The sequence below is a fragment of the Pelodiscus sinensis genome, chromosome 2 (assembly GCF_052426305.1).
Source record: "Pelodiscus sinensis isolate ZL-2025 chromosome 2, ASM5242630v1, whole genome shotgun sequence".
Taxonomy (NCBI): domain Eukaryota; kingdom Metazoa; phylum Chordata; order Testudines; family Trionychidae; genus Pelodiscus; species Pelodiscus sinensis.
The window spans coordinates 256,043,336-256,187,514 of record NC_143053.1 but is presented as its reverse complement, the minus strand read 5'-3'; the positions used below and the strand labels follow the sequence as shown (position 1 = coordinate 256,187,514).

The window sequence follows — 144,179 nt, the reverse complement described above, 5'->3', positions numbered from 1 at the left end:
AACCCATTACTGGTAAGCATGCTGGTAAGGCTGATGTTTGCGAGGAAACCGGTTAACTGGTTAACCCTTTACATCCCAAATTCAGCATCTCTCGGTGTGTTCAGCGCTGTAATACCCTGCACAATCAGCGAAGTTTCATTGGTTTGAATCTGGCCGTCGGGCAGAAACAGAGCAAGCAAAGGCAGTAGCCCTCACGCTCTCAGAAGACGCATAATCACAGGTGGAACCTCCCTCGGGGCCTGACCAATTCCAAATGAGAGAATTTCCCAGACCACGGAAGGTCAATATTGCCTAGCTGCATTACCAACACTTCCACTGCTGACTGGGCTATTAGAGGACATTTAGGGGTAAATACAAGATAAATCACAGCACAGAACACTGACAGCCAGGACTGGGGGTGCTAAACAAACTTTATGGGACCACGGGAAACTTGGCCACACCTATGAAACTGGACATCCAGCTAACTAACATCATGCCGGACCACGGATGTTTCTGGACAAGAGAGTTCTAGATGAGAGAGGTTCAATCTGTACTGAGACTACTGATCAGGGTAGAGACATTCTACGTGCCACTTTTTCGCAAACTTCCACCTGGGGAACTCCAAGGGAGCATCTCAGGTGACGTCTCCTGGTGCAATGCTCCCCTAGTGACACACATTAGGCGTCTGTCCAGACTCCAGCCCTGGTCATGAGCCCATAACCTTCTGTCACCTTTTTAGTTGCCATGGGAAGTGTTGTATATTTTCAACACAACTTATTCGCTGCTGCCAGAAGCCCTGACCTACACATTGGATGTTTCTTCCTTTGATTCCTAAGGTCTTCCCTGCTCCAGTCTCCTGTTTCATAGAATCCGAGGATTGGAAGAGTCCTCAGGAGTCATCGAGTCCAACCCCCTGCCCAAATTAGGCCCAAACCCAACTCCATCATCCCAGCCAGGGCTTTGTCAAGCCAGGACTTCAAAACCTCTAGGGATGGAGATTCCACCGCCTCCATAGGAAACCCATTCCAGTTCTTTACCACCTGCTTAGAGGAATAGTTTGTCCTAATATCCCACCTAGACCTCCCCCGCTGCAACCTGAGACCATTGCTCCTCATTCTGCCATCTGCCACCCCTGAGAACGGCCTCTCTCCATCCTCTTTGGAACCCCCCTTCAGGGAGTTGCAGGCTGCTCTCAAATCCCCCCTCACTCTTCTCTTCTGCAGACTAAACAGCCCCAAATCCCTCAGCCTCTCCTTGTAAGTCATGCGCTCCAAGCCCCAGTTGCTTTTGTTGCCCTCTGCTGGACTATCTCCAAGGCAGCCTCGTCCTTCCTGTAGCGGACCAGTTCAAAATAAGGTTGAAATAAGCTACACAATTGGCATCACTCAAATGGCATATCTTATTTCGAGCCACGGTGCAGTGTAGACACGCCCTATAGAGAGACTAATGAGCCTTTTTTGCAAGCTTTGCTACCATTCAGCTGGCTACTAACTCAAGCTGCAGAGACTCATGCGCTGAGGTTCCTGGTTCAATTTCACCTGTGGGGGCTACAATAGTCCCAGGCTTTCTGGACTTGCTGCATCACTTAGGAGAATGTATTTCAAAAAAATGCTTGAGCTCTGGCCCCTCTCTCATTACAAATGAAACATTGCTCAGGACTCCCAGCTTTGCTAATATCATGGGTGACTGCAAACAACTCTAGGACTTGGGGCTGCTGTAAGTGGGTTAAGTCTTGGGAATGGTGGGGAAGTCAAAGCTTTCCTCTGCTCTTCAAAGCTTATTTCATTCTGGATTAGAGAATATTTGTCCATTAGGCTTCTGTCGGTTTAATAAATTTTACTTTATTAGTGAATCCCGGTCAGTTACATTGCCGACCAATACCAGCAGTGACTGTCTACTGCCCAGTCTTAGGTATATTTTAGAGCCTCTATTTTTTCTCCCACCGTTTTGGGACTGGCTACAGTTGTCCTAAACATTGCCCGGCCCCCGCTCAGTTGACTGCTGCTCCCTTCCCATTGTAGGCTAATCGCTTCCATTCTCTTAATTTTTTTTTAAAGGCTCATTGTATCAGATATCAAAACCAACATCATGTAGTGGTGGAAATTCCTTTCCCCGTCCCATTCTTCGCTCCTTTGGAGCCAGTGGTTAGTGAAACCTCAACATTCCTTTTCTTGGCAGGCCAAGTCCTTTTCTGGTCCTGCCCCCACCCCATCCCACCCCTTGGAAGGACAAGCCCAGGCTGGAAACCACATGCAACAGGCGGCTGTTTGTGCAAACGCACGCCAGTAGCCTGCACGCACCAACAAGTCAAGATAACGATCGTGGTGTCAGATTCACACCTGGTTTACCAGTGTGGACACAAAGCAGGAAAGGCAGGGATGAAGGAAGAGCGCCAAGTGTAATGGCAAAGTCATGGTTGGCCTCCCAGGGCATTTCTTTGAGTAAGTGACATGGTTGGATTATTTGAGATGCCCCGTGACCAAAAGAATGCAAGGAGCACACGGCTGGAACCAGACAATGAAATGAATAGTTTACTGAATCCAGCGGCTAGCCAGCGACTGCCCGACCGCTATAATGCAACTACATATCCGCTCCAGTGAATGGACGAGCCGCTCCGGAGTTTCTCTAACTCCAGCCCCGTGGATTAAAGAGTTGACTTCAGAGATTGCATTAGAAAGTCTGAGTAAGTGGAATATAGAGCAAGCCAGCCAAAGTCAGCGTGAATGCTGCATGCAGGCAGCCCACCCCCGGCGTTCTGAGTAAAGCCATATAAACACAGAACAATACCATTAAATAAAATACAACCAGATAGGGAGCTGAAGAGGCTGTGTTTCTACAGCCTCTGAATTTAGAGTGGTAGAGGTGTGTGGGGGGGGGAGGGGTCTGCTTTTATGCTCAACTCCAGTTTATTGTTATCTCATCTTCCCAATTCACCCTCACTGCCCTGGTCCGTTTTAGACACCTGTCCTATCCTAGGAGAGGCAGGGAACATAGAACTCTCTGAGACAGGCATTGTCCTCTTGAATACTTAACGGGGCCCTGATGGGACTCGTAGGTGCCACACTATTAGATCACATCCTAAATAATAACAAAAAATAGTAACGCCAAACATTAGTGGACTCGTTCACTGTACTGCCCAGTGATCAGTTACCCACCACTGAAATGCAGCCACCTCTGGAGGACGTAGGCAGCAGCTGTTTAAACATGCACTGTGGTATTAACATTTGCACAGCAAGTGGCGACTACGGTATCCCATTGACACTGGTGGTGACATTTAATAAAGCATTAGGTAACTCTCTGGGTAAGAGTCTGAGCAGGACACTGACACTCACATTCCCACAGCCCTTATGAAAAGCATCATTGGAACTTCTATGAACACCCCGTGACCACAGGGATTTGACTTGAACCACTGATGTGGGCTGGGATCTTCCAAGAGGCTTGTGAGATTTAAGAGCATAAGTCCTGTTGAAAATCAATGGTACTTCCAGGGAAGATCTTCAAAAGCATAAATGCTGATCAGGCCCTTAGGGTAACATTTTCAGAAGCACCTCAAGCCACATCTCCACTTGCGGGAAGATTGATGCTGTGGCAATCGACCTTCCGGCGTTTGATTTAGCAGGTCTAATGAAGACCCACTAAATCGAATGCTGAGGGGCCCTCTGTGAGCACTAGTTCTCCTGCTCCTCAAGAGGAGTAAGGGAAGCCAACGAGAGCATTTCTAGTGTCGACCGCCCACTGTGAGGACGATGCCAAAGCTCGGCTTACAGCACATTGACCCCAGCAATGTTTTTTACGTATTTGGAATTGTGTCCTTTAAGCCAGCCTTCCCCTGTGGTATGAACCTGGCACATTTTTCCTACTATCCCACCTAGACCTCCCCCACTGCAACTTGAGCCCATTGGTCCTCGTTCTGCCACCTGCCACCCCTAAGAACAGCCTCTCTCCATCCTCTTTGGGACCCCCCTTCAGGCAGTTGAAGGCTGCTCTCAAATCCCCCCTCGCTCTTCTCTTCTGCAGACTAAACAAACCCAACCCCCTCAGCCTCCCCTCCTAGGTCATGCACTCCAGGATGTGTGAAATAGGGCAGCACCACGTGCTCCCCTAACTCACATTGCAGCACACCTACCATTTGTGCCTGTAGAAATCCCTGTAGGCACCTAAGCCATGTAGGTCTGGTCCATTTGTAACCCATTGTGTGTCATAGGTTCCCCTCTCTAACTGATGCACAGAGGATATGAGCATTCTTCTGCTCTACTCTGAGCTGATTAGGCCTCAGTTGGAACCTCGCATAGAGGTTAAGGATTCAACATTGCTACTGCTGTTTTCTTTGTGTTACAATGAAGAGATAGTCAGGCCACCACAGACTTGGTGAACAAATGATTTCTTCTCTTTTTCCAGCTACTTCATTGGAATTCTCTCCTCCCCCCTCGCTTTCCCCCTTTCCCAAGAACATTGTCCTTCAGTTTCCCAGTCGGTCAGGTACCTTCTGCAAATGATGAATATAGGGATATAAGCACAGCCAGACTAGATCAGACCAAAAGTCCATCTAGCCCAGTGTCCTGTCTGCCGACAGAGGCCAATGCCAGGTGCCCCAGGGAGAATGAACAAAATGGAATCATCAAGTGATCCCTCCACTGTCGTTCATTCCCAGCGTATGGCAAACAAAATTGAGGGATAAGTCAGATTGTGGTTTTGTACTCCTGCCGAGCCTGGGTTATGGATATTTATGGACCTATCCTTCACAAACTTATCAAATTCTTTTTGGAACCTATTATAGTCTTGGTCCCTATTATAGTCTTGGTCTTTACAACATACTCTGGCAAGGAGTTCCACAGATTGACCATGCATTGTGAAGAAATACTTCCTTTTGTTTGTTTTAAACCTACTGCTCCTTAACTTCATTGGATGACCCCTAGTTCTTGTATTATGAGAAGGAGTAAATAATACTTCCTTATTTACTTTCTCCATACTATCATAATTTTCTATGCCTCGATCATATTCCCTCTTTGTCATCTTTTTCCAAGCCCAAAAGTCCCAGCCTTATTAATCTCTCTTCATATGAAAGCTTTTCTGTAGCCCCATTTTTGCCCTTTCTATGCCTTTTCCAATCCCAAACTTTTTTTTTTTTTAGATAGGGCAACAACATCTGCATGCAGGATTCAAGAGGTGTGTGTACCACAGATTGATATAGTGGCAATATGTTACTTTTTTTTAGCTACTATCCATTGCTTTCCTAATATTGTATTCACTTTTTCGACTGCTGCTGTGCACTGAGTCTCATTTCACCAAGACGTACGATGCAACTTCTCCTTATGCGAAGGCTGACCCCCTAACACAAGGGTGGGGAACCTATGGCCCCCACAGCTTCAGGATCGCCTGCCCTCATCACTGGGGATCCAGGCTGGTGCTCCAGCCCTGTGGGCCCCCTTCCCACCAGACTCTCCCCCCATACTTTTCTCCTGCACCCTTCTTCCCACCCACCACTCCTGACCCCAGCCTGCTCCTGCACCCTACCACCCTCCCAGACCCACCAACCCCCAATCCACTTCTGCACCCTCCCTCCCACCCAGATCCCACATGCCAAACCCACTTCCCACCAGACCCCGTCCACACACCAAGCTCCTTATTTTGGCCCCACTCCAGAGAGTAGGGGCACCATAAAATCAACTCATTTGGGCCCCTGTAGGCTCTGGCGTGCAAAGGGAATATGGGGAATGTCTTTCGGCTTCTCAATCAGATTTATTTTTTCTCCTCACTTGTGTGTGCCCCTGACTGATTTTTCTGTGGGTCAGCAGCCCCCGACCCAAAAAAGGTTCCCCACCTTGGCCCCATCACACGCTGCAGTTAACCAGCCAGGGGAACACAAACAGCCTGACTGGGTATCCAAAACCCCTCATCTTAGCAGCTGACAACAATTCTCCTATCGCTCCAGGAGCTCTGAGACCCTGCTGCCATGTTTGGAGTGACCATGGCAACACACACGAAGTTCCAGGTAGTCACAGATTTGCGATGGTTCCTTTTTTAAGTGGGCAATTAGCCTTTAAAAATGATTAATATAAGTAGATGGCCGAAAGCAAGCATGCCCCGACCCCTTTTAGGGTGGGGCGAGGGCCATTATTTCCCCATAGCAGAGTCTGCGTGGTCACCTCTTTGCCTCTGGACCAGTATGAGTCCCCTGTCAGGGCCATGCGTCTTAAAGGCTGGAGTCAATATAACCACTCCCCCTCAGGGCTGCATGATCCAATGGCCAGAGTCAGCAGGATTACCCTCTTGCACAGGGCTGCCCTCAGCCCCACACATTCTGCCCTTGGCTCCACCCTATCCAGGAACCTGGAGCCACCTCTGCCTCCCAACACACATACCCCTTGCCCAGGGGCCAAATATGGCTGTTGGCTCCCCTTAGGCATCCACTGGAGGCTCCAGTGTGCACCCTCCCTCCTTGGCAGTCAGCCTGGGATGAGCTGAGCTGCTCCTTTTTATGCATGGTCTCCAGATGGAGCATGCCCACCCAGCCAAGGTGGGGTGGTCTCCTCAGCCCCAAGGGTGGAGTAAAACCTTGCACTGCAAGTACAAGGCAAGTGCACCCCATCTCAAGCCTGAACTAAGACCCTGGAGCAAACCACTCCTGAATTTTGTGGAAATCTAGGTCTGAACTTTACGGCTGTCCCCTCCACCTAGAATGGGTCAAACCGAACCCCACATCACTATAACTCAGGCTTATATCTAATATTCAATGTAAGGGTTAAAGCACAGCATCATTCTCCAGTCACCTTCATGTCCCATCCTGTTGCTGTTGCTAGGGTCCAGAGAATTTAATTTTTAGTCGAGTTCAACTATCATCTAAACAGTAGCCAGACTCCACAGGGTTCTCGGTTGCTGTTGTCGTGGTGAATTTTCGGTTGCTCTTGTTGGCACGTTGTTTGCATAATATACCAGAGCATTCCTGCTGCTCTAGGTAGAGACAACGGTGCCAAAAACATATTGTTGGAAGTCCGAGACAGTGGGGCATTCACCTTGTGTAGATGTGGAATAGAGCAGAAAGGAATTTGGGTCCGATGCAGCCTTGGACATTTGATCCTGCATTTGCAGAGTGAAGATACATTAGATGGGACATGTGAGTAATTTTGGAAATGTGCTGTGAAATCTTTAGCTTCCTCCTGGAGGGACACCAAAGATGGGGAGAAAAGACCTTGACTTAGTAGCTTAATTGGGGACAAGAAGCATGTGTGAATGTGGTTATTTATTATGCATCAGTAATGCACTCTGCATTGAGTACGTACTAAAGAGCTTCTGCCCCCGAGAGTTTACATTCTACAAGATCCATATAGTTCTGGCACGGCCATTCGTTGCCACCAGTTTGGGCTCAGATATAACCCTGTTACTGCTACAGTAACATGTGGTCATCCCAAGCGCTCTATACAAACTCTAGAGCTGGGTGAAATTTGGGGGATTTCCAGCCTGCAAGAAATTTCAATGTTTGTTTTAATCTCAAATTGGGACAAAAGTTGAAATTTTCCATGAAATAAACATTCAAAAAAAGAAATTCAAGGAGGGCATTTTGGAGTGCTTTGTTTCAACATTTGCAGTCAAAACAAAATATTGCAACATTTCTGAAATCAAAAAGTTCTGTTGGTTGACCTGATCCAAAATGCTGCAAGACAGTTCCATAGGAAACTGTATTTTTCCATAGTGCCATGTTCCCTTATGGGAAATGTAGTTTGGCAACATGATGTCCCTCTTTTTTCCTATGGGTCAGACTCCTTGGTTGGACTACATCTCCCATAATGCACCAAGAGTCATTAGCTTCGCATCAGGAAAATCAGTGTAGTGCCTTATGGGAAATGTAGTCCTCTCCTGAGCCTGTCCTAGAGGAGAGAATGGGGAGCCAAATTCCAACTCCCATAAGGCAATGTGCTGACAGAAATGCAGTTTAGTGTTCTGTAACATTTATTTGAAACCAACAAAATTCAGGTCATTGCACAATAAAATATTCTGATTTAGGTTGAGCTGACTGGAAATTAAACATGTCATTTCCATTTATCCAATGGAAAAGGGAATTTTCAGAGAAAATATCAAAATGGCCAATCCAGATATTTCAGGGTCATGGAGAGTGTATCTTCCACTGGCAAATCATTCTGACAGAAAATTCCCAGCCAGTGCTAATGAACACATAATTACAGCTGGTCCCTACCCTGAAATGTTTATAAACTGAACAGACAAGGACAAATGGAGGTGACTTGACTAAGCTTACACACCCACTCAAGGCCAGATCTGGGATCAGAACCCAGGTCTTGCTGCTCACTGGCCTCGCATTTGGACCACATTGCTAGGTACTCGGCATATGGGAGCATCTGTGCCCAATTTCCAGTGTACCATGCGGGCTTACAAGAGACACAAGCATGCGCCATGTAAGGTGTATGTTCAGCTCTGTAGCTGACTGACAAAAATGAGTTGGGCCGTACATAGCTGCCCTATCTGATGTATCTTACGCCGACCATTTCTTCTATTTACACTATGCTGTCCGTGTTTTAAAAAGACACGACACTCTTCCCCCTACCTCCAGCCACCCTACCCAGCCCTCTCACTCTTTTGGCTGTTGTCAAGCCCCTGCCTAGCCTCCACTTATAGACCCTCTGCTCCTGCTATCTCCATATCCCAGGCAGCAGGAGTTTGTATACAAAGCTGTCACCACCCTCAGGAGCGGAGTGGGGAGGTTTTCCAACTCATGAGTAACCTGAGTGGCACTTCGGCTCTGGATTCTTTCTCTGCCGTGTCAACAGCGTGGCGGCTGCCAGGATATCCCCTTACACATTATCTTCGATCACGTTGATAGGCAGGAGGGAGCAGCGCCAGGAGGAACTGTGACACGCTCAGTGTTTTTACAGGCACCATCTTTAATGGACTGGTAAATGGAAAGGATTATCCACCCTGCCCCCCCCCCCCCCAGCACCAGGATATGTGAACGGGGAAGAAGGGGAGCATTGCTAGTCTATAAACCCCGGTTGGAAAACTGCCTGAGGAATAAGCAGTCACAAAATCCCACCGGATCTTTTCCTGGGAAGTGTAGGAGTGGGGGGGGGGGGAGTCGTTTGCCAGAGGTGCTCTAGAAAAGCAGGGCCTTGGAGTGAAAATACAGCATGGGTGCAGAGATTTGCAGTGTGGACAGATGCTTTCAATACCTTGCTGGTTCAGCTGGGAGGAGTTCGCAGCTGTGCTGCTGGCACCATTCACAGCCCCCTCCCGAGAGCTCTCCAAGCAAGCAGCTCAGAACTTTATCAGTGGGGCTCAACCCAGAGATGCAGAAGCGGTATTCCCCCAGTGGCATCCATCCCCAGAGTGCTCGGTGGGCCTTGGCCAGGTTCCTAAGTCTGCAAAGCCCGTTCCCTCCCTGCCGCGCACACCTTCCATTACAGCCGCATTATCCAAAGGAGCCGGGAGAGCGCGATTGTATCACCACTAAGTGCCTGGGCTTATGGGATTTAAGGTCATATGCTCGCCTGGCTTATGCCTGGAGAAGTTGAGAAACCCGCCTCCGAATTCTTCACACAGGCTGAAACCTCCTGCTCGGATTTCAGCACAAAGACGCGTCCCAAAAGGGCGACAAATGTCAGGAGAGGAGGCGGTGGCAGGGGGACTGTGGCAGGAGTCCAGGAAGAACTGTACTGCCAGAACAAGCAAAGTAAATTATGTTACAAAAGCCAGGATAGAATCACGTTAATATCACTCCCTGGGCCACTAACTGAATCTATTCCTGAGTGTGGCCAATTAGTTTCCATGCATATCTAAACACAGAGGGACAATCTGGGCACCATGTGAGGTTATTAAGGGCTTGGAAAAGATGCACGTTTCCATTCATGCTGCTATTCCAATCGCAGTATGGTGCCTTGTGTCTTATTCAGCTCAGTACCTACAGCGTTTGCATCCCCTCCTTTCACCTCTCACCCACTCTGGCTTCCAAAAGATTTTAATCAAGTTGGTCAAAAAAACTTTTCAAACTTCCAGGACACACAGTGGGGAAAAAAAGTTATCGACGTTTCTCAAGTCGACAAAAAATAGATCTAAACTTTTCACTACATTTTCCAGGATTCCTCACTCCACACCCCAACCAACCATAGACGTGGTCCAACTTTTATGTATACGGCAGCTTGCAGGAGCGACACCCAAGTGTGCAAGGCGGGCTGCAAACACAGACCAAAAAGATACTCCCTTGTACGTTTTTATGACGCCGGGTTGGAGCTTTTTGACCTTCAGGAGCGGTGTGCCAAATTTGTGCACCGATTCAAGGAAATTGGTTTGGAAACTGATGGCGGCCCCCTCATGTAGATGAAGCAAAATGCAGGACAATGTAGCACTTTAAAGACTAACAAGATGGTTTATTAGATGATGAGCTTTCGTGGGCCAGACCCACTTCCTCAGATCAAATAATGGAAGAAAGTAGTCACAACCATATATACCAAAGGATACAATTAAAAAAATGAACAAATATGAAAAGGACAAATCACATTGCAGAACAGAAGGAAGATGCGGGGGGGTGGGAAGGGGGAGGAAGGAAGGTAAGTGTCTGTGAATTGCTGATATTAAAGGTAGGGAGAGTGGGATGTTTGTGAGTTAATGTTTGTGAGTTTATCTCCCTCATGTAGATGCTGTTAAACTGATTTAAAGATGCCTAGACATGGGAGGGTCGCACCACTTTAAACCAATTGAGTGAGGGCATAAACGAGGTAGAGACCAGCCCTTAGTGACTAGGGACCCAATCCTGCACAGTGCTGAGCACTGTCAGTTCCCATGGACTTGCATGGAAGATGAGTGTGCCTAGCCACACACTGGACAAGGCCCTAGCTGCTCCCACGCCCAGGGCTAATAATTTAGCTGCTCCACCAGTTGGCTTCTGGGAGCTGTCAGCACATGGGCCCTGCTTTGCTGATTCAGCCTCACACATGTGCGAGTGTCAGACAATTGTCCCAGTGCACTGAACCCAGTGTCATGCTTTGAGAGGACTTTCCAGCAGCCCAGCTTCTGTGCAAACTGACTGTCGAGACCCAGAGCCTGCTCTAGGAAATGAAATCCAGATGGATCTGGATTGAAACCCTGCTGCTGAGACCTGGGGAAGCAGGGATCTCGAGCCAGATCCAGATTTGTCTGTTATAAAGCAATTGAAAGCAAAATCAAGATCCCAGCTACTCTTTTCCCCTCTACATACCAGTATGACTTAGAGGGCTTGGCAAAAACATAGATTCGGTCACGCCTGTGGGCGTGACCTCACACATGCTGTGGGTGCAAGCTCATGCTGTAGAGAGAGAGGCACATTCGGACAAGACCATTTCTGGCTTTTATCTCAGTATCAAATAGGGAATAAGCCTCTCCAAAAGAGGACTGCCCAGCAAAGTTCCCTCTAATCTTTTCTATACATGTGCAGAATAATTTTTCTGTGTGCACTGAGGCATGTACACATGTGCACCACCCATAGATACAAAACCTAGCTGCGGGCCCTCTGTTTATCACCTGGGCGGCATTTGAATCTCTCCTGAACAGCCACACTAGCACCCAGTTTACAGTATAATATTGGACAAGTAGTTGATGTACCAGCCGACGTGCTTACCACAATGTCTTCCACATGGTAAGGTCATAGAATCATAGAACCATAGAGCTGGAAGAGACCTCAGAAGGTCATCAAGTCCAGCCCCCTGCCAAAGGCAGGACCAGTCCCAACTAAATCAACCCGGCCAGGGCTTTGTCGAGCCGAGACTTAACACCTCTCGGGATGGAGACTCCACTACTTCCCTAGGGAACCCATTCCAGTGCTTTACCACCCTCCTAGTGAAATAGTTTTTCCTAATATCCAACCTGGACCTCTCCCACCACAACTTGAGACCATTGCTCCTTGTTTTGTCATCTGTCACTACTGTGAACAGCCTCTCTCCATCCTCTTTGGAACCTCCCTTCAGGGAGTTGAAGGCTGCTATCAAATCCCCCCTCACTCTTCTCTTCTGCAGACTAAACAGACCCAACTCCCTCAGCCTCTCCTCATAAGTCATATGCTCCAGCCCCCTCATCACGTTAGGGGCTGCTCTCCTATCAACTCTGGTTACTCTTCTCATCCTGGTAGAGTATCAGAGCTGACAGGACAGCCCTTGGAGTTTGATTTGTCACGTCTAATCAGATACAAGAAATCAACTGTCTATGGACTGATCTCTGCAGCATCAATCCGCTGTCCAGTGAAGACAGAGTTTGAGTCCTGGGTTGGAGGGACAATTTTGCTCTGCACTGCCATGCTCAGGCACTCACCTGGGAGGTGATTTCAAATCCCTGCTCCAATGAATATGGATTATTTTTACAAAGTGGAGTATCTTCAGGAGGAGAGATGGAGCGAGAAACTCCCTCCCCGCCCCGCCCCCATACACAGAATACTCTAGTGGTTGGGGCATTCCCATAAGAGGTGGAAGATCTGGGTTCAAGTCATTGCTTCAAAGGAGGCAGACTACAGACATGAATCCGGCTCTACCATATCCTAGCTGAGCTTCCCAAGCAATGGGCTACTGCGTAGTCCTGATGCGGAGCTCAGCCTAAAAACACCCCACCCTGAGACGCTCAGTCCTGTAGACCCGCTCTGAGGATATCAACTCATGATCCACTTGGCCCATAGGGCAGAAAGCCCCTCTTGAGACTCATGCCGAGGTTAATGCATGAGCTAAGGCTCTGAGCAGCTTGCGAGTGGCGGGGCAGGAGGAGATGCTGTCTCATGAGGTCCTGCTGGGCCCTCCTGCAGCTGCGGCTCCCCCGGGGTCGGGCAGCTGCCTCGGATGGCGGTGATCGCCCCTCAGTGACGGCTGGTCCAGCTGTGGAGAATAAAGAGGGAGGGGTGGTCAGTCATCCCTGCAGATGCTGTCCCTGAGGCCGTGCCCGCCTCTGTGAGCTGTGACCAACAGCCCTCAGGCCACAGGAGGGGGATGTCCTGGGAGCAAGGCCATGTGTGGCCGGCACAGCGGGCCCTGTCTCACTGGGGCCCCGAGGTGCCAAGGGGACCATGCTTCCTGCTCTCCCCCCAGTCCACAGACAAGCAGGTAAGGGAAGCATCTGTCCACAATGGGATCCCACATCTGTCCACAATGGGCGGGAGCGGGGCCTGGAGCATCTTGGCCCTTCCTGGGGCCCGCACACACACCTGCGCCTGGCAGAGCTGTCCGCGGGAGCAGGCGTGCCCGTGGGCCACGCTCCTCAGTCTGTGTGCGGTCATGCGTGCGCCCTTGTCCCCAGCCTGCTTCCAGCGGGGGTCAGATGTGTGTGTGGCCTCCCCAGAGCCTGCGAGCAGGAGCCCGGGAGTACTCCGGGGCTGCCTCCTGAGGCCAAGTGGCGCAGACTGGTGCACCACGTGCTTTCATGGGCACCGACTGCAGCACGATGTCCAGGCCGAGGGGCCAACACATCCCATCTCCTCTGCACCCACCTCCCCCACCCTGTGTGTGTGAAAAACTGAGAGCACTTCCCTGATGATTCCTCCCTGCTTTCAGAGGATGCCGGGAGACCTCCAGGGCTGGGGATACCGCCTCCAGGGTGAGGGTGATCGTGCTAGCCGTGTCCTCCTCCTCCTCGCCAGGGAGCCTCGGGCAGATGATGACGGGCAACCCAAGCCCCAAGTCCACCACCATCGGTGGGGAAGGGGCTGCACCCCCCCCCCCTCCCAGTACTTGGTGGAGCTCGTGGTAGATGGGGAAGGAGTGGGATCCTGTCCCAGAGCAAGAGCTGTGCTCCCTTGCCCGAGCGTAGCCTGGTTGGAGCTCCTTGACCTTGCTCCTCACGTGTTCCAAGGTCCGGGGCTGGTGGCCTCTCGCAGCCAGAGCCATCCGGCTAAAGACGTCCGCATTTCGGAGATCCTGCAGGGTTTCCTCCTCACCCCACAACTCTAGGAGGGCCAGGACTTCCGCTCCGGAACACGACGGCACACGCTTTTTGGTGCCCCTAGCAGGGTCCTGGGAGCCCTGCTGGTGCTCCCTCTCAAGGTCAGGGGTGTCTCAGAGGTGTTGTGGCTGGGCCGTGGGTCCAAATATGGGTGTCAGGGAGAAGCGCGTGGTCAAGTGCAGCTGTCTGGGCCAGCTTCCTGCCACAAGGCTTGTCCCAAGTGCCTGCAGCTTTAAGAGCTGGCAGGAGACAGGAACTAGAGTTCTGATTAGTTCAGACACAGTGGCCAGCAGGGCACCTGGGTTATTTCCTGGAGGCCTCTCTTTTTTGACAGAACTCCCTCTTCCGCGTCCACACGCGCCTTTTTCCAAAAAAGCTTTTTCGGAATAAGGTTTCTGCCTCGCAAAAAGAGGTTGAAAAAATTCCTCCGTTTTTTCGACTTTTGGTCGAAAGAACGCAGTAGCAGCGTGGATGCGAGTACTGTGTTTCCGGAAAAATGGTCGTGTTTCCAGAAAAAAACGCTGGAGTGTACACACACCCACAGGTCAGAAGCGAAGTTGCTAACGGGATTAGGCAGGGCAGCCATGTCAGTCCCCGAACGTCAGAGAGACAAGGTGGGCGAGCTTGCCTCACAGCAACACAAGCTGTTCTGCTAAAGAAAACGGCCTCTCCCACTTTGTCTACAGGACTAGGCAGTAACTGAGTGGAGACCTGTAGAACATCAATGGCATCTAAATGCTGAATTTGGGTGTCTGGAATATTGTGTCCAATGCTGCCTCCCCCCCTTAGAGAAAGGACGTGGGCACATTGGAGAGGGTCCAGCGCAGGGCAATGCAAATGATGTGGGGGTTGGAACACTTGACCTACGAGGAGAGGCTGAGGGATTTGGGCTTATTTAGCCTGCCGAAGAGAAGAGTGAGGGGGGATTTGAGAGCAGCCTTCAGCTCCCTGAAGGGGGGGTCCAAAGAGGATGGAGAGAGGCCGTTCTCAGTGGGGACAGATGACAGAACAAGGAGCAATGCTCTCAAGTTGCCGTGGGGAAGGTCTAGGTGAGATCTCAGGAAAAATGATTTCCCTAGGGCTACGTTTAGACTGCCCCTTCTTGCGCAAGAAAATATGCAAATGAGGCGATGTGGTGAACATCACAGTGCCTCATTTGCATACTCAATGAGCGGCCATTTTTGTGCAAGGGGCTTTTGAGCAAAAAGGAGCCGTCTACACAGCTCCTTTTTGCGCAAAATCCCCCTCTTGCGCAAGAGCCGTCCTGCCACTTTTTTTCAGGAAGAACGGCTCTTGCGCAAGAGAGGGGTTTTGCACAAAGAGGAGCTGTGTAGATGGCTCCTTTCTGCTCAAAAGCCCCTTGCGCAAAAATGGTAGCTCATTAAGTATTCAAATGAGGTGCGGCGATAGTCACCGCTTTGCCTCATTTCCATATTTGCTTGTGGAAGAAGGGGCAGTCTAGATGTAGCCTAGGTGAGTGGGGAAGCACCGGGATGGGTTCCCTAGGGAGGTGGTGGACTCTCCATCCTTAGAGGTTTTAAAGTGTCGGCTTGACAAAGCCCTGGCTGGGATGATTGAGTTGGGATTGGTCCTGCCTTGGGCAGGGGGCTGGACTCTAGGACCTTGTGAGGTCTCTTCCAGCCCTAGGACTCTAGGCAACCTAATAATGGCCATACTGGGTCAGACCAAAGCTCCATCTAGCCCAGTGTCCTGGCTGCCAACAGTGGCCAATACCAGATGCCCCAGAGGGAGGAAACATAACAGGTAATCCTCATGTGATCCCTCTCCTGTCACCCATTTCAAGAGAAACAGAGGCTAGGGACACCATTCCTACCAATCCTAGCTAATGGCCATCGATGGACCTAACCTCCATGAATCTATCTAGCTCTTTTTTGAACCCTGTTAAAGTCCTAGTCTTCACCACATCCTCTGGCAAGGAGTTCCACAGGTTGATGGATGCTACATTAAGAAAAACTTCCTGTTGTTTTTTTTAAACCTGACGCCTATTAATTTCGTTTGGTGACACCTCGTTCTTATATTGTGGGAATAAGTCAATAACTTTTCCTTATTTGCTTTTTCCACAGCAGACATGATTTTATAGGCACCTAAGTGCCTTTGTGGCTCTATCCCAGAGAGATTAATGGTTTGTCTCTCAGGGTATGTCTACACTACAGAGTAGTTAATTCGAACTAAGCTAATTCGAACTAACGCGTCTAGAACTAAAAACTAGTTCGAATTAGCGTTTTGCTAATTCGAACTAGCAAGTCCACATTGAGTGGACCCTGAACAGGGCTTAAGGATGGCCGGAAGCAGTGCCGGCAGGGCATCAGAGGAGGACTTAGAGCGTGGAGATGCTGTCTCAGGCTAGCCGAGGGCTGCGCTTAAAGGGACCCGACCCCCACCCCGGACAGACAGTTCTCAGGGGTGCCCCGCTTGCAAAGCAGTCTTGGCTTGGATAGCCCGGACTACCCACACTGGGCACATCACACCACTCGGCCATCAGCCCGGCTGCACTTGCCGCAGGCTGCCATCTGGGGAGAGGGGGCAATCGGGGGGCTGCAGGAGAGCTTCCACCCCCAGAAGCCCGCAGAGCCAGCCCAGTCCTCCCCATCGGGGGCTCGTGCCCCATTCCTCCCTCACCTCCTTCCACTTACCCTTCCCTAGCCCCCCATCCTGATGTACAAAATAAAGATAACGTTTCTTCCAACATTGACTCTGTCTTTATTGAACAAAACTGGGGGAGACTGGGAAAAGGAGGTGGGAGAGGGGAAGAGAAAGGCTGGAAGAGGGGAGGGCAACTAACATGATCAGGGGTTGGGAACAGGTCCCAGATGAACAGAGGCTATAGAGACTGGGACTGTTCAGCTTAGAAAAGAGGAGATGGAGCGGGGACAGGATAGAGGTCTCTAAAAGCAGGGGTTGGGTGGAGAGGGTGCATACAGAAAAGTTCTTCATGAGTTCCCATAAAGAAGGACTAGAGGACACCAAAGGAAAGGAATGGGTAGCAAGCTTCAAACTAGTAAGAGAAAGTTGTTCTTTTTCACAAAGCAAATAGTTAACCTGTGGAACTCCTTGCTGCAGGAGGCTGTGAAGGCTACAACTAGAACAGAGTTTAAAGGGAAGTGAGATCAAGTCATGGAGGTTGGGTCCATGGAGTAGTCTTAGCCAGGGGGTAGGAGTGGTGTCCCTGCCCAAAGTTTGTGGAAGGCTGGAGAGGGATGGCACGAGACCAATGGCTTGGTCACTGTCTTTGGTCCATCCCCTCCAGGGTCCCTAGGGTTGGCCGCTGTCGGCAGACAGGCTACTGGGCTAGATGGACCTTTGGTCTGACCCAGGATGGCCATTGTAAGCTCAGGGCTCAGGGTCGGAGGTCTCAGTGGACCCCCTTGATTTTCATGCAAACCTGCTCCTGGGTGGCCAGGCTGGCAGCTCTCCTGCCCTAGACAGCCACTTTCCTGTGCCTAGTGCGGAGGTCGTGGACGAGGTCCACGATGTCTGCACTAGCCCAGGAAGGTGCCCGCCTCTTGCGGTCCCGGGCAAGCTCCCGGGAGCCGTTAGCCTGGTCCCGGGAAGAGGGGGTGGGCTGGGGGACATCGGGTGGGTGGCTCTGTGCCGTGCCAGGTGCAGGGTCTGCTGGCTGGGTGCTGGCAGGCTTGCACCTGGCACGGGCACCGTAGCCAGCCCGTGCCCCTTTAAGGGGTCCGGGGCTGGGAGGGGGGCATAGAGTTTCCCTGGTGTTGGCCAGAGTGGCCACCAGGGAAACCTGGGGAGGACTAGCCTCCCACTAGTTCGAATTAAGGGGCTACACACCCCTTAATTCAAACTAGTAAGTTCGAACTAGGCTTAATCCTCGTAAAATGAGGTTTTCCTAGTTCGAACTAAGCGCTCCGCTAGTTCGATTTAAATTCGAACTAGCGGAGCGCTAGTGTAGCGCCTATGAATGTTAGTTCGAACTAACGTCCGTTAGTTCGAACTAACATTGTAGTGTAGACATACCCTCTCTTACATTAACCTCCTATTGCACTACTCTGACAAAGTAAAGGATCTTTAAAGGTATGTGTGGCGGGGGGGAAGGTTAAATTACAGCACATTGCTAAGTTCACTACAGTAAGAATGAGTCACTGTTGTGATGCATTCATAGTCATACACAGTGATGGGAAACCGAGGCTAGTGAGTGGGCAGCATGAGTTGCCCTCCTTCATCTCCGTGGGCCATAAGTTTGTCGTAACCAAAACAGTCTTCTGGGATGAGGCAGTTTTGCTCACTGTGTGCCCCGCATCTGCAGGCATCGCCGACGGAACCAAAGCAGCACTGTGATTAGACACAGAGGAAGCACATGGCTCTCACAGTCAGTGCTGTGAGCAATCCACGTGCATCTCATGCCGCGTGCCCTCACTTTACGTGTGTGTCGCTTCAGTAATACTAGTAAGGAAAAAACCTACATGGACGGAAACCAGAAGAAACTGGCAATGCTGCGCATGGGAAGTGGTACATAAAATGTCTCGCGGGCCACAGGTCGCCCACGGCCAGTTACGAGACAAAGCTATTTCCATTCCACAGGTGGGGAAACAAGGCAGAGTGATTGGCTTCAAGTCCCAGAATTCTGGAGCAAAGCTAGAAATGGCCAAAAAGTCAGGGGTGCCCCATTTCTATGGTTACCCAGCTGACATGCCAACCTTCCATTTGGATGGTGTCCTTTCCAGTGAATGTTGGTGTCAAGCATCGGTTTTCCAAACTTCTCTTGTGAGGACGCAGCAAAGATGTCCCCCAGGATGGCATTTTCCGTCAAAGCAGGGACCTGGGAAAAAAAGACCCTGTGCTCCTTCCACAGGATGGACCTCTATGCTTTAGCCAAACCCCTCAAAGGCTGCAGAAGTTTGAAACTGGATTGAAACACTGCACATCGTGCTCACTTCTAATTGCATATAAAGCCATCAATCAACCATCAGACAGGAAGTTTTGGCCACCACTCACCTATCTCAACATGATGTGAACCTATGGTTCCACTCTGATGAGTGATGACCACTACTTAACTCCACACTGAATGTCAGATTGATCGATCATTGTATATTTTCTGTATGTCCTGAGTAGATACATACATAGATGGTAAAATTCTCTTCTTGGACCAATGTGGCAGATCTCAGTTTCTGTATTTCATTTCCCCTACATGCACAGGACTCAAGGATGTCACTGTCTCTTTTCTTCTAAGGCCAGAACGGACCATTATGATGATCATCCAGTCTGATCTCCAGTACAGGACGGACCTCTCTAATCCAGCATCCTCCGGACCTGACCAGTGCCAAACCAGAGAATTTACTGGACCACGGGAGGTCAGTATTGTCTAGCAGCATTACCAACACTGCCACGGCTGACTAGGCTCTGAGAAGACATTTCGGGGTAAATTAGAGCTAAATAACAGCACAGAACACTGAGTGCCAGGGCTGGTGGCTGTAAACAAACTTTATAAGACTATAGGAAACTTGGCCACCGCCAAGATAAGTGGACATCCGGCTAACTAACATCATGCTGGACCATGGATGTTGCCGGACCAGACTGTGCCAGACTAGAGAGGTTCAACTTGTATAACAAGGGCATTATACTCCCAAAAAATATTTCCTGGAGAAGGAAAAACCTCTAGTCTTGATTTAAAAAATTGTCAGTGATAGAGAATTCACTATAATTCCAGGCAAACCTGGTTGAATGGTTGAGTAACCTCATTGTTAAAAATATTTCCCTTATTTCCAGTCTGAATTTGTCTATTCAATGACTTGCTGTTGGATAAGGTTCTACCTCTCTCTGCTAGACTTCAGAGCCCCTTATCAAATATTTGTTTCCCATGTAAGGACTTACAGACTATAGTCAAGTCACCCCATTCACCATCTCCTTGTTAAATTGAATAGACAGAGTTCCTTGAGTCTATTACTATAAGCATGTTTGCTAAACCTTTCATCATTCTCGTGGCTCTTTTCTGACCTGTCTCCAATGTATCAACATCCTTCTTGCATCGTGGGCACCACAACTGGACACAGTATTCCAGCAGTGGTTACACCAATGCCAAAGACAGAAGTAGAAGAATCTCTCAGTTCCTGCTCAAGAGTCCCCTCTTTACAAGTTTCAGAGGGGTAGATGAGTCAGTCTGTAACTGGAAAAACTTAAAAAACAATGAATAGTCTAGCAGCACCTTAGGGTACGTCTAAACTACATGCCTCTGTCGGCAGAGGCATGTAGATTTGTTTGTTCAGCAAAGGTAAATGAAGCCGCGATTTAAATGATCGCGGCTTCATTTACATTTACGTGGCTGCCGCGCTGAGCCGACAAACAGCTGATCAGCTGTTTGTCGGCTCGCCGCTAGTCTGGACGTTCCCCCTGTCGACATCAAAGCCCTTTGTCGGCAGCCCCGGTAAACCTCATTCCACGAAGAATAACGGGGCTGCCGACAAAGGGCTTTGATGTCGACAGGGGGAACGTCCAGACTAGCGGCGAGCCGACAAACAGCTGATCAGCTGTTTGTCGGCTCAGCGCGGCAGCCATGTAAATGTAAATGAAGCCGCGATCATTTAAATTGCGGCTTCATTTGCCTTTGCGGATCTGTCTAATCTACATGCCTCTGCCGACAGAGGCATGTAGTCTAGACACAGCCTTAGAGACTAACAAAACATGTAGATGGTGTCACGAGCTTTCGTGGGTACAACCCACTTCTTCAGATGGTCCAGTTTCTAAATAGATAGGGGGTGGGGGAGAGAGAAGGAAAAAGAAGGAAAAAAGGAGAAAGAAATAGTTCATTAGAGTGTCCACGCTACGTGAAGCTGATAAAGAAGGTACTAATTGTTCTTCAGTACCCATTGTTTGGTTTTTTGTGCCATTAGGATGTGGAATGTAGCAGGTCATCCGGCCAATGTCTTTATTCAGACCTTGGTTATGGGAATCAAACTTGTAAACGAAGTTAAGTTGTAAGGCTTCCCTGTGGAGTTGGCTTTTGAAATTGACCTGAAACAATACAGTGACCCTGAGATCCATTAATGCAGGAGTCGGCAACCTTTTCAAATCACAGAGCCACACTACATCAAAATTCAGAACAAGTGGTCAACAAAGAGCCCCATAAGCATGTCCATCTGCATGATTGAAACTACACAACTTAATATTTATTGATCATCGACATGATGATTAATAAGAGCATCAATGAAACGTTCTCACAGACTTTATTTAAGGGGACTTCTGCTGCTGCATCTTTCTGCAGTTCTTCGAAGTTTACATCATAATGGGTCAAATTCAGGTTCATGCCTGCATTCAAGCTACAGGAGTACAGCCTCTCTCCGACTTACTAACCAGTTACGGACCATGCAATTGGTCGTAACTCGGTTCGTTCGTAAGTCGGACCCCATTGAGTTACACGCAACCGCGCTGTTTGTAAGCGCGGATCACGTTCGTAACTCGGGGTCCGCCATTTACGACAGCTTTGGTCATAACTGCGAACAGTCGTAAGTCGACCATTCGCAACTCGGGGACCGTCTGTAATTACGCATTTTTAAATTTTTGAATCCATTTTTCATTTCAATCTAAAAAGTCGCATGCATTTTGGGAATGACAAAAGAGCCAGATTTGGTCCATACGGAGCCGTAGCTTACTCAAGAGCCATCGGTTGCAGACCCCTGCATTCAGGAGTGCCCGGGGAAGTTAAAATGTTCCCTAACAGGTTTCTGTGTGTTGCCTTTTCAGATATCAGATATTCCCCTGTTTATGTATCCCAGAGAGTTGCATTAGCAGTTTTAGCCAGAGCTACACACTGGGGGCTTATGTTCAGCTGATTAGCCCCCTCCCTTCCCCAAATCTGTTTGAGTCACTGCTTCCCAGGACCAAGCCCCCCATCTTGCACGTTTGGCCTTAATTCTTTGTTCCTCCGTGTATAGCTTCACATTGAGCCATATTAAAATGCATCTTGGTCCCTTGTGCACCATTTACAAATTATACAAGCGATCTGTCCTCTTCATTTTTACCACACCCCCAATTTGCGAGTTATTGTCAGTGATGGTTTTAGGTTTGCTTCCAAGTCACTGATAAGTAGTATAGATCCAGGAACCTGATCCTTTCAGGACCCCGCTAGAAAACACACCCCTGGGTGATTCCCAATGTATAGCTGCTTTTGAAGTTAGCCTTCTTGTAATCCATTTACGCAGGGCCAAGTTAATGTTATAGCAATCTACTTTTTAATCAGAAAGTCAGAGGTGTAACCACCAACAGGCAGATTCAAACCTGGGACTTGAGTGTAGGACCTCTACAGCTTGAGCTACCAAGCCAGCTGGCTCTCAGCTTAGGCTGTAGAGCTCCCTCATTCTTATCTCTCACTGTAAGTGGTCTAAGTGCAACTACATGGAACAGTGAACCACTGGGATGCATAAGTATAGTACATCAACACTATTATCGTTATCAATCAAGTCTGTACCCACATAAACAAAGAGATATCGAGTTAGTTTGACGGAATTTGTTTTCCATAATTCTTTGTTGATTGGCATTAATACTTCAGTTTTTTTCATTGAGTCCCTGTGATGGGGGCAGGGGAAGATACTAGGTCCTGAGGCCCCCTACTGGAGGCCTTGTGAACCTACCACACGCAGCCGCACAAAAGGGCAGTAGAGAGGTCCTCCTAGCTGGCTTGAGTGGCTGTTTGGGAAGCAGCCAATCAGGGATCAGCAAAAGCTAGTATAAGGAGAGCTGCTGGACCTGAGTAAGTTCAGTACTTTACTGGAGCTGGAGTAGAGCAGACAGAGCTCTGAGCTAGCTGCTGGGACTCCACTGGGACAAGGCCCCGAGGTCAGGGTGAAGAAGTTGTTGGGACTATGGAGAAGTGGCCCATGGAAGTGTAGCAGCAATGTAGTTGTTTAAAGTAGGGACTCTGGGCTGGGACCTGGAGTAGAGGGAAGGTCCGGATTTCCACAATCCCCCAATATCTACTGGGTGGAGGGAAGTGGCCTCAACAGTGAGTCAGCCCAGAGCTGGGCACTGAACTATAATGAGCCAGCTGGAGGGCTGGGGCCAGGAAGTCCCTGAGAAGGCAGAGACGTTACCTCCAGGGAAGAGGTTCTGGGGCACCGCTCTATTCTGGAGTGGGGACAAACAGCGAGAGACATTATCGAGGGCCCTGAGAGAGGCCCCTGTTGGACTTGTACCCATGAAGGGATTTGCCCTGAGATTTCAGATACACCAAGGGGCCACCACAAATAGAACAGAGGGCAGGCACATGCACTCCACCAGGGGGCGCTCACAAAAGGTGGGGGCACCCATTACAGGCCTATCTCAGTCCCTCCATTATCTCCATAGGAACTCTGTAAAAGTCAGGGGAGCAGAACCCCACAGCCAAGGCTGTGGGTTACTTAAGCTGGACTGTCATCTCACAGTGACCAAAGCCAGGTGCCTCAGAAGGAGTGAACAAAACAGGGAATCTTAAAGTGATACATCGCCTGCCATCCATTTCCAGCCCCTGATAAACAGGCTAGAGGCACCATTCCTACCCTTTTGGGCTAATAAGTATTGATGGACCTAACCTCCATGAACTTATCTAGTTCTTTTTTGAACCCCGTTAAAGTCTGGTCTTCACAACTTCCTCTGGCAAGGAGTTCCACAGATTGACTCTATATTGTGAAGAAAAATCTTTCTTTTTGTTTGTGTTAAACCTGCTACCTATTAAAGTTTCTGAAAGTCCCCTGCCTGCTGCTCACTGACCTCCCACAAATCCCTCCTGACCCAACCAACAGCTATGACCATGGGTGCTGATCACCCATTGCTTTTTACTCTGGGTGCTCCAGCCCCAAAGCACCCTCAGGGTCAGCACCTATGAGACCATCCTTAGCTCAGCCTGGAGATACTGGTTCAACGCACCAGAAGGAAGAGACACACCTATTAGAATCACCATGTGTTACTCCCCAGCATTTGTCTGATGTTTAGCAGTCTCACCTGCTCATCTACGCTGCTCACCTTGTGGGGCTTAATAGGATCACAGCTCAGAGTGACCCAGGGGCGGGCATTAGATAGCCAGATTGATTAGATCAGTGTTTCTTAAACTGTGTTGAAGAACAAAGTTCAAAACAGCTGCCCTTAAAGGAGCAGGCGACCTTTTTTTTTCCACATAAAAAAAATTATTGTTTGGTGTTCCTCGGTCTTAAAAAGTGTAAGAAACACTGGATTAGATCATGCAAAATAAAGATGCAGGAACTCAGATCTGTGGTTCGTCTAGTCCAGCCTTTGGTTTTTAACAGTGGCCAGTACCAGCCATTTCAGAGGAAAGGCATAACCGGGAGGCTGCCAAAGATACACAGATGCCATAACACAGAGGAAGGGACAAGGGGGAGGTAGCGCCCATATAACAAAGGCATTGGAGTAGGTGGGGGGATACAGGTTGAACCTCTCCAGCCCGGCACCCTCAGGACCTAAGTAGTTCCAAATCAGAGAATTTTTCAGATTAATATTGTCTAACAGCCTTACCAGCACTTTCACAGTTCAGTATGATGGGGGCTAATTTGGCTACGACAAATCAAGAAAGAGATCTTGGCGTTATCATGGATAGTTCTCTGAAAACTTCCACACAGTGTGCTGCGATGGTTAAAAAGGCAAATAAGATGCTAGGAATTATTAAGAAAGGGATAGAAAATAAGACACAGAATATCTTACTGCCCCTGTATAAAACTATGGTACACCCACATCTTGAATACTGTGTACAGATGTGGTCTCCTCACCTCAAAAAAGATATTTTGGCCTTGGAAAGGGTTCAGAAAAGGGCAACTAAAATTATTAGGGGGTTGGAATGGGTCCCATATGAAGAGAGGCTAAAGCGACTGGGACTTTTCAGTTTAGAAATGAGGAGACTGAGGGGGGATATGATAGAGGTCTATAAAATCATGAGTGGTGTGGAGAGGGTGAATAATTTTTCTTTACGTATTAGTTCCCATAATAGAAGAACTAGAGGACACCAAATGAAATGAATGGGTATCAGGTTTAAAATTGATAAAAAATTTCTTCACACAGCACACAACCTGTGGAACTCCTTGCCAGAGGAGGCTGTGAAGGCTAGCACTATAACAGAGTTTAAAGAGAAGCTAGATAATTTCATGGAGGTTAGGTCCATAAAAGGCTATTAGCCAGGGAATAGAAATGGTGTCCCTGGCCCTGTTTGTCAGAGGCTGGAGATGGATGGCACGAGACAAATCGCTTGATCACTGTCTTTGGTCCACCCCCTCTGGGGCACCTGGCGCTGGCCACTGGGGCACCTCGGCAGACAGGCTACTGGGCTAGATGGACCTTTGGTCTGACCCAGTATAGCCATTCTTATGTTCACTGCTTACTGGGCTCTTAGAAAACATCGAGGGCTAAATTAGAGCTAAATAACAGCCTAGAACAGGACTGGTGGCTGGAAACAAACTGTATGGGGTCACAGGAAACTTGGCCGTGAAAGTGGACATCCAGCTAACTAAAATAATTCTGGACGAGGGATGTTTCTGGACCAGAGAATTCTGGACTAGAGAGGTCCAACTGATAGTAATGATTATTGGTGGCTACTAATGAGCCCATGTTGCTTTTGTGGTAGGATCCATGGTGCTGTAAGTGGATGAGAGAGAAAGTGAGTGGGTTCCTTTGATTCCTTCTCAGCCTTTCTCTGTCAGCTGTTCACTTCTCAGCGAAGCTCATTAGGGAAAAGATGAGATCACCGTAAAACTGCAGAGCTTCTCCTTAGAAGCTTAAATAGCATGACATACTTTTGGGTCTGCATCGTCTCGTGGCACGAAACGGGCCATGAATGCAGTGACTTCTACATTCCTCCCTCACTGGGTAGGCTTATGGGGGTAAAGTGATACCCCAATGAGAAAAAACACAGTGGAGTTTATTAAGTGGTTAATTCCCGACCCTTTGCCAATAATCACCTGAACATCCATTTCCCTCTCTCACACGGGGTTGTCTAGACAACCAACACCTGTTCCTAATGAGTGGCTAATATCCCACACTGAAAAGAGTGTTCAGACGTACAGCAGCCCTGACCTCTGATCATCAACTGCCACTGGCAAATGTTCAACACGGACAAAATACCGCCAAGCCACTTAGCAGCACTGCTATACAGCTGCTGAAGTTACTGCTGCCTTGGATGCTCTTCTACAGAGGGTTTGCAAGCAACAGGGTATGACCTGGGATTGGGTTGTGCAATGTCAGGTACTAGGGCTATGTCGAGACTGAAGAGCTTTTCCGGGATACAGGAAGCATCCCGGAAAAGCTCAGCCGCATCCAAGGAACACGTCCGCTGTTTTGGAACAGTTTCTAAGAAAGCGGACATGTTCTTTTGGCATCCCTGTACTCCTCTTGGTGGGAGGAATAAGGGATGTTCCGAAAGTGGAGTTTTTTCAAAAATTTGGTCTTGTGTAGATGGGCCAAATTTTGGAAAAGTTTCTTTCGGGAAAAAAAAGCGGAAAAAGATACACAAACTGCAGTTCACAATTTGTGTATCTTTTCCCAACTTTTTTCAGCAGTCTAAACATAGCTTTTGTCTCCTTGCTGCAGGGGGGCACAGGTGACCAAAAGCGTCCAGCGACAGGCCTGGTTTCTAGATATGGGGGTGGGCACACAGGGCTCTGTGCACTGCCCCAAGCTCCGCCCTCTCATTGGCTGGGAACCAGATTTTGGGACACAGCATGGTCTGCAGGGCCAGGAAGCTGCCTTAGCACCCCTGCTGTGTGAGGAAAGCCCCTCCTGCCCTAGCCCTGACTTCCCCCAAGCCAGAGCCCACACTAATCAAATTATGTTGGGTCACCACATCGCTGATTTTTTTTTTCCAACAGGATGATTGCCACTGGGCGGATTTGAACCTGGGACCTCTAGAGCTTAACATAGGACCCGCTACAGCTTACATGCCTGCTTGTGCAACCTGCTGCATAGGGGTAGGGCTACACAGCTTCCCTCTTCCACAAAAGCCCGTGTAAATGAAGCATGGATTAGCATATTGTCACGCTTCATTTGCATAATTGATTAGGAAAAATGAGGAAGAATGGCTCTTGCGCAAGAGGGGGGTTTTGTGCAAAAATGGCTCTTCATTAATTATGCAAATGAAGCATGGCAATTTGGTAATCTGCACTTCATTTGCATGGGCTTTTGCAGAAGAGGGAAGCTGTGTAGTTGTAGCCTACGTGTCCCTTTGAGTGCCTAGTTCACAGAACGGACTGCTTGGTTACAGGCCTCCAGCTATAGACAGCCATTCTTGGAGGTGCCAGTGTAACCCACGCCCCTCTGGGGTGTGGTTCACTGTCCCATGCAGTGGCACTTAGCCCACTTACAGCGAGAGATGAGGGCCAATTGGCTTTATAGCTCAAGCAGTAGCGGCTCCTACACTAAATTCCTAAGGGCTCAGGTTCAAATCCACCTGGTGGTGTTTGCACCAGATCAGTCCCTAGAACTGGCTCAGATACAAGCTGCCATTCATGTGTCTATCCCCCACTCAAAGGCTACGTCTACACTGGCATGATTTTCCGGAAATGCTTTTAATGGAAAACTTTTCCGTTAAAAGTATTTTCGGAAAAGCGTGTCTAGATTGGCAGGACGCTTTTCCGGAAAAGCACTTTTTGCGGAAAAGCATCCGTGGCCAATCTAGACTCACTTTTCCGCAAAAAAAGCCCTGATCGTCATTTTCACGATCGGGGCTTTTTTGCAGAAAACACTACTGTTTCCGGAAAAAGACTTTTGCCCAAATGGGAGCAGCATAGTTTTTCCAGAAAAGCACTGATGATTTTACATGAGATCGTCATTGCTTTTCCGGAAATTCAAGCGGCCAGTGTAGACAGCTGGCAAGTTTTTCCGGAAAAGCGGCTGATTTTCTGGAATAACTTACCAGTGTAGACACAGCCATACCGCTTAACCCTGCTTATGCAGAGCAGGGGCCTGGAATGGTCCCTTAGGTTGGTTTGCAAATGGTGAGGTTGTTTGGGACTTTGACCTCCATCCTGCCACCAGAAGGGTATTGAGTCACACATTTAAGAAGAATGGCCAGATGACTTGTTACCCCGGTGCTGCACCTGCAGAAATATCTATGAATGGTTCCCTGGCATTTAAAGACTGCAGTGATGGAAGCCACATCGCTACAAGCCAGAAACTCAGTTGGTAGAAATCCACGTAGCTCTAGTGGACATCACATTAGCTGAGGATTGAAAGATGGGCCCAATCTGGTACATTTCACCACCGATGCTGGATTCACTAGCGGGGAAATATCGGTATGGTGAAGAGGGAAGGGGAGAGAAAAAGAAATCCAAACTGAAATTAACTCAAGGCTTGCGTCAGTCACATTCCCTGCTGGAATTCCTTCCCAGCCACCTCCCTTTTGCAACCTGACACAAATCTTTGAGACTGACGGGCCCTTGCTTTTCACACCACACACCTCCCTCTCTTCCTTTCTAAACTGTGCCCCGGATCTGGCTTTTGCTAATGAGGTTTGTCCGCAACCTGGAGGACTTGTCCAGGTTGGGCCAGAGGGAGGAAAGGAAATGGGGAGGGAAAATTGGCAGAGTTCATCCACGTTTTAACAGAGCGGCCCCCTGTCCAACAGGGCCGGATAGAGAGGCCGCAGTGAGCAGGGTTCCCACTGTGTCCCAAACCAGCACTTATTTCAGGAAGTTGGAAGTCTCCAGATGACAGACCCTGAGGTTCTTTCTTGTTGTGGGGTTGGGGCTGTGGGTGTGAGCTTGGCAGAGAACCAAGTGACACCGTGAAATCCCAGACAAGGTGTCCACAGACGCTCTGAAGTTCACATTCCGCAGTCCTTGGGCTCAGATTGCAGAGAGAACATAAGCCACTGTTAAATTTGGAAGCCTTCAGCACAACATAAGAACGGCCAGGCTGGCTCAGACCAAAGGTCCATCTTGGCCAGTGTCCTGTCTGCTGACAGTGGCCAATGCCCGGGGGCCCAGAGGGAGTGAACAGAACAGGCAATCATCATGTAATCCTTCCTGTCACTCATTCCCATCCTCTGATAAACAGAGGCTAGGGACGCAATTCCTACCCATTCTGGCTAGTAAGTATTGATGGGTCTACCGTCCATTAATTTATCTAATTTTTTTTTTAACCCTATTAAAATCCTGGTCTTCCAAACATCCTCCAGCAAGGAGTTCCACAGATTAACTGTGCACTGCGTGAAGAAAAATGTCCTTTTGTTTGTTTTAAACTTTCTACCTATTGATTTCATTTGGTGACCCCCTAGGTCTTATGTTCTGGGAACTAGTAAATAATATTTCCTTATTCACTGTCTCCATGATATTACAGGCCTCTATCCTATGCTGCATGATCACAGCTGAGATGGAAAAGGCCTATTAACTCTTCTGCTACCGATGCATGATTGTTCTGCATTATCTGATGCTTTGTCTGGTCTGCCGTTCCATGACGTAAGCACTATCTCTTTTTACTATGGAGATGTGGACACTAGGAACAACCCAACACTCATTGGAGTCAATCAACATCTCTTTCTCTTGACTTCCATGGGCTGGAAATCAGTTTGGTTTTCAGCCTGTTTCTTCTCTCACTTTCACCCATGTCTATTGGGACGGGCTCCATATGAATCAATGGACCTGCACCAATATAAAACCGGAGTGTATGAGAGGAGGAAGGGTCCTGGAAGTCTGATGAGAACTCTTGGACATTAGCAAACCTGCAAAGGCCATTGAGGGAACTGTCCTACATTGGTGCCCCAGGGGGAGAACTGGTCAATCAAAAAGTCCTTTGCTGTCTCCAATTCCAGCTTCTACAACTCCACAAGGAAGAAGTGAGGAACTGGTAGACATTCACCACCAAGAAGATGTTTTCAAAACACAGAGATAAGCCAAATTAAGGCTTGCAGAATGGTCCAATGGTTAGGATGCTAGTGAACTGCAGAGGTCACTATAACAAGTTTATCCTCTTCCCCTTCCCCCCGCCCACGAATTTCCAACGATCTAAAGTTTTCATGGCATGAAAAGTTCTCAAGAGCAACCAGCCATGAGTGCAAATGTTGACAAAATATTAATAAGATGCGGAACGAGGATTCATAGATCCCAAAGCCCAGATACTCAAAAGTTTCTTTATTACCCTGTCCAAAACAGTTCAGCCATCCAATCACGGAAGCAGAAATAATACCATATGACTTATTTGACCAATCACATCCGGAAGAGTCAATGCCAAAAGTCTGTAAACATGTGGTCTGAAAATGGCCCATCCTAGCTGCTTGCTGCCTTGCCAACTCTTGTGGGTTTGTTTTTTTTTCCTTCCGTGAGTCTTGTGATATGTGGTGCTTTTTCATAAAACCCCAATCCCGCAATCAGGTGACTGCATGGGAATCTCAGCTTTCGCTTAAAAAAAAAAAATCTAGCTCTCAGGATTGCAAAGAACAGCTCAGAAACATGTTCCCCCCAGGAGCCCAAACCAGAAGGCAAATAAAAAGAACCGAGGATTTATTCTCGTGCACTCTGCATGGATTTTAGGGACCATTACGTGATTTAGACAAGTGGGTAGTGACGAGGGAGGCTGCCTCATGGGTTTTGAATGCGTGGGGCTGGACGAGCTGTATTTGGCAGCCACTTGTGAATATTTACGCAGAGTGGACAAAGCCCGCAAGACTCAGGCAGGGATTGAAGAGCAGCCACGTGGAAGCCAATACTAGATTTCAGAAGAGGAAAGCCCAGCCGTTGAGGGGTGTTGGTAAAGGAGAGGTGGTCAGAGTGGAGGGCGTGAACCGAGGTGGGTTACCCACAGTGAAACCCAGCAGGAGCAGGGCTGGGTCCTGGGAACCAGCAGACACAGACTCTATTGAGGTTATGGGGGAATGCTTTGAGCAGCTGTTGAAAGCTGCTGCGTCTGTGCTTAAGAGCTGGTCTGCCGATACTTCCTGCCAAATCAGGCAGCGTGGCCAATCAGGCACCTTATCACAGGCCAACTGCACTTGCTGGCTCTGCTGTAGGTCCTGAGACTTTGTTCCTATCTGGACTAGGTGGCTAGGGAATGGGCAGAGCTATTGTTCCACCCTTGAACTTGCCGCTAGTGCAGTCAACACTGTCACTGAGGCCAGGTCTACACTAAAGGGGAAGGCTGAATTAAGATATGCAACTCCAGCTACGTTAATTACGTAGTTGGAGTCAATGTACCTTTATTTGCATTTCCCCACCATCTTCATAGTGGGAGATCGATGAGGGAAAATGCTCCAGTCGGCTTCCCCTACTCCTTGCAGGAACGGGATGGGAGCACCCTCCGAGTTTGATTTAGTGGGTCTTTGCTAGACCTGTAAAATCAAACTCCGGAAGATCAATTGCAACAATGTCAATCTTCCCCATAGCGAAGACATGGCCTGAGTAATTAAAGAATTAATATCTTTCTGATATTAGCCATAGATGTGCCATCCAAATTCTCATAGACAATCAGTTATCTCATGCTGTATAGTGCAAAAAAAATGTGGTGGGGAGGGGGAGATAGAGGGAAGCAACATACAACTAGTGCAATAAAGACAAATGGTCTCGCACACGTGATGATTTGGCAGCGAGCCCAGTACACTAAAATTGGTCCCTTTAGCAATCCAGCCCAGCTCTGCTTGGTTAGTGAAAATCTCCCGGGTAGAGAAAAAATGCACCATTTCCATTCAGATTGGAAACAACTGTAAATAGTTCTCATTCTGGTTATATCACTTCAATCATCTTTCTAACTGTCATAACCTTTGTCCAGCCTCAAAACTTTCCACTTGCGTCTATTCCATGGTTTTTGCCCTGTAGCGGGCGTGCCAAATTCTTCTCTTACTCCATCACTCTGTACCTTAGACAGAAACCTCAAGTGCAGAATGCTTTCCAGGTCCTGCGGAAGATTTATCAAGCAATTACATGGCAGCCCTTCTGTCTTCTTTGGCTGGTGGTGACAGACTCCAGGTTCCCAATGTGCTACTGAAAGATTACACTCATTCCCCGCAGCCATCTCTACCATCCTCACTCCAGCTGAGCTATGTTCCAGGAATCATAGAAGAGACCTCCGGAGTTATCAAGTCCAACCCCCTGCCCAAAGCAGGACCAACCACATCTCAATCATCCCAGCCAGGGCTTTGTCAAGCAGGGACTTCACAACCTCTAAGGATAGAGATTCCACCCCCTCCCTAGAGAACACATCCCAGTGCTTCCCCACCCGCCTAGGGAAATAGTTTTCCCAATATCCAATCTAGGCCTTTGCCACTGCAACTAGAGACCCTTGCTCCTCGTTCCGCCATCTGCCACCATCCTCTGGAACCCCCCTTCAGGAAGTTGAAGGCTGCTATCAAATCCCCCCTCACTCTTCTCTTCTGCAAACTAAACAAGCCCAAGTCACTGGGTGTCTCCTCATAGATCATGCGCTCCAGTCCCCTAATCATTTTAGTTGCCCTCTGCTGGACCCTCCCCAATGTGTCCACCTTCTTCCGGGGAAGGGGGAGGGGGACTGGAACTGGATGGCTTAAGTGGCAGGGTGCCGACATAAAAATACATTCTCCCATTTGGCACTGTCTCCATTACTGTCAATCTCCCTGGAAATATACAGGATTGAATGCACATGATGGAGAGGTTATTTTTGAAATCCCATTCACTCACTTTTCTTTTCTGAGCCGAAATTAGATCTGGGGAAACAACATGGGGTAAATAACATTTTTGTTGGGTTTCACTGCAGTGTTTCTTCTCCGAGGGTACATCTACACTGCAACACCATTTCAAAATAACTGGCGCTATTCTGAAATAGCTTAGTCCATGTCTACACAGCAGGAAATTATTTCAAAATAGCGTTGAAATACTGTGAAGGTGGAGGACTTCTTACTCCGACTCCTGTAACCCTCATTGTACGAGGAGTAAGGAAAGTTGGAGGAAGAGGGCTCTATTTCTAAATAAGTGCTGTGTATATGCTCCCAATTTCAAATTAAGCTATTTCAAAACGAGATGCGCAATTGACGTAGCTCAGTTTGCGTAGCTTATTTCAAGTTAAGCCCTGCTGTGTAGACACACCCCGAGTCTGATTTTCTTGAGTTACTTTGCTGGTGGTGAGTATTCTCTGAAGAAAGGGCTCAACCTGTTGCTTGTTTGGTCCTACTTTGAGGACCTCCAGAGATCTCTTCCAACCTTATGTCTCTAAGGGTAGGACTCTCACAAGGCATTTGCTGATTTCAACTGGAATGAGGTGCTGCCTGGCTTGGTGTACACCCACTCTCGGAATAAATGCACCAGACTCCTTTCCCAATGGCCACAGAAGAGCCACGTGCGGTAACAACTTTCCATCAGTACCACATTAGATCCCTGATGCAATAAAGACGCACATGAGTAGTGTCACTAATGTCACTACTCACATGGTTAGAATTAAGCGCCTGACTCCAAGTTCGCAGGAAGGTGAAAGACTATAACATACTGTTACTCAACTAAGGACTGGACTGTTCAGTCAAGAACATTAATGTTGCCTTGATGATTTTCCCTCTGTTTCCTGTCCCAAAGCCTCAAGACCATCAACCTTTTAATTCACCACTTACCCATGAAAAGAGCTGAAAAACTGTTTGTGCTAGATAAAATGCTTTGGATTGTTTGATAGGACATTGCTGTGTTTCCAATTAGATTTCCTTGCTTTTATCTTCTTTGTATAATCTACTCAACCCTCCCATTAATTAGATCCTTATTTGCCCTTTTTTTCCCCCCTCAAAAACTGTTTATCCTTCACATTGTTCCTTACAGCTCTGCTTAGCTTCTGTTATCTTTATTTTTTAAATATACGTTCAGAGTTTATTGGCCCAGACATTCATTAAAGCTCTCCAACTCTTCATTACAGACCGGCAGTTTTCCATAGTAAATTTTCTAGACAATCAACTGTGATCAACATTATTTTTATCCCATTCCACATTCTTTCAAATGGTTCTTTTTTTTAAAAAAAAAAGGCCCAATTTTTCAGATTATTACTTTCATACATAACATCTCTTTAGAATCAGCTCATATCTGATGATATTCTGATGGCTAGACCTCCAGATGTTTTACTTTATCATACTTGGCTCACTTTCTAGGACTAAGTCCAGAATGGCCTCTGATCTAAATGATTGCTTAACAAATTCTGTATGGGAGGAAGATTTGACATTAACTCAAGGGGGGAAACATATATCCATGATGATTTCTGTAACCGATATTGTATTCTTTGAGTGTGTAACCAAAACTTACCTTGACCAATAATCAGCCTTTAAACACAAAAAGGATTTTAATAAAAGAGTTTTGGAAGGGGGACAAACCTCCCTGCTTCAGGGCATAGGCTATTTCCAACTGACAAGGGTCAGGAAGGAACTTTTCATAATTATGGGCTACAAGGTTTCTTATCCTTTTTCTGAAACAGCCGGCTCCGGCCACTGTTAGAGACAAGGCGATTAGATAGGATAGAGCAGTAGTCTTGTTCCAGTATGGCAATTCCTAGGTTCCTTTTTTTAAAAAAGTCCAGTGAATTTGTAATAAGCAAGGATAATCTGTCTTCTAATTGTGTGGTTGTTGGGTGGGAGATTAGATCTCAGGACTTCAAACACTGAAAGAACAAGCCTCTACCACGGGGGTGAGGAAGTACTGGATGTGGTTTGCCAGGCTTAGCCCCTGGTGGACCACCAGATGCTTTGTTTATCTAAGCGTCTGCAAGCACAGTTGCTTGCACCTCCCAGAAGCTGATATTCACCCTTCCTGGCCACTGGGAGCTGCAGCATGCCAGAGTGTCCCCATGCCTGCTCTACCACTTGAGCTAAAGGAGAACTTTAAAACGAAAAGAAAACAGAGGTTCAATTATGGGAAAACCTACGTTGGTCAACAAAATTGACCCATAAGAGTTGTGACACTCCCCAAGGGTACCTAGGGGTGTGAGGCACCTCACTAAGTCTGAGCCAGTTTGCCAAAAATGGAGAACAGGCAACAGGGGATGGATCATGTGACGATTCCCTGTTCTGTTCGCTCCTTCTAGGGCATCTGGCATTGGCCACTGTCGGCAAACAGGACCCTGGGCTAAATGGAATTTTGGCCTAACCCCGTCTGGCTGTTCTTCTGAGCATCTCTCTGGGGTGTCCAGCCACTGGTCCACTAAACATTTGCAGATTCATTGCTTCCAAAGAAGCACTCCACCCCAGTTTACCCCTTCCACCTCCACTCACTGCTCTGCTGAACTCCCCACCCCTTCAGACGGAAGCCCCGCCCCTCACAGGGGTGCGGAGCCAGCCCCCCTCCCATACCTGGCAAGTCTGTTGTCTCCATTGTCCACACTAGTAGCTAGCATCCCTGGGGGTGGAGAGACTCGAAGCTAAGGAAGGAGACACCCCCGGAGTTGACATACTGCAGTTGGCTACGTCTACACTGGCATGATTTTCCAGAAATGCTTTTAACGGAAAAGTTTTCCGTTAAAAGCATTTTCGGAAAAGCGCGTCTAGATTGGCCATGGACGCTTTTCTGCCAATCTAGACGCGCTTTTCCGCAAAAAAGCCCCGATCGCCATTTTCGCGATTGGGGCTTTTTTGCGGAAAACAATCTCTGCTGTCTACACTGGCCCTTTTGCGCAAAAGTTTTTCGGAAAAAGACTTTTGCCTGAACGGGAGCAGCACAGTATTTCTGCAAAAACACTGACAATCTTACATGAGATCGTCAGTGCTTTTGAGGAAATTCAAGCGGCCAGTGTAGACAGCTGGCAAGTTTTTCCCGGAAAAGTGGCTGCTTTTCTGGAAAAAGTGGCCAGTCTAGACACAGCCGTTGTGTTCCTACCGGGGAGGAGACCTATCAGGGCTGTTCCCCACTCTGACACTCCAAGTGCTGAAGGTGAAGGCCCGCAAGAGAGCTTCAAACCCTGCCTCTACAGACACTGGTTACAAAAAAGTCCCCTACACCCCGAATCATAATACACAGATTTTGGGGGAACCACTGCCACCATCAACTGTATCCCTAAAAACCAGGGGTGAACACTTAAAACCACCCCCTGGGGAATCCCAAGTTCTTTTGCCCCAAAAGTGCTTGATAAAGAAAAAAAAACAAGCTGCCGTCTCTGGTAGCTGGCCCCTCCATCAGAGGCCTGCAGACAGACCTGCCAGGACACAAGAATCAAATCCTCACCTTCAAAGAAGGGATTTTTATTACAAAACAGAAGATAAACTTGAAAAAGCAGACTTGGGTTTTCCCTTAGTCTTAGAGCAACTAAGGGGAAAAAAATTAAAAAACAGTCTCGGGACAATGCTTAGATGGCAGTAAACGGGGAGGGGAGGCAGAGATTCACACGGAGCAGTTCAAACCACACCCCAAAATAATGAAAACGACCCTGATCGCGACTGGATTCACTTTTCCTTACTTCCAATTTTCTCTTGGTTCAGTCCACTCTCGTGCCCTGAATGCCAGGGGTGGGGGAGCATGGTAGTCCTGCCAGGTTTAGATTATTCAGCATCTCTCAACTCCTGGTGTAACTCTCCCACACAAAGAAAACAGGCAGGGAATCTATATCCAATTCAAATTTCCATCCTCTATCTCAATTGGTTCTCCCAGCCCCCTGGCTGACACCTTTGCAGGTACCCAAGTTAACCCCTTAGTCACCCAGTGCGGGTCAGCACTCCCCCTGTTCGTGACAAAGGCCGACAGGCAGAATCAAACCGGAGACCTTAGTGCATGGGCCTTTACAGCTTGAGCTACAAGCCAGCTGGTTCGCAGCTAAGGCTGTAGAGCAAACTCCTTCTCTCTTGGTAGGTGTTCTCAGTGCCACTCCATAGGACAGTGCACCACACCCAGAAGGTGCATGGATTACATGACCACTCTATTAGCAAACAGTCGGGGGGGGGGGGGGGGGAGGGAGGTCGCCACGGCTGGCAGCATTTGAGCCTCAGGGATAGGAGCTGACTGACCATCAGGTGCGGTATCCAAGAAGTGACAAGTATTTGGACTCCTTAGACCTTCTAATACAGTGTCAGCCATGGTGACTGAGTGTGGTGCAGCACTTACTAGACCTAGTTCTGGACAGTTGTGGCCCCTTTTAGTTGAATTGTCCCACGGCACAGAGTACCCGACTAGAATCCATGCATCCTCCCCGCTGCGTCTGTCCCATCCTTTGGAAGAAGAGGAGGAAACAATCCAATTTTGCTGCAGTGAGCTGGTGGGATGACATCAGATGGGGAGAAAGCTCCCTTGCATCTTAACCCTTTCCTGCAGGAGGGAGATTTTTATGGCGTGGACTAAGGTGCCAAGGATGGAGGGTACCAAAACTGCCAGACCAGAGGATTTGTTCCCTTGATAGAACACGGATTCCCAGGAAGAGAAAACACCCGCCCTAGCTATTTGAGTCCTGATCCTTTAAAAACAAAAAAAAAACAAAACACAAATCTGGCTGCTTCCCCATTGTCACCTGAAAAACAGGCACCCTGGGAAAGTATGTTAGAATCTGCGGGGATTAATATTGAGAAAAAAGAGCCGATACGTCAGCCTGATTGGCATTAGAAAAAGTTCAGAGAAGGGCAACAAAAATGACAAGGGGTTTGGAATGGGTCTCATATGGAGAGATTAAAAAGACTTGGACTTTTCAGCTTAGAAAAGAGTAGACTAAGCGGGGATATGATAGAGGTCTATAAAATCATGACTGGTACGGAAAAAGTGAATAAGGAAAAGTTATAGACTTGTTCCCATAATATAAGAACTAGGGGTCACCAAATGAAATGAATAAGCAGCGGGTTTCAAACAAAAGGAAGTCAAGTATCAGAGGGGTAGCCGTGTTAGTTTGGATCTGCAAAAACGACAAGGAGTCCTGTAGCACCTTATAGACTAACAGATGTATTGGAGCATAAGCTTTCATGGGCAAAGATCCACTTGCATCTGTCTTATGCTCCAATACATCTGTTAAACAAAAGGAGGTTTTAATTCATGCAGTGCACAGTCAACCTGTGGAACTCCTTGCCAGAGGATGTTGTGATGACTAGGACCTTAACAGGGTTCAACAAAAGAGCTCAATACGTTCATGGAGGTTAGGTCCCTCAATGGCTACTAGCTAGGATGGGTAGGAATGGTGTCCCTAGCCTCTGTTTGTCTGGAAACGGATGATCGGAGAGGGATCGTGTGATGATTACCAGTTGTGCTTGCTCCCTCTGAGGCATCTGGCATTGGTCTGACCCTGTATGGCCGTTCTTATGTTCTCATTGAGCAAGAACATCTGGGGAGATGTTAGGGTACATTCTAGAAAGAGCAGCTGGCTGCCCTTAGTGTCCAAAACCGTGTCTAAACCACAGTTGCACCATTCCTACAGCTCTCAGGCACTGATGCCACATGCTGTGGCTTTCACATCACTTCCCCGTTGGGTTCACACATGGCCGGGACCCACCTCTCCGTTAAACAGTTCCCATACGGCAGTCACGTAGCCAACCTCCCACACCCACCCTGAGGAGCTGTGGGGCTGGGACAAGTGAGTCAAGCCCATTTCCAAACACAGCCGCCTCTGGCGACACATGCTCAGGGCCCCCACAAGAGGAGGCCCTATCGGGATCCATTGCCTTTGGGATGCGACCGACGCGTGGGTGAATCCCAGCTGGGGTTTAACAGCACAGAAAATCCCTTCCCAAAAATACTTACGCCATCTACCTGTCCGTTCCAACAGCAGGGGTCCCATCTCTGGGCATGTCCCAACACAGCCGAAAAAGGCCCCATGCCAGTGCGGAAACCCATCTCTTCCCAGCCTCTTAAAGAACCCTGTTTTCATTATCATGCCATGGGGGAGGCTGCGGCTGTGACCTCCAGATGAGGAGTCTCCTGCACTTGCTGCTAAGCCAAAGGGCTGATCAAAGAGCCGCAGATTCCCCTAATTATAACTAGCAAACAATGCCTCAAAATAGATACGATTCTCCATTGGACAACGTCCCAGTTTTGATATTGACTTTCCAGTCATGCTGGCTCCTTCCCTTCCAGGGGCAATCACTGGCTAGCAACCTTTGGCAGGCAAAGCAGCAGGCTCATAATCCAGCTGCTAATGAGCAGACCAATAATTTCGGAAACTTGAAGTGCCAGGACAGGAGTCATTTCAATTGCTGGCATTTATAGGGCCTCTGTCTGTCTTGGGAGACCTGTCCTATCCACAAAAGTCACTGGGCTGCACGAGGGGCTAAATCAGTGCTCACAACCTGCTAGCTGCTCAGAAGAATCACATAATCGCATTACAAAAAGAGACCGAATGCTAGTGTTGGCATTTTTTCCAGTTAGGGAAACTGAGTCACGGAACTGCAGGGTAACTTTGCCAGGTTCCAATAGTGCATCAGTTGCAGGACTGGCCTTACAGGAGTTAGATCCTTTCATACAGAACAAGCAGGGACTCCTTCAGTCCTTTATAAGTAAAAGGGGAAACAGCCTGGACAGAAGGGAAAAAAAAATCACTGATATTTCCTTCCTCTCGTTGCACCAATCAGACAGCATCTGGAGACGCTTGAGTTGGGTCAGCGATGCCCCGAACGCCGCAGTCAAACGGAGGCTTACGGGAAATGTTAAGATGAATGGCACGCGAAGAAATGAGCCAAGCCATGTGGCTGTCTAACAGAGAAGGCATGAATCCCCTAGGGATACCCTGTACGTGCCCAGAATCTAATCTTCACTGCCCTAGGTGTAAATCCAGCGTGACCCCAGTGGCGACAACAGAATTATCCCGGTGAGATCAGAATTTGGCCCAGATGCCTCTGTTTTCCACCTGCCCCCTCTACTCCACTTTAAGTTTATACTTAATACCGCTCCTGATGGCACCTTGAATGGCCAGCTCTGCCCGCCCGGCCATGAATTTCCTAGGATGCACCTTTTCCTCCAATCAGTATCGCTTACCTATCGCAACGATGGGTTTTGTTTCCAGGGAGAAAAACGTAGCCAATGTGTGTGTGTGTGTTTGCAAATGAGGCTAGAGGGGTTTATTTGCAGTACAGGAGGACCTCGACAGGTTGAGTCCTGCCCCCAAAAGCATTAACCAGAGAAGACGTGTGAAGTGGTGTAGATGTTGGGAGAGCAAAGCAAGATCTCCTGAACTGCAACTCGATGACACCACTACCCCACTCAACAGCCCTATGGATGTCTGATTTCTGGAGCGCTGCTGTCTGATGGCAGCCGGGGGGGGGGGGGGGGGGGGGAGAAAGGGTCTCCCTTCTGTTCCCCTCCCACCATTTTTAATCCTGGGTTTATTAGGTAGCACAGTGCTAGGATAACGGCAAATAAAAATCAACCAGACACCGCCGGAATGCTACATTGAAAAAGAAATTGGTGAGCATGGGAACTTGACCACCTGAGTCCACGTTGTGTCTTCCGATTGCTGCTCCCACTTGTTTTGCTCAAGCTCCAAAGTCAGTCCCTGGATTTCCTAAGCAGGCGCATGGCCAAAGGAAGATGTTGGCCTCTGATTTGTTCAGAACTAGAGTGACTTTAGACTGAGAGGATATGTCTACAGTGCTCTCGGGAAGGGCCATTTGCAATGGAGCCTAGCTAGAACTACCAAGAGTAACAATAGCAGTGAAGACTCGCTGGCTGCAGGGATTGGTTCACCCCTCCTGTTGCCGTCACACCTCCCAGTGACACAGATGTACCCTGTGTGGAGCCAAGCTCATGACCGAAGTTGTGGCAAAACCCCCGGATGCGTTAACAAGGAGACCCAAAGAAGAAAAAAGATACATGGGCATAAATGATCTAGTTGAAAGTATAAAAGAGATAGTGAGAAAACAGAGAAAAAACCACTCCCCATTTTTCCTATGATTGATCCTGAGGCCAATATTTAAGAACGTAAAAAGACAAGAACAGTCAAACAGTCAAACTTGGGTCGGGGGGCAGGGGAGCACGCAAACTTCCTCCCGCCCCGCAAGGAGCATGCTGTAGTTCAAAGTGCTAAGCGCTCCTCGCAGGGCGAAAGGAGATGTCACACACTCCCACGCCCCCAAACCCTGATTGGCCCGGGGGGGAAGGAGGGGAGGGGAAGAGGAGCGTGCAACGTTTCCTCCCACCCTATCCTCGCCCTGTGAAAAGCACATGGCAGGGTGCAGCAAAAGGAAGCAGCGTAGGTGGCTAGTGGGAAGGGGGAGGCAAAGAGGCTCCCCGACCCCCAGACCAATCATGGTCTGCGGTTGGGGTAGCCCAGAAGAATCCTGACCCCGCCCCTTCCAGGCAGCCCAGGGGCACTTCAAAATGTTTTGAAGTGACCCCCAGGCAAAAATTATTGTTCTAAAGAGAGATAGCAGGTCATTCTCCCCCGACCACTCTACCTTTAGCCACTCTGCTGACGACGGCAGGTCAAGTAATGCTGGTGGATTTTGACGGCATGGCCCCCCCTCTACGTCCATAGTTCAACATCGGAAAACAAAGGTGTTTGTATGCAACCAGCCGGAGCCAGACACAACTTAGCACCTTAGACACAAAACGTTTTATCACCCCATTATCTGTCCTCTGGGCCATCTACATGGCTTTCCAGGCCCTGATATATTGGACATATCCAAGGCTCCTAAGCGACCTGTATTCCAGACCTGTGGTTATAACTTTCTGGCAATAGGCTTAAATTGTGTGAAATGTAGGGAAGGGGCAGGAAGCCAAACAAGAAATAAGGGTCAGATGAGAGTTAATCAGAGTTAATCAGAGCCAGTTCTTGAGGGTTGGTCCTTAAATCCTAATTTGACAGGGCACGTGGGACCAAATAGGAAGAACGCAGCGATTTTGCTTCACTCTTTCCATGAGATACGAGGACACGAGTAGGCCGGTGGTATGTTCCATATAAAAGGACCGGAGAAGGCTGTAAATTACGGACTCGCCTTTTTTTCGGGGTAGGCTTTGCGTGCTGCTGTGCGAGGCCGCCTTTGGGAATTGCAGTCATAGGAAAGCTATGTGAGGCCTGGAGCTGATCTGAAGCACATCAGAGCTGAGGTGATTGTACAGGGCTCAGCCCATCTGTATGCTCAGATTCTTCTCTTTCTCCTTCCAGCTCTCTCCCAGGGAAACCTCTCCATGCTCGGCACGGTTGGGCACTGCGCTCCCCGGCGGCACCTCTTTGAAAGGCCTCTCTCCCAGGGATTTCCATACCTCCCCCATGGGGGTGTATACCCCCCCTGAATTTCCCCAGCACCCCCCCAGTTTTGTGAACTATGGTTCCATACAGCCCACCTTCACCCTCATGGTCTCACCCCTCATTGGCCCTGACACCCCCCCCTTGTAAATTTGAACACCCCCCCCAATTTCAATTCCTGGGGAGGCTACTGAATTCTCTCTTCACGTCCTGCTACTCAAAGCCATCCCACGCCAGCTCTCCTCACAGTTTCCTGGCTTGCCAGCGCACTCTCTTCCCTCTTGACCCAGCTTGGCAGGAATCCATTCCAGATTCACCACCCTATGCTCGGAATGGTCAGGCAGGTCACCACGAAACCCGGTGACAAGAAAACGGCCTTTCTTCCCCCTCATTTCAGTCTGCCTGATGTCACCTCCACACCAACGGCAGCGTCAGGGAGCCCCCCCGCCCCGCAGCAATACCCCACCAGGAACGAGATAGGTCCCAGTGCTGGTAATCGCCCACACGGTCTTTCAGCACTAGGCCAGCGGTTTGAGTCCAGCGCAGATCTAGCCCTTTCAAAAGCCTTCATGATGGGCCCCTTTGAGCCAACACATTTAATCCTAGTACCTGCGGCTAGATATCTGCATTTCCCAGGCTGTTTACACGACGCACTAAGGGCGGCTCTGCCTCCGGTTTGCATCCAAGCCCCATTTCGGTCCACACAGAAATCAGTCTGACTTCGGATCGAGGGCCATGCTAGATGGTTGGTCAGAGCATGACTCAGAGCCTCACCGGCAGAATATGGTCCAGTCGCAGCTGTTACCTCACCCACTTTGTTTCTCTAAGGCAGGGCTCGGGAACCTTTCTTGGGTCGGGGGCAGGTGACCCACAGGGGAAAAAAAAATCAGTCGGGGGCCGCACACAAGTGAGAAGCAAAACTCCAAAAAACAAATCCTCACTGATATGGCCTCCAACCGAGAAGCAGAAAGACTTTCCCCACATTCCCCTCACACACCAGAGCCGAGTGGGGTCCAAGCTAATAGATTGTGCACTCCAGTCCCGTGGGGAGACAGTGGGGGGCTGGAGGGGTAGCAGTACTACAGCCCTGCCTCAGGGTCCAGATCCAGGCAGGCTGAGGGCCACATCCGGCCCCCAGGCCTTAGGTTTCCCACCCCTGCTCTAAGCCCTGGTCTACACTGGGGAGTTATTTCCAAATAACCCTCCTTAGGTCGAATTTATAAGCGGAACATGCACACAATCAAGCCTGTTATTTTGAAATAATGGGCTGGTTATTTCAAAATCTGTACTCCTGGGGAAATACTACTCATTTTGAAATAGCAGCAGCGGCACGTCCACACTATGGCTATTTCGAACTAACGACTCCCCAGAGTCATTCGAACTCGTTACTCCCCAGTGTTTCCTGGGGCGATAAGTCTGAGGTAGCACGTCCACATGAACGTAGCCGGCCTTGGACTCATTTCAAGGCTTCCCCGTAGTGAGGACGCGCTAGTGCCATTTGTTATTTCAGGAATTATTCAATCAATTTGAGTGATTTCAAAATAGTTTCCTAGGGCAGACCTGCCCTAAGAGCCTGTCATTTTGCAACATTTTGTGTTCCTCAGAGCCCTCGGATGCATGGCTCACCCAGCCTCCAGCTCCCTGATATATACGTGTAAGAAACGATGGTTTATCACAGCGGTTGTCAAACAGCAGCTCGTGACCTGGAAAGTCGGGCACTGGGTCTCACTGATGCAGGGGGAGCAGTGAAGGGGCTAAGGCAGCGACCTGCCTGTCTTGGCAGCACAGACTGTGCTGTGTCTGAAAAGCAGCCGGCCCGGCTCCTAGGTTGGGGGAAGAGTGCACAGGCTCCGCCCCCTGCCCCTGCCCTGAGCACTAGCTCCGCCCTCCCATTGGCTGGGAACCAGCTGCCGGCTGCTTCTGGGGTGCAGCCTGGTCTGTGGGGCTAGGAGAGGCAGGAAGCTGCCTTAGGCCCCCTGCTGCACTGTTGACCGGGAGCCGCTCAAGGGAAGCCTTTTCTGTTCCAGCCTTCCCCCCCAAAAAAGCTGGAGCCCCTTCCTACACCCCAAAACGCTCCTCCTCAGCCCCACCCCGGAGCCCCTACTCCAGTCACATGATATCGGGTTGCGGCATCAACAATTATCTTCAACTGTGTCATGGGAAAAAAACGTATGAAACTGCTGGTTTATCGGATAGGTGCTTTTTTTCTGGAAGGTGATAGGAACTGCCCTCACCAAATAAGCAGGCCATTTCGACCAGGAGAGACTCTGCTAAGGGTGATGTTCGGGCCGGTATAAACGCCCTGCTTCCGAATGCCACCAAGTGCACCATAAGCAGGCCGGATTGTGCATTGTGGGTGTTATCCCTTCCTGCAGCCGGTCAGGCGCTTGCTGAGGGAAAACGCCGCGGTCAGAAAAGGCTGGTTTGTTGGACACGAAGCTATCAGCGGAAACCAGGCATGCAGGCCGGGCAGCTGGCTGCCAGCCCACCTGGCATCGGGCAGGAACAGACTCCCAGCTCCTTGGCTGGCCAGACTTCATACTCGCCAGGAAGCTGTTCCCAGGCTTGCACCAACTCAGTATTTGGGAATTTCTGCCCCGTGGGGGGGGGGGGGGGGAAATCTGCGGGTTTTTTTTTTCTTTTGTCCTGATTCCGGAGGAGGGGTTGTGTGAGCTGGTGGCAAACTCTCCCTTGCGCCGAGGATGGAAATTCTATTTCCCAGCCAGCTGCATCTTATTTTTCTTTCTTAGCAGCGAGGGAACCGATCCAAGATCAGGGGACACCCCCTTTGGCCAGGTAGTAAGAAGCAGCTACACACCCAGTCCAGGAACTTATCTTGAATCGATGAAAGAGACAAAGGAAACCTTCTTCCCATTTTATAGACGGGACATTGTTATAGCATAGAATGAGCAAGGGCCGTGTCCCTCGGCCGCACCGAGATGCACGGAGCGCAGGTCAGTGAAGTGCCAGTTTAAGACCTTCATTGCCTGAGCTAACCTTTCTCTTTTAGGGTTGCTGTTTGTATGGCTATGGAGGCGGTGGAACAACTGTGAAGCCATTCTGAAGGGCCATGCATTGTTACAAACCTTGTTCTCAAGGAAGGGGGAGGCCTACTACTTGCTGCATTACCAGGATTACATACCACCCCAAAGCAGCGGGCAGGGAAGCTGACATGCACCACCCCAAAGCGGTAAGGAGGGAAGCCCCCCCACGTACACCCCCAAAGTGAGGGAAGCCCCCCCACGCACCACCTCAAAACAGTGGGGAGGGAAGCCCCCTCCTCCCTCCCCGACGCACCTCAGAAGAGGTGGGTGGAACAAAATGGAGCCCTTGAGAATGCGACAGCTCGTGCACCCAGTGGGCACTGGGAAAGGGCCGAGCCATTTCCTTACTATATAGGATGGTGTGCTGATAAGGGAAACATGAACCCCGCCAGTCTAGACACACTTCTGCCTGCTAAACACCAGCCGCGCTGAGTCAGAGCCTTTGGCAGGGCCTCCCTGCCATCCAAGATGGCTTCAACAGCTTGGCGTCTCGCACTTTCCCACCCTCCTCCCCCCTCCTCCCCACAATCCGATTCCCCTTTCTCCCCTGCCTCCCACTTAAGCCTGGCCTGAACCAGAGCCAAGGCTGTGTTTGATGGGTGAAATGTCAGAGGATTAACTTCTCCCTGACTCGGCGGGGCCAACGAACAAACAGGAATTCTCACAAGACGGCAGCAGCTTCTCTTCTTATCCTTCCCTGTCTCTCAGGGCCAAGGCCTAGCAACGTCGGCCTCCCGAGCCTGCAGCCTGGGGAGCTCTCGGCTTTGTGAAGTTATTGGGCTGGCTTCATGGAAACAAGTGGGGTATTTTCCTATCCCGGACCTTAATTCAGTCAGCAAACATTCCCCACACAAAAACCCCAGGCTGGGAAGAATGGCCATAGGCACCATCCTGCATTTGCCAAATGGATTAGTTACTAAAATTGCTGACTCCCTCAAATGCCGAAGGGCTCCGAGGTCTTATGTCTTAGGAAGGATGGTTTTTCATTTTTGTTCCCCCTCCCCGCCACTTGGGAGCTCTCAGATCCTGTTCTTAAATCCATCTTGCCTTTTTTTTTTTTTTCCCTTTCATTAGCAAAGCAATGGGCCTAAAAATGACTTTGGGAACCAAGATCTTAACCTTTCAGGGGCCTAATGCGGCATTACCACGCGTAATCCCACATTCCAAGGCATGTTAAAAACATAAAAGGACGGCGAGGCGAGCAAAGATCACTCGGTGGGCCGAATTTACACGCGCCAAAGGAAACGGATCATCTCAAGAGTGAGGACAAAACAACCCTTGCTTGGTTCCTCTCCCCAGCTGTCTAAGCATGGGACATTTTGAAAGAGTGGAGGGGCGGCTTCCGAGTGGAGTGTTGAAATGATCGCCCCGTCCAGCCACACACACTAAGTACTTCCTCTCCAAACCAGATGGCCTCCAGCATACACAGCCCGTGTGGGGTGAGTGCCGGAATACCATCGGCATTAGCACAAAGCCATCACAGAAGAAGACTGAAAAGGCATCGCAATAAGTAAAATCATCCCTTTGTTCATGGCACCTAGTTATCTCAGACAGCATCAGAATCTACTGCAGCTGTAGGACACACTGGCTTTGCCCTGTAACCTCACCACTTGAATATGTGTTTCCCAGCGGATTGGTGAGGACATCAGCATCTCCGATTTCATGCAAGTGTGACCCACGTATCTGAGAAATAAGCTCATCGGAATGATATAAGGCTGACTTAAAGATATTGCTATGCGTCCAGCACACAACGGGAGGGTGGGAGCTGGGAAGGAAAGGGGGTTTTGGCATGGGGAAAAGCTGAACAGCAAATGAAACTTTTGTAACAAAGAGGAGAAGAAAAAAGAAGCCAGGTTTGAAAGCAAGCTTCTCTGCACCTGAATGCCAGTGCGCTGTGGTTTAGCAGAATCAAGGTTCAGCTAAGGTCATTTTCCAACTACCTACAGGGCAAGGACTTAGAGAAATAGGCCCCCCAATAATAGTCAGGGTCTAGGTTCCTAGAGAGATGGTTGCAAATTTTCAGAAGGAATTTTTTTTTCCTGAGGGAAACTACAGGTTGAACATCTCTAGTTCGGAATCCTCAGGACCAAACTGGTGCTGAACCAAAGAATTTTCCAGACCACAGGAGGTCAATATTGTCTAGCAGCATCAACAGCACTTCTACTGTTTGCTGGGCTGTTAGAGGACATTAGGGGTATATTAGAGCTAAATCGCAGCACAGAACCCAGAGCCAGGACTGGGGGCTGTAAACAAACTTCAGGGGACTGCAGGAAACTTGGCCACACCCATGGTAAGTGAACATCTGGCTAACCAAAATCATTCCAGATGTTTCCAGACCAGAGGTCTGGACTAGAGAGGTCCAGCCTGTACTGTTTTATTTCATGACATTTCAGTTCAGAAAAGAAAGGGAATGGGGCTGATCAGGCCAAAATATTGTGTTTTGACATTACCAAAGTAGAATGGTACGATTTGTCATTTGGAAGCCACTTGCCCTTTAGAAATTGCTTTGCTTTCATATTAGGATTTTAAGGGTGCATCTACACAGCACCCTTATCTCAAAATAAGCTACACAATTTGAGCTATGCAATCCGTAGCCTATTTCAAGTTCAGTTTGAAATAGCTTATTTCATAATTTGGTGCTGTCTACACCGCACCAAATTTTGAAATAATCCGCTATTCCAAAACATCCTTTACTCCTCATGGAATGAAGTTTACAGAGACATCAGAACAGTGAGCCCATTATATACATACACCTCCGGTATCCTGAAATAGCGCTGCAGTGTAGACTTAGCCTAAATGTCAGCATTGAAAGACCCATTTTGACTTTTATCCAAATGAAATATTTCAATTGAATCAGTTCCTCCGCACCTCCAAAAATTTCACTTCCCGGGAAAATTTTGAAATTCTTTATTTGCGTTCTGATTCAAACAGAAACACATTTCAAAATGGCAGAATTTCCCACAAAATGGAAATTCCGGCACCCACACTTCTCTAAAGTCCCAGCTCTCAAAATGTGCACTTACTGTAAATATAGAATCCCCGTTACAATAGCTTCAGAGTCCCTGTCGCCTGCACTGATTCAAATTAGATACATTGTGAGCTTTACCCATTACTGTAGAACTAGCCTGTCATAAGACAGAATTTTCAGGTGTCTCTCCCTCCCCCTCTCCATATATATCTCTCCTCTTCCTACTGCCTCCCCACCACCACTCAGCTCTCCTCCGCCTCCTGCCTCTCTCTTTCTCTTCTCCTCCCACTCCTGCCTCTCCCTCGGGGGACCGCGGAGCCCAAATGGCCGTTTGGGCTCCGTGTTCCCCATGCTGCATAGGGAACATGGAGCCCAAACGGTCGCTTGCGCCACTTGCTCCCACGTGGCGGCCCGGCCGAGCGGTGCAGAAGTCAGCCGAGTGCCACGGTGGGAGGAGAAGGACGTGACTCAGGCAACAGCACCGCCCAGAGGGAACAGCCAGGGAGGCAACAGCGCCACCCAGAGGGAACAGCCAACATTTCAGCATTACAGAGTCTCAGACACTGAGGCTATGTCTAGACTGCAGGCTTCTTTCGAAAGAGGCTCTTTCGAAAGCATCTTTCAAAAAAGCCTCTTTCGAAAGATCGCGTCTAGACTGCAGGCAGACCTTTCGAAAGAGAAATCCGCTTTTTCGAAAGAGAGCACCCAGCGAGTCTGGATGCTCTCTTTCGAAGACGGCCTCTTTACATTGTAGAACGCCTTCTTTCGAAAGAGGAACTTTCGAAGGAAGGCGTTCTTCCTCGTGAAACGAGGTTTACCGCCATCGAAAGAAAAGCCGCGTTCTTTCGAAATAATTTCGAAAGAACGCGGCTTGAGTCTGGACGCAGGGGAAGTTTTTTCGGGAAAAGGCTACTTTTCCCAAAAAAACCCTGAGTCTGGACACGGCCTGAGCTACTATATATACGATGCCTCTATTCACATTTCTGCGTCTTTTCCTTAAGTGCTTTCAGGGGACAGGAAGCTCTCCTTGTTTGAATGAGAAAGTCCTGATTCTTTAGGCACGCCTGCTAGAAAGAGCATAACTCCAGTGATTTCCCTGGAGCTACCAGTGTAAGTGAGAAGAGAACAAAATGTCTAGCTAGGACAAAACTGAAGCTTAACACCCTAATGCACTGGCCAGGGTTTTCATTTGCAAAGCTAAAACCAGAAATCCAGGTTCCTTTCTGTACCACGCATTCCAGCTCAGGTGCCGGGTTCCGTTCCAAACCAAACACGGACTCCCGGCCAGGTTCAGATACATGTTGGCAGTTTAAAAACTCATTTGCACATCAAATACCGAATCCTCAAGTGGTATAAATCACCAGAGATACGTTGACTTCTGTGGAACTATACCGATTTACACTGGCCAGGGATTTTGCCCCATTGACTTGAGTGGAGCTACTCTGATTTATGCCAGCTAGGAATCTGGCTCTACAGATGTCGTTGGCAGTAGGTACGCAGCATGGGAAAGTGTGGTAAGGGATTCCTTAAAGCAATGGTTTGCAAACTATAGGTCGCAACCCAGGACCGGGTCGTGTGGAATGTCCAGCACTGGGTCTCATTGCTGCAGGGGGATCAGGTGACCGGTGGGGTGGGGGCTAAGGCAGCTCCCTGCCTGTCCTGGCATCACAGGTTGTTCTGCAGCTGCAACACGATTGACTCCTAGGTGCGGGGTGGGGAGAAACTGGACAGGGCCCTATGCAGTACCCCTGCCCTGAGCATTAGCTCTGCTCCCCCATTGCCTGGGAACCTGATTCTGTCTGCTTCTGGGGCGCAGCATGGTCGGTGGTGCCAGGAGAGGCAGGAAGCTGCCTTGCTCCCCCCCCCCCCCAACCAAACACACACACACACTGCACCGCTACCAAGGTCAGCCCCTCCTTCCCCAGTCCTGACACCCCAAGCTGAAGCCCCCTCCTACACCTCAAAGCTCTCCTCCTCAGCCCCCCCCCGGAGCCCACATGCCTGTCAAATCATGTTAGGTCATGGGCACCAAAGATTTTCTTCAACTGAGTCCAGAAGAAAAATTAGTGTGAAAAATGGCTGCTATCAAGCCTTTTTCAAAATATCTGCCACAACAAGGGTGCATACAGTGCAGGAGAAGATCTCCGCTATGCTAATACCTGGCTTGCTTTTGGAGTGGAGCCTAGCATGAGCCCTGGGCAGAGTCCAACCCAAACAGTGGGGAGGACGATGGGAATGGGTGTCACATGTGAAGAACCAGGGGTGTACTTAGAAAGAAAGGTGTGGGCATGGCATTCCTCCTTTGGAAAATGGTGCAATATTGGGAGCAGATATCCTGTGCTTTAGAAGATTTTAAAAGCAAAATGTCGAGGGGGTGACAGCCCCTCAGAGGCCTCTCCAACTTCAGTCCCTCAATTGAGTGGCCTTACAGCCTCCAAGCCAATTCACAAGGCAGCCCAATGGCCCAAGACACTGTGTCCGCCCCGCATATTCAGGGTATTACGGCTCAGCGGCCCCAGTCCATAATCCGCCCCTGTATTCTGGGTATTACGGCCCAGCGGCCCCAGTTAACAAGTCCCTGGAAAAGCACCCCCATGCTGGGGTCTGTAGGAAGGGAGTAGGGGAACCTGGGTCCTCGCTCTCCACCGGGTCCCAGCTCAGGGTCCGGTTGACAGTGGCATGATCCACTGCTCGCTCAGCGGGGAATACTGCTGCAACTCACTGAGCCCTTGGGGAGCAATTCCCCACCCTACTTCCTTCCAGATCCCGGCAGACGTCCTCCCCGTACTCTCACCCGAGTCCTGCAGCTCCTCGCGTAGCCCCTCTACACCCCATCACACAAAGGTTTACGCCCAAAAACTAACAGGAACTGCCTCAGCGTCCTACTTCCCAAACACTCTTCACTAGGAAAGCCTGCCGCTGTAGAATCACAGAATCCCAGGGCTGGAAGAGACCTCAGGAGTCATTGAGTCCAACCCCCTGCCCAAAGCAGGACCAACTCTATCATCCTAGCCAGGGCTTTGTCAAGCTGGGACTTCTACACCTCTAGGGATGTAGATTCCACCCCCTCCCTAGGGAACCCATCCCCGTGCTTCCCCATCCTCCTAGGGAAATAGTTTTTCCTAACATCCAACCTAGACCTCCCCTACTGTAACTTGAGACCATTGCTCCTTGTTCTGCCATCTGCCCCCACTGAGAACAGCCTCTCTCCATCCTCTTTGGACCCCCCCCTTCAGGGAGTTGAAGGCTGCTCTCAAATCCCCCCTCACTCTTCTCTTCTGAAGACTAAACAAGGCCAAATCCCTCAGCCTCTCTTCATAAGTCATATGCTCCAACTCCCTAATCATTTTTGTTACCCTCTGCTGGACCCTCTCCAATGCATCATATCCTTTCTGTAATGAGAGGCCCAGAACTGGACACAGCACTCCAGATGTGGCCTCGCCAGTGCCGAAGGAAGGGGAATAATCACTCCCCTAGATCTGCTAGAAATGCCCCTCCTAATGCACCATAATATTCCATTCGCCTTCGTGGCTACAAGGGCACACTGTTGACTCATATCCAGCTTCTCACCCACTGTAACCCCAGGTCTTTTTTTTTCTGCTGAACTGCCACTTAGCTAGTTGGTCCCCAGCCTGTAGCAATGCTTGGGATTCTTCCGTCCCAAGGGAAGGACTCTGCACTTGTCCTTGTTGAACCCCATTTTTCATGGGACAGGAAAACCACATGCTGGGTAATGTTAGATGGGCAATTGTCAGAGAGTTTGAAGCCGGAAGTGATCCCCAAATCATCTAGGATGACTTCCTCTCTATCCTAGGCCACCAGCACCATCTACCACCCCTACGCCAATGGCCAGAATTAGACCCAACATGCACCAAACCCAGCCACACCACAGTGGCTGTTGGCTCGTATGTGGCAGCAGCTAGGAACAAGGATAAGGCTCCATGGACAAGGGTCTGCATGTGTGCTAGGCACTGTACAGACAGCTAACAAAGCCTGCAGAGCTCCCAATTGATCTCTCTGACAGAACCCAACAGATGGGTGCCATAGACATGTGGGGGGAGGCAGGAGGGAACAATAAAATGAAGAGAATTTGGCTCAACACCCAGAACGCAGACACAGCTGGAAGCAGAGGACCAGAAGTACACAGATGCTAAGATAATAGACACACATGCAAAAAGAGAGAGATTGCCATGGAGCTGCATGGGTATGCTTAAGTCAACACAGATTCTGGAGCACAGCCCAAAAACACTTGCAAGACAGTCAAGTGCCAGCAACGTCCCTCTGCCATGTATATTGGCCAAACCGGACTGTCTCAACGACAAAGATTTAATGGACACACATCAGAAATGATCACACACAGAAACCTGCAGAGAAACATTTTCACCTGCCTGGGCACTCAAGGATGGATTTAAAAGTAGCCATTCCTCTACTAAGGAATTTCACCAGCCAGTTACAGAGAGTGGGGAATTGATGTTCCGCTGCAGATTTGACACTGTTTCCTTGGACTTGAACAAAGACATGAACTGGATGACGCATTATCAAGCCAGCCTCCCTTGCCTTTAACATCAAAAGTTAAATATGGGACACTTCCAGCTCACCTAATTGGCCTCATTAGCGCCAGTCCTACAATTGACAAGTATCTTCCACCCAGCTTCTTTTCTGTCATAAATTCTGGGTTTCTGTTAGCCTTCTCCAGCTCATCTGAAGAAGCGGGGTTGACAGACTGACACAGCTACCCCTCTGAGACTTTTCAAGAATGTTTGTACACACACACACACACACACACACACACACACACACACACACACACTCTATATTTCACCTATACAAACCCAAAAGATAAAACTAAAGCTGGAGTCTCCTTTTCCAAGCACACAGACAGACCTCCCCCGCTAGCCTCACATCTAGACTTCCACAGCTGACTGAGCCCAGCTCTGCTCCCCTCTCCATGCCCGATCTTGCAACAGTTTTATTCATGTACCCACCAGTACCTAGCCCTGCCCTCCTCCCGCTCCCCATGCCAGAGTGACACCTGCTCTTCAAATCTGTGGAATTTCTATGGGCACAGGTGGCACCTGGGAATCTCTGGACCAATTAATATCACCCCTTTTGCCTCCTTTCCATCTCTCTCCAGTTGCATCCCTCCCTCCTGATGATGGAAAACATATAAAACCAAAGACTGGCACTGAAACTGACCACGGACCAGCTGTGGACTGCAGAAAGGGACAAGTCAAGACTGGATTGCCGGTGTTAAAATCAACGGCTGTAGCCCACACTTGCTAGCTTCCTGTTCTCATTCCATGGCTCCCTGTACTCACTCCAGATCTGAGAGCCTGTCCGCGCCTTAGCTTAAGACCAAGTGCTTTTTACAAGCAGCAGCATCAGCAGAGTGTTTGCTGGAGCACGACAGCTGTTCTCAGCTGCCAAGAAGGCCCATGGGGGAGAGAGAAGGTCAGACTCAACTGTCCCAAAAACAAGAGCTCATCCCACCAATTGAAACAGTAATAGACACAGTTTAAGCCAGGTTTGGTATTGATCCCTGGTCTCTAAAGTAGCCAGAACTCAGCCCTTTCTCAGAATCTCTCAGCACATCAGATCCTGAATTCGTGTGTCTACTCAGAGATTCTTGGAATTTATAAGCAGCAAAAAACCCAAGTTATCTGCAATTTATTTTCCACCCAAAACTCTTAAAATACTATCGTTTGACTTGGTTTGAATGTAAAGGGCCAAACCAGTCACTAATTAACATGGGGCTGTCTGGTTTTCTGGTATTTATGTGCCATAAAAATTAATAGGGGATTTCTGTGGGCAAATAAATGGTGAGTTGGAAAGTGCCACTTTTGGCCTTCATGTTCTTTTCTATCGAGTTAAACCCCCTCCGTGAGCTTTCTTTACAATTCCGAGTCAGTTTCTTCCCAGGAGTCCGAATCGGCTTCTCAAAACATGTGCCTAGAATGGAGAATAACTTCAGTCTCAGATTTCACCACTCTGGGGAAGAGACAGTTCATTCATGTTGACCTCAGTGGGCATCGTCTCCTGATATTTACAGAAACGGGGAAGGGCGGCACAGATTTTCTGAAGTGGCCTGCCATTTTGGGCACCTCCATTCTTTTTCTGGGCAACCACACAGACAGCTACTGTCCAGTTTTCAGACGTGACACCGACCCCCCCCCCCAAGCCCATCTTGAAGTCAAGGGGTGCTCAGTTCCTCTGAAAACCAGCCCCTAAGGGGTGGAACCCTAGGCCACCCACCAATTGGAGCATGAAAAAATGGAGAGCTCTCCTGGAAATACCTTGGCCCCATATGACTTGCTCGTGTTCACGCTGCCAGTCTGTGATAGAAATCAGGGATCTAATCTGGATTCCCCTGAGTCTCAGCCCTTTGTTTAGCCACCAGCCTTAATCTGGGTTTGGGGTTCTGTTCCCTGACAGCTCTTTTACATTTCCGTCTGTGACATCCGCCAGGAAGCGACTATCAGTTCCATGCTGTGGGTATGGAGTTCTCTGTGCTCCAAGTCCACTCAGGGTTCAGAGGCAAATAAGCTTGAGAACATCGTGAGGCACAGGCCGATGCTACTCCAGAACAGTGGTTGGTGTCGCTCTGTTGATGTCCATGGGCCTTCACCAATTTACGTCATGAAAGGATGAGGCCATGGCTCTGAGCAGAAGACTGGCAAGTTGTTTTACAGGCCTTCTTCTAAGAGTCTCTCTTTAAGCCCATCTCTGGTATTTATGTGCCATAAAAATTAATAGGGGATTTCTACACCACGGCACTATTTCAGAATACTTCCAGAATCCCTGATTGGTGATTACATCGAACAAACATAACTGGACCCCTTTTCCAATGGGCATCTCTCAATGTAAACAAGCTTACCTGCCTCTGGAAATTTCCACTACATGCATCTGACGAAGTGGGTCTTTGCCCACGAAAGCTTATGCTCCAACACTTCAGTTAGTCTATAAGGTACCGCCGCTTTTCCAGAAGCCCGAAATAGCATATTCCGCGCCTTGACAATGTGCCGGTTATTTCAAAATAACAAGTATCAGAGGGGTAGCCGTGTTAGTCTGAATCTGCAAAAGCGGCGAGGAGTCCGGTGGCACCTTATAGACTAACTGAAGTGTAGGAGCATAAGCTTTCGTGGGCAAAGACCCACTTCGTCAGATGCATGTAGTGGAAATTTCCAGAGGCAGGTAAGCTTGTTTACATTGAGGGATGCCCATTGGAAAAGGGGTCCAGTTATGCTTGTTCGATGTAATCACCAATCAGGGATTCTGGAAGTATTCTGAAATAGTGCCATGGTGTAGATTCTGGAAGTATCCTGAAATAGTGCCGCGGTGTAGAAATCCCCTATTAATTTTTATGGCACATAAATACCAGAGATGGGCTTAAAGAGAGACTCTTAGAAGAAGGCCTGTTATTTTCAAAATAACAGACACACTATTCCGACGTTGCTGTAAACCTCGATCCATAAGGAGTAAGGGACGTTTCAGAATAGCAGTTTATTTTGAAACTTGCCCAAATGACAAAATAAGCTATTTCGAAATACACTCAAAATAAGCTATGCACTTTGCATAGCTCAAATTGCATTGCTTATTCCAAGCTACAGGTGCACTGTAGACTCACCCTCAGAGTTGACCCAGTCAATGCGCCACCCCACATGTTGAACCAAAATCTCTTTATCTCCTAGCGGGAAGGGGACAGACAAATACAAGAAACTGAGGGAGAAAGGAAGAGGGAGGGAGGGTAGAAGAACTGGAGGGTTGAAACGATCACACAACACAGAGCTAGGTAAGCAGAGAAAGGATGGAAACTTTCTACCTTGCCTCACAGGTGTCAGTGATATGGTCTGCTGCCAATCACTATTTCTAGGACGACCATACTGGATTGGAACAGTGATCAAATCAGGATTCTCTAGCTAGTCTTCCCTGGAGAGACAGCTTGCCTCAGGAAAGTGGCCACCCCAAGCCCACTTCGTCTGAGGAGAAATCTGAGGAGAGCCCCTGAGGGAGAGCAAGAGTCCCCTTATATAGATTCGCGTCTCCTAGCAACTCCTGCCTTCTCTTTCCCGCCTTTTTCTCCTCTGGGAGGAGCAGGAACCCTGCCCAACATGGCAGACTCTTGTAGTTATAATCCAACAAAATGGTGATTACATCGAACAAACATAACTGGACCCCTTTTTCAATGGGCATCCCTCAATGTAAACAAGGGGATTGAGCGGTTACAACATCGGGTGAAGAGCCATGCCTCTTTCCTACTTTGGCTCCTGACTCGGTGGGGGGAGGGCATTCTCCCTAATGAATCCCTTTCCTCAAATAATGCAGCCTCAAGAAGAAAAAATACCCTCCTTGTTGGACGGAACGTTTCTTCAGAGCTTGTTCTTCTGCAAGGGCTGAGGAGAGCTGCAGGAGTCTGGCATGGGATGAAAGCAGGCATTGACAATGCTCTTTTGTTTCTGACATAAGCCCTGATATTCCAGGGGGTTGAAGGATTCTAGTGACACATATATATTTTAAGGTTTGGCTCATGTAAGACACAGGGTTGGGACCCGACATCACAGATGAAAAAGGACACGATTCCTTACCTCGACTACACTTCCGAATCAATGTTCATCCAAAGTAGAAACATGGAGACAAAATTTACTTCTTTATATACTCAAAATGGTTGGGGGGGGATGCAAGGGGGGAGAGGAAATGGCTCTAATTTGAAGGATGAAGACACCAGCCAAGCAAAGTTTGCTTCTTTGAATGAACCACTTTCAGATGAGGCAACCACAGCACACAATGTTTAATCCATTAAAAGGGCCAGTCGCTAAGATTCTAAATTGGGATTCTGTCAGCTCACCAGACCACAACTCTCTGGGTGGGCTCTGGCTAACTAGGTGAACCTTTTGTATTTGTATCAGAGGGGTAGCCGTGTTAGTCTGAATCTGCAAAAGCGACGAGGAGTCCTGTGGCACCTTATAGACTAACTGAAGTGTAGGAGCATAAGCTTTCGTGGGCAAAGACGCACTTCGTCAGATGCATGTACTACATGCATCTACATGCATCTGACGAAGTGGGTCTTTGCCCACGAAAGCTTATGCTCCTACGCTTCAGTTAGTCTATAAGGTGCCACAGGACTCCTCGTCGCTTTTGTATTTGGTTCCTTCAGAATAGACCACGGTGCAACTAGCTTCATGTCGGGTTATCCAAGAACCTTCCCTGATTGATTGGCAGCAGGAGCGTGATGGGACAACATTATTTTAGGGGATCAAATGTCTCCTGGTCAAAGAGGGACAGGGTGTTCTTGTGGCTAAAGCAAAAGTCTGAGGAGAAAAGAAATTTACATTCTCTCTCCCTGGCTCTGTCAGGGCACATCTACACTACAGAGAAGATCAACCCTCCAGAGGTCAATCTTCTAGAGTTCAATTTAGTGGGTCTAGTGTAGACCCTCAAATCAAACACGGAAGGCAGACCCCGCTGGCGTCCAGTACTCCTCCTCCTGCGAAGAGTAAGGGAAGCTGACAGGAGCATGTACTCCCGTTGGTCTCCCGCTGTGTAGACACCTCCGTGTCTCGGCTGTAGCTGGATGGTACTTTAACCGACCTGCCTGGTTTAGTGTAGACCAGGCCTCGGAGTCTTCCCATTTTACCTCAGGTAAGTCCCTCAAAGCCCACCATTGTCCTTACTGGAAAGAAAGTGGGAGACATTCACCATTTTTCTCACTGGAACCACTGGCTGGTGAGCTCTCTGAGCGCGGATAAGTGCCCCCAAATAGCACAGGAATCAACTGCCCCTTTCAGGATCAAGCCACTGACTTCTCCATGCCACAGCTTCCCCCATCCATAACATGAGGAGAATACGACCAACATCACCAGGCAGGTCTACGGCATTCTGGAGCAAACCTCAAGATCAGAGTCTGGAAACAAATATTTTGATCTTTTCTGTGACTGTTTCCATTTCTCATCCCAAAACTCCATTTTGTTTTTGGTCAGAGTGGGGGGAAGAGGGGCATTTTCCGCTTTTACCCTCCTTCCTGGAAAAAAAAATGGGGAGGTAGGAACTAAAATTCATGGTGGGGGGGGGGGGGGGAGGATGAAGGGGATCCACTGTGAGTGTGCTGCTTGCTCCAAACCAACCTCACTTGGCCCTACCACATCCCTGGTTTCAGAGATCGGCCCTGATGTAACTGATAGACAGCTGAGCCTAATGGTTAGCGCACAGGTTAGTGGTCACTAATTGGATCTCAGAGTCGGAGGCCAGCTGCCAGAGCCAAGGGTCAGCAGTGAAGTCAGATTGACAGAAGCGGGTTACCTCGTATGAAGCAAGGCTGGGCCCAGGGCAGGCAAAGGCCTGCGCCCAAGACACAAAGAGGCCAACAAGCAGGGGCTATCACAACTGAGGCCGGATTTCCAGTTAGGCACGTGCCTAGGGCCGCCGGCACTCTAGGGGGCACATAAAAATGGGTGGAAAGGCTCACACATGCACCCGGGGCTCTCAACTGGTGCACAGCTGTGGGTGAACAAATGCAGAGTGTGCTGCTCCTGGGTCCTGGCAGGGGTAGGGGCTAGCTCAGGGGAAAGAGGCCCTGTGCAAGCCTGCTGGAGTGCTCCTGCCAGCTGGGAGGGCGAGATCTCCCCCCCTCCAGCCCTGAGCCCCTGCGTGGGGCTTCACGGGAAGCTACGCGGCCGCGCAGTGTAGGGGAAACTTTGTTCCAGGGTAAGGGGGATTCCTGGAAGGGTCTGGTGTCTGCCTGCAGCAGCCAGTCTCCCGGAGACCAGGTGAGCCCATAGCTGGCTTCTGGATCACCCACGGGGCCTGATGGGTGGGAAGAGTCAACCGAGCAGCCCTCTAGCCCAGCATAACAGCAGTATGGTGGCAGCCCCCTCGGCCCACAGACCCCCCTACGCTGCCCCATCCCCCACAGAGCCCCTCCTCTAGGACTGCCGCATGACCCCACTCCCCCCCCACACAGAGCCCCCCCATCACCGGAACTGCCCGGCACCCCCACACTGTCTAGCACATCTCACAACCCTCCCTCCCTCCCACTTCCCAGCACACTCTCAAGCCACCCCAGACCCCCACTGTCCCAGGCTCTGCCCCCTGGCTGCAATCAAAGGCCATGCTGGGAGGTGACTGTCTGCCAGGCTGAGCAAGCTGGCAGCCTGCCGGGGGGCTGCTCTGGCCCCTCAGCCAAAGCCTTTGTACCCCAATCCTCTGTCCCAGCCCTGAGGCCCTCAACCCGAGCCCCACCTTAGAGTCTGCACCCCCCAGATCCCTCACACTCCTGCACCTCAACTCTCTGCCCCTGCCCTGAGCCCCCTCCCACACAGAGCCCCTCGGCCCCACTCCTACCGCATGCATGTTGTTAAATGCGCCAATATGACGAGGACACGTCTCTCCCTCCCTCCCTCCCACATTGGCGCACATAACAAAATTCATTCCGCTCAGGGGTGGGAAAGTTAGAGGGAACCCTGCCTGTGGAGATAGAACACAACCGACCAAACCAATTCTGCATCTGGCCTGAGAGAAGCATCATTTCTCGGGGGAGGGGGCAGGAGGTACACATCAAACAGCCTAACAGTTTTCTGCTTCTGCATCATCAGCACAGAGACACCAAGGGACAGCCATAAAATGGGCCCAAGCCGGGCTGGGGATCACCATGGACTTACCAGAACCAGCCTGTGCACCGGCTGCCTGCCACAAAGTAGAGAGAACAATTAGAAAGGGGACAATAAATGAGGTTTCGAGACAGTGCCTGAAGCAGTGATGTGGGGTGGGGTGGGGTGGGGTGGGTTGTTTAAAAAAAAAAAAAAAAAAAAAAAAAGAGTCAATTTGCTCTTTCCTAAGTCAAAAATAAAGATGAAATCATGACATCCGAAAAGTTAAAAACCCCAAAGCCCTTATCTTGATGTGAACAGCAGCTTCAGAGCCTCTACCGATTGTTTTGCTAATTTCCAGAGGTGAATGATCAAATAGAGAGCGAGCCTTCTTCGGCTGCCAGTATTTTTAATAGGCATCTTAGTCAATGTTAGTACAGCTGTCTTTTCAGCTCACCTCTTGTGATGACTCATGCTTGGACTCCAAAGCTTCCCAAGGTTTATCTGTTCGCTTGGTGCTCTTTGGTGGACGCGTCTCCGTGGCCCAGAGCACAAGCCTGCCATCCAAAACACACAGCCCTGCTGGGTAATAAAAAGGACACACGCAATGAAAGGAGGTGAGGATGAGATGGATTATTTCATTCTCCCGTAGGTCTATATTTATACAGAGCACTTGGAATCCAACACTTCTCAGACTGCTGCGCCAGCCTTACTCATGGCGAGTTCACATCACCTGTTTCCCCTCTGAGTCGACATTTCCAAGAACTCTTACTTCCTGACATGCCCTCAGCAAACTAAGAAAGCGAAGGCTTTGGAGTCACAAGAAAATGCAGCTGATTTCAGAATGCCGGGAAAGCATCCACCGCCAACACACACAAAAGAGAGAAGGGAAAAACCTGAATATACACAAGACATGAGCCTGGAGAAAGACAGCCACAAACAAAAACAATTCCTGTTGTTTTAGGGACCTCATTTCTCTCTTCTTCAACATTGTCTTCATCTCACTGGCTTAGTGCTTAAAGGCATTCAGCAGACTGGCAGGATCGGTAGCAGGGCAGGGGAGAAGGAAAAGCAGAACAATAAAGGGAGAAGCCTTCAGCTGAAAAAGTTATCTTAGCCCCTGCCTCAAAAGGCAAGGTTTGTGCCTCCTCCTAGATCCTTCTAAAAAGGAAAGCCACTTCCAAGTTTGAGCAGCCCTGTTTTGGAGCCTCCGGTAGCTTGAAGTATCTCCCAACCCATTCAGCTCTGAAACCCCCATAACCATTTTGTCCCCCTTGCATGGAATCAGATCAAAGGCTGCTGAGGTCAGCCTGCCACTGTCAAAGCATGCTGTAGAATGCATTCTCTAAACCAACTTGTAAATGCATTAAGCAACAGGAAGTTCGGCTATTTCCCTGGAAAATCGATTCCAAAATCTTTTCTTACGTCCTTAACAAAAATGCACGATGCATTAAAGAGCCATTAAAGCGGCTGAGGAAATATCTAACAAACCAACTCTTCAATATCCTGGGACCAACATGGCTAAAACTACACCAACATAGCCATACATTACAGGCCTGGACCCATGTGATATTTGCATTGCTCCAGGGACTTGAGCTACTCAACTATTCATATATTAGGAAAGGCATTTCATAGGAGAGAAGGCCTATAGTGCCACTGAAGGATGCCTTTCTAATAAAAGGATACTGTCCCTTTTAATTTGGTGCATTCGGGATTCCTTCTGTAGGGGTGACTCCTCTATTTCTCTTAGGGTTTTAATATACTGCCTGCTTTAGGATTTCATGCTTTTATTAATATATAGGTTGAACCTCTCTAGTCCGGCACCCTGGGGACCTGACTGATGCCGAACCTGAGAATTTTCCAGACAATGGGAGGTCAGTATTGTCTAGCAGCATTACCAACACTACCACTGCTAACTGGGCTGTTAGAGGACATTTAGGAGTAAATTAAAGCTAAATTACATCACAAAACACTGCAAGCCAAGACTGCTGGCTGTAAACAAACTTTATGGGACTGCAGGAAACTTGGCCACACCCATGGAAAGTGGACATCTAGCTAACGAAAGTCATGTCGGACCACGGATGTTGCCGGACCAGATAGTGCTGGATTAGAGAGGTTCAATCTATAATATCTGAGTGTGCGGATAGGTTTCCTATGGCCTCTATCCAAACAGCAAAGCATTTAGCTGTCTGCCTAACTGTAAGTACATGACTTATCAAAACGTAACTTGGATGTCCTTAAAATAAGTAAGTATGAATTAGGGACAAAAAACCTCGCTTGACTTGGAGGTTAAATGAGAATCTTTTCTGCTGACTTCAATGGATTTTTCATCTGGCCCTGGGTAGATGGATATCCATACAGAGTCACACGCTCTGTATTTACCATCTTATCAACAGAACATACATATGTCTCTTTCTAGAACACGTCCCCCTGCCTAGGTACCAGACACTACCCCGAGAACTTTTTCACTCGGCTATCTCATTGGCTTTCATTTTCATGTAAGGGCCCATTTCACATGGAGCTTTCTGGCCTTGATTAATAAGTATTCTGCCTATAGTAGTTGCTCGTGCTGTCAGCTGGTTGGTATTGATTTATAATTGGTCTTCAAGGAAAAACTGGGCAGTCCCAGGTATGGAAGATGCCAATGAAAATAAAGCTCATGTTAGAAGCCATCAATTTTTTTTTCCTGGGGCTCATGATGGGAGGTTTGTGCTCTGCTGACAGAGATACTGATCCTCACCTAGTTACCTCTCACCAATCCAAATCAAGGATAAATAAGGGGGGAGGGAAATTGAGAAATTGAGGAGAAAGCTAGCTCAAGGAAACACAAACAAGAAAACAAGGCAGGCGTTAGACTTTCCAGCACTCTGAAAGGGCAGGTTCTTTCCACGGTCTGGGAAAAAGAACAGATTTACTAAATAGTGTGACCTAACTTGTTTGCACAGCGTTCGATGACGTCTCTTTTATTACCTCCACTGCCTTGGTGTGAGCCCCAGAGCCTTTTCCAGAAGGCTGGGGAAGAATGCAGACAGTATGGAAAAGAAATAAGAGCAGCGTGAGGCAGGATGGCACAGCTGGGTGAAAGGGAAAAACCACACCAGAAGCCACCCGGTTGGGTGTCAATAATACTGACTGGTGCGGGAAGGAATAGGGTTCTTTCCCCTGTACTCAGGGACATTTGCTCCTCATTGCTACAATGCTCATGGCACAGTGTGGTACTCCCACAAATGCTCATATGTTTGCACTCTGGGAAGGCTTGTTAGTAATTAATTTCCAATCAAGGCTGGGATAAGGCAGAGACACTAGAGATGTAGGGCTGAGCTCCAGAAGCCCAGCGAGATCAGAATCTGTGTTAATTAGAAACAAACACTGACAACAGATGGGTCAATTTTTCACAAGTCTGACTTTCAATGCCACTTGGGCATCTAAGTCACTTGGGCACCTAAGTCACTTGGGCGTTTGAAAAACGTTACCATCTGTTCCTAACATTCGCAGAAGCAAAGGAAAATTAGAAAACACTGACCCAAGTGTAACGGATGCCTGCCTGAGCTTGCAGAGAGCCTGAAACAATAGCTCGAAGAAACAATCTTACATTTGAAACCGGCTGCCTCTCCAAGATGCGGGGGTGGCATAGCATGGGGTTGGTTCAGAAAGGGGTCTCTCTGGATTTTGCCTAAGTCTCCAGTTGCCTTAATTATGTTATCTTTCAAGGAATTCAAAAAAAAAAAAAAAAAAAAAAAGTGATACCAGTAAAAATGCATGCAGTCTTCTGACGAAATACGGTGTTTGATTGGAGGTGGCAGATCTGGTTTCCTCCCCCTTTAGGGACCTTACAAACCACCCAACCAGAAATGACTTCTCAACCCTTGCTCATCAAGGGTGAAATGCATCCCCCCTTCAGAGGCTCCCCCCAAGAGTCAAGCACCAGTTCCATGCCCCTTAAGCTCACAAAAGATGGGTGTTTGCCAGAGGAACCAATCCCGCTCACCTTGAACAAAGATGGCAACAGAGCACGAGTAAAGCTACCAAGAGATGAGAGGACTCACGCCGGCCACCCAGACTCAGATGCAGAAGCAACCTCACCACCTCATTCTCCGTTGCTCATTCGGAATACTAGTTCTGACTGGAAATCAGAAGGCTGGTCCCGGGGCGGTGTTGGGGGTGGGGCGGAGAATATTCCAAGATTTCAAAATCTGGTTTTGTCCCAAAAGTGGATGAAAAGTCAAAATCTCAGAATGTATCCTTGCAGCCATTGATATCGGGAGCTATGACATATCAAAATGATGAAGTCAGAATAAAGAGTAGCATCAGCACAAAGCTCAGTGAATTCTCTCCGTTCTCACCAAATGCTTCCATACCTTTTCATCCGCATTTTCCAAAAGAAAACAGTCGTAGTGGAACCTGGTGAACCCTTTCCATTAAGAACATAAGAACGGCCATACTGGGTCAAACCAAAGGTCTATCTAACCCAACATTCTGTCTGCCGACAGTGGCCAACACCAGGTGTCCCAGAGGGAGTGAACAGCACAGGAAATCATCAAATGATCCCTCCCCCATCATCCATTTCCAGCCTCTGACAAACAGAGGCCAGGGACACCATTCCTGCCTATCCTGGATAATAGCCATTGATGGATCTAACCTCCATGAAGCTATCTAGCTCTTTTTTGAACCCTGTTCAAGTCCTAGTCTTCACAACATCCTCTGGCAAGGAGTTCCACAGGTTAATTGTGCGATGCGTGAAGTAAAACATCTTTTTGTGTGTGTTAAACCTGCTACCAATTCATTTCATTTTGTGACCCTTAGTTCTTATCTTATGGGAACAAGTCAATAACTTTTCCTTATTCACTCTCCATATAGACCTCTAATTATAACCCCCTTTAGTCTCCTAAAATGAAAAGTCCCAGTCTTTTTAATCTCTCTTCATATGGCAGCCTTTCCTAACCCCTAATCATTTTCATTGCCCTTTTCTGAACCTTTTCAAATGGCAAGATATCTTTTTTGAGATGAGGTGACCACATCTATATGCAGTATTCAAGATGTAAACATATCATGGATTTATACAGGATTTTATTCTCTATCCCTTTTTAAATGATTCCGAACTCTGTTTGATTTTTGACTCCTGTTACACATTGAGTGGACGTTTTCAGAGAACTATCCACAATGACTCAGATCTCTCTCAAGTGATAATTACTAAATTAGTCCCCATCATTTTGTACATATATTTTTGCCAATGTGCATTACTTTGTATTTAACATTAAAATTCATTTGCCATTTTGTTGCCCAATCACCTAGTTTTGTGAGATCCTTTTGAAGTTCTTCACAATCTGCTTTGTTCTTAACTATCTTGAGCAGTTTAGTATCATCTGCAAATTTTGCCACCTCACTGTTTACCCCTTTCTCTAGATCATTTATAAATAGGTTAAATAGGATTGATCCCAGGACAGACCTTTTGGGGGACCCCACTAGTTACCTTTCTCTATTCCAAAAACTGACAATTGATTCCTACCCTTTGTTTCCTGTCTTTTAATTAGTTATCAATCCATGAGAGGACCTTCCCTCTTATCCCATGACAACTAACTTTACTTCAGAGCCTTTGGTGAGGGACCTTGTCAAAGGCTTTCTGGAAATCTAAGGACACTATATCCGTTGGATCCTACTTGTCCACATGTTTGTTGACCCCCTCAAAGATGTCTAGTAGATTAGTAAGGCTTGATTTCCCCTCACGAAAACCATGTTGACTTTCCCCTAACAAATTATGTTTATTTATGTATCTGACAATTCTGTTCTTTACCATGTTTTCACCTAATTTGCTTGTACTGATATTAGACTTACAGGTCTGTAATTGCCAGGATCACCTAGAGCCCTTTTTAAATATTGGCATCACGTTAGCTATCTTCCAGTCATTAGGTACGGAAGCTAATTTAAAGGATAGATTACAAACCACAGTTAATAGTTACACAATTTCACATTTCAGAACTTTTGGGTGAATGCAATTCGGTTCCGGTGACTCGTTACTGTTTAATTTTTCAATTTGTTCTGAAACCTCCTCTAATGACACCTCAATCTGGGACAATTACTCAGATTTGTCACCTAAGAAAAAAATGGCTCAGGTTTGGGAATCTCCCTGATATCCTCAGCTGTAATGATGAAAGCAAAGAATTAGTTTAGTTTCTCTGCAATGTCCTTATCGTCCTTGATTGCTCCTTCAGTCTCTCGATCATTCAGTGGCCACACTGATTGTTTAGCCAGCTTCCTGCTTCTGATGTACTTAAACATTTTGCCATTACTTTGAGCTTTTGGCTAGCTGTTCTTCAAGCTCCTTTTTGACTTTCCTTATGATGTTTTTGCACTTAATTTGTCAGAGTTTATGCTCCTTTCTGTTTTCCTCACCGGGATTTAACTTTTGCTTTTTTAAATGCCTTTTTATCGCTTTGCTGCTTCTTTTACTTGGTTAAGCTACAGTGGCACTTTATTGGTTCTCCTACTGTTTTTTTTTTTTTAATTTTTAAATTTGGGGTATACGTTTGAGTTGGGCGTCTATTATGGTGTCTTTGAAAAACAAAACAAAATAAACTGTAATATTTATAATGTGGCATTAGCTTTCCCTTCTTGCTGACAGTTTGCCTTTGAAGTGCAGATGGAAGATATGGTTTCCAAGGAAAGATTTACACCTCAGCTGAACAGAACAGCTTGAAAACAAATCCAAACCCAACTTTCTTTTGTCTATGCATGTTTCTTAAGAAGTGATTCTGCTGGTTTCCCACAAAGGGCACTTCGTGTAGTTGTTTGAAAGTCTCTATAAACAACATCTCAACCTCCGATACAAGGAGTTTGGAAAACTCTTCTGCTGTCCTGTAGTAGCCCTTTAAAAGAGAACCCTGTCCTTCTCTTGTAGCGCCATCTAGTGGTGGAGAGGAAGGACACACGGGGATGGGGGGGTTAGGCACCGAATTGGGTCTCAGTAGGTATGGGGGTTCAGTTTGTAGTTCTGCCACTCACCTTCTGGGCCTCAGTTCCTAATCTAATACAGGGGGGTAAAACTCCTTCCTTCATCTGTCGTGCCTCCTTCTACTGTAAACCCTCCAGGGCAGAGACTGTCTCTTGCTAGGTTTCTGTATTGCACCTTGCACAATGGGGCCCTGATCTCAGCTAGCTCTTAGAGGCATTCTCATGACCATAGTAATGGAGAGGGTGAGAGAATGTTCCAAGACAGTAGGGAGGGTCTGGAGCTGGCTGGCCCTCCTGGGTAGAGTGGCCAAGGACCCGGTTGACTGATTAAGCTAATGAGAGTCTTCCTACAGATTTTCATAGACACTGGATCAGGCCCAGGACTTAGCTTGTTTAGGAGTATCCACCTGTTCCTCACATGTTAGCAGAACTAAGACGACCCTGGTGTCCAATTTGTTTCTCTCAGTTGGGTGAGCGAGAGATAGAATCGGAGACTGGTAGGCCAGGAAGGGACTTCAGGAAGTCATCAAGTCCAACCCCCCACCTTGAGGCAGACCCAATCAAGTTGGAGCATCCTTGACAACAGTTTGTCCAAGTTGCTGAACACGTCCAGTGATTACGTCTCCACAAACTCCTTTGGAGCTCTATTCCAAACCTTAATTCCCTTTCTAGTTAGAAAGCTTTCCCTAATAGCTAGCCTGCATCTCCCTTGCTGCAGAGAAAGCCCTTGTCCTACCTTCAGTGGATATCAAGCACAATTGATCACCACCCTCTAACAGCCCTTCCTGTATTGGAAATCGGTTACCAGACTGCTCCTCAGTCTTCTTTCCTCAAGACTGAACGTGCTCGGTTTTGTCAACCTTTTCTCATAGGTCAGATATTCCAAGCCTGCTATTTTTCTGACTTTCCTCCGGATTCTTCCCACTTTGTCCATGTCCTGCCTAAATTCTGTGATACCTAGAACTGGGGACAATACGCCAGTGGAGGGCCTCACAGTCCAAATAGACTGGATAGTCCAAAGAAGTGTCAACCTCCTATTAGGGGAAGTCATAATTTTAAAACATTTTTTCCCATGGGGAAAATTTCACAGCTGCAAAAAAATGGGGAAAAAAGTGAAATTTTTTCAAAATATAAACAAAAAAAATCAGAAGAGTCACGGTTGCTAGCTCATGAAATAATTAAGTGTGCAAACAAATTCCCAACGCCAGGGATGTTTATGTAGAGTGACTTACAAATATTGGGGCTAGTAAGGGCATTTGTTCCCTCACACCAAACACCAGCACAGATCTGATTCAAGCATTCAGAACTGATTCATTGTGGAGCAGAGGGTATCTGTAGGAGAAGCTTCGAGTCCAGAGGAGGGAAATCTTTGGTGGAAGCCTGGCTCAACAACATTCTGATGCAGCTCTAGAAGGGAGAGGGGAGAGAGAGAAGAAAAAGCAAAACTCATGCCAACTCATGCAGGAGGCTCCAACCCATCGGAATTCCACTAATTCCATAAATGTCCCAAAAACAGAGTCAGATACTGTGTGCCTGGAATCTGTTGGCAAACCAGGTCAAAAAGGCAGATGGTGTCCTAATCTAACCTCTGTCCACTAGAGACATAGGGCCAGTTTGTTGTGTTTGAGCGTGCCTGTTAATTTGAAATATAACAGGCTTGCTATACCATCATCCCTGTAAACCTCATTCCATGAGGAGTAAAGGGACGTTTCAGAAGAGCGATTCATTTAGAAATAAATGCTGTGTAGACCGCACCAAATTTCGAAATAAGCTACGCAATTTGAATAGCTCAAATTGCGTAGCTCATTTCGAGCTATGGGTGCAGTGTAGAGACACCCGTGGGGATGACAACATGAACACAAACTTAGCACTACATTTTACCCTGTCTTGTGGTGGACAAATATATATATTGCGCAAAAGGCATTTCCAAGCAAAAGGATGCAATTTCTTCACCAATTCTAGAACCAGTTGAAGTACAGGTTGAACCTCCCTAGTCCGGCACCCTGGGGACCTGACTTGTGCTGAACCTGAGAATTTGCCAGTCCACGGGAGGTAAATATTGTCTGGCAGCATTACCAGCACTTCCACTACTGACTGGGCTCTGAGAAGACATTTAGGTGTAAATTAGGGCTATGTAACAGCACAGAACACAGAGCCAGAACTGGTAGCTGTAAACAAAACTTTATGGGACCGCAGGAAACTTGGCCACACCCATGATAAGTGAACATCCAGCTAACTAACATCTTGCCGGACCACGGATGTTGCCGGACTAGAGAGGTTCTGGAATAGAGAGGTTCAACCTGTACTTGGAAAGAAGCAATATGGAGCTATCACTAAGCAATAGAACCTCAGTCATCTTGTTACTTTTCCCTTTTTGGGGTAGGTATGGTCTTTGTTATAGGTATGAACAACCCCTAGGACAATGAGGCATCAATCTCTCACTGGGGGCCTCTTCGTGTCACCACAAAACTACTACTATTAAAACACACGGCCCGTCAGGGAAATGTTGGAGATTCAACGGGAGATAGACTGTGCTCGGAGCCAGTGCCCCAGCACGGTGCTATCTTTTCAGGAGGAGATGGAAAACTAAGGCAGGGATTTGAAGGGGCGGGGCGGGAGCAGTCTCAGGCAGCATGAGGCAAGGCACCGAAACAAGACACACCCTGCTATCTCAGGGAATCTTTCCAGGACATCATACTTACCAGAATGGAGCCACTATGAGTTTGTCAACAGTTTTCCATCCCAACTGGTTTTCAGTGCGTGGTTTGGTGTTCAACAAAAAGGCATTTTTCCAAGAAAAGGATCTGCTTTTGAACAACATTGACTTTTTCACAACAACCAAAAACCACAATATTTTCATTTGGAGATGAAACGATGGTGCCTCATAGAAGCTGTAGTTTGAGTATCTCGTGTCTCTGTTCTCCTCAATGGGCTAGACTACCTAGCCAACTTTCCCCAAGGTCAAAGGGATTCCCAAAATCTCAGGTAAACAGGATTGCTCCACTTAGGAAGGAACAATCAGTCTCACACATACAGAATGGGAAGCAACTGTCTAGGAAGGAGTACGGCAGAAAAGGATTAGGGATTATAGTGGACCACGAGCTAAATATGAGTCAGTGTGACACTGTTGTAAAAAAAGCCAACATGATTCTGGGATGCATTAACAGATGTGTTGTGAGCAAGACACGAGGGCTGCGTCTAGACTGGCATGATTTCACGCAAATACTTTTAACTGAAAAGTTTTTCCATTAAAAGTATTTGCGCAAGACAGTGTCTACGCCGGCACGGATACTTCTGTGCAAAAAAGCATCCGTGCCAGCATAAATGCTCTTTTGCGCAAGAAAGCTCCGATAACCATTTTAGACATCGGGCTTTCTTGCGCAAGAAATTAACTTGCCTGTCTACACTGGCCCTCTTACGCAAGAATACTTGCGCAAGAGGGCTTATCCCTGAGCGGGAACGTCAAAGTATTTGCGCAAGAACCACTGATTTTGTACAGTATGAAGTAAGTGTTCTTGCACAAATACTTGCGGCCAGTGTAGACAGGCGGCAAGATTTTGCGCAAAAGCAACTGCTTTTGCACAAAATCTTGCCAGTCTAGATGCACCCGAGAAGTCTTTCTTCCGCTCTGCTCTGATTAGGTCTCAGCTGTAGTATTGTGTCCAGTTCTGGGCACCTCATTTCAAGAAAGATGTGGAGAAATTGGAGAGGGTCCAGAGAAGAGCCACATGAATGATTAAAGGTCTAGAGAACATGACCTATGAAGGAAGGCTGAAATAATTGGGCTTGTTTAGTTTAGAAAGGAGAAGACTGAGAGGGGATAGGATAGCAGTTTTGATATATCTAAAAGGGTGTCACAAGGAGGAGGGAGAAAAATTGTTCTCCTTGGCCTCTGAGGATAGGACAAGAAGCAAGGGGCTTAAACTGCAGCAAGGAAGGTTTAGGTTGTACATGAGGAAAAACCTCCTACCTGTCAGGGTGGTTAAACGCTGGAATAAATTGCATAGGGAGGTTGTGGAATCTCCATCTCTGGAGATATTTAAGAGTAGGTTAGATAAATGTCTATCAGGGATAGTCTAGACAGTACTCGATGACCTCTCGAAGTCCCTTCCAGTCTTAGTATTCTATGATAAGGCACCAAGATGGACAGAGTAGTGCATCATGGGACATGTAGTCTTGGGAGATGCCCAGAGGCCAGTCTGTAAAGAGTAGGCATACAAATGTCTGTTTCCATCAGGCCCCACAGCTCATATCCAAATGGGCTTTCAATTTTCTATCCAAAAATCTAAGCTAGCCACAGGAAAAAAAATAACATCCAATCACTCTAGGAGCTAGCATACCCATGAGGTGCATTGTGACAAGATCACCCACCCCTGTGCGCGCCCTCCTACTAAACATTGACAAAGCTCTTGGAAATTCAGAAACTTCCGAAATACAGTATTATTTAGTTCCCATTCTAGCGGCAGCAGAACCAGAACTGGAAGGGGAATGATATGGTTTCCTCCAGCACAAGATTAAAACTCAGCTCCCCGTCACACTAAAGCCACGTCTATACTAGGAAATTATGTCAGTTACTAAATTCGACTTATGAACTCCTGATTTTACAAATTCGAACTTGCGTGTCCTCAGTAGGGGGAAGCCTTGAAATTAGTCCGAGGCAGGCTCTGTTAATGTGGACGTGCTACCTTGGGGAACTGCGGGTGGCCTCCAGGAGGCATTAGTTCCAGTTAGTGGCACTGGAGCATCCACACTAACGTTATTTCAGACTTACAAGTTCAGAATTAGCATTCTTCCTCATGAAAAGCAGGAGTGCAGAGTTCAAATTCCACAACCCCTTATTCCGGAACAACAGGTTTGGTAGTGTAGCTATCACTTACTAATTCAACCTCGAAGGGGGGTTATTTTGGATTAAGTTCCTAGTGTAAACCAGGCCTAAGCATTCACCCATATTAGAAGGTGGCATTATTTTTTTTTTTATTGTGGGTTTAAATTGCAAACTAAAAGCCCCCTTGGAACACACACCATCAGGACCAACCGCTGTTGTTGAAGCTATATCCATCCTGGGCTATCAGAGAGATGGGGGTGAGTAAGATAAACTTTTATTGGGCCAATATCTGCTGAAGAGCTCTTTGTAAGATCGAAAGCTGGTCTCGCTCCAACAGAAATTGGCCCAATAAAAGACGTTGTGCCTCTAAGATGAGTGCCACACACAATTGTTCATAATCGCTCACTCTTTTCCTCATTTTCTCTACACCCAGCACACTCATTTGGCCCAAACGGCCACATTAACAATCTTCCTGGGTCAACAGCCCAATAAGCCTCCCCCGATTTAATGTGCCCTCATCCTACAAACCAGGACGTGTTGGAGAGGGTCCAGCAGAGGGCAACCAAAATGACGAGGGGGCTACGAGGTGAGGCTGAGGGAGTTGGACTTGTTTAGTCTGCAGAAGAGAAAAGTGGGGAAGGGGGATTTGAGAGCAGCCGTCAACTCCCTTAAGGGGGATTCTAAAGAGGATGGAGACACGTCCCCATCCTACCAGCTGGGAAAGGCTCATTTCTCTCAGAAGGGAGTTGCTGCCGTTGCTGAGGGAGAAATACCCCTCCCCCAGCCAGGCAGCTCCCTGTGTTCAGAGCTCAGGGAAGCGTCTGCCTGCTGAGCCACCAGCCATGATGAGCCAGAACAGAGGAAAGGGCTCCGTTATCTTGAAGGCATGCAACAGCCGGGACGCCGGCGAGCCAAAAGCTCCGGGATGAAAAACACGATCAGCAACGTTATTCGTCAGGTCAACTGGAACCGTGAGCACTCACGTTGAAGCGTGTCTGTGCAGGACGGAGGAAAGGAGGGGCGCCTCCCATTCCAAAGGCAAGGCCTGGTTCAGCAGCTTGCCGTGTCTGCGCACAAAGCAGTGGGTACTTTAAAAATATATATAAAAATAAAAGAGGAAAGGCCTAGTGAAACTAGCCAATCCACTGCCTCCAAAGCTCTTCCTCGGCAGAGCGGCCAAAAGGAACATGCAAGAAGCTACTCCCGTGACTTTCAGCGTTCCATTGGACTGGGACAGGAACAGGATGAGAAGCCAGACAGAACAGAATGAGCCGTGTTGGAAGACGGAAGCTTCCGCCACATGCTCTCTCCAGGGACCTGAACTGGTTTCGGAGACGGCTCGTGCTGCCACCTTGCAGTAATTGGCCAAAAACTAAGCTGCTTGGTCACTGTCTATCCTACACAGACTTTTGCTGGTAACTTACAAGTAGATAGGGATGGAATCCACACTCTACTGCCCCATCTGATAAGCAAAAGCTTATTGGATAGTTGATACACTAGTTGCTTCCCCTGCAGGCAGCAAGGGGGGGGTGGACGGTGTAAGAGGGAGAGGTACCAGGGGGAGCTGGCTTAAAAGCCAATTTGCCCCAGCTCTGGAGAGGGTAGGGATGTAGCAGTGGCGTTCCACTTTTGAAATGTACGAGTTCCTGCTGGGGCTCTTGTACATTTCAAAGGGGAAGCGCCCCTATCGACTCAATGGACATTCCATCGACTCTTCAATTACTCATCCCTAGCACTAGGGAGTGTTGACATTACACAACCCAGTTCCACATAGACTGTGAAGCTTTGGGGGACTTCAACCCCAGTCTAGAAGCATATGGTACTTCCTCACTGGCCCAGGCAGACTGGGGGTACCTAGTCAAGGCTTTGTACATCCTGGATGGCTTGTTATTGCTGGAAATGCTACCCATGGCAGTGTAGACTTTTGCCCCTCCCCCATGGCCTCTGATTGGCTCAAACTACTATGCATCCCTGGGAGGAATAACAGGAAGCCAGGCCAGTGAAAGATGATGGGGTGAGAGGCATTGTGCATCATGGTCCCTGAGACCTCATTTCATTTGCACACATTTTAGATGTTTTTTGGGGGCCCCAGCCCACTTTTCTTGAAAGCCGTGCACTATGCAGCTGCTGGGGATAGAGCCCAAATGCTGTCCAGCTGATTAGCAGAGCTGAGAGATTTGTCTCTGTGGTGCACATTCTCAGATGCCTCGGTGCACATCAAAACATTTATTCTACACATGGATGGAAAAATTCTGCCCCTGGGTGGAAAAAGGACTAGAGGGAATATTGACCCCAGCTCAGCTGTTTGCCCTGCTTGAAGCCACATGCAGGCAAATTGCAGCCAGCCCTTGTCTTGTTCCTTGAATCTGGCCTCCTTATCCTGCCTTCCAGTTCCTGGTTACTGTGTCTGGCTTCCTCCAAGGCTCCATTCAAGATTACTTGGCTTCCACCTCTAGCTTGACCTCCTATGGTTCTAACCCTCGAATCTGAGAGGATCCAAAGCACGGGCAACCCATTTCTCTCTCCACCCTGCGTTGCCTTCAACCGCCTTGGGAAATGAGAAAAACCCAGTCAGGCCTGGTGACCATTGGCCAGCCCCGGTGACCACTGGCCAGCCCCGTGATATATCCCCATGTTCCCTCAGGGCAGCGATCTCAGCTCTGGCAGAGTTCCCCACCTCATGTTGCTCCATCAGGTTCTCTCCTCTCGGTGGTCTCCCGGCTTACTACAGTTCCAGAAAGCAAATTCATTGCTCTTTCTTTCCTAGCTCTGCACCAACAGGTGTGGTCATGTAGCACTGTTCCAAAACTCTTCCTCCTCTCGCCTGGGCCCAGCCTTCATCCCAAAAAAAAGTTGAAATTGTTTCTCTGTCTCCATTTTTCCCTCCCCCACCAACAAACCACAAGCCAGCCCTTGCCAGCTCTCAGCCTTGAGGTACCACCTCCCAAAACATGGTTACGTAGGGGGGGGGGGGGGGAGGAGGGAAGAGAGATTTGAAGATCAACTCTTGAAAATTCAGTCCCTTCCAGTGTATTTGCTAGGTTTCATGCCATCTTTCAAGTAGGCCCCTTCCCTCCCTGCCAGTTGGGAGACGGATGGTTGTGCTCTGTTCACTTGGCTCTGAGGGATGTAGAGAGCGACACACAAAGGCAAACAAACTTGAGGGTTCCCTCTTTAGGGGCTTGCTGGGGACTACATGGAGTTTCTGCCCATACGGGTCTTGGCCACAAGACCAGCACACTGGAGATGTGCTGCAAGTCCATGCAGATTTCACAAAGCTAACATCTTCCAAGGGTCCAGGCCTGTACAAGTTTTACCCGCATGGGGCTAGTTCAAAATGAACAAAGGAGCAGGATTAAGCCTTAATGGTCTGATACCTTCTGGTGTACAGCCAGAGGTCCTCAAAGTTATGGATTGCTGCATGGGGGAGCCATCATGGTTTAACAAAAAAAACACACACTAACACACGCATGTTACACCCTGTGTTTTTTAAACCAAAAGGTTTCACTCTGTGCCACCATCAGCAAGAGTTGGGTCTCTCCAACTCCACCCCCAGGAGAAGTTTCCAACTTATGTCAAACATCACCTTGCTACGTTTCCTGAGACTACTTCAATGGCTCCCCTCAGAGGGCTTCCTGTTGCAGGGCTAGACCAGCCTGAAACGGATGGGGAAACGGGACAGAATCGGCCACAAAGAATTGGCTGACGCCACGTGCCTTTTTGATATCAGCAGAGCCCTGCAAATCTGTGGCTCCTTGCATCCACCTTTTTATGGATACAATTTGTAACCACGCGGGGCCACCCCAGGCAAAGAAAGTCAAACAGGCGGCGTGTATAATTTAAAATACATTTATTGTTTCATTTGTTCTGGCTTTTGTTATACAAAGATGTTAAATAACTTAAATACATTCTCAGTCACTCAGAATCAGATTTATACCTACAAGCTGTACATATGAGGTAGAGAAAAAAATAACTTAAGCTCCCATAAGACATTAAAAAAAAACCAAAGAAAATACTAATCCTTCATACGTTCGTGTTCAATCCCCCGCCTCCCATGCAGAAGGAAATGCCATTCTCAAGTGCACAAAACAAATCCTAGACATCAGTCAGACCTCAGGGTTCTGGAGCGAAACGGGAAGAACGTGGCGGGGAGAGAGGGAGGTCATGTGTAGAGAAGTCTAGCTTGGGTTGATTTACCAAGTGAGTGGGCAAAGCTAGGGTAGATTCAGCATGCAACCCAACTGTTAAGGACCACAATTCAGCGGTCTGAAGTGCATTTCACAAGCTCTTCAGAGACCAAGTGCTTCTATGCTCTGGTTATGGAGGAAGGCCAGCCCAGCCTCACCCTACAACGCAGCATGTGCAATGGGAAAAGCATCTCATGGGAAGAAAGTGACTTTGCAAAGCTTGGGTCTCAGGAAGCCTTGACCTGGGTGCAGCTGAACACAAACAGGGGAGGGGATCCTAGGGAACTATATTTCCATGTATTGCATTGACTTCGGGTTTTCCGCATAGAAACCTAGAGAAAGAAAGAATGATCCCTTTTAAGTAAGAGCTCACCTAAAGTGGCACCCAAGTTAAGGTGCTGTTTGCATTTCTAGCCTATTCTTCCTTAGACGCTTTGGAGCAGTACAACTTCCACACACAGATGCCTTCTGCCTGCTTTGACCTTTAGGGCTAAGGTGAGAAGTGACTCAAAGTCCCGGTATTCTGTATTTGACCTCTTCCCTCATGGAGGACGGGGGGCTGCTCCAGTTCTAACCCTCCCCCCTTTGCACTCAACATCCAGCGACCAGTTCAGTGACCATCTGCCCAGAGAGGATGACCCATCTGGTAACCTACATGGGAAGTCCTCATGGACAGAGGTCTGCAGGCTCCATCCTGCACAGGGTTGAGTATCCACCTCACTTTGATGTCAATAGGAGAGGAAGGTCCTCAGCACCTCCCAAGTGACACCTAATGCCAAATGGGATTTTTGCCTTAGCTACGTAGCTGTTGGAGAGGAACAGGTTGGGAGAGAAGCTAGCAATAGCACTGCATGGTAGGCTACTGAAAGGCCTTGGCTCTCCTGGGAGGTCTACTGCTAATGCTAGCGAAATGTTCCCAGGAGTGTTTGCAAATGGCCGAATGCCCTCTAGGTGCCCCCTTCCAAGCAATGCCCTTGAGAAGTTTCCCCTCAAACATACACTTGGCAAAGGGCTAATACCCATGGCAAACATGGGGCCAGCGAAGGAAGAAGTTGGCAGGCCTCTGCCCTTCCCAGCACTTCCTTTGTGGAACGAGCAGAGATGGCAGGCTGTGAGGACAGGACAGATGTTAAGCCCTTCTCATCCCAGTCATTTGCCTTTCCACAGATCCAATTATGGTAATTCATAACTTTACGGGTCCCCAACTCTAACCTTTGCCTTCAAAGGAGTGTTGCAAAGGGTCCTCAGGTAGGCTGAATACCAGCCTATTTTCACAAAGCAACTACTGAATGGAAATCAGCCAGTTCTCTCCCACCTCCATTGCTTTCAGAATCGCTACTTTTCCTGCTCCGATTGAAAAAAAAAATCCCTGGCAAAAGCCTCCTGTTTCAGGGAAAGTGGTATGAGCCCACAATTTATTATAGTCCACTAGGACACAGATCTGAGCTCGATCGATCAATTTTAGAGGCGGGCATCATTACTGTTAACAGCCTCTTCCTTCCACCTCTGCTCAGGATTTCTAGTTGTAGTTTGAGAGACGGAACAGATTAACACTGTCTTTGCCTGGAGGTAAATATGACTGCCTTCGCCACCTGAAGGCCTCTGAAGTCAGAAGAAAGCTGCACAGTACTGTAATATGTAGGATTTGTTTTGCACGGCTCCCCATCTAGCGATGAAGTTGCTTTGCAGAGCTTAGAAGCTGGTTAAAATAGATGGGTGCAACAATTATTTGTGGGATTTATTTTCCATAGAAAAAAATAAAATAAGCAAACTTTTCTCGTTTGCCTGGTTTACAAAAATATGTATATTTCTGACATAGCAAAATGCATTGCTCAAAAAATATTTTTCCATCTGCTAACTTATTATAAAAAAATTAAAATACAGTTATAAATAATGGTTGCACCCTCTCCATTACCTTCCAAGTCTCGCTGGATAAGGTGAGCCAGCCCTTAAAAAACGCAGGGAGGGGGAAAGCAGAAAGGTCCCACCTTGCCAGCCGTCCCCCTCAGTTCTCTGCAAGAATATTTTAGGGCAAATACTTTGAGCTTTTCTTTCCTTGTAAAATGGCACCATGACAGAGTGTCCAATTCCACCCTCCTACCAGGCTTGTAGAATGAACATTGCAATGGAGTTACATTGCTTATGCCAATGGCAGAACCAGCCAGTATGGAAAAGTAGAACTTAATAGGGATGAAGTCAACGTTAAGAGTAACCTCTAGAGAACCTATTGCCTAGAGCCTCAGACATGTCCTATAGGGTTTTTCTTTAAGCTACCCTATAGAGCAGGGATACAAGTCTGTTACATTCCATAAGATCATTAAAAAACCCTATAGACAAGGGTTAGGAGCTACTAAATCCTGTGGAGACACTACTGTTTGCACCCATATTAAGCTCTACAAGACCTTCCCATAAGGGAGAAATGTCATGTTTTCCCCCATACCTTTTCCAAAATTAAGGCAAATATTGGAAAACCCTGGCATTAAAAAACAAAACAAAAAAACAAACAAACAAACACCACACAACCAAAAAGGCATGTTATACCTCCTTAGGTCAAGACGACAAATTCGCCCAGTTTCAGCGTGTTAGTATATTTCATACACTGCCTATACATTTAATGCATGTGCCTCGCTACTATTGTAGTTTATAGTTTTGCTTAACCACAGGAGAATAAACCTTACTATTTACAATATACAACAGGAAAGTAATATATCCAAATTAACATAAATACAATTTGTTTTTAAATACTTACAGAAAGCATCCAGGCCTCAGTGCGTGAATTATAATACACAGAAGAGCTCTCTCACTCAGTAGTTCATTCACTCTTTGCCTCTAGGTGATTTTAGTTCGCCTTATTTCTCCACCCACTCTCCCTCCCCCCCCCCGCCCCCAGTGTCAAACACATTGCATGAGTGTATACATCATGCGTAAGCTTATTCGATGAATGAGCCACAGCCTCCTAAATGCGGAGTCAGGACCACCCCTCTACACATGGGACCTCGCAGTCCTCTGGCATGGATATAAGTGTGGTGTTGCTCCAGAGGTCAATGCAGATGGTTACATAGATGACCAAAAAGAGAGGAAACAGATTGGGTCCCATAGTTACAAAGACGTGCACAAAATCCAGCTGCCATCCTGCTTTTTTAAATAGCAGAGATGGTCTGGATGCAGCCAATCTCCAATTCTCCACATTTTAGGGGCATTTTAGATCTGGGCTTACGTCTCTTTTTTGGGGTGGAGCGAGGGGAGTGTTCTAATAGGACCAATAGTCCTGCAATGAGTTTGCATCAGAGGGAGATTGAGAATGGACATAATACCACATTGAAACCACAAGGTCCATCTGAAACGCTTTGCAATAAATAAGTGTTCATTCAATATTTATATATATAATTATATGCATCTAGGTCGCCACACTGACTAATATGCTTCTGATCCATCTCGGTAAAATAAACCCCACCAGGTAAACTGCTTGTGAGAGACTTTGAAATGGGTGCATCTGGCAGAAGCCACTCAATCTTCCTTCCACCTTGCATGGAATGAGTCTTCTTTGCCACACCAGGCAAGGTCACCAGAAATGACAGGCGGTGCCTCAAAACTATTCCCCACTCCACCCCACGTGTGCGCCCATCTCCAGAAGTGTACAAAAAAGGAGAGAATGTTTCACGTTGCAGGATCATAAAACAAGGGAACAGATACTTCCCTCCCCCAACCCAGAAGTATGCCCACGCTCAGGCTGGACTGCAGTTCTGTTGATTAGGTAAGAAATATCCCCTCCCAGTAGATGCACATGAACAGCTTAAAATATTAGTGGCTACTATGAGAAGAAGCTCTGAAGATCTTCCTTCTTGAAAGAGAGTGTGCTCTTCCAAGGCAACCATCTGATTTTCCTTGGAAAAAGGAATTAGCCAGCCTTCTTCCCTTGAAAGCCAGATACGGGTTATCAACTAAGGACAATCGCTACTACTAGATAATCGAAGACTGCTACAAAAAACGCCCTCCACTCTCCAGTGTTTCCTTAGAAAGTTTCGTTACGGCATTTACCAGCGACTTCTGATCCCAGCAGTGATATATATGACCGAAGAACGTTGCCACGTCAAGTAATATGTTGTAAATATCCTTTTAAAAAAAAAAATCAATGGAGGTTGTCAACTAGTTCACAGCATTGGCGTGCTCTGCCATTGCATTTGGCTTGGTTTCTTCGACCACCCTTGGGTGGAACCATGTGGACTAGGCATTTGGAATCCCAAGATTACTTACTTTTAAAAATAGGACTCACAATCTAGTGGTTAAAAAAAGCTTAAGGTCGGAGGGTCTGCATCTAGTTTGTGCCATGTTCCAGACTAAATGGAATGATGACTAAGATAAAAATCTCCAAGGGCCCCTTCTAGTCCCACATGGCTGCTGTACAACACAGGCATCGAGTCAGCCTGGTCTTCTGAAATGCAATACAATTGTCACGGTCATGAGCCACTATCAGGGAAAAATGAAACAAAAAGTAGTGTCCAAGTTCTGCCAAGATAAGACTGAAGTCCTCATTTGGGTTTGTTTGAAGCAGCCACGACAGGGCGAGTCTGAACAAGGAGGTGAAAATATGAAATATAACCCTCTCCAAAATGAAACCCAACCAGTGAAAGGTCTTCTAGTGGTTTTAAGTTAAGACAGTGATAGTGCTGAAGAACCCGCCTCTAAAGAACATGTCAAGATCAGGGTCTGGTCAGGAGGAAGGAGGTGGGTGCATCTTTGAATGCTCTTCCCAACCATTTTGTCATCTACAACATGGAGAGCTAGGTGGGCACTAGTATTTAAGCTATGCTCACTCAGAGCACACAGACATGGCGCCAGAGTTAAGATGCCCTCAAAAGTAGGTCTAGTCCCATCTGTAGATCTAGCCTATAAAGCTGACAAAATGCCACTTGAGGAACAACTGATATGCTCTCAGCTTAACCCATACCTAGCTCTTACCCTATCTTAGGGAAAACCAATATTACCGTGACCACAACGTTTCAAAGCACAAAGAGATCCGAAGTCCATTTATATCATTCGTTTGTTTGGCTCTCTAGATTTTCAGTTTTGTGGAGGACTGGTGAAACAAACCAAAAAGATTTCAAGGTAAGCGACTGATCTATCAAGCGGGTAGGGTGGTGGATGGCTTTGGTGAGGATCTACTGGTACCTAACCCCAATGCGACAGGCACTTATTTCCACACGGTTGGACCTCATGGTTAAAACTCAGTCTACAAAAGAGAACCCAAAAAAAACAGCAACACAGCTGGGTCACCTGTACCCTACAAAGTGCTTATGTCTCAACATAGCTTCCCGATCCCAGAACGTCCGTCAAACCCTGTTTGTCTCCATGCATAGCTCTCTGCTCGCCATCTCCCGTCCCAGAGGATCTCCGTGCAGCAGAGCGTGCGTTAATCTTTGCAGGTATAAACTTCTTCTCTTTGAGTACACTGCTTGCATTCCACATAGCAGCACCAGCGAACCTGGCACTGGCAGGGCCGGGTGACCACCCTGCTCTGCGTGTTGTGCCCACGGCCGCAGCAAATGCTCTCGCAGTTCTTGTCCTTGTAACATTTCCTCCCCGACGTCCCAGGGGAATACCTGCTCATCAGACAGAAGCTGGGCGAATCGTCGATGTAGACGAGATCTGTAGTCCGGGGAATCTGATCGCTGTGGCCCGGGGTGGACTTCTTGGGTGGCGAGATGTCCCCCTCCCCGGTGGCCTCGTTGGTGGTGCTGCCCACTTTGAGGGAGGTCTCGTACTTCTGCTTCAGCTGTTTGCCGATCTCGTGGAACGGAGAGAGCTGCCTCCAACACGTGCGGACGGTGCAGGAGCCGGACACGCCGTGGCACTTACACGTCGTCTCCACGCCAGCTTTGATGACCTGCCGATAAAAGGCAGCCAAAGAGAAAGTCACTGAGGGAAGTGGGAGAAAGTTTAACCACAGAGCCAACCGACCGTCTCCAAAGCTACCCTGGTCGAGCCATGGAAATAGGGCAATTCAAAGGTTCTCTCCTGGCTGGTGTACTGTAGAGATATAAAATCCCATTTACCATAAGTTAGCGAATATAACCTGTGGGTTATACATGTTTTTACAACACCCCCCCACGGGGTATACGTGTCCAAATCTTATACAAGCGGCTCCGCCTACCCCTGCCCTCCCCATTAGAACTGGGTCAGCTCTGTTGCAGGGGAGGGGTCTGACAAGCTTCCAGTGCACCCGCACGGTGCTCTTTGCCTCTCCGTCCACCCCGAGGACGGTGGGTGGCACCTAGCTGCAGCTGTGCGGGGCAGGCCTGGGCAGGAGCATAGTTCCCCTCCTACAGGCTGGCCGGCTTGCTGGCAGCAGGATGGCCGTCACCTTGCGTCTGCTCTCTACGCTGGGTGGCTACCTCCTCACCTCGGCACCGCTACTCAAGTGCCCAGGGCTGCTGCACTGGCACAAGCGGCAGAGCTTCTGCTGCCACCACATCTCCCGCCGCAACCACCTTTTTGAAGGCGGCAGAAGTCTCTAAGGATTATACACATCCTCAGGTAATCTAATTTTTTTTTTAAACCACACGATAGAAAAACTGCGGGTAATATAAGAGTGCATGTTCTACATGGACGTGGGTTATATTCGCTAATTTATAGTAATTGGTTACCCATTAAACGTTATTTTTAAACAATTCAAGGAGCAGGTGAGGCTCCTGTGGGCCCCCCTCCCCCGCTGTAGACAAGGGCTGTAGGGGCCAGGGCAACCACAGACAGGGGCTACTCTGGCTGGCTGGAGCTTCCCCTCCATGCAACAGGCCTTAAGTGACTGGATCACTTCTTGACTCAGTGCAGTCGATCTGTGGAACTCCTTGTCAGAGGATTCGGTGAAGGCTAGGACTTGAACAGGGTTCAAAAAGAGCTAGATAGATTCATGGAGGTTAAGTCCATCAATGGCTATTAGCCAGCATGGGTAGGAATGGTGTCCCTAGCCCCTATTTGTCTGGAAATGGGTGATGGGGGAGCGATCTTGTGAGGATTTCATTGTACTTCCTCCCGCTGGGGCATCTGGTATTGGCCAAGAGGATCTGGGCTAGGCCGCCTGCCACCTTTAAATACATCTAAAAAGGCAGGGCTCCCTAACCTTGCTGTGGCTCCCCCACTTATACATTTAGTTGAATCAGCTAATTGAACACCCTACTGGACAGAATGGGCAAGGATGAGAAAGTTGGTAAAGACCAGAGCCAAGGCCTGGTCTTTTCCACAAAGCCTCCGGCTTGTGGATTTAGAGGCAGAGTAGCAGGCTCCATTAGTCTATGTGATCAGGTGGAAAGGCCCATCACGGTGGGCATAAAGGTGCTCTACAGCTCTCAGCATGATGCAGCCTTCAAGGACCTATCGACTCTTGAGTGGAGATGGAACAGAGCGTAACTACAGTTTAAGCCAGCGAGGGGCTCATGAGTGAGCCTCACAATTGTTGTAACCAAGAGGGTCCCTCGGGACAGGCTAGTTTTGCGAAATGTGCTTGTGCACCTAGAATTTGCCTGGGGTGGCGACTGAACCGTAGCAGCGCTTTGACCAGAAGCGGCGGGCACGCACAGCTCTCCCTATCAGTGCAGTGTGCAAGCAGCCAAGACTTCAGCACAAGCCACAGGGGATCGGCTGCTGGTTTTGTCCTGCCTTCCTCCAAGGCAGGCTCCTTTGGCAAAACCTTGGAGCCTCCTTCAGCGCCTTAGACTGCCTCGCTGTAGCCTACACAGTCGTGTGACAAAAATGCTCAGGACTATCCCTGCTGTAGAGATGGGGCAACTGAGGCAAGGAGGCCAGATGACTTGTCCAAGTCTCACAGCAGGCCATTAGCAGAGACAGGGTTAAAAACAAACACACACAGGTCTCTGCTGTCCATTACCTTACACAGTGGGCCACCTCCCCAGAGGGGGAAAAAGTTTTCTGATGAGGCCACAATTGCATGTGTCAACCCGTCTCCCTCCAAAAAAGGGAGGGGAAGTTCCCACAACTTCGTTAAATTCAGAATTTGAGGCAGAAGGGGGCTTAGAAGCCCTGCAAAATTGAAACAAGATTTGACACCTTCATGTAGGGCCTCACAGGTCAGATTCTGCCCTTGTTTATATCCAGGGGCTTCCGTAGTGGCGCAAGGCCAGAGTTTGGCAGGGAGTCTAGGTTTTTGATGTTTTTACTTTCGTGCACTAGGCTTCCACCATGCCACTTGCTTGCTGCAGAAAGGTTGATCGGATCTGAGGGATCCAGAGATTCCACCCCCTCCCTAAGGAGCCCATCCCAGTGTTTCCCCACCCACCCTCCTAGGGGGAAGAGGTTCCCCCCACCCCATAAGATCCAGCCTAGACCTCCCCACTACAACTTGAGACCGTTGCTCCTCGTTCTGCATCTGTCCCCACTGAGAACAGCCTCTCTCCATCCTCTTTGGAACCCAGCTTCAGGGAGTTAAGGCTACTACTGAATCCCTCTCCACTCTTCTCTTCAGTAGACTAAAGCCCAAATCTCTCAGCCTCTCCTTGTAAGTCACATGCTCCTGTCCCCGCATTTTCACTGCCCTCTGCTGGACTCTCCCCAATGCATCCACAACCTTTCTGTAGCTGGGGGGGGGGGGGGGGCGGGGGGGAGGGGGAGGGAGAAGAGAAGGGGGCACAGAACTGGACATGACACTCGAGATATGGCCTCAGCAGTGCCCATGTCAGAGAGGATGGAGAAATCCGAAGCCAAATGTGACTTCCAAGAATAAGAGGGGAAAGATGACATTACCAAGGTGCATGCACACCAGTGCTCTCGGGAGTTCTTCCCGCTACTGCTTACACACCTACATGGACTGCTCTTACTTCCTACACTAGTTCAGAGCCAAGTGGGAACAGGGTGAAGCCACGGAAGAAACATGCTTTGAGAAGATCAGCAGAAGAGGGAAGATGGCAAGGTACAGGGAGATTGCTCCCAAATGCAGGTGCTGCAGAAGAGGCAGCTGCTACCTACGTGGCTTGATTTAATGGAGGAAGCTGAGGAGGTTGGTGCTCCCAGCTGCAAGGAGTGAAAAAATAAGGGTTGCATTCTTAGCTGGAACAGAGTGCCGTTGCTCTACTGTCTGATTGACACCAGTGGAGGAGCTGGTAAATTAATGCCTTCCAACTGGCTCAGAGGATGCAAGAGACTTCATACGATTGGAGCCCATCCAACTCAGAAAAGACTTAACGTCCTCCTCCACCTGGCCTTCTCCACTGGTGGGGTTGCTCTCTGCAGCCCTTTCATGGCTGCTGAAAAAACTACAGAAGCATCAAAGTTGGACAATCATAGGGAGGTTGTACTTCCATGGACTGTAATTTATAATTTTAGCCTCCCCCCCCCCCAGAGGGCAATATAATGCAAGCACCTCATTTTCTACTAGAGAGGGGCTTTGTTTTTACTTTAAATGGACAAGCTACAGCCATCCCTTAAAACAGCAAAGCAGAACAGTTTAGACGTTCCCTCCTGGAGAGGTACCACTTCTGAACCCTCCTTTTGGAGCATCTGGCTTCGCTTGCTCTCTTGAAGTGACCCTTCACCCCTGCCCCAGCTCAGTAGGGTGTCTCCCGGAACAAGCAGAGGGCTGGTTCAAATCCATTCCTCCCCCTGCCCACCACCAGCAGGGCTCTATGACTGCATGCATCCCAGGCACCACATGCAACAGGTCGCGGGCTTGGGAGCTGGGGCCTGGGCCAATCCAGACGGACAATCCTTTGAATAAGGAGGCCTTAAGCTAACCCCAGTCAACAGTCACTTCATTCCCGGGACAGCCAAGACCTTTTCCAGCACAAGCCAATAATGCACAATAGCATTCAGCCAAGGGACGTGTTACAGCGAGGGACGGGCTACTGCTTACAGCGCTCCGCTGGGCCACCTCGGTTAGAAGCGGTTACACACGCTGAGTCAAACTGTGACAACTGAAACAAAGTTCTCCTACCCAGCACCATGCCCAGAACACCAGCGTGCTGGGCAAAGCTGCCGAGAGGCCGGGCTAGCATCTGCGGTGCAGCCCCTTGACGTTCCCGGAGTACGCTCCAGAGACTGCTAGTTCTGCCCCTCCTCCCTACAACCTGCTCCCTAGTCCTCCAGTGTCTCCCACTGGGTTGTGAGCTACAGTCAGCAGTGCTACCTGGCTGACTCGACTGTCACGCAGGATCCTGTACGTGTCAGCACAAGCCGCCATGCTCTTTAGAGGGTTCCAAAACCAGCATGTCCAACTCTCGCAATATCCAATACGCTAGATCTTTGGAACCCTCTCAGCCCATGGGTCATCAGCACTGGAGGAAATGCACCACGCTAGAGTGCCTCCTGGAGGACAGGCAAGTGCAAAGCAGGCAGGCTGCAAGCCTCCACTACAGTGCCCAAGAACGGGCATACTGGGTCAGACCAAAGGCCCATCTAGCCCAGCATCCTGTCTGACGACAACAAGCAAGGCCAGATGCCCCAGAGGGAGGGAACAACAGGAAATCAAGTGATTCCTCTCCCATCATCCATTCCCAGCCTCTGAGACAGGGACTAGGGACACCATTCCTGACTAATAGCCATTGATGGACCCAACCTCCATGAATTTAGCTAGTTCTTTGTTTGAACTTTGTTCAAGTCTTGGCCTTCACAACATCCTCTGGCAAGGAGTTCCACAGGTTGACTGCGCGCTGGATGAAAAAAATTCCTTTAGTTTTAAACCTGCTACCTCTTCATTTCGTTGGTGACCCCCTAGTGCCCAAGGTAAGGAAGGAGTCCTACAGTCTTGGTGGGGTTCTGTTGGACAGGTGCAGTGGCTGCTGGAGAATGAACAGGGCTCTTTGAACCATGCATATTAAAACCAGACAAACCCAGCAACATTAGCCCGATCTCCTGCCAGCCCCACCTTGCCTACAGCCAGGATGGCTCAGCCCTGGCACCGGGATGCCCTGAGCATCATGTTTCCACTATGTAATGACTTCCCCTGTTCCAGAATGGGGGCTTTACAGTGCCAGTGTAATGGACATATACCGAGCGCCCCATGGAACCCTCCCTCTGGGGCGTCAATCTTACAAGTGAAAATCCAAGGAAGATTCCTCCCCCGGCTGCCCTCTTACCAGTTGGCTGCTTGTGGAAGTGTCCCAGGGAAGGCCCCAGTCTATGGTGGGACAGCCAAGAGGCTAGGGGCCTAGGCCAAGCGTGCTAAAGAACGCTTTGGGTGCAAAGGCCGCTAGGACAGACACGTCGCTAAGGTGGCAGTGAGCAGAACTGGCCGACCCAAGCCGGTTGCTGTAATTTGGAGTGGGAGGGAGGGAGAGAATGAGAGAACAGTGCAATACGGACAGGGTTTCAGCAGCACGTTAGCCAACACGTGTTACAATCAATGTTTCCTTGTGTCAATAAGCATGTACTAGCTAGTCCAGTGGACACACATGGGGACACCCAAGTCACCTGCTTTGCCCCCATCCCCCACAGAACAAGCCCTCATCTACTCTAAGGCTTTATTTCGAACCCATCCCGCCAAGGTAAAATTTACAAGCGATGCGTCCATGAGACCAAACCCATTATTTTGAACCAACAGGCCACAGCACTCAAAACCTGTCCTCCTGCTTTTCCTGTCAGAAGCAGCACTCATTCCAAAAATCATAATTTCAAAATGGTGGCAGCGTGGAGGTGCCGGTGCCTCCATTTCGAAATAACCACTCCCCAGGGTCATTCGGACAAATGACTCCCCACGGCTTCCTGGGGCTCCAAGTGGAGGTCGAGTGTCCACGTGAATGGAGCTAGTTCAATTGAGTTCGATTGGGAGTTAAGTCGAATGTTCTAGTTTCAAAGTCGGTTCCTAGTGTAGACATGGCCTTATGGCTTGGCACCTCCTTCGCAGGCCTTTTACAGCAGATAGATTTCTGTGGGATGCGAGAGTGATGCAAGTTGGCACGGGGGTCAGAGCAGAGCCAGAAGTCCAACCTCTAGGCCCCAGGCCGCTTGTCCCCACAGCTTCAAACGCCACCTTTGGATCTACTTGGGGCAGGCCTTCCCTCCCTCCCCCTTTCCACCATAGAGCTCTTCCCTCTGAAGCATCAGGGATGATCATGGCTGGAAGTGGGACCCCAGCCAGGGTTTGCCAGGGCTCTGGGATGGTACCAAGTGGTTGGTGCCCAGTTCTTACATGCTCAGGGTCTAAGTCAGGGTTTCCCAGCCTATGGTCGGGACCCAAATATGGGTCACCATTACATTTCAAAAGGGTCGCCAGGTGGCTCTTAAGGAGCCATTTACACATTTTTGAATTGCCCTGGGTCATCAAGTCTTCCTGAATTGGCAAAATCGGACCCCATCTGGAAAAGGCTGAGAACCGCTATCCTAAGTGATCGCTGTGTGTGAAGTCAGGAAAGACCCTGCTCTGTCCCAAGACTGTCTTCCTCTTCTACGTGTGGGCATGGGTCATTATCTGGGTGTCTCTCACTCAAGCACCTTTAAGGGTGCATGGGAAGTGGATTAGAATACAGCAAGGCTGTGTCTAGATTGGCATGATTTTCCACAAAAAAAGTCTTCCGTTAAAGCATTTGCAGAAAAGAGTGTCTAGATTGGCATGGACGCTTTTCTGCAAAAGCACTCTTTGCGGAAGAGCATCCATGCCAATCTAGATGCGATTTTCCACAAAAAAGCCCCAGTCGCCATTTTTGCGATCGGGGCTTTTTTGCGCAAAACAAATCTGAGCTGTCTACACTGGCCCTTTCGCGCAAAAGCTTTGTGCAAGAGGGACTTTTGTCTGAACGGGAGCAGAACAGTATTTCCGCAAGAAGCACTGACTTCAGACAGTAGGAAGTCAGTATTCTTGTGGAAATTCAAGTGGCCAGTGTGGACAGCTGGCAAGTTTTTCCCCGGAAAAGCAGCTGATTTTCTAGAAAAACTGGCCAGTCTAGACAGCCCAAGACTTCTAGAAGCTGGAAGATCTAAGAAACTCCTGCAAGGTGTCTAGTGGCAACTTAAAAACCAACAAATTTCTTGGGACACAAAAGATTGAGATACAACTCACTTCCTTAGATGCTTGAAGAGAGGCAGGGATACAGAGATGAGAGTGTGGTGTTGGTATCCCCGCCTCTCTTCCCTTTGAGAATCTGAGGAAGTGATATGCATCTCACAAAAGCTTATGCACTAACAGTTATAGGTCTCTGAAGCACAGACTAAACCTGTGGGTTGTTTTTTTTTAAAAAAAAAAATCAGTTTGACACGTGGAAGGTAAACAATCCATGTGAGCTGGAACACCAATCACAGAATCCCATTCAACCCCCCCAGGTTGAATGCAATGGTTTTAAGCCAGTTCCTGGAATGGTCTAAAACCAGGAGCTAGCCACAAAGTCATGGAAAAATTCTTCGGCTTCTATTTTTCAAGCCCAGCCTGCAGTTCCCTTAACTCCCATCGGTAACTGCCTCCTCACACGCTTTCGTCAGATGGAGATTCAGACACGTTCACAGCGGAGGAAAGAAACCCAAATGATCAAAAGAGTTCTTTAGAGGGGCATTCTAGAAACAGCTGAAGCGGGGATTCCCCCTGCCCTCCCCCCCTTAAAAAAATCCAACTGGATTCAATTTAGTGAGAGTCTCACTAACTTAGCTTTAAGGCTCTGTTTTGCGGGGAAAGTTTAGCTTCAAGCTTCTTCCTGATTTGGTTAACTTTCATAAAAACTTCTGAGGAGGAAAAGCACAACATACCAGCTAAGTACTTTTCCTGATGGGTTAACTTTGGAAAGTGCTCCAGTGGCAAGGTCGTTTTCAGGCCTTTGCTTTTGGGATGGTTTTGCCAGGCCATTAGTGGTGGATGGAAAAAAATGCAGGTACGATTTATGCCCCTAAAGAACGGCATAGAAGTCCCCGCATGTTGTGTGGCCAGAGCCAATCAGCTTGGTTAGGCAGGGATGGAGAACGGGTTTGACTTGTTGAAAGGAGTGTGTGCGCGCGCATCAGGGAGGGTGTCTAAGGCCAGGCAGCTTAAGAGACGAAAGCTCATGGTTGGCAGACAGGGAGGAAAAGGAAGGTTTGTGGGGTGGTCTGGGCTGTGGTGGCCCTGGCTTCAAGACTTACTCTGTCTTATGTGACCGTCTGTGCCTCAGTTTCCCAAGAAGTGCCTTACCCATCTGTGAGATGGGGATATTAGCACTGGTCTCCCTCAAACCACCTTCCAGCAAGACACTGTAGTGATGGAGGCTGGGGCACAGTACCACAGAGAGGGACAGGGTAGACTGCCCTCCATATCCAGCCTGACGCATTAGGTGGATCGCCTCCGGGAGCGAGTGAGCCAGATCACTTCAGCACGAGAGCTCCCCCCCAGACAGGGGTCCAATTCCTCCTGTGGGGCAGTTACAAGGAAAGCCAAACACCCCCTCCCCACTCCCTGCTGAAAGCCAGACAGTGGCTAGACAGCCTGACCGTTGCTCGTAGTTACCAAGGGGTTTGGATGGAGACCGTAGGCCTTGAGGGGAAGAGGCTGACCTGCTCTAAAAAAAGCCATTTCTTGAGTACAGCCACCCCTGAACTTTCCATGGTCAGCCCCTACCCCGGATCATCTGGGCACCCCCCAGATGACAACACAGGGAGCCAGGCTGCCAGCTGCTGTGGGGGAGGGGAACACAAACAGAACAGGGGCTGAGGCTGGGCTCAGATCAGCCCCCCCCCCCCCCCCCCCCAACTCCTGAATGTTTGTGCCCCCCTGGAGACATGCCCCACAGTCTAGCAGGATTTTCCCTCCCATCTGGTCTCTGCAAACTTGAGCAAGAAATAAAGTGCAGACACCTGGATCAAGTTTGTAACCTTCACCTGGCTTGGGAGCGGGCCTTTAGAAACGGTATTACCTTCCAAGGCCACAAAACCCCTTAACTGGACTGTCAGTTAAAACCCCGTTTTCCTTTAGAGACACCCCTGCCTCCAACTCCCATTCCATCTGATGAAGAGGGTTCTACCCACACAAGCGTCACCCCTAGTCAGTCAGTCTCCAAGGTGCTCCCGGACTCCTGGTTTTGGCAGATCCAGACTAACTCAGCAGTAATCTAAGGATTTTATTGCCTAGAGAGACTTTTCAGCAGGAACTCAGTGCGTTGCAGGTTTTCTGCCTCCTTGGTGCTCCACCCTCATCCTCCCCAGGGGAGTCGTCCCTCAAATGTGCCACCTCCCTTTGTGGGAAAAACCCACACAGACACCTATTCCCTCCAGCTCATTGGGAGGCAGGGAGAGAGGGTAAGGATGACTGTTCTGCCTGGATAACTGTGCTCCCTCGAGTAGTGCCCCTCGGCCTGGCAAGACATGCTTGACCAAACATGCCTGAGGGGAAAAAAAAGTCAGGCCTTTGTAGGGTTACAGGCATTTAGCAATGCTCCAGGGAGGCGATTGCAAAGTCATGTTTAAAGCTCCTTTGCTGAGAAACACGGACGAGTTTAATTAAAACATCACTCACTCCAGCCCAGTGGAAGTAATTGAGTGCTCCAATATTCCGGCTTTCAATAAGGGGTTATTAAGGGGGGGGGGGGGGGGAAGAGAGGAGAAGAGAGCAACTTTGCTCTGCAATAACTAAACCTCTTCTACTTCACGACCAGCAACAGCACGTTCGTGAGTGGATTTTTCAGTGGAGGGACGGGAGGGGGAAGGATAGCTGAGCTAGCAGAAGACGATTTGGCAATGGAAGGGAAATTGCTTTTTTAATAAGTGGGCTATTCAGCGCTCACGCTTCACAATAAAGAGCGGCAGCGGGAGAGGTCCCACGTCTAATTACCTCATCCTCACCCCAGACAAGCTTTCCCTTTCATTAGCAAATTGAGCTCATACGGGAAGCACTTTGCAAGGCAGAACGGGCGCGACCGGCGCGGGGATTATTTCAGCATTGGGGCAAGTCACAGGCAACCCAGCGAGAGCATCAAGATGGGAAGTCGCAACTTCTACCAAGAGACGAACTTGGACTTTTAGAAGGGAGGGATGGAAAAATCTCAATGCCTAGAGAGACACGGAGAGCGTGGTAGCTTCTGTCCTTGGAGAAGCTGCTCTGTGGCCTGGAATTGGTTGCCAGCTCAGCGAACTAGGCACAGTTCCTTTCTGCCCTCTCAGGGGACCTGTGGAACATTGTCAGGAGTGGAGTGTGGCAGGGGAGGGGGGAAATTCATGCTGGTGAGGAGTTTTGGTGGTCTTCTCCCTCACACAAGTTGTGCCACACCTTGGAGACTGCTCCAGGGTCCGTCCATGTGGAGTAGAGCTTCTTATCCTCTAAGGCAACATCTTGGAGGAAAGAGGTTTCTTGCCCATCCCAAGGATGCATCTGGCCTATACTGGTTTAACTACTGATACCCTGAAGCCAGAACAGCCCCAGGTGTAGACTCTGTTTAGGACCCTAGCCTAGGACTTGGAGACCTATGGTTAATTTCCTGGTCAGCCATAGACTTGTGACCTTGGAAAGCCACTGACTTATCCCATTTCACAGATTGGGTAACACCTCAGAGGAAGAGCTCCATTCACAAAAGATGCCAACACCCACAGGGGTCCTACAGGCATCTTAGATATCTAAGAGCAGGGTCAGGTGTGTGCCAATTCAGATTATGGGTTCCCTATTTTGACACACGCAGGGCTCACACTAGCTTTCAAACAGCCCTTTCCTCTCAGCTATCGATTTAGCTTCCTGTGCTACTCAACAGCTGGAGAGTCTGGAGCACTGGACACTCCCACCCTGTTGTATGGGGAGAAGGCGAGATTGCCAAGAAGTGCAACCCCTCATGAGACTGGTTAATCCTTTATCCTGCTACCTTCACCGGGCAGGTGGGGCTGTCAAAGCAGGGCTGCTACAGCCACACGACACCAATATGTCGGGCCACCTTGTAATGCTTGCGATCCAACAGGGGTAGCATTGTTTCCCCGGCCGGAGTGAAGAAAGCAAGCATCTCTGGCCTGCATCCCAATAGTTTTGTAGAGGGTTGGGGGTGGAGGGGGCCTGTCCCAGCCCTGTTCTTACAGACATGTAAGAGTGGACCTCCAGAGGCCATCCAGAAAGGACCAAGTCCACCCAGACCTTCCCTTGGTCCACCCATGTCCAAGCTGTTGAAAACTACTGTTCACAGCGCTGCCTTGCCCTCTTGGAAAGCCGTTCGAGTGCACAGAAAGTGGATCCTAATAGCCAGTTGAATGCTCCCTTGCTGAAGGCAGGCAGCATGTCCCAAAGCTCTGCAGGGGGAACCCCAGTCCACAGAGCAATGCACTGCAGTTCTGCTCCGCATGCACCATGGCGGTGGTATGAACACCCGGCGATAGCAAGAGGTATTCAAAGCCCAAAAGATCCAGAGATGCTCCTCTCCCCAGCATAGAGCATAAGAACGGCCAGACTAAAAGTCCAATCTAGCCCAGTATCCTGTCAACAGACAGTGGCCAATACCAGATGCCTCAGAAGGCAGGAACATAACAGGTAATCCTCATGCGATCCCTTCCCTGTCACCCATTTCCAGACAAACAGAGGCTAGGGACACCATCTATACCCATCCTGGCTAACAGCCATCAATGGACCTAACCGCCATGAATCTAGTTCTTTTGTGAACCTGTTAAAGTCCTAACCTTCATCACATCCTCTGGCAAGGAGTTCCACAGGTTGACTGTGCACTGAGTGAAGAGCCACACCTCCCATTCAGACCCAGACCCAACCCTAAAGAGGTACAAGGTGGAGTGAATGAACCCAGACAATGCCTTCACTTCCCGCCCCTCCCACAGACCCGGTTTCCAGGCAAGCCAAACCAGGCCACTAGAGGGAACAGCCCCTCACCTTCATGCCTACAAGATTGTTGTGGAAGTCCACCCTGGCTCGCAGGTCCTTGTTGGATTTCTTCCCTAGGAACTCCTTGACAAACTTGTTGCTGTACTTGAGATTATCCCCACAGCCGCCCCACTGCCAGGCCTCTCGGTTTTCCAGGTCGGGGGCCTCGTCGCAGGTGCAGCGTTCCATGCGCCCGGCGCTGCAGGCCTTCGCCATGGCGTGGGTAAGCCCGGCTGAGGAAATGGCATAAAGAAAGGCTGTTTCCTTAAAACCTAGGAGGGAAAGAGAAAAAAAGGGGCCCACATTACCTTATGGCAGGACAGGTTTATAGGTCCGAGATCGGAGGGACTGAGTTATGCCAAAAGCAGTACCCCACGCTGGGTCACGTCTACACCACAGGGTGACATACTGGAGAATCTGAGATAGGAACCCATTTTCCATGGCAGAGAAGCGAAGAAAAAAAGGGCAGACCAGAACTCCTTGCAGCTCCCAGCTGACACGCGTCGACAGCCTTGGCTACGAGGGAACTTTGGCTGTCTGAAAAGGCCTCTGCTGGCATCATGGAGGGCAATTGTTCAGGACACTAAGAGGTCATGGCAAAGGCACTTGTATGCTGACAGAGCTCCTAGGAGAACTCAGTGGGGTCTGGCGCTTCCTGGCAGATTTTGCTTGCCTCAGAGGCTCACAGCAGCCCAGAGTTTTAGGCACCATGCCTAGGGCTTTAGTTTGGTGAGCTCTTTTCATTGTAGGCCAGCGTATGGTAAAATGGACCATGAACTCCAAGGTCCTTTTCCTCAAGTGGAAGGGGAGAGATTGGAGTAGAGAGTGGGCGTGGGCTCCCTCCCCCCCCACACCCTGATTCCAGCCCAGGGCCCTGTAATAGTCGCTGCCTGTGTGAATTCCCAGCACCTGCTAAGAAAGCTCCAAGACCCTGGGCTACTTCCCCACACCCTCCCAGCACCTTCCTGCTCTTCAATTTGCCCTTCTAGTTGTGATCTTCCTCCCAGCTGCATGCACCCTACAACTGCAGGCAGGCTTCTTTTAGGGGATCAGTATGACATGGTTTTCTTAATTACCCCCAGTGTCCTAATTGGCCTAGGCTGGTCTGACTCTGCAGGTCTGGTCAGTTTGCTCCAGGTGTTCCACTGCTCAAGAGCAGCCCTTTCCTAGGACTCTTGGAACAGAGATCTCCTCAGGTTTGAGGCTTATACAGCTCCCCTCCACTGCTTTTTTTAGCCCTCTGCTCGGACCTCGTCAGAGCTGGTATAAGCTGCATCTACACTAGGACTCCTACTGGGATAGCTAGGTCAGTCAGTTCAACACCATCACCAAAGAAAGACTCACACCAGCATAGGGAAGATGTTTAAGCGTAGACCAGGCCTGCACCTGAAAGAAGGGAAGTAGCACATGTGTGTGTGTGTGTGTGTGGGGGGGGGGGCCCAATCTGCTAAAATCCCCAGCCTCCAGAAGAGGCTAGAAATTGGTAGGGGGATCAAGTCCTAAAGCCACCATCATCCCACAATAATACACCATACCACAAGTCGAGGCCAGCAAAGGCATCACAACCATTGTGTGACAACAGAATCACTCCCCCCCCCCCCCCCCGCAGTCTCTTAGCTGGAAGAATAGGAACAAGACTTTCTGCTCCAGAAAGGCATGAGTTTAAGGAAACAAGTTAGCTAAATATTACAACACCCAAGACTCACTGTTGAGCAGGCAAGAGGGTGACTGACAGAGGCACTGCTACATTTCAGTCAGTCACCTGTTAAGTCTATTGTGCATCCCCTGCCATATAGCAACTGTGCCCATTTTAGAATTAAGTAAACTGAGGCAGACACACACTTGTGGGCCAAATCACTTAACCTAAGGTGCTGGAGACAGCAGGGGACCTAGGAATCAAGGCTAATCAGAACAGAGCTACCGCACTGGAGATGAGCCCGGAATTCTGTTCTGATGCTACCTCAAGAACCCCGCTTGGAAAACTCAAAAGAAAAGCAAGAGTTGATGTTTGTCCGCTCGGTCACCCAGAGATGCACAGCCACTGCCAGCTTACTTTTAGCAGTGCGAGACTCCATGCAGTAGTTTTAGCACAGCCAGCGCATTCCCAGATCCAGGGATATAGCTCTATGCAAGGTAGACCACTGGACGGCCCAGTGGTACTAGCCTTGAACTGGTGATGTTCCATTCCCTGCTCTGCTACAGACTTCCTCTGTCACCTTGGGCATGTCACTGCACCTCTGTTTCTTATCTGGGCAATGGGTAGGACAGCACTGCCCTACCTCAGTGGGGTGGTGGGAGCATAAACACAATAGAGATTGTGAAGCACTTGGAGACCAGGGTGTTACCCTATCCTAGCCCTATGCAATGCAGTATTCATCCCACACTAGCCCAGAAAGATTAAGCTGTCCAGAAGGTTCTGATGAGAGGCCCAGGGACTGATACTAACTGCAGATGAGACCCAGCTGGGGATGGGGGTGGGGAGAAGCTGTAGTAGCAGAAAAAGGTGCAGGGGAGCTAGCCGCAGTCAGAGAAGGGACTGGGAAGGAGGGAACCCTAGGCTGAGAAGAACAGGTCCTGGAAGGCCCCAACTCCAGAGGAATTGTGGGTAAAGGATACCTGAGACAGCAGGGCAGGAAGAAGCCCAGGGAAACTGGAGTAAGGAAGGAGACTGGAGGAGTTGGCTATTGGGTCTCTGGGGTGGAACCCAGTGTAGAGAGTGGGCCTGGGATTCCCCTACCAGCCCCGGGGAAGTAGCACAGGGCTGCTGGAGGTGCCTGTCAGACAGCTGGCCCTGTGAGACTTACAGACCCTGGAAGTAGGCACCACAGTGACCGAGCCAAAGAGCAGAACTCTAAAGAGAGCGCTGACTCATGGGAAGAGACCCTCTCCACTGCAGAGTGACCATCAGCACCACATGGCAAGAATGCAGCCATACCTAGCCAGCAGGACGTGCTTTGGCAGCAGGCGGACTGCATTCCTCCATTTTTTGCAGGCCAGAGCTAAACCTCTCTACAGAAAGCCGGTCTCCCCTTATATGCAGCTGCAGAGAGGCTGGCATCTACTGAAATCCCCCACCCCGATATACTGCAGCATTCTCTGGCTGTTCCTGATCCCAGTACCCGGCCGGCCGGATCACACTCAAGGGCCGGTAGCCGAAGGGGACAGCTGCCCAGACAATTTTACCACCTCACAATTTGTCCCATCTGACGCAGGCGATCTTCTCAGAGCTGCATCCACACTCAAAATCCCAACTGGAGTTGCCTGAGACACCCCTGAAAGATTGGGCTTTACAGAACATATTTGGGGTCGGGAAGGAGTTTTCCTCCAGGGTAGATTGGCAGAGGCCCTGGAGGCTTTTCACCTTCCTCTGTAGCATGGGGCACAGATCACAGCTGGAGGATTCTCTGCATCTTGGGGTCTTCAAAGTATTTGAAGGCTTCAATATCTGAGATATAGGTGAGAGGATTATTCTAGGAGGGGTGGGTGAGATTGTGGCCTGCATTGTGCAGGGGGTCAGACTAGATGATCATAATGGTCCCTTCTGACCTTAAAGTCTACAAGTCTTAACAGTGTCAGGGCTGTTCATAGAGGGCACATCAGCCACAATCGTTTGGGTGCAACTGGCTCCCGTCAAAAAGGCTAGGGGGCTACTCTGGATTTGGCAGAGATTACTGGAAGCATAGGGTGAGGAAACTTTTTGGCAGCTGAAGTACTTGTTAACACAAAGCTCTGTGCCTGCACACCTGGACTACCCAATGAGGCAGTCCTGTAAGGGCCTTAAGAAACTCAGGCCTAGGGAGTGATGTTGTATGCATTACATCATGTGTAAATACAATTGTATAAGTACCGCTGCCCCCTACTGGAGGGATTCCAAACTGCCCGGCCGTGGGTCATAGGCTCTCCCCAGCTACAAGGGGTATGTTTTAGCGATTGCGGCTTGTGCTTTTGGAATGGCAGATTATTGGCAGCAACAGCAGACACCACAGTGGGAAGTAGAGACGTGAGAATGTGCAACAGTATATCGCATGGAGCCCTCAGTGAGCCAGAATACAAGAACTGCGCGAGGGCATCAAGTCCAGTCCCCTGCATGCATGGCAGGACCAAATACTATCTAGATCATCCCTGACAGGTGTCTGTCTAACCTGCTCTTAAATATCTCCAGTGATGAAGATTCCACAACCCACCCCCCCCCCCCCCCCCACCCACCCCAAGGCAACTTATTTCAGTGTTTAACCTCTGACAGGTAGGAAATTTTTCCTACATCCAAACTAAACCACCCTTGCTGCAGTTTAAGCCCATTGCTTCTGGCCTCTGAGGACAGGACAAAAGAACAATTTCCTCACTCCACCTCCTCATGACCTCTTACATACTTGAAAACTGCTGTCATATCTCCCTCCCCCCCCCTCCCCCGTCTTCTCTTTTCCAAACTAAAGAAGCCCAATTCTTTCAGTCTTCCCTCATGTTTTCTAGACCTTGCATCATTCTTGCTGCTCTTCTCTAGACCATCTCCAATTCCTCCACATCTTTTTTGAAATGGGGTGCCCAGAACTGGACACACTCTAATTGAGGCTTAACGAGCTCATAGTAGTGAGCAAGATACAGGAAGTCATTCTTCCGTTCAATATTGTTCATGCATCCCAGAATCAGGTTTGCCTTTTTTTGCAACAGTGTCAGACTGTTGACTCATTTTGCTTATGGTCTACTCTGACCCCTAAATCTTTCTGCAGGACTCCTTCCTAGACAGTCCCTTCCCATTCTGTATGTGTGAAAGACTGTTCCTTCCTAAGTGGAATACTTCACAGTGGTCCTTAAACTTCATCCTATTTATCTCAGCTATCACTCCGATCATTTACCCTCACTGGAACAGGAAATTAAAGATGCATTCTGCAGCTCGAGAAAGTGCCACCTACATGGCATGGCCAGCAATAACTTGCTAGAAAAGCAGGCATTTTTGCATTGACTGCTCAATACAACACTACCCTGGGCGTAGAGTGCAACAGGGCCCCCAGATAAAATTGCCTAGGCTCCAGGCAATGCAAGCAGGTATCAGAAAGCTGCCTGATATGAATGCGGTAAGACAGGATTGTGTGGCTGGCATGTTGCCACCACTGCGCTCTGTGGCAAGACTTCCATGTCAGCTTGTTCCCTTTCTTCCGATTTCACAGCCTGCCCATTCGGCATAAAACCTTAGTCCCCCATCTCAAAGGATGGAGGAAGGATTCCCAATGCCCCCCAGCCTGGGTGTCATCTGTCCGGCAGCTCAGGTGACATTTGGCTCAGGCCAGAGTTAGAGCCATCTCTGTGGCCCAATATTGGATTGCACCAAGGTATTTTGTAACAAGGTAGTAGTTGCTAAATCAATGCTGGCATCCTAGCCTCGAGTGTCTGGAAAGCCAGCCATCCACTGTGCTCCAGTTTCAGCTGTTTCCAGATCACTTGCAAGTCTCCAAAAAGGGTAACAAGTACACAGGTAAAGGGATTTTTTTTTTATGGTTAAAAGGAGGACCACTTAGCTAGAAGTTACAACCCAGTGATCAGGCACAGCTGTCCTTGAGAGCTTGTGTTTGGTTATCAGGCCAACCAAGTTCTAACTGCCACCAGGTGTATTTGAACCTTGGACCTCAGTGTAGGAGCATCTACAGCTTGAGCAATAAAGCCAGCTGGCTCCCAGCTTAGGCTGTAGAGCTCCCTTGTTCTTAGCTCTTGCTGTAAGTGGTCTAAGTGCCACTGCATGGAACAGTGAACCACACTAGCTGTGTGGGTTACACAGTAGCTCAAAGAGCCCCCCCCCCCAAAAAACGCATGCTGGCACATTGGAGTAAGTGCAGACCACTAGATAATGCATGTTCCCTCTTGCCCCAGAGTATTGGTTCTTGCAATGCCCGAAAAAGGAACTTAGAACTCCCGCCAGACCCTGCTTATGGGCAGTTTCAAAGGCCAATGTGTGTTGTTACAGGTACAATGTCCACAGGATTTACAGCCTCCATGAAGAGCCACAAACTGCAGAGAAACCCTGTGCAATGGAGGCAGGGGACAGGTGACTGGAATCTTCAGGGCTGTTTGGTAGGATGCACCACACTTTTGGGCAGCTGAAACCCAAGCTGTTTGTATTGGCTGGGCAGCCATTACCCTGCCAGCCTTCAGCTGGCAGGAGCAGGCTGTTTTGGCCTCCAGGGGTCAGTATAAGGCGGCTTCAACTGTTAGCGGTGATAGTGGGGTACTTCCAGCAAGCGAGAGCGTTTTACGAAAGTAGCGAGTGACACCTTCGACTAAAACAGGCTCAAGGGCCAGTGTGGGTAAAACCCACTTTGTTTTTATCCACAAAAACTCAGGATCCTATAGTAGTTACTCTAAGACAAAGGTGGGTAAGAGCCTCCTGCTGCCACCCCACCCTCAGGCCAATTGAAACCGGGAGGGGGAAAGGGGAGTGCCTGAAGTCTCCTGCCCCTAGTAGGGGCAAACAGCACTATAGGGCACCTGGAGGTGAGGGGAAAGACTTCACACACTCCCACTCCCAAGCCAAACCGGGTTAGTGGGTAGGGGAGCATGGGAAGTCTTCACGCTAGAAGACAGGGTTAGCATTACTCTGTTCTCTCCAAGGGATGCAGAGCTACCCATAGCTTCCCTGAACGCTTCTGGACTAGGGATGGAAAAGATCGGTTAAATAAGAATTAATCGACTATTCTGTAGTCTCTGGAGGCGGGGCCAGCAGCCGCTGTAACAGAGGCAGCAGTGCAGGTGTCAGACAGGAGTTGGTCCACGAGTGGAGCCAATTTAAACAGGTCCCCTTGTGGGCCAGCACCTGTTGCCCAGTGCTGCTGCCTCGGATAAAGAGGCAGCAGAACAGGGTGGCAGCAGCCCGTCTAAGGTGGATCTGAGCTCTGGTTCCCAGCACAAGCTAGATCTGAGCCAGGCTGCCTGTCTGGCTCCTAATACACTTTAAATGCAGAGCTGCAGCAGAAGGAGGTTCTGAGCCTGGCATCAGCCAGAACTGAGCTGGGCTGCTGGCCGGCCTGCTAAAATATTTACTGGCAAGCGGGGGGAGGGGAGGGAGGGAGGAAGGAAGAAGATGGAAATGCAAGTAGTCTATAGCATTAACCTATAAGCTTTTGCTTATTGGTTAATTGACCATACTATTACATCCCTATTCCGGACTGGAGCCACAAGGACCAAAAGTAAAAAGTTGCCAAAACTTCATTTCACTCTCCACTAGGATTTGAAGGAAATGCTGAGTCAGCATTTCTTCTACACCCACCTTTGGCCTTTGCTTCCCTTTCACAAAACAAAGCCGCTCGGCCCATCTTGCTCTTATGCCTTGGTTTCAGAAGGGGATTAGTAGGCCAAAACGCTGGCTGCCAAGTCGTGTACTTTGTAGGCCCTTCACAAAGGTTCATGGGTTAGGAGGAGCCTTGACTACCTTAAAGTCTGGGAGCAGATTGGGGCAAATTCTACCCTGTTGTAACACCTGGGTTTTAAGACAAAAGGAGATATTTTTTTTAAAATAATGGGGATTGCCTATCTCCTAGAACTGGAAGGGACCTTGAAAGGTCATTGAGTCCAGTCCCCTGCCTTCTCAGCAGGACCAAGTACCATCCCTGATGAATTTTTGCCCCAAATCCCTAAATGGCCTCGGCAAGAACTGAGCTCACAACCCTGGGTTTAGCAGGCCAATGCTCAAACCACTCAGCTATCCCTCCCCCCCAATTAGCCCAGTGAATCCATCTGTGAAAAATCCTACTACTGCCACCAATAGACTGGATCCAGGTGTAGGCCCATGTCACTCCTTTTTTATAAGGCCCCACTTTGGGGGCTACTGTGCTCTCTAGAAGAGAGGAAATCCCACCCCACAGGCCCTCCCTTACCTCTCTTCAGCAGGCTGGCTCTGTAGCGCCCCTCGAGGGTGCAGTTCCACCGCTCGAAGCGGAACTGGTACTGGCACTCCAAGGCGCTCATGCTGATGGCCTCCACAAGGGTCTCTGCCACGCCGGGATCCCGCCGGCACATCCTGCGCTGTTTCTTCTCCAGCTTCAGGCGGTCGCACACTTTGTAGTGGGCCTTGACGGCAGCCTCCTCCATTTCTGAGGTCAGAGGGAGGATGGTCAGGGGTTCATTCCCAGTCAGCCTGTGAAGAGACCAGGGGTGGGAAAAATAGGAGCCCTTGTCATTTGAGCCTGGCAACTGTTTTCTGACATTCTAGTGGCAAGTGCCAGGCACTGGCTGGAGGGGCCCTGCCTCAGGAGTTGGGGAGCAGAGGGAAGACCCAGAATGGGTTGCCTTATAGCTCTGCCATTGCTGCATGGAAGCCAATAAGCCAGCCCCTCTGATGCCCCCAGCTTCAGACCTACAGAAAAGGCAATGCTGCCAAGTGGTTTTAATTTTCAGGTTCATTCCTTTAAAGTTTAGGAACTTTAAAATGGGAGGGGGAGGGAGGAGGTAATAGGTGTCCCATCCCCTTCTCCAAGCACCCGGCCCTTGCCTCATACAATGTGCAACAAAAGAAGCCCGCATACTGTTCCCGGTGTCGAGTGACTGGCTGCTGGACACGGGCCAGGCTGGCACCGGCCCCAGGGAGTAAAGAAGCTGCCGGAACATCTGCTCCAGGCATGAGCTGTTTGTTGGCTTGTCTACCCGTGGCTGGCTCCGACAGCACTGGCACCTGGCCGGAAGAGGGCAGTCAATGGGAATCACTATACTGGGTTTCCAGGGACCTGAAGATGCATTTCTCCCCCAGCCAAAAAGGAAGAATTGCGCAAGCCAGAATTTGAACGCCTGCTGGAATGTTTCAGGCCTGCACAGACGCACACAGAGCGAAGGCAGGGCTGGACGTTTGCCCTCACTGACACATGCTGTGCTTTCTGTAACCGACACAGACCCCTAACCAGGCCCAAAATGGGGGGGAAGGCAGCGAAGAGTAGGCAGTGGGGAGGGGGAGAAGGAGTCGTTTCCTGAGTTAAAAAAATAAAGAAAAAATTGAAAAAAAAAAAACTTAGTTACCCAGGTTAGTTTTTAGGAGGCATGCACAGGGATTCTCCCTACCAAGCAAGCAGTTCACCCCCTAGGGAGGAGGGGGTTTTTTGGGGGGGCGAGGGGACACAAGCCATTTCATGTAAGTCAGTACCCCTAGAAGGAGAGATCTGAAATTCTCCTGATTGTTTATGGATCTTGCTCACTCCAAGAGAGCGTCAGTGGGCAGTTGAGTGCGCTGTTAACTGCTAAGCTTCTTGGTTTCAGGACTGTCTAAAAAGTAAACTGAAGGGGGAACAAAGGGATAAAACCAACTATGTCTGGAAAGCTAAGACCAGCTCTACCAAATTAATGAAAGGTGATGGATGAGAATACAATAAATAAAATGCTCTAAGCCCTCAACTTAAGGGGCATTGGACCTAGCAGACAGCTAGCTGTGTGGCACTCTAAGCAAGCTTAAAAAAAAAAAAAAAAAAAAAAAAAAAAAATTACTTGAACAGGGTTTAAGTGCTGCAGCAAATTCTATGCACCATTCACCACATCTGCTCTGATGGTGGGTTCCTTGACACATCCACAATCAGGCGAGATGCACAAATCTAAGCTAGTAGAAAGAGGAGAGAGAGATATGGGAGTGGGAAAGATTTTCTAAATCAAGACTGCAAGACTTTTAAATTTTTCCATTTAGACTAACTCAGCTACCCCTCTGAAGTTTCTAAATCAAAGCAGCCTTCATGGATCTGGTACCACTCATTGCAATACCCGACAAGTGTTGCATAACAGTTGAATGCTACAATGGTGCAGGGGGAATGTGTATACTTGGATCCCATGGATAAGGTTTGTGACGTGACAACTGGGTTTTGGTGCCTCAGTTTCCCCGTGCCCTATTTGGCACTGCAAGTGTTCAGAGGGCAGGTGGCTCTTGATTCTCAGCCTTTAAAGGAAGGACTGAAGGTAGGGTTTGGAGTGGTGTGCAAAGGTCAGTTCAGGCCTCTGACAGTTATTTGGCAAGAGTGTCTGGAAAGCCAGAGAAGTAGCAAAATAATGAAGCATTAAAATGGGTCATAACTGATCCCTTTTAATTGCTCTGCACAGAGTCTGATGGACGGGGCCAAAATTGGCTGCGGGGCTTACGGCTGATCACTAAGGCGATGGACAACCCTAATTCATAGGTTTTCAGTATTACCGTGGTTTTAGCTCACTCTTCGTAGAACACCAGAGAAAGTGGCCAGATTCCCTCTTCCGAGATGGACAACTGCCCACTCTCTGAGTATCTGAGAAGACATCACAGACTGACTGGAAAGTCCAGCTCTAGGGAGGTCATTCATGTCCCTTCAACTCTCTGGATAGGACCAGTCTGATTTTTGGCCTCTGAGGCTCAAAACCGGGCTTAAATGAGCCAGTTCCTCCAAACCCTTTGAAGTTACTGACCTTAAGGGTTTGTCTACACTAGCAAGGCGATAGTGACACCATTGCTATAACCCTGCAGCACAAGTCCTTTTTCCAGCCCAAAGAACATCACTTCCTGAAGCAATGGTAGCTGAGTCAACAGAAGCTAGGTCTACACCTGGCATTAGTTGGGTACAGCCCCAGGGATGGTGCAGCCTGAAATAGGCAGGGGGAGGAAAATCATCCATGAGTGACACGTTTGAAGTCTAGACCAGGCCTTGGTTTCAGGAAGAAGCTTTCTTTGCTACACAATTTACAGAGAAGCTAAATGAATTATTTGCTTCAGTCTTCATATGGCGAGGAAGAGTCCCAAACCTGAGTCATTCTTTTTAGGTGACAAATCTGAGAATTGTCCCAGATTGAGGTATCATTCAAGGAGGTTTTGGAACAAATTGATAAACATAGTAGTAACAAGTCACCAGGACCAGATGGCATGCACACAGGAGTTCTGAAAACTCAAATGGGAAATTGTGGACCTATTAACTGTGGCTTGTAACCTAAGCTTTAAATCTGCTTCCATACCTAATGGCTGGAAGATACTATCATGATGCCAATATTTAAAAGGGGCTCTAGAGGTGATCCTGGCAATTACAGACCAGACCAGTAAGTCCAACAATTCAGTGAGCACAGACTTCAGCAAGCACAACCATCAAGTAACGGCCCGATCTCTATCGGTCGCCACAGTTTCATTGGCCGCAGGCAAACAGGAACAAAAAAAAAAAAAAAAGCCGGACAAGAGAACGAGTTCTCAGTTGTACCTCAGAAACCAGGCACATTTACAAGGTCAGAAGCAGATGCTATCTGGCCAACAAGGGCCGGTCCCATTCAGAAAAAAGCCACCACAAAAAGGGAGTAGAGTGGGGGAGAGGAAAGTAGTGAGACTCCCAGAACTCGTGCTCCACCTGAGGCAGGATTTCTGTGGAGTAAAATGTACCTGGAGCACACGATCCATGCCTATTCCAGCAGGGAACCCCAGTTTAGCACTCTGGACTTCACTGTGCCGCTTCAGAGGGCTGAGGGGGCCCTCCTCTTACCACCCCCCCCCCCCAAGTCCCACAGACACACCCTGCGCCAGGGAGAGTCCTGCCCGAGAATGCTGGCTTAGAGCTGCCACTGCATGGAACCCTTTTAATCCATCAAGCCCTTTTACGCAACCTCTGCTAAGCGGGGTCCTGTGAGGCCATGAGTCAGATGCTGACACTCTGTTCGGCGGAGGCTGCTCCTGCCACGGCGTCCAGGGCTCAGTAGGGCTGAGGGAATCAACTTGTACCCCCCCAAAAAAAAAATTCCTGGGCTCTGGCAATGAAGCACCCACCTAGGATGCTGCATGGGATGATATTTTGGCTTGAGTAGGTGGCTAATTTCCCTCCCAGCCCCCTACTACAGGCCTTGCTGGATGGGCAAGAAAGCTACGTTTGGTCTTTCCGAGGCAGAGTAGGGTAGAATCCAGTGCTGCCTCCACACTGCTTGGGGGGGGGGGGGGGAGAAGAGGGGAGGAGGGAGAAGAGAGAGAGAGGGGGAAGGGCAAGTTACTTCACCTTTATGCCCCATCCCCACCCTTCACCCATCTTTTAGAGAGTGACTTTGTCCCCCTCTCGGCACAGTGCAGCCCAACCTTGGTTGGGGCCTCTGGAGATCATCTGATCGTGGACATGTTCCCTTGACCAATCCCAGCTCCCTCCCAGGAGCCGAGCACAGTTGGTGGGAGCAGTTTAATGCTGAAGGTGGATTTGTGTTGGTCTGGTTTCACCATTCAGCCTGCACCCAACTGCAGCACTTGGTTTGGAACCATCAAAGCTACTATCTTCCCCTTTCTGGGAAGGGATATTATCGCAATATTTAAGTCAAGGATAAATTGTTGACAGGGAGCTATCCTAGATGATCAATTGTGGCCAGCCCCATGATAGCCAGGAATGGTGTCTCTAGCCTGTTTGTCAGAGGCTGGGAACGGGTGACAGGAGAGGGATCACTTGGTTCCCTGTTCTGTTCCCTCCCTCTGGGGCACTTGGCATTGGCCACTGTTGGAAGACAGGACAGTGGGATAGATGGACCTTTGGGCTGACCCAGTCTGGCAACATCAGAAGGGCCAAAGGGTTTCTCGATCTTAGGGATGGGTCATGATACAGTTGGAGTATTTAAAATTCAACCCTTCTGTCTCGCTGACGAGTGGGTTAGACGGACATCAGGGGATGATCTAGATCAGGGCTACTCAGCTTTGAAAGCCCCAGGGGCCACAATGATACTCACAGCACATGCCGAGGGCCGCAACTTAAGTGTGGTTGCATGGACATGCAAATATATGCAAATAGCTTTTCACACTGACAGACTTGAATACAAAGATTAAGACAACACAACACGCAGGTCCCATTGAAGTCAGTTCTGTGGATCTTAATAAAATGCAATGGTTACCTGATTTCCAACCACGAAACAGCACTTTTAACGAGCAATGACAGTCCGGGAATTTAAATTACCAAAACTCCTCAACAGAAGACCATTACTCTGTTTTGGCTTCACAATACTCCATGAATGTAGCCACTAAAGCACATATCAACCCAAACTGCATTGTGGGTTGCAGGCCAGGCATGGAGAGGCCCCGGTCAAGACGGTGTTTGGTCCTGCCGTGAGTACAGGGGACTGGACAACTTCTTGGGGTTCCTTCCAGTTCTAGGATTCCATTTTGCCCTAGTGCGCCCCATGGTGGCAGACAAGACCCCTAGGCAGATCTGAATTTGTGGCAATATGGATTTGACCGAGTTTAGAGAGGCTACTCCTGGAGGAGCTCTGTTTTTAGGCAAGCTCCAAGCCAAAGCTTTTAAACTCCCTATCTACTGAAGATTTTTGTGATGCATCCCTCAGACCAGAGAAATAGCATCCCTGTGTTGCCAGTGAGCTACTCCTGGGTGGACATAAGTCAGGAGTTTGTCAAGTCTTGAGTCAAGCAGAGCCACATATAGAATCCCAGGGCTGGAAGAGACCTCAGCAGCCCATCAGATCCAGCCACCTACCCAAAGCAGGACCAACCCCAACTCAATCCTCCCAGCCAGGGCTTTGTCAAGCCGGGACTTCAAAACCTCTAGGGATGGAGATTCCACCCCCTCCCTAGGGAACCCATCCCAGTGCTTCACCACCCTCCTAGGGAAATAATATTTCCTAATATCCAACCTAGACCTCCCCCACTGCAACTTGACACCATTGCTCCTTGTTTTGCCATCTGCCACCACTGAGAACAGCCTCTCTCCAGCCTCTTTGGAACCCCCCCCCTTCATGGAATTGAAGGCTGCTCTCAAATCCCCCCTCACTCTTCTCTTCTGCAGATAAAAAGCCCAAATCCCTCAGCCTCTCCTAGTAGGTCAGGTGCTCCAGCCCCCGATCATTTTGGTTGCCCTCCACCGGACTCTCTCCAATGCATCCACATCCTCTGTAGTGGGGGACCCAGAACTGGATGCAATACTCCAGATATTGCCTCACCAGTGCTGAATAAAGGAATAATCACTTCTCTAGATCTGCTGCCAATACTCCTCCTAATGCAGCCAATACTCCTCTTAATGCACCCTAATAAGCCATTAGCCTTCTTGGCTACAAGGGCATACTATTAACTCAGCCAGCTTCTCATCCCCTGTAATCCCCAGGTCCTTTTCTGCAGAACTGCTGCTTAGCCAGTCTATCCCCAGCCTGTAACAATGTTTGGGAATCTTCTGTCCCAAGGGCAGGACTCTGCACTTGTCCTTGTAGAACCTCAAATTTCTTTTGGCTCAATCCTCCTCTAGGACACTCTGAACCCTATCCCTATCCGCCAATGTAGCTACCTCTCCTACTAGCTCAGGGTTATCCACAAACTTGATGAGGGTGCAACCCATACCCTCATCCAGGTCATTAATAAAGATGTTGACCAAAATGGGCTATATGTATTTTTAAAAAGATCTAGTACACCCACCAGCAGTGCCAGGCCTGTTGAAACAGCCCCCTGCCCTTTTGAAAGATTGCTCTACAGGAGAGATGTACTACCACCCCACCTACCCCCATTGACAGTCTCCTTTTTACATGGCTACTTTGCCTGCATCAGCCCCTCTTCCTTATGGATCCTCATCTCTATTCCCTTTCTTCCAAAAGGATTTTAATTGATAGATATCTCTGCTGAATCCTGTATGAAGCGACCATCGCTTGATGTGGCCTTGTTCTGCACAGTGCAGTGTGAACTAACATCTGAGATTAGAACTTCCTGAAAGTTGGAAGGAGACGACTGGGATTTCCCCCCCCCCCCCCCCGCCCCATAACTTTCCCATCACACCCCCCTTCTATGAAGCAGAAGTGTTATTTGAAGCATACTGGGTCCCAGAGAAGAATTGGGCCACTCCACTAGCTTCAAATATAGATTCATTTGGACACCTGCAGATGGCCATGTCTAGGCTTTGAAGGCCAGTAGCTAATGAAGCATTCACCACACTGGTTTGTGTTTGTGAGTGAAAACAAGGGTTTCAAGGTCTACAGCTTACAGACTAACCAGTGAATTATTCCCACAGCATAGAGCTCTTACAGATCCTGTTTGGAACCACTGCCCACCCATCCAACAAGCAGCTGTTGGCCTCGAGGTCAAATTGAACATAAGAGCATAAGAACAGTCATACTGGGTCAGACCAAAGCTTCATCCAGTCCGGTAGCCTGTCTGCCAACAGTGGCCAGCACCAGGTGCCCCAGAGGGGGTGGACCGAAGACAATGATCAAGCGATTTGTCTCCTGCCATCCTTCTCCAGCCTCTAACAGAGGCCAGGGACACCATTTCTATCCCGGCTAATAGCCTTTTATGGACCTAACCTCCATGAAATTATCTAGCTTCTCTTTAAACTCTGTTATAGTTCTAGCCTTCGCAGCCTCCTCTGGCAAGGAGTTCCACAGGTTAACTATGTGCTGTGTAGACAAATAGATTAAGAGGTTTTAGGCTTTACCAAGTCATGGGAAGCCTCCCATCTACTTCCAGGTTTCCAGAAGTAGCCATTCAAGCTAATTCTATGAATTCGAATCTAATGTACAGGAGATGCTCTGCCAGCATCCAGATGCTCATGACCGCTACAGTCCAATGTGGACCAAAACACGGCAAGAAATCCATCACTGCATAAGAAGCAAGCCACCACAAGTCTCGTGCTACACTTCAGAGAATGAAGTGTTTCCATTTTGGCTACAGACAACCCTCCCACAAAAAGCCAACCCAGCAAAACAAAGCTCACTCCCCACCCCATATATCTATATAAAAAACCACACACCACCTTCCTTCCAAACCTCAGCCCAGCGTTGTTGGCCTTCTGGGATGTCCCAGAGCATGTCAAATCCCCCATGTCCAAAGAACAGCCTGTTACCAGTTACCCCTGTTATAAAGTGAGGGAAAAGGTAGAAAGTCCTTTTTACATCACAGAAGGGGCCTGGTGAGGTTTTACAAGTCACAACCAAAACCCCATGGATTGACAGGCAGCACCATGCATAAAGAGTACGCGCGCATTCATGTAGATTGCTAGGCACACACATCACTAAGAGCAAGTTCAGAGCACCAATTCAGGATGGGCAAGTCTCTGGGCCTCTACTCTAGCTTCTCAGGGGCTTTGGCCACCACAGAATACCCCCCACACCCCTGCTTCTCAAAATCCCATTAGTGTTGGTTTGCCCCCCCCCCCCCACACACCTCTCCCTTAATGATCCTCCTAGACATGCCTTTGTTCAGAGGGGCCCTCCCATCCTCATTATCCAAGGGCCCCCCACCCTGGGAGCAAGGAACCAACTGCCCCCCCCCCCCCCCCATCTGCTATTTGCCGTGCTGTGCCTTCCATCTCCAGGCCATCTCATGGGCAACCTACAGTGGCCAAGGGTTTGCCCACTGCTGTAGGTGAAGCTTGCTGACATTTTCCTAGTGGTGCCTACACCAGGGGTTAGGAGGATGGCCAATGCAGTACCGAGTTGTGTGGGATTTTAAGCAAGCATCCACCAAGGCCTAAAGCTTTCTACTCACAAGGAGCTGTCTGGCCGGATCTTTGCAAGAGCCCTAATTTTACCTCACTCTCTAAACGTTGGTGGAGGAACAGAGCGATAGAGACCCTTAGCCTCTGGCCCAACTGACCTTTGCCACAGTCTCTTGCCTGGAACATGGCTCATACCGGAGAGTTGGCCAGTGTGAGCTTTGGAAGCGCTGCCGTGTTTGGAGGTTTTTTGGGTTGGCAATGGCCACATTCAACTCAACTCCCTTCTGTGGGAGCTCCCGGGTAGCTTAGCACCCAGTGACCTAATTCCCCCGGGACAGCCCCATTTGGTTTAAGCAAGCAGGGTTTTGCTCCCCCTTCATCCGCTCAGCAATGACAGCCAGCAGCTAGATTCAGGGAGAATTTTTTTATTCTGCTTCGGACCTGCTGGTGGCTGTGGAATGTGTGGGCCAGGGCACTTTCCTCTCCCAAAGTGCAAGACAGCATTAGCTTCCACCTTCACAGATTGTGCCAGGCGTTATTCTTGCCTCAGCCCTCCTCCTCAAGATTTCATGAACAACCTGACCACCCCCTCTGGAAAAAAAAATTAGGAATGCAATACTATTCATTATTCTACACAAGCAAAAACATACATAGTGTTGTTCCTTCTTGCATGGATCCCACCTGAGCATAGATGTGGAGGATTGGTACAAGGAAGCACTGGAAGGAGAGGCAATAGGCTTAAAAGAAAAAACTTCAACCCCTTCAGTGCCTCATCTTTGGGGACAGAGGCTCTGGAATTAGCTCCTGTTTCTAGCCACACACATGAGGCGTGAGACCTAGTTTCTGCTGCAGCTGGTTGACTTCAACTGTTGGGGCTGTCAAAGAGCCAAGTTCCTCCTCTTTTGAGGCACCAGAGAAGAGGAGGCAAAGGTAAGGTTTGTAGCTAGAGCACTGAAGCACAAGATTGACCAGTCATTGGTCGTAGCGACAGCTTCGACAGTCATGGATTATGCTACCTGCCGCACAACCCAGTGCGGCGCTATTGACTTGCGTGGAATAGACAGATGGAGTCTGAGCCAATTGCTTTCCACATGGAGTCGTTTCAGGTGTGAAATAGGACTGAAATGGAAATGCCCTCTCAAAGTGGCTACAGAAGGACACTAAGCAGGGGTGCAAGAATCTGACCCTTAACCCTCCCCCTCCCACACACACACTTTTCAGGGCTGCACACAACCCCTGGCCCACCAATGTCACACAAGTGTTTGATACAAGGCAGTGGAATTGCACAAGCTTGCCCACAGCCCTGTGGCTTTGGCAGAGCTAGCCAAGGTAGAGATAACAGCCAAGTGAGCGATTGGCCTTCCCACAGATGCTTTACACTTGCTTCTTGCTCTGCCTGGTGAGGGGATGGGGACACAAGATTAGGTCTGACTTGCAGATGCAATTTCTAACTGTTGCTACCAATTCATTGTATGCACCTTGGATAAGCCAGCTAATCTGTTAACGCACAGCCTTGCAGTGTTGATACATCTTCTGCACAGCGGTATCACACTACAAATGGGGGGGTGGATATGGTCCACAATGGGGGGGTCACTGTTAGTGCACTCCTGCAGACAGAGTTCACACTTTCACTGCTGTAGCAAAATGTCCATGGGGGGGGGCACGTGGGGTTGGGCACCTGCTAACAAAAATCTTGATCCAGTTTAAGTGTAGACCTAGCCTAAACTGGTTATGGCCACCTTAGTCATCTTTGTCAAGGTGACAAAAGCATCTGGTTATTTTCCAGACAGCCCTCCTGTGAAGTTCCATCTACTATAGGGGTATGTCTAGACTACATCCCTCTGGTGACAGAGGGATGCAAGTTAAACATACCGAAATTGCTGATGAAGCATGGGATATTTAAATCCCTGCTTCATTAGGATAAAAATGGCAACCACAGCAGTTTGCCAGCAAAAAGCTGCAGTCTAGTGGGGGTTCAGTTGACAAAAAAGCCTTTTCCAACTGATCCTGTAAACCTCATTGCACAAGGCATAAGGGATCGGTCGGAAAAGGCTTTATCAACCAATCCCCATCTAGACTGGGGCTGTTTGCCGGCAAATTGCCACATTGGCAAAAAGTGGCAGCCATTTTTATTTTAATTAAGCATGGGATATTTAAATCGCCGCTTCGTCAGCAATTTCAGTATGTTTAACTTTACATCCCTCTGTCAGAGGGATGTAGTCTAGACATATCCTAGTAGTTGAAAGACTTTTCTTTGGTGGGGGGAGGAAGGGGAGGTTTGATGCCTCTGAAAGACAAGTTGGACCACAAGTGCCCACGTTAACAGCACGTGGTTGGCAGGAGCGCCTTTTTGCTGAAAGCGCTAACCCAGCCCCCCGTTATCAGGCAGTTTTTTGTCCACACCAGAACTAACAGCCAGCACCTCTGCTACCCAACTGGTAAGTGACATGGTTGTCAAGATGCAGCTGTGTTACTAAAGCCCGTGTAGTGCAGGCAAAGCCTTTGAATAATCACAAGAGATTAAGGGCACAGACTAAGGGCTTTTGATTATTAGGCACCCACTGCTATGGAGAAGCTAGCTTCTAGGGGAGTCACTTCTCAGTTTATGGAGGACACTGGATGTCAGCACAGTAATGGTGGCAAGTCTAGTGTTTTAAAGGGTTTCTCTAGGAGTCAAGCGAGCCCTCAATTCTCCAGGATGTGGGCATTGGCAAGGATGGCTGGAACCGTGCCACAGCAGGCCATGTGTTAATGTCCGTCTCCTCGGTCTGCTCCCCTGCCAGAGAGCACATCTGACTTGGTAATTAATCACTCATTTGTCTCCCCAACACCTCAGCCAGCCTTTTGTTAAGCCTCGCCTCCCAAATTTAACAGCTTGGGAGGTGGAAGTCACGCAAGGAAGGATCTGGCCTTTCCTCTGGCCACGTTCCCCCAGCCCTGCACGTCATATCAGTCCCGTCACATGGCTCGGACAGCTCTGCAGCCAGGGCTGTGGAATTCTGCAGAGCCCTGGAAGGTAGCTGGTTCCCTAGAGCCCCGAACCAGCTGGAAAGGTTTGAGCCTTAAGAGTGGTGGCTGGCAGAGCAGAGGCAGGTTCACCGAGCAGAGGCAGGTTTGTCACCCCTCTCCCCCCTCCCGGCCGTTTTACAATCCACCGAGATCAGACTGCGGAGAAGTGGGATGGTTGGGCCGTTTGACACATCGTCTGCTCTATTTTGGGAGTGGTTTTACAGCTCAGCAATGCCTGTGCTGCCCAGGGGCGACGGCTATTCCACTCAGCCCCGGGCTTGAGTGTCATCTTACCCTGCAGGCAGGTTTAAACCCAAACAGGTGAAAAAACAAGCCAACAGGGTACTGGGGAGAACAGGCTGTTTGAACCGGGACTAGGCCACCGGGATGCACGGACATTCCCGTAACTCCTTCAGGTTCAATGGAACAGTTACCAGTGCAGTGGCTGGTGCTCTTAATTAGCAGGGGAGGAAATTAAGAGGCTGGAATACACTTGGCTGCCTTGAAGGGGACTTTACAAGCAGTTAGTCATTTTTGTTGGGGGCTTAAAAAAGAAAAGCTACCCAAGTGCATATAACAGACACACCCACTCTGTGCATGGGTGTTGCAGCTCACTGCAGAAGCCCTGAGGATTAAAAGCAGGCCAGAGGGAGTTTACCTCCACCCTTCCAACCAGTCAGGGCTGAGCTGAGCCCTCTAAAAGGCTGCAGTGCAGAGGGGAGTTCACTCTCACCTTGCCCAGCAAGGGAGAAGGAACTCTGTCCCAGTTGGGGAGGAAGCTATCAGCACCTTAGGGAGAGCAGTGCTGGGCAAGCTATGGGGAGCTGGAGTGAAGTTGTAAGGGGACAGGAAAGTGGTCCTGGGAATGGGAACAAGGGTAGGACATGGCTACTTGCAAAGAGGCCCTGGGTTGGGGTCCAGAGTAGAAGGTGGGTCTGCTTCCCTCCCTCCCCTCTTCTTCCTTGCATTGGGCCAGGACACACTGAAGCGTGGCCTAGCCAAATGGCAGCTTCCTCCCTCGCCCTTTGGAGCTGCAGTTGGTCTCTGCGGTAGGTGAAAAAGCTGCCCACACCCCTCGAAAGGGGAAGAGACCAGAGTAGCAGGCACTGTCCTGAGGAGGCCACTGCATTCAGGGAACAAGAGGGTCTAGAGCCAGAGGCTATGGGCAACACACCAACCAGGGCTAATACTTGGTGTGACCAGGCACTACACCTCTGTTTTGGGGGCAAGCCCTGATTAAAGCTTTAGTTTAATCAATGGAGCTACTGGCTTATCCCTAAGACCTTGCCTACTGCTCATCCCTAAGACCTTGCCTACTGCTCTAAGAGATACCCATTGAGGATAAATATCAATATAGGAACAAGGCTGGGGGGAGCGCAGGACTGGATTGTGGAACACTGACCTCCCTTGCTTCAACTCAAAGCATTGGATGCACTTCAGCCTACCTTTTCTAGGCCCTGGTCAACACCAGGAAGTTTTCAAAAAAATACCCTCCCCCTTCCCCCAGCCATTTCAAAATAATCAGAGCAGCCATACTAAGTCCATTATTTTGAAATTTGCCAATGGCCTGTCATAACACAGGATTTTTGGGTCTCTCCTCCACGTCTCTCTCCTCCTACCTCCCCCTATCTCTGCTCTCCTTTGCCTCCCTCTCCATCTTTCTCCTCCCCCTCCTGCCTCTTTTGGGGGACCCCAGAGCCCAAACGGCTGTTTGGGCACTGTGCTCCCCATGCCGCATGGGGAGCGCAGAGCCCAAACAGCCGCTTGCGCCTCTCGCTCCTGTGTGGCAGCCCAGCCAAACAGCGCAGAAGTCAGCCAAGCACCACGGCAGGAGGCGAAGGGGGGGGAGGCGGTGACATTCATGGCCGGGGAGCAGGCCCTGGAGCTGCTGTTACCCTGCAGGTCACCACCCCGCCCTTCTCTTCCTGCCATGGTGCTCAGCTGACTTCTGTGCCCCTCAGCCGGGCCACTGTGGGGGAGCAAGCGGCAGAAGTGGCCATTGGGCTCCCCCTCAGTGGCCCAGCTGAGCTGTGTAGAAGACAGCCGAGCACCATGGCGGGAGGCGAAGGACACGACTGAGGCAACAGCCAGCATTTCAGCATCAGACAGACACTGGGCTACTATGTATTTGATAACAAGCTGACTTTACAGTCTGCATGCCTGTCTGCACGCCTGCTTTCCCAGGGGAATAACGCTCCCCAAAATCATTCAAAGTAATGAAGCACCAATGCTTCCTGAGGCCCACATTGAGGGAGTACAGCCATAATCACAAAGCCTGCCTTGGACCAATTGCAAGGCTCCCTCATTGGGGGGGGGGGGGGAACGACACATGCTACTTTGAATGTTATTTTAGGAAATTATTTCAAAAACTCCTAATGTAGACATGCCCCAGGAAAGCAGCATTACACCTCAGGATAGACAGCATCCTCCCCATAGGGGACACAGAGAGAACTATGGCAGATTTGCAGGGGAAACCAAGGGGGTAATCTTATTGGACCAACTTCTGTCGGTTCAAAAAGCTTGTCTGACATGGGGCCCTTCTCATACATGCAACTCAAAAGCTTCTATTTCCCCCCCCCCCCCCCCAACAGAAGTTGATCCAATAAAAATACTCACCCACCTTGTCTATCTAGCATCAAGAGACCAACACTGCAAGCAATGTGACAGAGGGTCACCCCATCTTCATTCCCTACTGGAAGTTGCTTGCTTATGAGTGGCATAACCTACACCCGAATTCTTTTCCAGCCTTCTGGGAGAGAAGGGGATCTGGAACTGCTTTGTGGGTTACTTTTAGCCTGGATTCCTCTTGGGTTGAAGGAGGAAAACTAGTCATTTGCACTGGGTCTTCCTTCCACAGCATGGACGTGGTGTTCAGCAGCTACTCGGAGGGATTCCTAGTCTGGCTTAGGAGCATTGATTGGCAGCAAAATGGGGAGGACATCCCTGCGTGGGAAGGGCAGCAAAGTGATGGTGCTGAAGCGCTCACAAGAACCACACCTGCGGTCTTCACAAGAGCGGGGACCCATGGAGAAAGGCAGGGATGTTTGTACCAACGAGATCACCATGGGGTTGCGTGTACACATGGAATCCCGACAGCCAGAGTGAGACCAAATCAAATCCAGACCTCCATTGATGTAGACTCCGATGCAGCCAACAGCTGGATGCAAGGCGACACCCGAACCCTGAGTCAGCCAAACTGCCCGAGCACATGCCAGCAGCTTGAGTAACTTGACAGAGTTCCATGCCTAGAAGGCAGAGGGAGGTGAAATGGTTTGCAGAGACTCCACCAAGGCCATCGTACAGCTCAGTACTGAAGGGTGTTGTCCTGATCCCTAGGCCCCAGTGTCACCACAAGGCACCCTTTCCCTTCTTACCCGAGGGCAGTAGAAGCAACAGGTCTGGTTGAAGTATTTAGATGCTTCTTGTGTACATGAGGTCATGTACAGGAGAATTTTTAAGGGAGGGTGAGCATTTGCAGTGGGGTTGGTCATGGACTTCAATGGGAGCTGCTGTGCTCCGGATGGTGTTCCTCTTCTATAGCATCCCTCTCTGCGATCCTGTTGGTCTCTGTGCATCATTTCCCTCCTCACCCCATCTGTATTACACACACACACACACACACACACACACACCCCCCCTTGTCTGTTCAGAGCCGTGAGACAAGTTTCTTTAGGGCAGGGGCTTTCTTACACAGAGAGTTTGTATCAAGAGCCCTAGTTTCATTCTACTTGCAGGCCCCATTTGAATCAACTGCTGGTGTCAATGCTTAGCAGCTGCACACACCACTTAGACAAATTTGTGCTGACAGTTGACAGATGGAAAAAAAAATCCAAATCTGGAACCAGGCAGACCAATGCATTAAACAAGCATTTCCTTCCCGTATTGATTATGCTTTCAGTGCATTACCCCTCCCCCACCACCAGAATCAACTGAGTGTTGGACCTAGCTAGTTCCAATCAGAGTAGGGAATGTTAAGAAGATCTTAGCAAGTGGACAGTGTACGTTTACATAATTAGCCTGCTACTCGTAAATTCCTCGACTGGTGCCAGTGGTAGATTTTCACCACCTAAAATAGCCCAAAGCTGTTGATTCAGGGGACACACACACACAAAATGTTACCCATACTCCAACACAGGATTGTTCCTATAGCTATCTGAACCCCTTGGGGTGTGGTCGCCAGCCAGTACATCAGAATCTGTTAAATCTTAGGGCCTCTGACAAGTGATCCAGACTAGTTTGGCCAAGAAACTATCAAATGCCGGCACTTTGAATGCTCCGCATCTCCTGCTCTTTGCCTTGGAGCAGTCCTCCTCCCCCACAGCTTGCTGGGCAGGTCAGAAAAGAGGGGGCACTATGTCAGGGTGTGCCCTCTCCCACTCTGTAGCCTATCCCCAGAGCAGAGAGGGGGTACAACAGGGCTTGGGATGGAGGGAGTTTTCTGGCTGCTTTTTAGAGTGGTGCAGGGCCAGGGCAGGGGTGAACCTGTATCAGCCCCACTTGTAGTAAGCTGTGTCCAGCTGGAGCCTGCATCCCGAACCACTGCCCCAGTCAAACCCCTCCTGCACCCCAAGCCTCTGCCCTAACTGAGCCCCTCCCCACCTCCCTTACAGAAGGTGTACCCCCTCCTGCAGCTGAACAGCCTGTTCCAAGCTCAGAGCAACTCCAGATCCCTTAACTCGAGACCAGAGCCTGCACCCCCAACCCTCTACCTACCCTCCCTTCCAAGCAGGCAGTGCGAGCAGGGGAGGGGCCTTGCAGAAGGGGCAGGAAGGAATTGGGGCAAGGGTCTTTGCGTTTGATGCAGATCCTGGATTGCACTTAAATTAAGTGGATTGTGCCTATAAAAGCTCATGATCCCGTCTACATTTGGCTCTTCCAGGTGCTGTAGACCCATTTGTTTTAAGTCTGTAGGTCACACCAGCCACTGAAAGGGACAACCTCTTCATCAAATCTGCGTATAAATGAAGTCTGAGACCCAAACAAGGCTGCTTCTACAGAGTTACATGTCAGAAGTGAGAGATCTAATGGCCAATCCAATCTCTTCCTCCATTAGCATCCTGATCCCATGAAGGGCTTGTCCTAGTTATATGCCAAGAAAAGTTTAACGTATACCCCCTTACAACACTTCCCTCTACGTGACTCATGTAGGGAATGGACCAAAAATCTATTAGGGTAACTTCAAGAAATGGTTATGCCACGGAAAGGCATCTACACCTAGTATCCAATTCTGAACCTCAATGCAGGTGAGCAATGCCCAGTGATGTCACTCATATTCTCATCCTAGGGGAGCACTGGGGCCATTGTCAACAAGCCAAGAGGCCACCCCAAGCTAGTTAATCCCATCTTCTGTTAAGTGGCAATTCCCTGCCTTCCTGAACCAGACCAGGCATCCCTGCCCATTAGACATCTAGTGACTCGCAGGGGGACCTTTGCTATAAAAGCACCAGCTTTTACTGCTCCTGCATTACTGCTCCTGCAAAGTGAAGTGATTCTACAGCTCAAGAGACGGTGGCCAACGTAGAGTCTCCCTCCAACAACTGAGCTAGACAAGGAACCAACTTAGATCTATGTTGTTTCTCCATTATACCAACTCTAAAACTAACACTCTGTACAGCGTGAGTCCACCAAGCAGCTACTGTAATCGGATATGACATTTCACAGGTCAACTTCATTGCTGCATGTGGTTGGACAGCTACCAACATTCCCCCTATTTCCAGTCCTGTGGGAGGTCGCCATCTCCTCCCAAGCTAGGAAGGGAGAACTGATGAGGATTCTAGGTAGGCTGCAGATAGCAACAGAATGCAGGTGAAGTTTTACCATGCGACTAGGGAGACACATTTAGGAGAGGGTAAAACAGAGAAAGCAATAATGCTTTTAAAAGAGAATCTGTTAGGAGCCATAAAGATGCGAGGCAGGAAATACAATCCCCCTGCTGAAAACAGATCCACAAAAACCCATCCTCCTGCTTGGATTAGGACACAAGTGGGAACATAGTGTTTGGGTCAACACCAGAAAAAAGCTCTAGTGTTCAGAAGAGAAATTGAGGAGGTGGATATGTACAGGGTTGGTTGCACTATCTATGCAGCTGGCTGATACTTGGGAGGGTGTTGCTAGCATATGGGAGAGAGTGGTATTTGAGAACAAGGGTGTAAAGAGGCTGTGGGGGAAATTTAGAAATGGAGCAACTTTTAGCTGAAGATACAAAGCCCAGGTGGAAAATACTATCGGGGGGGGGGGGGGGGGGGGGGAGGAGACCAAGAGTGGTGGGAGACTCATTGCTTTAAACATGAGCTGCTGGGAAATAATGTTCCTGTTAAGTCTGGAGGATATTTCTTGACTTAAGTCTCATTGCAATGCTCTTAGCACTGAGGCCTTCTGCTCCTTACATCAGCAACGGGCAACCTAGGCTAGTGAGTAGGCTACATGAGTGGCCCTCCCTCTTGGTTATGACAATCTTGTGGCCCACTGGGGAGCACAGGGTGGTGGGTTCAAGTCACGCTGGGAGCAGCTACACAGCCAACATGGGCTGCCCCAGGCTCCTGCATTAGGAGAGCAGGATCAGGAACCTGCTGAACATAGGCAAGTGGAGTGGGATATCCCTTGAACTTGGGGACAGAGCATCTGTCTCTAGAGCACAGGGTGGTGGGTTGGAGTCCTGTTTCCCCTAGGCAGCTTAAGCCCACCCTGGCACTGACCAGACAGCAACACAGGATAAGGGACCCTCTGAAGGTAGTGAGATGGGGTGGGTTCTAGAGTGGACCAAGGAATAGGGCATTTCCCTGGGATTCCCAGGATCCCCTGGGATAGGGGAGTTTTACCAACTGTGCTAGTGCACCTAGAATTTGTAGTATTGTGCTGACAACTATAGCAGCACTTTGATGCAGAGGGAGCACAGTGTCAGTGTTGAGTGCAATCATCCTGTCTTCACTAGAGACTTTCCAGACCTACTGGTATTCAGCGAGTCAGCTCCACCTTGGTCTCTCCTCCCCAAAGGAAGTGCTCTGGTCTGCCAAGCTTCAACTTCCTGGGTGCCTCTCACTGGCAGCTAAGAAATCCCTCCCCATTCTGGACCCTGGCTCCAAGCAAGAGAAAGTTAAAACTGCAGTTGCTTTGAGGTGGTGAAACTTGCCAAGGTGTGTTCCTTAGTGTCAGTCACAGGCCAAGCAACAGGAACACCACAGCAGCAAATGGAAGTGCTATCTGCCAGGGATGGTTTTCAGGTGGAAAAAGGGGTCCCTTTTGTTTCTTTCACCTGCTGTTTTGAAGGTAGGGGGGAAAATTCTGAACAGCATAACAAGCAGAATTGAAATGCAACTGGATGAATTAAGAGGAGTCAATTTAACCCATTTCAGTTCAATTTCTGGGTCAAGCAACGGTTCTATAGTTAATAGCCAGCACTGTGGTTCTCCCATGGTGCTGCATTGAATTTGTACGCTACAAACTGACCCCTCTGGGTCCCAAACTACAGTGTTCTGTCCCAAGACAAAGCTGACTGCTATTAGATCAGTAGTCATAGATCAGAGTCATACATCTCCTGATTCAGTCACAAGTCTCCAGGATTCAGTCTGCCATCCGTCAAGCACTAAACCAAGCCATCCCTTAGAATGCAGATCTCCTTCCTTCTACAGTTTCTGGGGAAGGATCAGAGTGGAGTTGCCAACCTCAGGAATAGACTCCTTCTCGCCTACACTGATTTAGTGGTCAATCAGTCAGCCTCATTTGGAGGTATGGGGCATCTACTATAGCATCTTCAGCAGATCACAAGTTTTGCTGGTTGGTGTTTCCCTTCAAGGTGAAGAGCTTTCAGCTACATAAAAAACCATCAAGTCAACATTGCTAGAGTATTTCAAGTGATAATCTTTGGCGTACCGCTTGAGTTCTACCTAGGGTGTGCACACCTGTCAGACACTGAAACTAGAAGAAACTTTACATACGCTTCAGCCGTGTGGGTTGTCAATGTGCTGTGCCCAGTATTTCTGGTAACATGTCTGCATTAGACTTGTGCAAAGCAAACTTCTACTCCATGGCCAGGGCAGGGGCAGTCCAATCCAAATTTCTTGGTCAAGGTCCAGAACTCAGCCCCCCCCCCCCCAAAATCAGGATTGGTTCAGAGTCTGGCAGTGCAGATTCAGCCCATGTATTGACTTCCCTTGCACTAAGGCAGTGACAGGAAAACCAGGCCCATTGAGGCTCTATGGCTGGCCCTCAAGATGTCATTCACTGTTCATGCACAGGGACAGCAGATTCCTAATGCCAACAGGAAAGGACAAACCAGCAGAAAGTGGCATGCACATAGAGCAAGGGAATGGGAATAAAGAAAAAAGTTATTAGTTCCCATAATAGAAGAACTAGAGGACACCAAATGAAATTAATGTGTAGTCAACCTGTGGAACTCCTTGCCTGAGGAGGCTGTGAAGGCTAGGACTATAGAGTTTAAAGAGAAGCTAGATGATTTCATGGAGGTTAGGTCCATAAAAGGTTATTAGCCAGGGGATAAAATGGTGTCCTTGGCCTGTCAGAGGCTGGAGAGGGATGGCAGGAGACAAATCGCTTGATCATTGTCTTCGGTCAACCCTCTCTGGGGCACCTGGTGCTGGCCACTGTGGGCAGACAGGCTACTGGGCTAGATGGATCTTTGGCTGTACTGGGTCAGACCATTCTTATGGGATGAAAGGTGTGCACTGATTGTGCCTATCGACTCATGTGCTCCCTCTGCATCCAAACTGCTGGTCGGTTCAAGCCGCATACCCCACAAGTTCTAGGCACAGAGTTAGCAGAACTACCCTATCCCAGGAGAACATCCTAGTTACAATCCTGCTACTCACTGAGATAAAGGGCCTCTCATGCAGCCCATCACTAGCACTGGCTGACCCTCATGGGTCTCAGGAGACAATGCCGGGAACCTGTGATTGGATACGAACAAAGCCATTTACACACACAAGATAACCCTCGCACTAAAGGCCAAAGCCATCTTGCCAGCAGCCTGTAAAACTGCCTTTTGCTACTGTCACTCACCAGGTCTGTGATGCTTGAAGGGGTCATTTTTGATCTACATTTGTAGACCTCCAAGCACAGCAGGCCCTGATCTCCCACCAGGGCAATACAAGTTAGACTCTTGACAGCCCTGGGGAGGAGTATTTCCCCCACCCACAATAGGAGCAGTACAACCCTCCAGCAGTTTCCTTTTATGTCCAGACACCCAGGTCAGAGGAGGGCTGCCTCAAGCCAGTTTAGTCCTTGCCCGGAGTTTTGCATCACAGCTGCACCTAGATCAGACTGGGGCAGGTGATGGGTGAACAGATCGTACAGGTAGTACCTACCCATTTGAGATGAACCGGATTTTGCATCCTGGTTAGCTGGTTAACATTGGTTAACCAGTTACGTAAAGAAGAGGCAGGGGCCATTAAGGGTGAGGCCTACTTGTTTGACTGGGGATGTGACTGGCTGAGGCCTCACAGATGTGGCAGCAAATACAGAGCAACAGGGCTGGATTTCCAGTCAGGCATGAGTCATGGGGTGCTGGGTTCTAGGGGTGCCACGTTTGCCACTCCTGGCTAGGGTCAGCTGGGGGGGAGATGGGCCCCACACAAGCCTTCTGGATCACTGCCAGTGAGAAAGGGGACAATTTCCTGTGGCAGGGAGATACTCAGCAGTCCCAACACAAAGGGTCCTGCTGAGATGGGGCTCACTGTGGGACCCCCAGAGAGAAGCCGGTCTCCATGTCTCTACTCGGTTCAGCACTATTTTTAAAGAAGTTGAGATGGGAAACTGGGAAGTGAGCAAGCTACTGGCAACACGACTCAGGCCTGGCAGGCTGAAGGAGCAGTGGCCAATGAGGCTTGCAGGCCTCCATCATGGGTTCGAACAACGCTCCCAAAAGACCTGGCTGTCTGCTCTGGCAACAGCCTGCCATTGAGGGGCTGGGAGCATTAACAGGGAGGCAGCCCTGCCCATGCAGCTGTCTCTAGGGCACAGGGGAGGTAGGTAGGGGCTGGATTTCTCAGCGAGATTCCATGGGCTGCACCACCACATCAGGGTATGCCTACATGAGGCAGCTTCTCACTAGTCATGCTGTCCCAAGTCAGGCAGCCTAAACGCTTGGACAAAAAGCTTCCACCCCCGAGTGGCATTTGCCTTGTTGGAACAGCTGTCAGCCAGCCACATGTGTGATCTACCTACTGCCTTTAAACTGAAGCAAGGCTTGAGTCCAACAAGCCTGCTGCAGACTAGGTTTTGCTGATTCCAGTACAAGTCAGCCCTGTACAGGCGTCCATGGCAGTCCTGCCTGGCAGAGGAGGAGAGTAGAATAAGTAGCAGGGGACAAGATAGAGGATGTGTCCCATTTTAGGGCCACCAAAAGGGCTTGGAGACCCATTGCCAGGCCTGGAAATACAGCCCACATGGGCCTCACTGCCAACTCCCATCCAGACCACCATCATGTTTGGTTTTCTGGCACAAAGGTTTCCAGTTGTATTAAGCCTTGAGGCATAGCTCAAGAAGGCACCAGGAAGGGATAGCTCAGTGGTTTGAGCATTGGCTTGCTAAACCCAGGGTTGTGAGTTCAATCCTTGAGGGAGTCACTTTGTTATCTAGGGCAAATCTGTCAGGGATGGTGCTTGGTCCTGCTCTCAGGGCAGGGGACTGACTCAATGACCTCTCAAGGTCCCTTCCAGCTCTATGAGATTAATATATGGAGATATACTGGACATGTTACTTCAGATTGAAACAGCCAAGGAGAGTAGCACAAAGCTGGAAGGTAAGAAATTAAATCTAGACTAGATTGTTTAGTCTAAGTTCCCACAGGATTACTCATGTTTAGACTAGCCACATCCAGCCCACTTACCCTCACTAACAGGTCAGATCTCAGTTTGTTATTTCTACTCCATGTGAAGTGGGCTTTGCCCACAAAAGCTCATGAGTCTATATGTTTTGGTTTGCTCCCTCACCCCCCCCAGCATGACAGGACTCCATTTTGGTTTTGCTTCTAGAGCAGTGAGGCGCAACCCATGTTAGTGAGTGGGCTGCAAGAGTCTTGGTTAGGACAGTCTGTCGGGCCAGGGTAGTTTTGCTAGTTGTGCTTGCGGGCCTAGAATTGGCTGGGCACTGGCGGCACTCGGGCTGCATACAGAGGGAGCACGTGGCCCTCAGTGCTGTGTGCCAGTAGTGCCCACCTTGCTTCATGTGTCTGATTTCACATGCATGTGACTTTAACAACCGGCAGGGAAAGACTATGCAATCCAAGTGCCACCCAGGAACCTGAGGGGCCCTATGCACCCCTCTGACCCCAAGCTGCCCACCACTGCATGCATTTGGTCTTGTCATGTGACTGAGCTGGTTCTCCCAAAAATCTGTACAGCAGCTGTTGGCTCTACATATTCCCATGCAAACCCACTGTTTGGATCTGGTAGATATTGGAGGGGGGAGGGGAGAAGAGATGGAGCACATCTGTGTGTTCATGCTAGTTAGTTTCCTGTGTGGTTCAGCTCTTTATGCCTACAGGTATGTTTATTTCACTACTAGCAAACCAGCAGACTTTTTAATGGAACTGTTGATATTTTTCCTGGCTCCTCTTCCTGGCTGGGCCAGGCTGTGTAGAACTCAAGTTCATTCCTAGCTACAGTCTAGCACTATTATTCTCCTCGTGGGAGAACAGAGAATTGGAGGTTTCCATTGCACTGGTCAAATTTCTTCCCTCTCCCTCCTTCAAATTTTAAGATATTAAACAAAGGCTCTTGAGCAGCTAAACAAGAGTTCTGCTTGGACATTCATTTCTGCCATATATGTAACCATGTACCTGCTTACTGGGCAACACACCAGTAGATGAAGTGCCAAACAGACTTGATGCAAAGCCATGTACTTTAGGACAAAGCTGGGAGGGGGAAGGGGTGGTGGAGAGAAGATTCCAGCTTTGTTAGCTTAGGCCACAGGATCAATCATTCCTTTGGCATTTTACTTGGCATGCCTTTAGATGCTGCAATACGAACAGTAGCTCCTTGCCTGCAAGCAGAACGTGTGTTTTTGCAGGGCAGAGAGGGTACTAGCAGCCAGACATTTCTAGCTCAGTAGCAACCAGAGGTCCCACTAAGATCAAGTAGTTCGACACCCATTGGAAGTCGAACAACTCATGCCTTCTTGTAAAACGAGAGGACTCGTGTGTACCAAAGAAGAGAAGGTACTTGCCAGGGGTCACAGATGTGTGGCAGAGCCAAGAATTAAAACAGAGGCCAAGAGTCAAAAATGCAGCCTCTTGTGTGAAGGGCAGGTCTTGTGCTCAAGAAGTCTACTCTGTTTCAGGGAAGGCATATTTAGATCAGCTGAATAACCTCAATGGTCCCTTCAAGGAACATTCCCATACACTGCTTGAGCACCCTATTGTCGGAACAGGTGACAGACTCCAGAGGGTAACTGCTAGAGATTAGACTAAAGAATGAGGTGACAGCAGCACAAAGTTATTGCTCAAGCCTGCTGTGCATTCAATGCCATGTGGAGCAGTTCTTGGGCATGATGAGGCTGATCTGTTCAGTCTTGGGAGGTGGGATGGCTTCAGAGCCAGCTATTCCCACTCCAACCCTAGAGGTAGTCTGGGTTGGCCAGTGGCCTGCTCCTCATGAGGATGCGATTTGTTGAGCATCCAAGCTGCAAGAGGGTCCTGGACAAGATAATGCTTGGTGATTGCAATTTACTGTGAGCGAATGACAAGATCAGGACCAGATTCTTTATAAGATCAGGCAGGTATCAAGGATAAGCAGGTCAAGTTTAGATTCATCGACTAATCAAATCAATGTCATTTGCAGCCACTATGTGATTAGTCATTAAGGGCACCTCCACCTTTGAAATGTGGCAAGAGCCGGCAGGGCTCTTGCTACATTTCAAAGGTGGAAGCGCTGCTGGAAGCAAGGGGCCAGCAAGGGACTCAGTCCCTCCTTGGCCCCAGGCTCCCTGCCTTTTGAAGTGTACAATTGCTGCCAGTCCCCCACTGCACCCTTGTCCCAGCACTGCACCCGTGGGGAGAAAAGGCTTTAAAACCAGCTCCAGCACTTGCTGTCTGATAGAGGCAGCAAGTGGGGGGAGGAAGGGGAAGAAGAGGAAGAAAAGAAGAAGGAACGGCTCATTGATTATCAGAAATGTTTGCTTAGCGGATAGTTGCTTACATCCCTAGTTGAGGGTGTGGATTTTGAGACAAGACTTCTTGCAGACTGAACCCACTCTTCCTCACTAGCCCGAAGAACCCTCCCTCCACCAAGCCCAGGGACTAGCACACAGCCAGCCAGCCAGATTTGGTTTCCTCAAGGGCATATGCTCACCCTTGTTCTAGGCTCTTCATCCTGGCTTGTTTCTAGGCCACTGACCTGGAGAACTCTGGCAGGGGAGAAGTTAGGAGGCTGCAGTTCTGCCCCCACTGATGGGCCAGCCTGCTCAAAACCCTTGAGGCATCATATGCTCCCCTCTCCAAGAAAGTCTGTGGGCCAGGACTGAGGTGCATACCCTATCTAATGCCATTTTGATCCCTAGAGCCAGCATACAGGCCTGACTAGAAGCTGGCTGTGCCTATGCTAAAGGAGCCAGGGAAGAACATGCCAGCTGGCCTGCACACTACTGGAGCTGGGAAAGCAACAGCTGCCTTTTCTAGAAGGGGTGTCATTGGGCCAAGTTCGGTGGTGCATTAGGAGGGTGTCACCTGTGGGCTGATTGGGACCTGCCTGCCACTATGCAAGGTGCCCATATACTGCAAGAGGACTCTCCAGGCAGCTCCACCAGTTGGGACACAAGCTTGTGTCCAGGACAGATTCCACACAGACAGTGCATTAAGTCCCAGCCTTGTTTGTGAGATACTGAGAAGAGCTCAGCACAGTTTGCTGGACCAAGTATACCCTAGTCTAGGAGAGCCTAGTATTCCCATGGAGAGGGGTCTTTTCCTACTCCATTTGGTGCTTGTCCCCTACTTAGCCATCCATGGACCTAACCTCCAGGAATGTATCTAGTTTAGAACCCTGTTATACTCTTGGCCTTCACAATATCCTCTGGCAAGGAGTTCCACAGGTTGTCTGAAGCAAGACTTTGTTATATCTGCTACCTATTAAGGTCAGTTGGTGACAGTTTGAGAGATAGGAAGTGAAGGGCTTGCTCCTTCTGTGCCTAAAGGCCCCCCATCATATCCCACACAGTCATCTCCTTTCCAACGGGAAGTCCCAGTTGCATAATCTCTTCATGTGGTCCCACAGAGCTGGGAAATATTAACTTACAGCTCTTTCTATACAAGAATCGTAAGACACACACCCCTGCCGCACGAAGGTGGAATTGAGTGTGTTTGTCTGACTTACTAAGGCAAGATCCAGTTTTAAGAACCCGCAAGTTGAGTCAATTCAGCCCAGGCACAAGTCAAGTTGACATCAGTAGGGGCTTTTGCTTTAAATTAGGGTAGAATGACCAGATTGATGTGGGGGATAGTGAGGTGAGTGGAAAGCGGTTTCAGGAATGTCTGAAGAGCACAAATCCCATGTTCACAAGACAACATGTGACTAAGTCACTGAGGTGTTTTAGAAAGCCTTCCCTTTAATATTAAACAAGGGCTTCTCCAAGGCAAGCAGTAAAGTCTTGGAGATCAGAATTAGTGGCATTCCTTCAATTGGACTAAGAAACCCAAGGGCTAAACTCATTGGTCCTTCAGAGAAGGAGCAAGGATTACATGAGTCAACTCCATCAAGAAGAAAGACTTTGCCACCAGTCTGCCAATGCAAGTTCTGCCTTTCAGTTACTCTCCAATCTAGAATGCCATGGCTTTGGCATGGTGTCCTGAGGGAAGCAGACCTGTCTCATGACAGCTTTCTGGTTATCTGACCAATTTCTCGAGTTTGTTACCTCCAGTACCACCTTAAGTTGCTCTTTTCTCCTTACACATACTAGAGTTATCTGTAGAACAGACAAAAATAGAGTCTGGCCAAGCTCCTTACATCCATTCTTGGATGTAATGCCTCAAGGATCACAGTTTGATTGCCCCACCACTGTGGGAAGGTTACTATAGGACTGAAGCTTTTTACAGCAGCTACTCATTGTCAAGAAGGTCTAATACCTAGGGAAGACTAGAATAAGTCTGTGGTTTTGTAGCTGTGCTGGATGGGTAAAGTCAATGCAAGCAGACAAACAGGACTTCTTCCTGTAAGATGTTGGAAAAGAGCAAGCTAGTTTCCTCATGAAGACATGCTACTCTGAATATAAAGATAGCCTTGGGATCCAAGTGGAAATATGGTATATAGTTTACCAATCTGGATTAGTGTCATTGTGGAAGATGCAGTTTGTGCATCCTGAATCAGTACAAACTAAGCACTTCTATCCAGTGTTTAATTAGAAGATATTCCATGAGCAGATCTAAACTATTTGACAACTAATGCATAAAATTCCAACCTGTAAAAACCTCAGTTCCCCACAATTATTCCCCTCACCCCTTGAGTCTGCATGACAATAACTCTCCTTTCTCCCAGAAGGGTCAAGGATAATTTTTTGCTTCCAATATTAAGAGCTACACATGTCAAAGCTATTTTGACCATTTCAGTTATGAAGTTGTTTGCAACAGCTGTATAAAAAAGTTACTGACTTCCAGCTGCCAGAGCAAGTCCCTTGAGTCTAGCCCAATATGTTTATCTACGTAAAGTCATGAAATACTCCCTGTTCTAGTTACTACTTTGAGCTCTACTCCTTATGGTAGCCGTGCAGTGTGGTAGATTAACCAAGATCAGCTTTTGCCAGTCAGAAGTTTGATTTTGGATCTAGATTGACTTGATACTCCTGTAGTTCAAGGGCAAAGAGTTTATTTTCCAGTCTGTTAGAAGTGAAAAGGGAGTTATCAGATGCTGCAAAATGCTCTGTAACCAGACATTATCGTTCTAGTCCCATCTTCTACTTTAAGAGGTCACCTTGATCTACTTTAGACACTGAAATGGTTCAGTAGCACTGACTTTGTTTACTATGGAGCCAAAGAAAGGTAGAGACCACCTACACAGACTGGTGTGAAAAAAGTCTTAAGTCCTAATGAACCCAACTCCTGTAACTTCCTTTGACAATCCTAGTCTGAAAGAAATAAGCCACCGCTTCCACTGGAAAAAAGATCAAAATTCAGCCTTTAAGGTTTTATCCACCCACATTCCAGCCTCCCAAATGATGGCAGGTTTAAAACCAAGCGTTACATTTAAGACCTTTAGCTTTTCCCCTACACTCCATTGAGAAAAGCAGCAAGGTGGGGGGAGGGAAGAGGAGGAGAGGAGCTGGCAAGCAAGTGGGGGGGATGGGGGAGAGGGAGAGCAGGAGCTAGCTTAGAAGCCAGTTCCCCCAGCACCATCTCTGCGGGGGGCAGGGGCACAGTGGGAAACAGCATTGAGCAGGGACGGAAGCAGTCTCTGCTCACACTGCTTTGGCTGAAACTCTTCTTTTGACATGTACAAGAGCCCCAGCAGGTCTCTTGTACATTTCGAAGGCTGAGGCACTGCAGGGCCAGATTGGAAGTCCCTCCTGGCCCCATGCTCCCTGTGGGGCTTCTGCCTTTGAAATTCAGCAAGAGCCTGGCAGGGCTCTTGTACACTCCAAAGGTCAAAAGTATCAGAGGGGCATCCGTGTTAAGTCTGAATCTGCAAAAGCGGCGAGGAGTCCTGTGGCACCTTGTAGACGAGCAGAAGTGTTTGGAGCATAGGCTTTCGTGGGCAAAGACCCACTTTGTGCAAAGACATGCATCTGACGAAGTGGGTCTTTGCCCACGAAAGCCTATGCTCCAAACGCTTCTGTTCATCTATAAGGTACCACAGGACTCCTCCCGGCTTTCAAAGGTGGAGGTGCCCTTATTGACTAATCAACGGAAATCTCAACTATTTGATTAATCTAAATTTAACAGCCCTAGTGTTTATTAGGTTACTAGCAATAAGCCAGCCCTGGGTGACGAGAAGGGTGGTTTCTTCAGAGCCAGATCCAAGCCTTTATATCAAATTCAGATAAAAACTTGATCTTGGAAAGCTTCCTGGGCTCAGTTGAGAATAAGATTTAGTGCAGGCAGACAAGCATTGAAACTAGTTTCCTCTGACTGTTTGGAGTTTAAGAGGTGGGATTCTTCCCTTCCACCCCCTGCAGGAGTGATGCTCAACTCTGCTGGTTTGAGCCAGGTTAATGGGAGGCGAACACAAAGGGGGAAATCTATTGAGTCTAGTAAGACTCAAATGAACTAGGAGCCTCACACAAATCATAGGGACATGAATGGGAGCCTCTAGTGACCTCTGTGGTATTTGTACCAGGCCCAAGGAGTCCAAGTTACAGTCATCTCCATTCAGGAGGAGACACCCTCCCCCCCCCAATGCACTACAACAGCTAGAGATGCCTGCATTACCCAAGGCCTGTCAATTTAAAGGCTAGGAGGGACCATTATGGTTTGGACAAGGGATGTTAGCAACTAGTCGGTGGAATCTCCATCAACCAGTCAATAAGGGCGCTTCTGCTTTGAACGGCACCAGACTGCTGGGCTGTTGCTACATTTCGAAGGCAGAAATGCCAGGCAGTGTTCCCAGCAGGGGCTCTTGTACATTTCAAAGACTGAAATGCAACACGGAGCCTGGGACCAGTAGGGACCCTTGTACATTTCAGATGTGGAATGCCACTGCTGTGCCCCCGCCCCCTCCCACAGAGCTGAAAGGGAACCTTCTTTTAAGCAGACATCCTCCAGTACCTCCTCCTCACTGCCTCCAATAGAGGCAGCAAGCTTTGGGGGAGAATGCAGCTAGTTGACTAGTCTGTCAACCATCCATCAGCAAAAGCCTATTGGATAGTTGACTAGTCTATTAGTTGCTTACATCCCTAGTTTGGACATTAACAGGGTTCAAAGAATGAACTAGAGAGATTCATGGATGATAGGGCCATCAATGGGTATTAGCCAGGATGGGTAGGAAAGGTGTCCCTAGCCTGTTTCCTCCTGTCATCCAGACAATCATTGAGGATTCCCTGTGCTGTTCACTTCCTCTAAGGCACCGGCCACTGCTGGCAGACAGGACACTGGGCTAGATGGACCTTTGGTCTGACCCAGTCTGGCTGTTTAGGGCTTGGCCAAGCCCAGAACTTCAGCCAGCTATTCCTGCCTCAAGGTCAGTAACTATTTGAGCCCATCCTTTATACCGTGTTCGTTACCCACAGACGAGTCTGAACCGTATTGGCAATTTGGCAGACAAGTGAAGTCAGCTATCCATCTACTCTCATGTCTCACAGGGAGAGACCTTCTGAGCTGATAGTTTCTGAAATACTTAAATTCACTCCAACCTGAGCTCTGTTGTGTAAGAGGTATTTTCCAGACTCAATCAGGCTTGCAGCTCTTCAGTAAAGGAGGTTTGATAGGGAAAGGTTCAGAGATCAGAACTAGACCCATTCTAGTAGTGTGCTCACCAACTCCATACATGATGGAATCTTACCCCTTTGTGCAGAGTACCCTATTTATGCAGTTACAATTCTTCCCTGTACAGTCAACCTGTGGAATTTATCTAGTTCCTTCCTGAATCCTGTGGAACTCCTTGCCACAGGGTGCTGAGAAGGCCAGGACTTCAACAGGATTCATAAAGAAACTAGATAAATTCATGGAAGATAGGTCCAAAGACTATTAGCTAGGATGGACAGGAATGGTTTCCTTAGCTGCTGTCAGAAACTGGGAATGTGTCACAGGAGATGGATCACTTTAGGATCCCCCTGTTCTGTTCATTCCCCCTGGCATTGGCCACTGTCATGACAGGGTACTGGGCTAGATGGACTTCTGGTCTGACCCAGTGTGGCTGTTCTGATGTTCTTAACTCCTCTTAGATCATGCTCAATGCTTTGGCCATCAGTGCAGTGATCCCTCTTCTACCCCTGTTGCCTTTCAGCAAGGCCTTCTGCTCAAATAAGGGATAAAGGAAACTGACAAATCTACCCTCCGGGTACCCTATTTTCCCTCCTTTCTGCCCCTGAAGGATCTCATTCCTATTGATTAGCCGAGAGAGCATCCCATGAGACAGATTTTCCTGGAGCTAGCAGTGAGTAGACAGGACAGGGAGGGGGACAAGGGAACCAATGACCTACAGTCTAGAGATACCATGAGGTTGGTCTCTGATCACAAGGGGTTTGAATTGCGAACAAAGCCCTGCAACCCTCCAGCTGAATTCAATCACCAGCCACAGACTTCAGAGTCAGGCAGCTGGGTTACCTGGTGATAAACACAAGCCCTTTAATAATTAAGCCCTCATGAGCTTTCTGCATTGGGGTGACAGGGCTGAGAACGGAGCTTCCAAAAAAGCAAGCCGTTAACCACAATTAAAGCAAGTTAATCATTGAGCTGCCCTTTCACCAGGAGACCAGAGTCCTACAGATTCAGTGCCAAGTTCTGAAGAACCAGTCCCATGAAAGGCAGAAGAGGCAAGAAAACCTACCAAAGTGGATACTTAAATAGATTAGAGTGGATGATTGCCAAGGAGTCACTGACAGGTGCACCCGTGTCAAGGTTGGGGCTGGGTCATTTTGGGTGCCATACATTCATAGCAAGCAAGGTTTCCTGCCAAGATGGTGATCATCATGTTATGACAAAAAAGCACTGATCCCTTTATAGGATGGAAACTGAGGCAATGAAAAGTGGCGGCACAGCCAGGAACTACAACTGCAAGGCCATGCTTCCTCCTCGAGGGGCATCATGGAAGTCTCCCTGTCTCCTTGCAGGTGGCTAGCAGGAGGAGGCACCCACATGTGTTTGTGCATGCAGGCCTAAAACCCCTGGCCTTTGCTTTCTGCTGCAGTAAAAGCCTTGCAGGAGCAACTGCTGACCATGACAGGTGTACGAGCCAGAGTTACCTACCAAGTGCCCTGAAAGTGGAGACCCACCGAGTACTGGCTGCACTTGCAAAGCCAGCGAACCCTCAGGAGAGGAAGGAGTGGGGTCCCCCTGCAAAGTCAAAAAGCTACTTCTTGAGGTCACCCAGATGAAGACCTACAGTTTGTCAAGTGGCAAGGAGATTGTAGATTACCAGCCCAGAGATCAAGAGGTCATTAAGTCCAGTCCCCTGCCCTCATGGCAGGGCCAAGCACTGTCTAGATCAGAGGCAGGGAATTTTGGGTTGGGCCTGCTGACCCACAGGAAAAAAGTCAGGGGCCACTCAGAAAAAATCCAAGACAAGCCTTCACTGATGAGCCTCCCCCCCCTCCCACCAGAGGAAACTTCCCCAAATTTCCCTCCCACAGCAGAACCTAGGGGCGCCCAGGCTAGTAGATGCATGCTCCAGCCCTGTAGGGGGGAGTCTGGTGAGCCAGCATGAACTCCAATACTGGGGGAGCCCTGCCTGCCAAGCCTCAAGGGACAGACCCAGGCAAGCTGGGGGCTGCATCCCACCCCTGGGCCTTGGACTAGAGTCATTAGACCATCCCTGACAGGTGTCTGTCCAACCTGCTGTTAAACACCTCCAGTGATGGAGATGCCACAAGCTCCCCAGGCAGTTTATTCCAGCCTTTAACCACCCTACTAGGAAAAGATTCCTAAGATCCCCTTGCTCCTGTTTAAGCCCATTGTTTCTTGTCCTATCCTCAGAGGCCAAGGAGAACAGTTTCCTCCTTGTAACAATTTTATGTACTTGAAACCAGCTATGTCTCTTTAGTCTCTTCTAAACTAAAGAATCCCCATTTTCAGCCTTCCCTCAACTCGTTTTCTAGAGCTTTAATTGTTTGTTGCTCTTCCCTGGAGCTTCTCCAATTTCTCCACATCTTTCTTGAAATGTGGTGCCAGAACTGGACACATTTCAACTGAGGCCTAATCAGTGCAGAGTAGTGGAGAAGAATGGCTTCTCATGTCTTGCTCACAACACTCCTGTTAATGTGTAACCACAGGGGACCTCTGGAGCTGAATATAGGAGTCTCTCCCCTCTGAGCTAAAAGTGAGCTGGCTCCCACCCAGCCCATGCTGTAGAGATCTCTTGGTCTTACAATGCAGTGGTACCTAGACCACAGCAACAGTTAACCCACACACCTGGTGTGGTTACTGATGCATCCTAGAATCATGTTGGCTTTTTGCAAGTGTCTCATTTAGCTTATGGTCAGTCCACTATGACCACTAGATCCCTTTCTGCATCAAACCCCCCCCCCCCCCCCACACACACACACATTCCAGCTCTGACCAAACTTAATGCTTTCCTTGCATTTATTTCCATGGAGTAGGAGCAGAAGAAACAGTGTCTTGAACTGATGTCCCATAGGAAAAAGGAACTAGGGAAAGGGTGAGATTCTTTAGCCCCTCTGGGATTTTTGACTGTGCTCCTTGTTTGGATTCCAAGACCACACATTTGGGTCTGGAGGACTGCTGCTAACTCTTCCTGGACCACTGGGGGTCTTTCAAACTGTGCCACGGGAGCCTTAGACAGTGCTGAGACTTGTTACAACCATGCCCCTGGCCGGATTCCAATCTGGAGAATTGTATTCTGCCTAGGTCAGTCCCAGCCAGCTGTAGCTTCAACTGGCTACAGCATTCATCGCTTGCCCTCAGAGCTCGTTTTTCTAAACAGCTGCTGCATTTCACACTTATCACTCAGCCAGGCCTGTAGTCACGGGTCATCCAGAGTTAGAAGCCCTACAGGGCAACCCCTTGGCTCCATGTACCACTTCCCCTAGGTCCCACCCCCCAGCTCACATCAGCTAGAGAAATTCCCTGAATGCAAAGGCAATATCAGCATAGTTTTTAGCATTTTTCCATTGTGGTGCCAGTTGCCAGCGTCAGACTCCTCAGTGTTGTTCGTTACCCAAGATGCATAATCCCCTCCACTGTAGCAGGTATCTAGACAATAGTCTAAAGTGGTGTCCCCCCGTCCCCCCATGAGTCACAGTAGCAGAATCAAGCAATTCAAGTTTTACAGGACAACACTTCATGACCTGCCAGGACGGAAGTGCTGAGACACCAGCAAGTGGTTCTCAACACCGAACTGGCTTTTGTTTTCCTGCTCCACTCATGTTGCAACAGCACCTCCCAGCTGTGTGCAGTAGAAGCTAGGGGGGCTTAGAACAGGGGTTAGCAATGGTTTGATAGGGGACCACTCCAAGATTGGGGACCACTCCAAGATTTTGGAAAGGGGTCAAGGGCCACTCTATGGAGTGAGTGCAGGGTCTGGGACAGAAGTTGGGAGCAGAAAAGAGTGTGGAGCTTAAGGGGGAGTTTGGGCAAAAGAGAGGGAGTTGTGACCTGGGGCAGGGTCCAGGAGGGGATTCTGACCTGAGGCAGGGGCACAGGAGGGGTGCAGGGTCTGGGAAGCAGGCTCTGGCCAGGAGGTGCTATCACTGGCCAGATCACTAGCTGGCTGTGCATGTGATTGCACTGAGGGGGAGGGGTAGATGCGCCACATGGTGACCCCACCCCCTGACAAGCTCAGCTCCCATTGGCCAGAAACTGGCTAATAAGAACTGCAATTTTGTTGGGGCAGGTGCAGTGCGCTGAAGCCCCTCCCTCACAGCCCAGAGCAGCTAGCCACGTGGAGCCACACTGCTCCCTACAGGGGTGGGCACAGGCCTGATCGAGACATGGTAGGCGAATCCAGCCCTCAGGCTAGCTCTTGCCCAGCCCTGGTATAGAACATCCTCAGGCACACTGAAGGAGTCAGCCTGCATCTGGGATCAGAGAAAACATTCCAAGCAGCAAGGGTCTTCTTGTGCTGGCCTGTGACCTTACCCACCTGTCCTCAACTCTAGGGGGACACAAGAATATTAGAACAGCCATGTTGTGCCAGAAAAGATCTATCTAGCCCAGTACCCTCCCTGTCTGCCAACAGTGACCCATGCCAGATGCCCCAGCAGGAGACAACACAGGTAGTCACCATGTGATCCCTCTCCTCTCACCCATTTCCAGACCAACAGAGGCTAAGAACACCATTCCTACCCATCCTGGCTAAGAGTCATGGAGGTTAGGTCCATCAGTGGCTATCCAGCTCTTTTTTTGAGCCCTCTTCAAGTCCTAGTCTTCACAACATCCTCTGCCAAGGAGTTCCACAGGTTGACTGTGCGCCAAGTGAAAGAAAACTTCCTTTTGTTTTAAACCTGCTGGCTATTAATTTGTTTAGTGGCCCCTAGTTCTTATATTGTGGGAACAAGTAAATATGATGGTGTGTAAAAAGTGAATAAGGCTAAGTTTAGACTTTCATATCCCCTTAAGCTTCCTTTTCTACACTGAAGAGTTCCAGTCTTTTAATCTCACTTCATATCAGACCCATTCCAAACCCCTCATTTGTTGCCCTTTTCTGAACCTTTTCCAATGCCAAGAGATCTTTGAGAGGAGGCAACCACATCTGTATGCAGTATCCAAGCTGTGGGCATCCCATGGTTTTATATAGAGGCAATAAGAGAATAGGACAGAATATCTATCCCTTCCTAATGATTCTCAACTTGGTTTGCTTTGCGACTGCCACTGCACACCAGAGGGATGTTTTCTGACAGCTATCCACGGTGACACCAAGATCTCTGCCTTGAGAAGTTGTAGCTAAGTTACTGCCCGCCCCCCCATCATATTGTAGAGTTGGGATTGTTTCTCCCCCCACCCCAAATGTGCAATAATGTTGATAAATGTGACGTAACGGGGCAACGAAATGGCAAATGAACTGTAATTTGGGGAGATCTTTGGAAGCTATAGCTTGCCATGCAAAGCGCATTGGCCCACAAGGTTTACAAAGAACATGGGCTCTGTTAAGTTGACCACCACCAGCACCTTTCAGAGACAGTGGTAAGTCCAGTTCAGAGACAAAATGAGTCCCACAGGACCTCACAGCCTAACCCATTCGGGCATACGTTCTCGTGGGATGCAGCTTCCTTCAGATACATGAAGTGGAAGCTTCAGTTGCCAGGGATTTAGAGATCCTGAGAAGGACAGAATCATCTACCCCATATGAAGCTGCACAATGTATTTGACAGGCATGGGTGTTTCTGCCGACTGTCTCAGACTGCCTGAAGTGCGGCACAAAACTCAAACTGCAGCCCTATCAGCACAGAGTAGATTCTTCCATTTAAAGACTCACATATACCCCCAGAGTACTAGCTGGGCTCCCTTGGGCCATGTCTGTTTTCCCTCGCTAAGGGCTAGAGTCGGACTCTGGGGCACCACATCTCCCGAAACAGGCTTGGTCACTCTCCCCATCTAATCACATCAGGTGACTGACACCTGCCTCCCCTTCCCCAAGTGAAAGAGACTTGGGATTTAGAGGGACGATCGAGACAAGATAATCTGCTATAGATTTGCCTCCAGTCACACTGCCCAAGTACGGTAGTGTGTTGTAGCCATTGCTGTGTAATGGAAACAAGACAGTGCTTTCCAAGGGGGACCACCAGGGCTCTGCCAGAGGACAACTCCTCTGTCTTGCTCAGTTCAAGGCAGATTCTTTGCATGTGCACAATGCAAGGAGCTGCTGCACATGCATCAGGAAAACTAGGACTTCATTTTCTCCCTCCCTCTGGGCCTGGCCCTAGGGCAAAGCGATGCCTTGGGCCCTGTGCTGCCGAGTATTCACCATCCACTGGCCAGGCCCGGGGCCCTGCTCCCAATGCCCAGCCTTGGGTCCCACAAACCCTGTGGCCGGGGTCTGCCTCCTTCTCCGCTTTGCAGGTACTCTGGAAAGTCTCTCAAGGTCCCACCTCAGGAGGGGCCTTCTAGCAGGACACTATCCTTATGGCAAAGCCAGCCTGCCACTTCCATAGCATCTGCCTCTGCAAAGGAGAGAATCTCACGAGCATGTAGCCATTCTGCATTTCTCCCCAGTGGGGCTAGTTACCCACCCTTTGGGAAATGCTGAAAGCTCTCCCTGACCAGCAAATTTTGGTAGAATGCAGTGGAGGGGGAGATAGGGGGGAGACAGCAGCCTCCACAGCTGTCTCAATTCCTTCTCAGACAGTGGAACGGAGCAGCCCAGTTTGGAGGTCCCAGGGACATCTGTTTCCCACAGCTGCCTGCACTTTGCCTCTCTCCATGTGGAGACTTTAAAGAGTTGCTGCACCACTAAAGGCTCCCCCGAGAGGAATGTGAATGGCCAAGAGTGGGGTCTTGATGATTGGGGTGGTCTTTGAAGGCCCAGTGTGATTCACACTGGTGCTGCCAAAGCAGCTGGCCTGGCGGTTCATTGGTGTAGATCTAAGACACCAGTGGAGGGCATGTTGGGTCATCTGGTGCCGATCGAAGAATGGGACAGAAGATTCCTGCTGGAGACGAGTGAGAACTCTGCAGTACAGCCCTAGTCCAGCAAGACCCACGCCACTGCATTTGCTAAAGAGAAGGATCTCACATTAGCCCATGCTGCCCCACTGCCATAGGCTAAGCTGTGCTGCCTGGCAGGGGATACATGGGCACATGATCCATGGGTAGCTGAAGACTAAAAACCTCATGTAAGACAACAGCCTGGCAGCAGCTGCTACAACAGGTCCCAGTAACAGAGCTTAGTGCCTGCTACTGTATTACTATCTGAGTGTGACCAAGAGCCCTGCTGTGGTTCCACCAAGGCAGAGCTTCCGTTTTCAGCCAGCCACACAGTGGGGACACCTGTACTAAGCACACCCAAAGTTTAACCATCTCTACACGCCAAAGTGTGCATGGTGGTAGATTAGCCAGGCCCGTGAACCCCAGGATTGAATATTCTTCTGGGTGCAAGTAGGCTCAGGGAGCCTGATCTCCCCTTCAGCCCTCTTAAAGCACAAAGAGGGGATTAGCAGCAGAGGCGAGTCACTTGTAGCACTCAAACCAAACAGAAGATGCCTCATTAACATAAGCCAGCTTCATTTCACACCACAAAATCCAAAGGATCCGGGCTGCTCATCTAGCAGGAAGGAACAGCTAGCAACCTCCCTCAAGAGGGGCAAGAATCAACCCCACAGCTGGAGAATTCAGGCAGGAACACAAGCATCCTTGCGCTCAGCAGTGCAAGAAACTCACAAGATCAAGAGGGGAATCAGCCCCTGACAATTCCAATGTGAACTGTGCCCTGTCTCTTGACCCCCCAGCTATTAATTTAAGTGCCTATGATCTCAACTGACTGTTGGTGGCTGGATTTAGGAACAGCCACGCCTAACAGCTGCAATAGGCTGCCCAATCCACCACAACAGCAACAAGGCAGGATTTCAACTGATCCTCGGTTTTGGAACAATCCCCAGACAGTAGGTGAAGTAAAGCCAGAAGGCAAGTGCAGTCTGCTAGTCTAGAGGATGCAAAAGGTGGTTTGTAGAATGCAGAGACATTTTGGTGCACATGCAGGATTGCAAGATCCCAACCAGGAAAGCCTCACAAAATGAGAGGTCTTACTGCATGAAGCTAGCCCAGGAGCCTTGCAGGTGTTCAATAGCACAGGTTTGGGAAGAGCCATGCAAGCAACACCTGGCAAACTTCTCAAAACTGCAGCACAAGATACTAGACAAGTCTAAGTGCCAAGAGCAATTACTACTGAAAGAAGAAAGCTCCGGAAGCCCCTTACTAGGCATTGTGTGGTGCTAGAGTCCAAATACACCAGACAGTCTACATTCACTAGACGATCATGTTTGTTTACTGAAGGGGTTCCTCCCATCCCACTCCACCCTGCTCCTTCTCTCTACTACAAGCTGAGCCCATTTCAAATGGATTTGGAAAGATAAGAAACTCCCCAGACACTTGGAGCAGAGCTAGCAAAGTTAACAGCATATGGAAGACTCCCAAATAACTTCAGAAACTAGAGGAAAGTCTCCTCAGCAGCAAGATCAACTTGTCTCTAGTTTTAGTCCAGTGAATAACGCTATGGGAAGCAAAGCCTGGAGAGATTGATAGTGCATCGATCAAGGGAAACATCAGGTCTTTGCATGCAGAGGTAAAGCAACAGAAGAAACCTGATTGGAGAAGGTGTCCTTTTCCCTCCTGTCATCGGTAGACGCCAATTCAGAATATGGAGAGAATGGATCCTCCCAGAGAAGAGGAAAAAACCCAATGCTTTCCCATGAAACTATTTTATTTTCTTTGAGAACAGGATACACCTGCAAATCTGCCCTAGTCCAGTCCCCTCCAACTCCTAAGGCTTCATTAATGGGTTGACGGAACCCTCTGCTGGTGCAATTGTGAACTGCAAGTTGTCAACTTGGTAGGGATGGGGGCGGTAACAGGTGACAAGTGCAGGGAAGTCAGACCCATGCTAGAAGCACACCAAAGCCACACAGCAAGATAGGAGATCGAGACACCATGTACCCAAGAAAATGTGTCTTGAAAGACAGCAATAAAGAAAGGACCTGCCACAAGCTTGCAGTTACAGGGGGCTCTGCAGACTGGAGCCTTCAACAAGCTAGAAGTGGCATGTAAGGACAAGGACAGCTGTAAAGCCAAAAACCCCATGCCATGCTGTTCTTTAGCTGAAGACAAGGCGGCAGCTGCTGTTAAAACCCCTTATTGCTCTGATCTATACCAGCATACCTTGGTCAATCCTGCCCTTTAAGAGAAGTTAATACATCAGTACCAGAATAGTTGAACCAGCTAAATTGTGTGCAAACCAGAGGGGAAAATCCCAGTTCAAGGACTATTATTAAACCTACACATTGAATTGCAAGACCTACAGTGTCAAGAAAAGCTTGTTTTTGCTGCTCTTTGATTTCCAGCCCAAAAAGTGCACCTCTATGCTCAGTAGCAATGATCTGACATTGGATAGAGAACAGGGCAGTTCTGGGGTCTGGTGCACAAGGATTAGGAGTTATTTTCCCATGAAGACAGTTTGTCAACATCTGGATTTTGCAAGTGCTTTTAATAGTCATTAACTTGGTGGGAAGAACTATAACTCAGGGGAGTAAAACAAATGAGTTTATCCCATAGGAGGGCTTCCCATGTACTGCAGATCTGGACAACTGTAAAAACAAAAGCCGTATCTAGCCAAGTGTGCAAATCCCTGCCGCCTTCCCCTCTCATGCAGGCAGCTTTAATTGAAATGGACTTTATTTTCACAAGCAGATGTGTGACTTTAAAGAGCAGCTCCATTAAAAAATCCAAAACCCATACAGGGAAGAGTTAGAGCCAGGAATAACTGGATCCTCCGGATGGGCATACAAGTGTGACTTACCACTGTCTAATAGGTGCCCTGAAGTTGCATTGTATGCAGAAACGTGAGGGAAGGGGAAACCACAAACAGGAGGAAAAAGTGTCAGCTTGCAGCCTGCGCTGTTACCGCCACTAAACATCACACGGGAACGACAAAACAAGACTCCAGAATCAGCACAATTCTTTTAACAAAATAAACCCATTTCAAACGCGATCCCAGCCAGTCTGCAAGGAGAGATTCAAAGCAGACGCCAAATACAAGAGCAATAACTATAAAAGTGGGGGGAGGGACTCTCCCCTCAACACAAACAAACAGCTCCCAAGCAACAACCTGCAGCTTCTGGACTCGCGATGATTAATGACAACCTGGAAAATGCAGGAGGAGAAGCCTCGAAACCGGGCAGGTCGCGAGATTTAACGCCGCGTTTACATGAAGTTCCCGGAGCTGGGGGACTGGATCGGAGCAGAACCGGGAGCAGCCTTCGCTACCGCTGGGGGGGGGGGGGGAGCGGCGGGGCTGTCCCGGGTTGGACCCACACCCCTGTTTCTCCCGTCTGATTCGGCCGGCGCCCCTCGCCTGGCCCCTGCAGCCAGCTGATCGCAGTTACAAGAACGCCCAGAGAGTGACTCAGGAACCAGGGGGAGAACAAAATCGCCCCAAGCGCCCTTGGGGAATGCGGGGGGGGGGGGCGCAAATCTCTCATACTGGCCGGGGCGCAGCGAGAGAAGGGGGCATTTGCAGACCTTGCACCACCAAGACAGGAAGCATCCTCCCCCTCCAGGCGAGGAGACCGGCACCTTCTGCCAGGCGCTTCGCAAGCAGCCCCGGGAGGAGGGAGGGGCCCCTGCGACCTGCTCCCAACCGAAGGGTCCCGGGACTCGGCGAGTTGCGCCAGGCGCGCAACAGAGAAGCAGCTTCCAAGGGGGGGTGCAAGGTGCAGCGCGCGGGGCAGCTCAGAGCGCGCAATGGCCAGTGGCGAGGTGAGGTGCCCGGGGGCGCAAGGGGAAGCAGCCTTGGGGGAAGCTACCTTGGGGGCCCTCAGGAGAAGGCAGCCTTGGGGGGGCTGCAGGGAGAAGAGCTACCTTGGGGGGAACAGGAGGAAGCAGCCTTGGAAGGAGGTGGGGGGCGCGGAGGTGGGGTGCACGGGAGGTGCCGGAGGAAGCTACCTGGAGGAAGGTGGGGTGCAGGGGAAGAAGCCGTGGCTGGGAAGTGGGGGGCACGGAGGTGGGGTGCACGGGAGGTGCCGGAGGAAGCTCCCTCGGGGGGCGCAGGAGAAGCTACCTGGCGGAAGGTGGGGTGCAGGGGAAGAAGCCGTGGCTGGGAAGTGGGGGGCGCGGAGATGGGGTGCACGGGAGGGGCCGGAGGAAGCTGCCTTGGGGGCGCAGGAGAAGCCACCTGGAGGAAGGTGGGGTGCAGGGGAAGAAGCCGTGGCTGGGAAGTGGGGGGCACGGAGATGGGGTGCACGGGAGGTACCGGAGGAAGCTGCCTTGGGGGGCGCAGGAGAGGCTACCTGGAGGAAGGTGTCGTGCAGGGGAAGAAGCCGTGGCTGGGAAGTGGGGGGCATGGAGGTGGGGTGCACGGGAGGTGCCGGAGGACGCTCCCTCGGGGGGCGCAGGGGGAAGCCGCCTGGAGGGGCAGTGGGGGCGCCGGGGGCCGCGGACCTACCCGAAGTAGGCGGCGGAGGGCCGCGGGGCGCCGCCCAGCAGCACTAGGAGCGCGCAGGCGGAGAGCCATCCCAGCAGGCGGTGTCCATCCAGCATCTTGCTGCGGCGCCAGGGCTGATCATCTCGTTTCCCCGCAGAGCCCGCTGAGGCTCCGGCCGCCCGAGCCGCCTTCTTATAGCCGGGGAGGCAGCGAGCGCCCAGCCGGGAGCGGGGCGGGGCCGCGGGGCCGGCCCAGCTGGGAGGCGGGGCCACGCCCGCAGGCCACGCCCACCGCCGTGCGGGCTCCGCGGGAGGGGGCGGGGTTAGGCGCTCCGGCTCCGCCCCCTGGAGGGGCAGGCACGCGGGAGGGGGAGGCGGGACGGGCGCAGCTGTAACGGGGCAGGCAGAGAACTAGCGAGCGGGGCGGGGAGCGAGCGGGGGAGGCAGAGCGAGGGTGTGACAGAGCCGGGGCGTGAGTGCAGTTGTGCACATGAGCACCAGCATGATGGGAATGAGCGCGAGCATCAGCTGTCTGAGTGTGCTTGTGCACACGAGCGTGAGCATCAGCTGTCTGAGTGTGCTTGTGCACACGAGCGTGAGCATCAGCTGTCTGAGTGTGATTGTGCACACGAGGATGAGCATCATCTGTATGAGGTGATTGTGCACACGAGCGTGAGTATCAGCTGTGTGAGTATGCTTGTGCACACGAGCGTGAGTATCAGCTTTGTGAGTATGCTTGTGCACACGAGCGGGAGCATCAGCTGCCTGAGTGTGCTTGTGCACACGAGCGGGAGCATCAGCTGTCTGAGTGTGATTGTGCACACGAGGATGAGCATCATCTGTATGAGGTGATTGTGCACACCAGCGTGAGTATCAGCTGTGTGAGTATGCTTGTGCACACGAGCGGGAGCATCAGCTGTCTGAGTGTGATTGTGCACACGAGGATGAGCATCATCTGTATGAGGTGATTGTGCACACCAGCATGAGTATCAGCTGTGTGAGTATGCTTGTGCAAACGAGGGGGAGCATCAGCTGTCTGAGTGTGCTTGTGCACACGAGCGTGAGCATCAGCTGTGTGAGTATGCTTGTGCACACGAGCGTGAGTATCAGCTGTGTGAGTATGCTTGTGCACACGAGCGTGAGTATCAGCTGTGTGAGTATGCTTGTGCACACGAGCGGGAGCATCAGCTGTCTGGGTGTGATTGTGCGCACAAGCATGAGCATCATCTGTAGGAGGTGATTGTGCACATGAGCGTGAGCATCAGCTGTCTGAGCATGAGCATCATCTGTATGAGGTGATTTTGCACATGAACAGGAGCATGACTGTGCACAGGAGAGTGGGCATCAGCTGAGAATATGATTGTGAGCTTGATTATGCACATGCGCGGGAGAATCAGGTGCATGAGCTTGACTGTGCTCATGAGCATGAGAATCACATGAATGAGCATGACATTCAGGTGTGTTAGCATGATTGTGCACCTGTGTGTGGCGTGCGGTATGCTTGTGTGGAACTGCAGGCATGAGAGAGACATGTAAAAGTGTGGCTGCCTGCAAGATTGTGCATGTGGAACGTCACTGTGCACAAGGGGTCTGTCATGCCTAAACGAATGGAGCATGTGAGCTTGTGGACACGAGTGTGTAATGTTAGCATGAGCATGAGTATGATGGATGTGAAAAAGTGAGAGTCACAGGAAGCCTGCACAAGTGAATAAGCTTGAATGACCAGGAGCATATGGTGCATGCGTGTGACTGACACACAAAAACTGAACACACGTATGTGCGTGAATGTTTTGGTGTTGTAAGAAGGTTCAGGAACATGGGGGTTATACACCAATAGATTATTTTTTGCATGTGTAACATGCACCTGTTAGAACTGCCAGATACGTAGGCTACGTCTAGACTGGCATGATTTTCCGCAAATGCTTTTAACGGAAAAGTTTCCCGTTAAAAGCATTTGC

General features: G+C 49.3%; 1 protein-coding gene across 1 annotated transcript; it reads right to left on the bottom strand.

Annotated features, from left to right (window-relative positions):
* Nucleotides 1-75,086: 75,086 nt before the first annotated feature.
* On the bottom strand, nt 75,087-142,405 carry WNT9A (Wnt family member 9A). The gene is made up of 4 exons (XM_075922962.2): nt 142,244-142,405; nt 101,043-101,302; nt 93,190-93,452; nt 75,087-81,324 (listed from the first exon to the last, which is right to left on the bottom strand). Exons 1-4 carry the CDS (start codon nt 142,336-142,338, stop codon nt 80,851-80,853), a joined length of 1,092 nt encoding a protein of 363 aa, XP_075779077.1. The 5' UTR covers nt 142,339-142,405; the 3' UTR covers nt 75,087-80,850.
* Nucleotides 142,406-144,179: the final 1,774 nt, after the last annotated feature.

Bases quoted from the DNA above. Each gene is read 5' to 3' on its own strand.
- WNT9A (XM_075922962.2), bottom strand. From the start codon at position 142,338: ATGCTGGATGGACACCGCCTGCTGGGATGGCTCTCCGCCTGCGCGCTC. The intron at 101,303-142,243 runs GTAGGTCCGCGG...GTCTCTTCACAG, and splicing joins CCCTCCGCCGCCTACTTCGG to GCTGACTGGGAATGAACCCC. The intron at 93,453-101,042 runs GTAAGGGAGGGC...TTTCCCTCCTAG, and splicing joins AGCCAGCCTGCTGAAGAGAG to GTTTTAAGGAAACAGCCTTT.